The sequence below is a fragment of the Akebia trifoliata genome, chromosome 11 (assembly GCF_017979445.1).
Source record: "Akebia trifoliata isolate Shusen 1 chromosome 11, ASM1797944v1, whole genome shotgun sequence".
NCBI classification, from domain to species: Eukaryota; Viridiplantae; Streptophyta; class Magnoliopsida; order Ranunculales; family Lardizabalaceae; genus Akebia; species Akebia trifoliata.
This window is the reverse complement of record NC_141385.1, coordinates 43,991,942-44,133,995: the sequence shown is the minus strand read 5'-3', so window position 1 is coordinate 44,133,995 and position 142,054 is coordinate 43,991,942. Positions and strand designations below refer to the sequence as shown.

The following is a 142,054-nucleotide window of genomic DNA, read 5'->3' as shown; positions in this document are numbered from 1 at the left end:
AGAGAGAGAGAGAGAGAGAGAGAGTCACCTTAAAAAACAACAGATCACTCCATCGTTTCCAATCTTGAGAGATCGAGAAATCACTTCGAGCGACCAAATAGAGAGCGATTGAGCGATGACATCGATCCAGAGATGAGATCGATATAGAGATGAGATCGAGGGAGAAGGGAGAGAAATCGATCGACGGTGAGAAAGCAATGGAGAGATTGATCGATTGAGTGAGATAGAGAGAGAGGCAGAGAGTGAGAGGTTGATCGATCGACTGTGAGAGAGAGACAGTAAGATTCGATCGATTGTGAGAGAGAGACAGTGAGATTGAGTGAGATAGAGAGAGAGGCAGAGAGTGAGAGGTCGATCGATCGACTGTGAGAGAGAGACAGTAAGATTCGATCGACTGTGAGAGAGAGACAGTGAGAGAGGGAGAGAAACAACTCGATTGCGAGAGAGGGAAAGAGGGGCAAAGTTCAGGTTTAAAATTCGACCGAAAACGAGGTCCATGGGCCGCGGAATTTCGGGTTTAAAATTCGACGGACTAGGCCCAACAAATTTTTTTAAAAAAATTTGTGATTTTCACGTAGTGGTAGTTCGCTGATCGTCTAGCAACCATTGGATCACAGATTTGATCATGAGTAGCAACAAGGCAATGGACATATCGAGGAGCCATGCAAGTGCTTCTTTGTAGTGGTCTCAAAGGGAATGCTGTTGGTGCAAAGCGAGTGAAAGATGAAGGGAATAGTATATGGAGATTGAGATTAAGAGCCATTGTAGTAATATATATAAATGGTTGCTTTGGTTGAACATCCTCACCATATCCCATCTATACATACAACAGCCAATGATAAAGCTCACTTCTCCACTTAATTTAAAATTAAATGTTTGTCGGTGCTTTAACATGTAAACATAAACGTGTAGCTTCTTTTAAATAATTGTGGTTATTTTTTTGTAATCGAAGCATAAATTAGATTATTTTACAACTCGCTGGATACAGGAAGTTTCTTGAGGAACTGTTTATTAAAATATTAATAAAAGTGAGATTATCACGTTTTTCATTTATTATGTAACTTTCTTGTGCTAATATAAGCAGGAGCGTTCAAGGGCCATACTTAAAAAGACTAATGATTTTTAAACTCTACCTGACAGCCGGACTCAAAACTCACCCACATGTCATGTGCAAATAGGGGTGTGAATGGATAGTTGAAAATTCGAATCAAATTCGAATCAGATTCGAATTTTAATTCAAAAAATCAGATATTATCCAAATATTTCGGATATCGGATTCAAATTCGGATAGCTTTATATATTCGAATCCTTATTGGATATGGATTCGGATATTAACATTTCGAATCCGATAATATCCGATTCGAAATAATATATAAGATATATTATTTTATTTGATTAATTTTTTATATAAATAATATAATATATAATATGTTTTTTTTATAATGAAAAATCAGTTAAATAAGGAAAACTTATGTTTTTTTTTTAATATACAAATTATTCGAATTCTAATTGGATATTATCCAATATCCGATAAGATAATCAGATTCGAGTTCAGATAGAGTTTTAGAACATTTGTCGGATTCGAATTCGAATTCAGATATCAGATAAAATTTTCAAATTTGGATTCGGATATTGCTATATCTGAACCGATAGTCCGCTGTTAGCCCTATGTGCAAAGAATGGTAGATTCTTTTGCTTGGGATACACAACTGTACCCTCAAGATATACAACTGTCGATGGTAGGTCGATTGTGTATCCCGAGGGACAGAATCTACCGTTCTTTGCCCACACCACGTCAGTGAGTTTCCCTATCAGGTTGAATTAAAATATCAGCACTCTTAGTAAAAACATATGTTAAAACAATCATTTTTCATAATATGGGTTAGAAGTTTCAGATTGAGCTAATTTTTTGTAAGAATGATCTCTATGATGAGAAGATCATCCTAAAAAACAATCAGCCCAATCTGAACCTTCTAATCCCATCAAAAGTTATCTAGGATGTGGACCATTGATTTTTTTACTAATAATTTGTAAACCACTTTTGATGAATTTAAAAAATTTAGATTGGGCTGAGTTTTTGTAGGATAATCTTCTCATCATAGAGATTATCCTCATAAAAAATCATCTCAATTTGAAATTCTTTAACCCATATTTTGAAAAATGTTTGCCCCCCTCCGAAATGCAAGGTAAGGTCTACCTACCCCGTTTGACTTTCATTAATCCGGCTAAACCGTTGATAAAAACAATAATCAGTAAGCATAGAAAGTAAAATGTCAAATACCCTTATGTGTTGAAATTACAAAAATGTCATTTGATCAAAACAACTCAACTGTGTTTGATCTAATCATTCTAAAGTCAATAACCTTGAAAACTCTAATCGTTTTCAACCAATTTCTCATCGATCTAAACCTGAACTTTGTTATTTTGAAGTTTAATTTCATCTTTTCCAATCATTTCTCTTCATTTTGAACTCATTTTCATATTTTTCAACCTAATATCAATGTGTTCATCTCAATCGTTTACATCTCATCTCAAAGGCATTCTTTGACCCAATGCTTAGAATCTCCACATAGAAAATATTGAAACAAAAAAATAAAACAAAAAAAACAAAAAAAAACTAGAGAACAATAAAGAAAAAATGAGAGAAAATATGAAAAAATGAAGAAAATGAAATTAGTAATACTTTATATCCTACAAAATATATATGTTAGTTCTCCCCCCCTTTCCCAATAAAGAACACATAGGGTTTTTTCCTGATTTTTTTTTTTCATGAAAACTTATGCCTTGAGGGAACAATGGTTAAATGAGCTCAATTGAGAATTGAAACGTCCACCCATTCCATGAAACATGAGATCTGTAATTTGATTAACCAAAATCTATCCAAAAATTAAAATTAGATTCAAAGATGTTAATGGTATGAGTTCTAAGTAATGGGTTTAAGGAATAGAACCCTTATACTCTTGAAAACATTCCAACAATAATAAATACAAACCCTAACTATTAAGATATGGTAAAACCCCAACTTCATCTTCATCTTCTTCAAGATGATAAAATTGGGTTGAAGAAGTAAAGTTAGGTTTTCTTTTAATCTAATAGTGTGAAATATTCCACTCCAATGGTTGAGATTTTATTTTATTTTTTTAATTTTTTAAACAAAAACAATGGTAATTTGATAATTTAAATGCTACAAGGGTAGTTTAGGTATTCAAACCGTAAATCGTCAACAAAACAAATATTGGTAATGGTTTGACAGGGTCAACGGAAGTTCAGGGGAGTAAACCTCATCTTGCATTTTGTGGGGGATGACCCTAATTTCGCCTATTTTGCACGTGGGGTATTACTAAAATACCATATAATAAAATAGTATACAATGATTCCTGGGAAGACCCCTATGTGATATGTGTTTAGGAGAAATTTCGGGAAACACATATGTTCACCACCAACAACTTCCTAGTCTAATTAACTAGCAAGGGAGATCTACTTATCCTTGTTTCTCAATGCCAATGTGATTAGCTCTATATAGTATTTCCTTCTGGATTAATACGATTCACTAACCATTCTGGTTCTTCAAATTGTTTGTAGAAGCTTGTAACTGATGATAGATGTTGGGGAGGGGGTGATTCAGCTAATACCTCCACCCCCATCCGCACCTGGATTACCTTTACAAACTCGATCCGTCTACGTACATTCAACATTAACCAACCGGCCTGTAAAGGACCTCATGTTAGTATATAATAGACCGAGCGAGCTTGGGGTTGTTGATTATTCTTAATTTGAAAGTTGAATACCGGACAGTCTGAAATTTGCTTCTAGATTTTTTTTTATTATTTAACTTGCAAATGGAGTTGTGTATTCAAAATCTCCAAATAGTCTATTATGACTAATTCTACTATGCTCACTGAGTATGTTGATTGCTATGAGGCGACAATTGTCATGAGATGTGGTTTAGAAAACTCACTGGAGATTGAGCTCAGGATTGTAGATTATATCCATAGACCCATGGTAAATTAGTTTATTGCGATAATGATAAAACTATTATGTAGAGAATGAATGGATGATCAAAAGTAATAAACATAGAGATCTCGATGTCTAACCTTATCTTTCCATTAATGGTACTTAGATTACATGGAGATTCTAACTTGCTTTGGTATGCTTCTTTTTACATGATGAATGCAAAATGATTTCAAAGAAGCTTATTATGAACTCAAAGATGTGCGGATCACTTCATGGAGGATATATTCCCTACTTTTATTTACCATTGTAAATGCTTATACCACATGATCATGAACATGGGTGTCATAATTATTCTACATAAAAAGGGTCCTAGACCCTTTCTCCCGATTCCCAATCTATCACAATTTCCGGGTGGGTTTATCAGGATACTAAGTGAGATAGGGGCTTTAATTGATTTTAGGCTCTAATGTGAGTGGGTAGAAGTGGTTATCTTATTCTCCTTTTTGGGCATTGCTTCTTGAGAACAAACCTTACTTGAAGCTTATTCTTCGATTGGGTTTGCGTAATTTGGGCTCATGAGATTTTTTTTTTTTAATTAGAGAGAGACGAGAGGTTTTATATGTATGTAATACATTTGGACCGGATTTTAATTGGATTGGTAAGAGGTTAATCAGAATTCAATCCAAACATCCTAATTTTTTATTCAAATTCTATTTTTTTGGATCGGATATTGGATTAAAATCGGTTCTCAGCCCTCAACCTTGCTATCTTCACATGGCCATGAAATAATTTACAAATCTTCATTAGAAAAAATGAAAACCTATTTTTATTTCAAAATCGTTGACGAAACTTGGGTTTGAAATTGGTCTGGATGTCAGTCACAACAATAAAAAAATATGCTGAGTTTAGTCTCACATCAGACACAAATTACCTTGTCTCTTTCCTTATAAATTCTTGGGCCTCTCCACTCATTGTTAATTGGTTTTGAATTGGATCCCCAAACTTATCATGATATCAGAGCGGGCTTTTCTTTCTTTCATGTCACTCAATTCACATCTCCACATGTTTTGGTCAAGTCCGGTCCACACATGTAGGGATGCGTTGAGTATAGTCTCACATCGAACATAAATTGCATTGTCTCTCTCTCCTTAGAAGCCAATTGGTTTTAAGTTGGACCCCAAACTTATCAAAATATACGATTCAAAATCTAACTTTAAAATTTAACCAAAATATCAAAATTGGAAATTTTAAATCAAAGTTTTTAAAGAAGTCTTATGAATCCACTGAGGTATCAAATATCAAGAGTTAAGATTTAAATAAAAAAGGGAGCTATGGTAACCACATTACGTATGTGCACACACCACGTCGGGTTAGGCATGGGTTCGAGTCACAAGAGGCAAGTGTAGCCATGGGACCATCGGCCTACATGTTGGCCTTATTTAATGAAATATTTGTTTTTGAAAATAATTCAACTCTTTTTAATTTTCTTTTCATTTCTTCTCAATTTTAATCTGCACATTTAATTTAATCACGACCGTTTTGTGTTCCTTGTGGGCCTTGACCGTCTTCTATCTTGAATGTCCCATTAGTCGTTCTATATTGACTTCACGTGCTGTAGAGAACCATATATTTTTTCTCGAGATACAAAACCAAAAATCTATGATTCTTGCACTGTCACGTCGGCGCAGTGTTGAATGCAGTGTCAAAAACAAAGTCAGTTCAGCATTTTTCTTTCACTTATTGTAGTTGGGCCCTAAAAGGAAAGTTATCTATAGTTTCCAAATAGAGCAAACCAAAAAAGGAAACTAAATTGAAATAAAAAGAAATTGAATTTTCATTTGCTCTTCATCTTCTCAATTGGTTCTCTCATTGAACAAGTCATTTAATTTTTGTTTTTTTTGTCCATCTTTTCAGTTGAATAAAAGAAAGATCATATAAAAATTCCTTAAGGATGTTCATCGACAGAAAAGATCAGATCATTGAATCCTGGGAAGTGATCTCTTAAGGCCTTACAACATCAATTATTCGAATAGTCAAGGGAAATTATCACCCTTACGACAACAAATCATGCTCATGCTTCGGTCAATCATCTATCTAAACCGATAAGTCATTCTAGTTCTTTTGATTTAATTGCATAAGACATGATATACTTCCAATGAACAGCTTGATTATTAGATGTTAGTGTGATTGATTTTAAATCACCAATCAGTTTGATTTTTGAGACTAGGTCCACCAATATTGGTTGGCCCTGCATTGTATATTATTCATAAATCACGCAAATTAATTGGTGGGCATGCATCAAACATGACAAAATTTTAGTGATTCATTAGCCTTGCCTTCTATCTCTTTTCTCTCTTCACAATGATGAAGTTGGTGGTGGAGATTTTGACAGGATCGCTCTTCCATGTACAAGTTGACGATGATTCGAGCGTTGGTGATCTGAAGAGAAAGATTGGGGACCAAGAAGAACTACCGGTGGATCGCCTACTCATCATGGTCCAGAATGAGAATGAGTTTTGTTTGATGGGAGATGGAGGAGCCATTGTTGATTATGGTGTTCGAGATGGTTCCCACATTCATCTCTTTTTCAGTCCCATGGATGATGGATCTCACCATATTACCTATTTCACTCTACCAGATTCTCTTTTCTGGTACGGATCCTAGAAGGGTTACCATCGTCGGTTTTCGGGTTCGTCTCGCTCATTCATAAATAATATCTTGATCTTGACGAGTGGTCTTGGTTCGTATCTCTGAATCAAAAAGAAGAAGATGACAACAATGAAGGAGGAGGAGAAAACTTTTAGGTCTCGGTGGTCTTGTCTCGTATTATTCACAAATAATACAAGATGACGAATTTTGAAACCATGGGTATTACTTATTAGAATCTACAAATTAATGAAATAATGTAATCAGAGAAATTGAACTTAAAGGCAAGAATTCACTTGTCATTAAGATGTTTCGCTCTTAACTTGAGGGTTGTAGTCTTTTTATTCTGAGAAATAATTTTCATGATTTGTTTCATTTTTTTAGTTCCAATTATGTTGACCTGTTGGAGAACTTTGAATAATAATTTTGACTATATATAGTTATAAATGTTACTAAATGTACGGCCCAGACAACTCAATATCCCAATAGTCTACTATTTGGTGTGTGTAGGTTTTATTGGGAAATCTTTTAGACACAAACTTTTGATGGGACCAAGTCCCCCAGTTCCCGAGTGAACCGGACACTTTATATGGAATGGAACTATTATTGGATCTTTCTAACTTTGAGCCAGTAAATTAGGATCTCTCCCTCTCGTTGAATATTTCTAAGTTAAATATTTATTGTGTGATGTTTTATAGTGTAGACTGTCACACAAGGAAATCAGATGGCCACAGTCCACACCACAATATGGCTCATTCTCTTGAACCACTGAGCCCATGTGCTCATGGCACCTATTTTGGTGGATTTATTCCCTAAAATCAACTTAATTGATGATATATAGCCATTTTTTGAACATTTCTCATCATTTTAGGCTGATGACCCTTTGAATTAAAAATATAATGTTGATCAAATCCCAATTATGGCTGTAAATCACCAATAGTCTGATTTTGGAGACTAGATCCACCAATGTGTGGACCAATATTGTTCATAAAACACCCATGTTGATTATATATGGTTTTGGACATCGTTCCCACATTCATCTCTATTTTAGTGCCATATATAGATGATGGATCTGACCATCTTTTATACTTCAGTTGCGGATTCTGTTTTATTGGTGAACGATACCAAGATGACCAAGACAACTCGACGAGTCGTCTTGCTATAGGATGAGATTTAAAGCCATGATTGGAGTACCATTTACTAGTCGAAACATGATGATGGTCCAACTCAATTGAACCATATGGAACACCCCAAGTCATTAATTGGGTAACGTTGTGACCTTCGACAGGTAACAACTCAACCCAATGATCTCAGGGAGCGGATCCTCTGTGGCTTCGTGTAGTTCTTTTCAATGGTTAAGACAGTGCCAAGTAATCAAGAAATTGATTTTCCATGAAAATGTTTACCATTGATTTTCTTTTCTTTTTTTGATATACAAACTTTTACATCATTATTTCTGGATAAAAACCTCAAACATCGTGTCTTCAAATATTTACATGTCACAAGTATGTAACATTTTGAGCCCCTATATATGCTCATGGACAACCAGTACTGAAAAGCCAAGAGCCTTTAAAGACATTCGGAGAAAAACATATAAGGATACTGACAAGGTGGGTATATTTATGCTGCTACTGCAAATCCAACCCTCAGCTTTCCAAAGTCGAATACTGTGTGATACCGACCCATGAAAACATCTCCCAATATCCTGCATTTCATTACTTCCATAAGTTATATTTTCGACAAAATTACTCGATCCAATTTTAACAACATTCCACATAAATGGAATCGACATCTGCACATATTATCGCTACCATGGTTTGAACTTCTGTATTGTCTCAAAATGTCTTACTTATAGCTGAGATCACAAAAAAAAAAAAAAAACCTGAAACATCCAATGTTTCTGGACTGTTACGGATTGTCTCATCTTTTGGTCGATGTTTTTTTTTTCCAGAGTGAGACATTGTCTCAAAATGGGATTATAGACCTTGATCACCACCACTATCAACATTACCAAATGAAGCAAAGAAACAAAAGGGCATACTAAGTGAGCAGACACATACCAGAGGGGACCGCTAGGAGGAGGTATATCCAAAGCCATAAATCCACTAATGCACTGAGCTGAAGGTCCCTCACCCACTTTGAGGATATACTGAATTACCAAATACAAAACATTTAACACGCTGAATTAAGTATGAAGAATGTGCTACATATTCAGATGAAAAGCACCTCCATATGGAAAGATAAAGAGAGCTTATGTTGCCACAACTACTGCTTTACCAACACACCAATTAACGATTTTTATTTTTTTAAATTCATTTGAGCTGGTGAAATTAGGGTTTTGATCCCATAGCTGTGATATTACTACTCGCAGCAATTAATGAAATTATATATAACACATTAGATAAGGGTATAAAAAAATGGAGTTCTGAAACAAAAGAGGGAAGAACAGAATCGGTGGCAGTCCAACAACACCGAACTTCAATTTCCTCTTCAACCAATCTCTCATTCTCATAATCTGTCAGTTGAGAACTTGAAGAGTTTTCCTCACCTGAGTGGATACCCAAATTGAAAAGCTTCCTCAAAGAAGAAGAAGAAGAAATGGAAAGGCTGTGGTAATTAAAAATATAGAATGGTTATCTACGCTACAAAAACTATATTTAACTTTCATTGGTTGATGGGTTAATAATAAAATAGCTGGTGTGGCAATATGAGCTCTGAAGATTAATTTCGAAAGATGGTCAATATCAATGATCAATTGATTGTTAAGTTCTAGAAAATACATGCAAATTAAAAACTTTCTTTGCTCCAATATGGAGGGGATGATATAATTAAAAAAACATATTTAAACCAGATGCATTTAGAATCAAACAAAATTTTAAAAAATAGAAATAAAAATACTCTTTAATAAAATTCCGACAAAGTATCTTACCTCATGTGAAGAGAGTTCCATTACTTTACCACCAATGGTAAAAGCAACAACAGGCATAGATGAAATCTTCTTACAGTCAACAGCTGATTCTCCCATAGGACTAGGCAGTCGTTCACAAAGCTGCAATTACAACTGAGGACATTAACCAACATGCGACACAGTCTTATTGGGAAAAGTTAAGCACAGAGTAACACAACTTAACCTCATTGACATAGCTAAAGATGTGATCCTGTGTCTTGTTCTTCCTAAGCTGATTTTCCATCCATACAACTGTCATCTCACAAGCAGAGCACATAGAATCATTCGGAATACTAGAAAACCTGCCACCATTCTTCTCATCCACCACACTTTCAATCCCAGTGCTGTAAGGGATACATTCACATACCCATTAGATCATGTTTTCAATACAAAGTCACAAAAAACTGGTGAAATATCATCATCATTGTCGCCATAATATTTATTTTATAAGACGGATTGACCCTAACCTGACGCCTCGAGTCCCATCAAAAGTACATAAACCAATCTGCGAGCAGATTTTATTTGGTTTTGCCTGTCAAAGTAAATTTTTTTTTGTCAAAACCAGAAATCAATTTAGATTCGTGCTGGAGTAATATTAAAATTGACATTGATTCTCACATTGCTGATGTGGAGGTGCACACATAACCATAGATGATTTTCACTCGTATCTCAATGAAAAGCATCTATGGTTCCGTACATATATCCATGTCAGCAATGTGAGAATCGATGTCAATTTTAATGCTACTTCAGCATTTTCCATCAATTTATTGTGAAATAGAGGTTACTCAATAACAATTAATAGAACCACAGCTTCTCCAAGGAAATCAGAGTAAACAGAAAGACCACAGTATACCATATTATGTTTTTTTCCTTATTATTACCATTATTTTACTCTTTATCTTTTTTTCTTTTTTTGGGGGGGTGGGTCGCAGATTAAGTTAACTATATACCTTGGCCAGCAACTTTTTCATAATCACTTCCCCATATAGTGAAACTACTGTCTTGCACTCCTGGCTAACAACACCATCGGCTCCAATGGCATGGTTGATTAGAGTTATTATAGCCTGCAAAATAGATATTTGAAATAGCAATCATAAGCTTGATCCACCCACCATGGTTTAAGAAAAAAAGCGCAAATGTAGAAAAAGCAGATTAAGAACAATTAAGTACACCCAATGACACCACCATTACTGTATCACATTGGCAATCATGGAAAATGACCATCTACTATGAAGAGCACAATAGCAGCAGAGACTTACGGTACAGAGAAAGGAAATATACGTAGGCTAGAGAAAATATGAAAGTCAATCAAAACTAGGGACAATGAATTCAGTAACTCCAGCTTAACAAAAACAATGCTTCTGACTTCTACATTTTAAAATTAAAGCGAAAGTGCATAAATAAACATAGTTTAATTGTTATCCATGCTCTAAGAATAATGTTTCAACATTATAGTTCTCAAAGATAGGACCAGAAATTATATCACAATGTTCCATGTCAAACAACTAAATCACAGGAAAGATGGTCGGCTTGTGTCGCCACAGTTACAGTGCCAATTAAACAAAAATCTTAATAAGAAAACATACAACATAAAAATAAATAAAAAACTGAGAAGGATCATGATGTTTGAATAAAATCTAAAATGCTCATAAATACCGTTGGACCAGCCAACAAAGAAGTTCCTGAATCAGCAATTGCAGCACAACCACCCTTGCAATAACCTGAAAAAAAAACATATTTATCTCATAAATCAGCAGAAAAGGAGTTCTAACCATAACAGGACAGCATTCTCTGTCCTTATAAACAAGTAAAATTGTAGATCTCCCATAATTACCTGTTGTTTCTCCACCAATGAGGACATCACCCATATTAAACTAGTATAAGGAAATTGAAATATACAAAAATTAGATATTGAAGAATATTAAAAGGTAACATATATTCACCCATAGCCCACATGGGTACAAATTTCAAGATGACCTACCTGCCAATACCCTTTCTGAGTCACAGGAACATATGTGTGCTCACCCTTGTAATGTTTGGGATCAACACCTCCAAACACAATTTCACCACCTTCTTCTTCCTTAACATTTCGATTAAGCCAAAATGAGAAAACAGGTACTTTAATGAGACCTTGTTTAAGCATGTCGTACCTGTCATATTGGGAGTTATTCAGTTAATATTCTCTATCATAGAATGCTTAAAGCCATTACTCAAACTAGATTTTCAAGTTGGACTAGTCCTCATTGATACTCCCAATTCATTACAAATGTGTATTCCCTTAATGCAACATAATATGCTAACCACCACTATACATGTATTTACTGATCTAGCAATCATAGCACTTTAAATAATGGCAAATATGCATTGACATACCACACAGGGACAGCGTTCCCAACTGAGATCTCTTGAAATCCAAGCCCAAGTATGCCATCAAACTTAGCCACCAAGAATGTTAGACTCGGCTCTCTTGTTGCCTCAATAAACTCCTGACAAGGGTAGCCATTATCAGTACATGACCTATCACCAAAAAAATGAGAATCACAGAATAAAATTCCTAATTCTCTGAAATCCACCTGATTTTTAACAACAAGGTCACCAACTTTCACATTGTCTATGCTAAAGTAGCCAGAAATTGCTCCAGTTCCATAGTGAATCTCAGCAGGTTTCCCTGCATAATTAATGGAACAAAGTTAACACATGTATTGACTTAAATTTATTATATTTTCCCTAATCAGAACAATGTCTCAGTATTTCAGAATCTAATAAGTAACTCTTGTAAACCTTCCAACTCCAAGTACCCATCTAACTAAAACTAGAATAAGCTAAATAGAAAATTACTACTCCTAAGAGCTGTATTGAAAATTAGAAATGCACAACAAAACCAGTTAATGGAAACGAACCATTCTCCTTGTAGGTACTTGATTGGCTTGACTTGTAGGTGGAATGGAAATAGCAAGGAAGCTGTATCCAAATACAAAATCAAGATATCGAATCCCTATTACCCAATAAAATATAAACGAATTTTCAAGGAACAACAAAACCATTTGAGATCCAAATACAACACATAAATCATATAAACTCCTTTTAGTTTAAAGAAACTCACCGAGAAATAGCACTTTGAAGAAGGAACCCATAGGTTAGAGCTGCCAGTGTCAAAAATCACAGTGAACGTCTGAGGGGGAGTACCAATACCAATGTCACCAAAATATTGAGCATCCATGTAGTTCTTCAATGCTACAATATCAGTGCCCTTAGAACCCCTAAGATTACTACGAAGATGATACTTCCGAATAGAACCTCGCAACTCCTCTCCTTCCTTGGATTCAAGTCTTGCAACACGCCGATTGTTTGGATCCAATGGCCTCTTCTTCAGTCTGATTCTAACCAACCCATCATTGGGTGCGGCAAAGACTGAAGAAAACAAGATGGACGAAAGGAAACAAAAGACAATGATGGCTTTACATTTGGTTCCCATATTGACCTGTCAATCCACAACGAAAAATCTCATCTAAAGATCATAAATGGCTTAGAAGTAAGCAAACACAATTATATTATAATAAAAAAATGTTACAAATTTCCTTGGTTGATGAAGGGCTTTGCTGTCCAGTCATGAATGTATGGGTAGGTCTCTTTAGAATATTTTCATATTCTATGGTAATTTCTTTGCTTAGTAGGTTGCATGGGTTTTCAATAACCAATCAAGAGATCACCGTATTCTCCTCGTTTGAGATATCTTATTCAGTGATAAATAAGCTAGTTTTAGGGATTTGATTACAAGAAACATCTCTAAATAAGAATGCACTGTAAGTTAAAGACCTGTTTAGAATTTGGATTGCAGTTTCGCACAAAAAACAAATATATTTTTGCACAAAATGGCTACTAAAATGTCTCTATTCTCTAATAGATTACAACAAAATGTCCTTAATAGGAAACCAATTGAAACCAGACATTTCATGGAGAAGTATAAAGGTTTGTTTGGATCATCATTTTTGCTACATTTTTTTTCCTCATAAAATAGATCTTAAGTAGATACTATAGTGCTGGGCAATAGAAAATTATCCATTTCTGATGGAAACTCTGCATGAAAATTCAAAACCAATTTGAAAATGCATATTGGACGAAAAGTATATATAGAGGCCTGTTTGGATCTCCAGTTTTTACACAATTGTTCTTAAATAATGGTTGTCTTACAAATATGGCAATACAAGGTCCAAACAGGCCTTCAACCTTTTCTGGGGAAAAAATTATCCCTTAAACCCTACTATATTTGACACCGAAAAAAAACAATCTGATTTTTCAATAAAAATGTCTTTCAGCCAATTGAAAACTCTGGAGAAAATCAAAATCTGAAGGAAATATACTGATCAGAAATCTCTAGAACATAGAAGAAACCTCTAATTGTAACTCCGAAATTTTACATTTCTTAATATATAACATAGAACTTACATGCAAAAAACCTAAAATTTCAATCGAAAAAAAGAACAAAAAACAGGCCAGAAAAAAAACATTTTTCACGAAAAATTGTGGAAACAAAGAAAATGAGACGAACAACGATAGATTCAAAGAATAAAAACAATAATAAAATCTCTAAATTCAAGAAAATTATTTTACGGGAAAATAAATTGAGGAATGGAAAATCACTTACAGTTCTGAAAATCGATTTGCAGATAAAGGGCAGAGAGAAGAGTTTAAAAAGAAATGTGGAAAGGTTGAAGACGAAGAGAATAAAATGAGAGAAATATTGAGAAACTGAATAACAAACATTCGAACTCACCAGCTCAGCTACTCATGTTAAGTTTTTTGACACGTGGCATATAATTTGATATTAACCGTCGATCTTCTTACTTTTCTGATCCAGACCGTCCATGAAGGATTACTACTCATTACTGGGAGCTTTCCTTTCATACATTGCGAGCTACCATATTAAATTGCTATCGAAGCTCGGGATTAATTTTTCGTGATGTGAATGATCATCTGATTGATCCATAATAGTTTGCATGGTTATCGAATTTCTTACATATGGTTTTGTTAACATGGTTATAAGATGTATAGATTTCTTTTTCTTCGATCCTTCTTCTTTCTTTTGATTTAGAGATTTGGGTTTTTTCTCATCTCGTCTCATCTCATCTCATCCAAGTTCTTCTTCGAAATTAAACATCTTAATATCATTTGTGAATGAGATGATGAGACGAAAAAGTCAAGATTGAAAACTAATAATGGTGTTAGTGGAGGAACGAAAGAAAAATCAACATGATTAGTGATTTATCATTTTCATTTGAACATTTTTATCAATGACTTAAATGATGAGTGGTTCCAACTTCCAACCCTTGATTAGAGACCTCCAAAACATAGTTTTAAAACTCGAAATTTGTATTCAACTCGAGTCATGTCGACAATTCAAGAATTGAGATAAGTCAAATAACAATATATTAAATTTATAAATATTTAAAAGAAAATTAATATTTTGAGATAAGTTAAAATATCTAATTTATATGTATTAGACCCCACTCCTTTTATCCTCACGTTAGGAGGGGTTGGGAATTAATTCATTGTGAATCTCGAGGAAATTTTTAATTTTATTGTACTTTCATCTTCAATCCACTTTCGAAAAATATTCTTTCAACTTTTATTGTCTTTCATTTACTATTCATTTTTCCAACTCCATTTAACTTTATTATCTTTCCTCTTCTACCTATTAACTTTAAAGATGATGCATTTATTTCGGGTTTAAGGTTAAATCATCTCAAAATGTGGTATAGTCATAGCTCCTTTCAAAAGTCTATTGAGTTGACTTTGAATCCATTGATTGAGTTGACTATGACTTTGTTGATTAATTGATTCACTTGGTGCATAAACCCCTTAATTGACTCTTGCAAACTAGGCTACCCAGCCCACTAATAGCTCAACTGAAGGATCTGTGGTAGAAGAGCCAACTCGAACCAATATGGAGTCCACTCAATGAGTTTTAGAGCTATGGATAAAAAAATAAAAATAAAAAAAACATAAGCACTAATCACACTGATGAAACAAAAATCAAAAATAAAAAATAAAGACAGTTAACATTTGTGCATCAAAATTTGGCTACATGAAAATGTATCAAAACCTTCTTTTTTTTCAAAAGCGGAGGGTGGATCACATGAGGGAAAGCGACACCGGCTTGTTACATTAAGCTACAACTGCAAACGTGCCAACTAAGCACAAAGGGTTGGTTAGCCTTCACGCCAAACATCCTCTCCCACTTTTTGGTTGTTGGTGAGAACTTGTTTGGAACGTTTGGGGAAAAAAATAAGATAAATTTCAATATAGGTGTGTACTTGAGCTTGATCACTACTAGACTAACTAATCTGATCAAGTGGTCTATGATTAAGTTTGCTTAACTGATGAGTCCCTTCTTTTTGTGGGCCACATTCCATGAGTTGCTTTAAAGATATATAATGCTTTTATAGTGAACTTCGGGAGCATTTGGTTTGGATTGTTAGATTCTGATTCTAAATTTGATGTAACATGGTATAAACATTGATCTTAAAAATCTCACTTGGTTACATTATTTGTAAATATTGATTTTAGAATCTCATTTTATTACTCTTCAGGTGTTGTGTATCAAATATTACATACTTAAGCGTAAAAAAACCAAAAAAAAAGTCACTTTAGTATCAAAGTGAAAGAAACAATAGGTACCAACTAACTTAATAGTAAAGCCTTTGGGTGATGATATCAGAGATTTGAGTTCAAATCCTGTCAACACAAATTACTGAACTCAATAAAAATAAATTTATCGATAAATTGGATGGAAGAAATGTTCTGTTAGCTTAAAATTTTTAGTAGTCACTTAGGCCTTGTTCAGGTTTCTTCAAACTTCTGCTTCCAAGCATCATAAAAACATCGGAAGCAAAAAACAGTTACTACGTGAAAACTCGAAAATTCGATGGGCCAAGGCCCACGAATTTTAGAAATTGAATTTCGACGGCCTTGGGTCGTTGAATTTTTTATATTCCCCATATTCAATTTATTAAAACTGTCAAATTTCTCACATCCTTCGTTGATTTGACAATTTCGGCCTGTTTAGTTTTATGAAATTCAACGGTCTTAGACTGTCAAATATGAGATTTTTTTTTCACGTTGTGAGTGGAAGTGTAGTTGCAGAATTATCATTTGCGAAGAACTACTTTTTGAAATAAAAATAGCTTCTTTTCACATGTTGATAATCATATTAGAAGTTTTGATTATTAATTTAATATTTTGAGAAATTTTAGTCATTGTTGAACAAATAATTAATGTGAAACTACAAACCTTTACATTTTCATCAAATCCCCACAAGCATCAAAAATGAGAAGTGGGTCTGAGGCTCTAAGCCGCTTCTCACTCCTAATTGTTGCAATAATACCCTAGAAAAGTCATTTTATAAATTAAAGTCTAATAATCAATGAAGTATGAGTATCGTAATATCCCCATATATAATTGTAGACTAAGTTATCAGCATAGACTTGACACGGGAGAATTAGCCATACAATTCTTTTCATCTGAAATTGTCACACCTATAAATGAAGTTGGGTACTTCATTTATATGGCTTTCATGGTCTTAAAGTGTGTACATTTGATATATAATATCTTATTCTCGAGATATCATGGTGTCGATCAATGCTCACAACGCATGGGTGCTCATTAGTACACTAACTAATTGCACGTAATTTAGTTCTCGTTTAATAATTCCTCAAACTTGAGAACCTTATTAATCATTGAGTAAAAATACATTTACTTTGATTTTGTTAACAATAATTCACAATGATAGATTACATATGGCATTAATTGGGTAACTGGTGAATTACTTGGGTGGCGCTAAGATTCAATAACGAATCTACAACCATTAATTTGAAATTTTCAAGATATGGAAAAGATACTCGTGTGATATCAAATCCTGATCAAGTAAACTTCAATTAATAAAAAAATTCAAATGACATGCCCATAGTCTAAGGGTTAGATAGTAAAATAAATCTCCGGGGCCTTTGTAAGGGATATCGTTTAATGTAGAAGAAATTATCTAAAAGGATACATTTGTGGGGGGAACAGATCCTTTGTAGTGCCATTTTCCTGTAATGCCTTATAGCTCTTCTTCTACAATCCACAAAACATCACTTCTAAAATAAAATAAAATAAACAATTCGGGCCTCTTATACTTGTGGTTTGGGTCATATTTGAAAAAAATAAATAAATTAAAAACAATCTTTTTTAACATGATCCATGACAATGAAAATTGGAGGACGGTCAATGAACTTCCAATTTTAAAATACTTTTTAACGGTGTAGTTTAAGTTTGTAGTTGACGTGGCACTCTCTTAACCGTCTAAGCATGTGACAAGAAAAGAGCCCTACAGAGGATCTGCTCCCACATATCCCATTTGTGGGAGGGACCTGAGAGTTAAATATCTGATTACTGGGAGGATTCAATTCTAACATACATATCTAGTGTCACTTATAATTCTTGATTTTAAGTCAGTTAATTAGTACAAGTTAGTTTTGAAAACAATATCAGTCTGTGCTTAGATTAAATTGAATTATTCTTTATCCCTCTCACATGAAAAAAGTTGAAAATCCCAAAGTCTAACAATAATCTGATTTTTATTAAGCCCATAAAGGTAAGAGTGTTTTAGGCATTTCATATTATATTTATTTGGATGAATTTAAATCCTAAAGTAAGGATTTAACGAGAGGGACGATTCTATCATGATGAAGCTCACTTAACTTTAAATATCTCATTATGTGGGATTCGTATAAACGACACCTCCTTAAAGCAACTCCAAGGGGAAATTCCATAATGATATTCTATAATGGAGAAGGAGAGCATTATGACATCTCATTTTAGATTTTCAAGGAGTTTGCACTCCAACCGCGTCTTCCAAATTGCTTTTCTATTAATATTTTTTTCGATCAACCTAAAACGAAGTTGAGCTACATTGGAGACCTTAAGTATTTTAAAATGACCATTTAAAATAGTAGTTGGGATATGAAATCTTTTAGGAAAAAAAATGGAGAAGCTCTACCTGTTTTCCATTTTGGAGTTTGAAAACTTGAAACACCAAAATGGAATGGGACGTAGTGACTATGTTGGAGACCCCTCTAGTCGGTTCTATGCTCCAAAACGATAGTTGAGAGGAAATGATGTCTGATTTGAAAGACTCGTTGGAGCTGCTCTTACATGACAGTAGGAGCTACAGCCCACTCGAATTCAACTTTGAAGCAACTAACTCAAATCAAAATTTTGGAGGAACCCTCTCTCTTATGTGGCATGCGACTATATGTTTTCAAAATGAATACATGCCCTTCTATGAATATTTGAGATACCTTCGTTTTCTTCTAAATTAATGATATACCACCTTTAACCTTAGTCTTCTCTTATAAATCATTGAAAATAGGGCTTAAAACTGGTTGGATTCGGTCAGGTTTGTGTGTGTCTATATCCATATCTGAATTTTTTATTCAAATCCAAATTCAATTCGGACCATACTAAGTAAGATCATTTCCAAACCATTTTACTTTCATTAAAATCATACCCAAATTCGATCCGACTGAATTAATTGATTCGGGTTCGGATTGGATAATGTTAAACTATTAAAGATTATTTCAAATTAAATTGCTAAAATGTGACTTGAATTCAAGACCTCTCCATTGGATTCAGATTACTCGGATTTCAGATAAAATTCGTACTATTTTAAATCCTAATTGAAAAATGACACCAATAACCTCACCATTATGATCATCAGCATCATTCATCACCCTCAACCATCATAATCTCTTCATCACCATCAATATGCAAGAGAAATCTTTTTCATTAGTTGATACTAGAAGATCGTGGTCAAGGGGCGTGCCCACAATTTGAAAACATAAAGGATATGTCAAATATTCACCAAAACAAACACGGCCATGTCACGGAAATGGGAGGGTTCCTCCAAAATTCGAACCAGACAGCTTCAAAGTTTTTTTCCCAAACCCCTTAAGAAAGGGGAAATGAATAATGAAGTATATAACCTTCACTGATTTAAGCTCAAATTCTGTTCCAATTAAAAATTGACTTATACGTCGGAGTGAAATTTGTGTATACCCACATTGAAATTAACTTGAAAATATTGGAAAGAGATGACTCATTCTCATAGAATGTGCTACACATCTAGAGATAAGCACGACTTTCCCCTCCACAGCCGCCATTGTCTTTCTCTATCCCTCACCATGGCATGGTGTCTAGCGAATATATTTGATGTTAAACTTGACTGGAGGCGTGCTTGTGATATAAGAGTTTTGTCAACTTCATCCACTGGTCTTTGTTTCATTCGACCATTTCCTTATCAAACAACTCCACTTTTTCTTCTCTTTTCTTGTCCATCATACCCATATCCCCATAGAGAACAATTCGTATAATATCTTTCTTTGTGGTCTTGGGTTCACCAAGAACATAAAAAAAAAAAAAAAACAAATTGGAACTAAAATTGGATTTTTGTAGTTAATAAGTTATATAATGTGTATTAACAAAAACAATTTAGATCTAATTATTCAATTCAATACAATTAAAAAAATAATGAAAATTTAATTTATTCTAATTTCCTCACCCATCCACAAAAAAAAAAAACTATGCATGATCTTATTTTCTTTTAATTTTTCAATCCCAAGATAAAGAAGAAAAAAAAATTAACCAAACTTCTAATTCCCAAAAAAATTAGAAGTACTGATTCTATTATCATTGTTGCTGCTATTGCTAGTTGTGGTATTGCCACTGCTGTTATTGTTTGTTTGATGACCTCCACCCATGATTGAGGTGATTGCAGCAGCTAGAGCCGCTGTGAAGTTTGGATCAGCGGTGATTGCAGCTGTTGCTGCACTGACTGTGTCGGCCATCGAAGGCTGTTGTGATTGCTGTTGTGGTGGTAGCTGTTGTTGGTTTGTGAATTGGGCTGAACCCACATCTTGTGAATTCTGAAGGCCACAGAATTTTGATTGGTTATACAATGATTGGCCGATGATCTGATGCAACTGCGAGTGAGCTGGGGCTGGGGCTGGGGTAGGTGCAGCAACGGCAAACGGGACTTGGAATTGGGTAGGTGGTTTTTGGAACTGTAATGGGTTGGGCGTTTGGGTAAGGTCCAATGTAACAGTTGGAAATGGTGCAGAAGCTGAGATCGTCGCCATACTCGAAGAGCAAGGAAAAAGATTCCTAGCTAGAAAATTTGGGTTCGTTAGCCCATCTGCACTCGACATCGGTCCAGAGAGTAGCATCGATGCAGCAGCGGATGTGGTTGACACCATTGCCATGGCTGCTGGTGGGAGTGGATGATTGTGATTGCCTTCATAGGTTGTTATCAATATTGTTCCATCCTCGGCACATCTTTGAACCTATATGATACAATAATTTGGATTCAGATTAAAATTTCATTCTAAATTTTGATAGAACATAGGTAGAATTATAAAATGGAAATAAAACTTCATGAATTTATCTATCTAGAATCTAGATACATTTTGAAAATATTTACATTTAAAAGAATAATGGGTATTTAAGAAACATTCCTTCTCTTAACTTGGTGATATTAGGTTTACCCTATTGCAAAATGCAAAATTAGGTTTATCCCCTTTGACCATAGGTCAATCTTACATTTTCTTGATGATTTTACATTGAAAATTTTGATTTTTTTCAAAATGCTCCTCAAATATTTGAAATTTTAAAATTTTAAAAATAAAATAAAATATCATGGTTAAATCATCAAAATAGCAAAGTTGACTTACGATCAAGGGGTAAACCTAATATCACCAATTTAAAAAGGGGGTTTCTAAAATACCCAAGAATAAATTATACAATCTTGTTTATAAAAATTCACAAAAGAAGACATATATATACCAAAAATCAGCCCATTTCTAAACTTCTAACCCATGTAAAACAAAACATGTAGGGCATAATGTAGGGTTCCGAAAATTATATATATAATCTTACAAAAAAATATGTGCACCATTTTAGATGAAATCACCCTATTTTTTTCAAAATTGTTATTACTTTATTAAATAATAAGGGCAATGACTGCAAAGACTTGTTTTTCGAAAATATGTATCAAAAAGTCCCTTCTAAGAAAATAGGGACTATTTAGTATTCAATTTACCATATATTAGTTAAAAAAGGATTTTTGAAACAAAAATATTATAATTACCCTTTCAATGATTTTTGAAGTTTAAAGAAATATGTTTATTTCAAAATATATAACTACTCCTATATTTTACTATTAATGGCATGCCCTTAACTATGGTCATCTTTTATAAAATAATTATAAAAAAAAAACTTATTTCTCTATCCAAAATTAGTAATCTTTAAATCACAAAGAAGATGATGACTACACCAATGATGATGATGGAGATGAGTATGACCATCATCAAATTGATTTGATTTATGTATATTCGATTTATTAAAATATATAAATAATTTTAAATAATTAAAATATAATTTTAAAACTCGACTTGAATTTTCATCAAATTGATTCAACTCAAAAATTAGCAAGTCGACACAAATAAGTCAAGTAAAATTATTTTGAATTTAATTTTTAATAAAAAAAACATATTTATTTTTTATTTTTTACAGAAATATTAATAACTAAATAAATTGGTCAAATTTTTTATTTGATTCTTTATATTTTTATATCAAACACTTTTGTAAAGTTGTTAAAATGGTATTTCAGTTTTTTTTTTTTTAATATCTTCAAAAGATTTTTAATAGACTAATATTTTATTAACTCGAACTTAAATTGTCCGTATTCTTTACTAAGAGGCTATTTGGTACATGTTCTTAATAAAGAGTCCGTCAGGGTCATTCTCCCTAAATAATATCATTACATAGAATTATATAATTTTCAAATTAAAACAGTGATCATCTAACATGGCTAAACCAAAGGGGTATAGGTGTAAATTTATATTTTTCAACACAATCTATAGAAATTTTCATATAAAACTTATTTACAAAACTGATAAATTATACATTATGAAAATAATTTCAAAATCTGTCTGGAAACATAATTTAATATATATATATATATATATATATATATATATATATATATATATATATATATATATATATATATATATATATATATATATATACATTCTAAATCAAATTTTAGTATTTGGGTATAGTTAGGGAGCCCTACTTGTTTTCTAACTGGACATCCAATTGCCATGGTGCAACGATAATAAGCTCGAGGACACGGGTTCCCTTTCGCCATCTTCTGTCCATACTTACGCCATTGGCATCCATCGGCGATCTGAAACAAATTAAATTTGAATTAATCAAAAATCAATTTCAATAATTACAACAAGTTTTGAACCAAACCATTTTATTACATACCATGGGTGCTTCAGATCGTGCTCGAACTGAAACACGAGCTTTCCTCATTGTGGCTTCTGCGGATTGATTCTTTGATTCATTCAATGTGGGGAATTTATTAGGAGCCCATCCATTTGATGCCTGGTCAAGGCTCTCTTCATAGCCATTCTTGTGGTCCTTCGACACCATCTCCACGTTGTTTTGTGGTGATCCCGAGCCATCTCGACTTCTACCTTCCGATAAAGATTGAGAATTCTCCTCAGTTTCGGCTGTGGCAGTTAGGCCTAGATCCATGAACTGTCTTGGCCCTCGATTGACATCATTTTTCTTCTCTACTTGTTTTCCATTTAACATCTAATTAAACAACCCATCATAAAAATAAATAAAAATAAAAACTATATTCAATCACTTAGAATTAACATATTGAATTTTGAAATTAATCGATTTTATCAATTGAGATCAAGCTGTTAAATTTTTAAAGGGTAAATAAGTTAAAATTACCTCGTGTTCTTGAACGATTTCAGGTTTTTTATTCTGTTGCTGCAACATTGTTTCAAGATGCATTTGTAGAGCACTATAGTTTTCGTATACTTGGTTAAGCATTCCTCTTAATCTATGGTTCTCAGCCTTCATCAGCTCAAGCTTTGATTGTATCTCTGCGAGCTGAAACAAGAAATAATCTTAAATGGGTATTCTTAATTAGAACATAAAACACAGATCATTATCGTGTCTAACCATAGAAAAAAAATCAAAATACGATAAAAAGAACACATAACACAACAAGATTTACGTAGTTTCATAGCGTCTATATCCACCGTAAGATGAGAACTTCTTACCCCACTTTTGTTATCGTCTATGTTCGATGACATCCCATCGTCCACCATCGATTGATCGCTATCCATAGTTATAGTAAGAAGGTTTAAACCAGTCTACATGAACAATAGAACAGTAATTTAGTATAACAAAGGAAAATAATTGAAATACAAGAACAATTTAGAAACTCATTGCTTACATTTACGTCATTATCGCTCCTCAAGGAGTCCTCCTTCTTTATATGATTTCTCGAGGCCTTATCGTCGAAATCTTGTAGTCGGGTTTTGTCCGAAAAGAAATCCATTTCATTGACGACGCGTTTTTCATCAGAGGGAAATTGATCATCTCTACAATTATGATTCATGGAGAATTCGACACTGGAGAATCGATTATGAGTAGAATCCATGAAATCGTGTTTTTGCATGTTTGTGAAGAACAGATCTGAACCAAGGATGAGGCCTCCTTCTTTGCCCATAAATAAAGAAACTTAAGTAGAGGATAGAAATTAAGGTGTGAAGTAGTCTGAAGTCTTCTGCCGCTACTATAGGCTCGGCAATAAAAAGGGTTGAGAGGAAGACCAAATGGATTGGAAAATGTTAGTGATTTTGAAATACCCCCTCCATGTTTTGGTTAATATTTGAGAAACTCTTATGTTTTCAAAACGATAACATGACCCCATGACTTTAGTCTACTGTAATAGTACAAATATATAGATGATTGGAAAATGACTAAGATGCCACCATCTTCAATATCTAGCCTCTTAGGTAAAATGTTTTTACATTCATCTTCGACATTTCGATTCTATCCACTTCAACCTTCAATCCTCAATGAGGATTGAAGATAGAATTTTTGAAAAAGTAGAAGATAAGATGGAATTATAAGTAGAAAAATCAAGGATTTTCTATGGTTAATTAGGTGCCGTTGAAAGTGAATGATGAAATAAAAATTAAGAACTTGAATTTAACAGATTTTTGGAAGAAAAATCAAGGGTAGGTTTTTGGCAAGAGATTAAATATGAGGGTGTTTAGGTCATTTTATTTATTTATATGATAAGACCTAGGTCAAGGGTCCTACTTTCAGTTTGGATACAGAAGGGTATCTCAAATATTGAAGAAAATGTGGAGGGTTAAAAAAATAATTAGTAGAGATGACATGAGACGGTGCGTCAGATGGACAGCTAGAAGTGGGCCCACATAGAACAGATGAAGGGGAAGTTCTCTCGTTGGTTCGTTTCGTCTACGTTTCGTGAAGACTTTATTTGACTCGTTCAACGTGTCCACCGCCCCATTGGCTCGACGCGATCCACGTGAGCTGGGAAAAGTAGCCGAGTCAATGAGTTTGACGGCTTGGCTGTATGATGACTTGGTGGGCCTACCTTCTTTGACTGACTCACGTAAAATTGCCACGTTTCAGATCTGATTTTGTACGAAAAATTTGACTCTTTCGTACCGTAACTGCTAATATACGAGGGACCGAGTACCCTGCTTAGTTGCTTGGATTTGAGAAAAATTCTTAGTAAGGATATTTTGGTAATATTCTTATTTAAATTTATCCATTGACCAAGTCAACATCCCATTTTATTGATAAATAAAAGATGAAATTATGATTTTTCAAATTTTGATTAATTTTTAAATGCCAATTTGAATCAAATAAAAAAATTGACCATTAATTTATCAAGAAAAAGGAAGTTGAGTTTCATTTAATTACCATAAAGTGTAACTCAATCGCATATCTATCACATCTAAAATCATTTAATATTTTGACTAATAAAAAAGAATTGAGTAGAAAGACAACAAATCTAATTATGTTTAAAATGAATTTTACATCTTTGTTTTTTTAACAAATCTAAAGTTAAATCTTAATTCTTAATGACATCAAACTAAACAATAAACATATGTAGTTTTAACTAATAGAGATTCCTTTGCATACATTCTTCTCTAACACAATTCATCGAACACCTTTGATGCTACAAAATCAACATAGATTTAAGTGAAAAATTACCAATAGATTTAACATAGATTTGTTGAAAATTACCCACAGATTCAAGAAAGGAATTACTTAAATCTCTAGTGGTTGAAAAATAAATAATAGATAAAAAATTTGTATAAGTTGTGCTTGCAAACAAAAAAAAATTTTAACTTCAAGTAACATCCCCACATCACAACAATGCAACAGAGAGAGAGGGAGAGGATCCCTCAGTTCTTCGATGACGAAGAAGGTGGAGTCCTCCTTCTTCTTCCTCTAGGTAGTCTTCTTCTCTCTATTTTTCATTTTTCCCCATCTTGAGTTTTTCATTTGTTGGTGACTAGAAAACTTCTAAGATTCCTGATGTTGAGTTTTAGGGATGAAAAATCTAAGGCTTTAGGGTAGGGTGAAGATGATGGATTGAGAGAGAGTTCTTCTCTTGGATGAGAGGTAAGATCGAAACAGAGAAACCAAGTGTTGTTTTGGAGTTACTTCTCACACCTCATATTGATTATTGAAGATTTTAAATTGGTATGGCAATAGTAAAAGTTGGAGTGGCAATAGCAACTCCCTATATCTAATATCACCAACTTTACAGTAGAGTATTACTAAAATTTCCACTTTAAAACTCCAACTAATTCAAGTCGACCCATTTTGATTAATCTCAATATATTTTGTACATATAATGAATTTCAAATTTTTAAATATTTGTGACTATGATATTGTGAACTTGGTTTTTTTTTTTTTTTTTAACTTTGAATCTCCTAAATGGTGAATTTCAATTACCTACTTTTCGATCACACTTTAATATTCAATTCAGTAAAAATTTTAATAGAGTAATAGAGTATGTTCGACTGAAAATGTATACCTTTGCTTTCATCACTTGTCAATTTGTAATTTTGTGAAAACTTTTGATCATATCATGTTTTGTGAACATGCTTATGTGACTTCAATTGAAAATCGAACCATGCAACTCTTTTGAGACTTCGTAAAAATTCTTCTATACTTGAAAGACACGTGTTGGTCTTTGACGATTATGTCTTTATGATTCTTGATTTTTGTAATAGATGTTGTTTCGTTACGTCACCACACAATACTCATTTTTTGGGACTTCTGAATTCTAATTTTTCTTCTTTAATATTATTTCGGAATGACTAATTATAATCGGATACACCCCCATTCGCTCCATGACTCTGTAGTTACAAAATCATAAATATTTTTCTTGTGTATCCTGAAGCAAAGGATCTATGTTTCTATGATGGGGACATCTTAAAAAAGAGCATCAAATTATGGCGACCCTTTCAGAATTTGTATAGATTACTTCTTCCAATTTTGGACTTATTGACAGTCTTTAGGATCTCGTCAGCTATATAATCATCAGACTCAGATTGTTGCGAAATATTTTCTTACTCAACAAATATCAATATAAAAGATTCCTGCACCATAACATTGGTTAATCCAATTTATAATAAAATATTAATCATTATTAAATGTAAGAACATATTTTTAATTTAGGTTGAATCTGTAGTTTGAACCGATCTTGGAAAATGGCTCAGTTTCTCCAAATCAAACTGGGACCTAGCCGCATTATTTGAAAACAAAGTCAAACCAACTTAAAATATGTCCCCCACCACATCACTAGTTTCTTCTTCTTTTCACTTTCCTTCTATATCCATATATCGTTGTGTCTCTATCTTCATTGGACCCATTTCTTCGCTCTCTAAATCACTATTTTATTTACTCACTCTCAAGTCATAAGTGTTGGATAGACTTTGAGATGAATAATGCTGTAAATCTCAAAGATTTATCAATAATTTGAAGGATAAATATCTAATGTCTTGCTTTTATTAGGTTAAGTGGAATTTGTACGAAGTGATGGAATGTGTGCTTTAGTGGTTGAACTGGAACATTTTTGTCATGCAAAAAGTAAAAGAGGGAAGAGAAAGTGTAGCAAAGAGTGTTCTTTTTCAAAGCAAAGGTGAAAATAAGTCAAAAATAATTTTTTAAAAAGTTGGTAAAAGTTTTGTTTCTAGTTTTTTTTTCTACGTCTGGTCAAGGTAGGCTAAATGCACGTGGTACATTTTTACTGAGGTTTGAGTCTATCAAGTTATATTTTTGGATGATTGAGACAACCCCACCCCCTCATGTTTTGCTGAATATTAGAGAAACCATCTATTTTTTAAATTGATCACTTACATCCCCTGATTGTCAATCTTCTAAATAGACTAATAGAAAGAAAAAAAAAATCTTAAATGCCCTTATCTTCCACCTCTGGTTAAAAATCAAGATTTTTATTTTCAAAAGGTTTGAGTCTATCAAATTATATTTTTTGGGTGATTTAGACATCCCCACCCCCTCATGTTTTGCTGAATATTAGAGAAACCCTCCATTTTTTAAATTGATGACTTACATCCCTTGACGTCAATCTTCTAAATAGACTAATAGAAAGGAAAAAAGCTTAAATGCCCTTATTATTTTCCACTTCTAGTCAAAAATCAGATTTTTATTTTCAAAATAAGTCATCTTCAATCTCTTTTAGATAAAAAAATTAATCCTCATCTTCTGTCTTAGGACTTTTTTTAACCTTCAAATCTCAATGCAAGATACAATTTTTAGGAAATATAAAATGATGAAATTTTAGTAGAAAAATCATGAATTTTCTAAAAGAAAGCAAGGTAGAAACAATGGATAAAGATAAGGTTGAAAAGCTTGAATTCGACTGATTTGGGGAAGAAAAGAAAAAAAACAAATTGAATTTTTGGAAAAATTGAATATAAACGGATTTTGGGTAAAAAAATCTAGTATTCCATGTAAAGAATTAGTTAGATTAAAAATGATGAATTGAAGATAGAGTTGAGTAAATATACCATATAGGTTGGAGAGCTTTAAGACAACTGATTTGCAGGGAAAACAAATTTGGGTTTTTGACCAGTGGTTGAAGATGGGGGCATTTAAATCTTTTCCTAGTAATCTACTTAGAAAATTGAGCTCAAGAGAGGCATGTCATCATAATCAAAACACATGGGGTATCTTTAATATTCAACAAATTTGGGGGAAAGAAAGGGGGGATGTCTAAATCACCCTATATTTTTATGACATTTATATAAGAGAGAAATTGATATAGGACATTTACAATCATAGTTAGAGTTTTACTAGGATTTCTATTTTTATTTCTACTTCTAATAGGATTTCTATTTATGTTAGGAGTATAATTCCTTGTTAGTTTTTAATTTGTTTTACATTCATTTTTATTATTTAAGCTATAATTAGAAGTATCCAATTTGAGTTCTAATAATATTAGAAAATTAGTATTATGTTATAGATAAGTTAGGAATATTAATTTTTAATATTTTAGTAGGACTCTAACTTGTTATGATGCAGTTATCTATATAAGGAGTTCCAAATTCGAAAATCAATAAATTCAATTATCTTTTCTCTTTAAATTATTTTTTAGCTTTATGTTATATTTTCTTTTAAACTATTGCTTATTTATCAATTGAATCTATCGATTCAAATTGATTTCGAATGTTCCATTAAACACAATCTATCAAATCTATTGATTCATGTGCTTCTACTATGTCAAATGGTATCAAATGCGCATATTTTGGTTTATCAAATGCGATTAGTATTTTTATGCGCCTCATGAACCAAGTACTATGACCCTTCATTAGTAAGTTCATTGTGGTCTATTTTGATGATAACTTAATCTACTCCAAATCTAATTTGAAGCACCTTCTGCATCTACGAACTATTTTTAAGCCTCTCAAAACCAATTATCTTTACATCAATTTGAAGAAATACTACTTTTTCACAACTTCGATACTTTACTTAGGTTACATAGTTTCCAAAGAAGGCATACACGTGAATGAAACTAAAATTGCAACCACAAGGGATTGGTCTTTTCCAAAATCAACTTCCAAAACACGAAGCTTTCATGGGTTAGTATTTTTCCATCGGCGTTTCATCAAGGATTTTAGCTCCATCGCAGCACCTTTAACCGACAAATGGAAGAATAAAAAATTTACTTGGACCAATGATGTCGAAGCTAGGTTTCATCTCTTAAAGGCTAAATTTACTTCTACCCCTATTTTGGCACTTCCTTGCTTTAACAAACTATTTGAAGTCCATTGTGATGCTTTCATACATGGAGTATGAGCTATTTTATCTCAAAAAAAGAAAGTCTATTGAATTCCTTAGTGGGAAGCTAACGAAGGCAAGGCAAAAATGGAATACATATGAATTCGAATTTTATGTCGTTGTTCGCACTTTTAGAAAATAAAGGCATTACTTGATTTAAAATGAATTTGTACTTTATGCGAACCACCATGCCTTGAAATTCATCTAAAATCAAAGTCCAACAAGTCGCATGCATTCTTTATGGATCACCTAGCTTCAAGAGTTCAACTTTGTTATTCAATACAAATCTGGCTTCAACAATAAAGTTACTAACGTACTAAGTCGTAGTCATTCTCATGCCTCGCAAAATAAAGATTATTTGCTCATTACTATAAGAAGCAATGTGATAAGCTTCAACTTCCTCAAAGAACTCTACATTGATGACCCAGAATTTCAAATTATGTGGGAAAAGTGCAACTCGGGATAGCAAGGTACTTCAAACTTTATGGTTCAAGATGGGTTCTTCTTCAAATGAATAAGATTATGCATTCCCAATGCTTCCATTCGTGAGAATCTTATCAAAGAGTTACATGGTAGCGGACTCTCAGGACACTTTGGACGGGACATAACCATTGCATTTGTGGAAGAACGGTACTTTTGGAAATCACTCAAAAAAGATGTTGAAGATTTTATCTATTGATGCCTCATATGCCAAAAAGGGAAAGGACAAGTACAAAACGTTGATTTGTGCACACCTTTACCAGTCCCTAATGGCCATTAGAAAAATCTTTCAAAGGATTTTATGCTTGGACTACCTCGAACACAATGAGGCAACGATTCCACCTTCGTTGTTGTTTATCCATTTTCTAATATGGTACATTTTATCCCTTGTCACAAGACTCGTGATCTGGTAAATATATCCAACTTTTTTTTTCATGAAGTTGTACATCTACATGGCATCCCCAAGACCATTATTTCAAATTGTGAATAAGTTTTTGAGTTGGTTTTGGAAGACTTTATGTACTAGATTAAAAATTGCACTTTAGTTTTCAAGCACCGTCCATCATTAAATGGACGGACAAACAGAAGTTGTGAACCGTACTCTTGGCAACTTGATATGGTGATTTTCCAGTGACAAATCGAGACAATGGGACTTGACACTTGCATAAGTTGAATTCGCTTATAATTCAATCCCTAATCACTTTACGGTCTACACACTATTCCACATAGTATATTCCAAAGCACCTAATCATACTTTGGACTATGTACAATTTCCTTATCTCCCCAACTCCAATGTGACAATCAACGATATGATTGAGAACCTTTACAAATTTTACGAACAAGTAAAGAAGAACCTTAAAATTTCTAATAAAAAGTACAAAGTAAATACCGACAAGCATAAACGATTCAAGAGCTATGAAGAAGGAAACTTGGTCGTAATTTATCTTAGTAAAGATCATTTCCCTGCTAGAACTTACAACAAGACCACGCTAAAAAAATTGAGCCCTTTCGTATCTTGAAGAAAATAAATAACAATGCTTATGTGGTGGATTTTCTTAATGATATACACATATCCCCGACATTCAACTTAAGGGACATCCATCCTTATTTTTTGGAAGATGGTTTTTCTATTCCTACACCAAATTCGGGAATGAGTTTTTTAAAAGAAATGGGGCCTGATGCAGGATATTTATAATCCTAGTTAAAATTTTACTAAAATTTTTATTTCTATTTCTAATAGGATTTTTATTTCATAGTTATGTTTGGAGTACAATTCCTTGTTAGTTTCTAATTTATTTTAAATTCATTTTTATTATTTAGGCTATAATTAAAAGTGTTTTATGTGAGTTCTAATAGGATTAGAAAGTTAATATTATGTTATAGATAGGTTAGAAATATTAATTTTTAATATTTTAATAGGATTCTAAGTTGTTATGATGAAATTATCTATACAAAGAATTCCAAATCCAAAAATAAATAAATTCAATTATTTTTTTCTCTTTTAATTACTTTTTAGTTTTATGCTATATTTTCTTTTAAGTTATTGCTTATTTATCAATTAAATCTATTGATTCAAATTGATTTAGAGTGTTCCATTGAACACACCCTATCGAATCTATTGATTCACACGTTTTTGTCACGTCAAAAATTTACCAACTCGTGGACAAAGATCTCGAAATTACGAATTCAACTTTGAAGCGACTAGACCGCTTCAAAAAATTTAAGGAACACTCCGCGTAACATTTTTTGTTTATTTCACGCCCTTGTTTTTTCATTAATATTTGGCATACCTCTTGGGAGACACCACATGTTCTACCAAAATTTTGAAGCACGATGCATGCTTCAAACAAATTTCCCGAAATTATTATGATGGTACATATTCCAAATATTTATCAAATCATGTTTTTTTATTGTTGTGGTCATTATTTATATTTGGAAAATGTTGAAGTAACATTAAAATAGGCATCAATTCTCACATTGCTGACATGGATGTATGTATGGAACCATAGATGCATTTCATCGAGATACAAGTGAAATGCATCTATGACTATGTGTGCACCTCCACATAAGCAATGTGAGAATCAATGTCCATTTCAATATTACTCCAACACAACTCTTTATATTTTTAATGCAGATCAAATATTAGGGGTAAAATTGATATTTCACCAAATTATTAATCGGAGCATATACAGGATTCAATAATAAAGTCTTTTAACCATTTAAAATGGTACTTTCTTATGGACAAGAGATTTGAAATTACTCTGATGGTACACATTCCAAAATATTTATCAAATTTTATTTTTTACTGTTGTGCTTATTATTATATTTTTAAAACAAATTAAATAATAGGAGTAAAAGCTTAAAAACTAAATAGGGGTTGATATTTCATGAAGTTAGTAACAGGAGCTTATAAAGTATTTACTTATAGCTTTTTATTAGTTTTAAAAGGATATTTTCTATCTACCAACATGACTATTAGGATTTGAGGAAACCTGCTATGGAAGATATTTTTCGTAAAATATCAGTGAATGACACATGGCACATTGGGATTGTAAAAAAGGAATGTTGAGTTTCCTTATTCAAGATCCTGCCAAATAGAGAAGGTCAGATGATGGAAAAACTCAAATTCATGGAAGAATAAGCTCCGGAGCTCGGATAAAAATAAGTCAAAAAATTGAAGAGAGATTCAATCAAACGAATCCCCAAAAAAATCAAGGATTCGATCACGGAATGACCAAAATTTTGAAGAGGAAAGGGGGGTTCCTAAATGGAAGGAATGGATATACAGGACAAGGGGTGAAAACAATCCTAAAAGAAAAGAACTACTAAAATAGATAAGGATGAGTTTAGAAAAGAGATTACGAAAGATCCTGGGGCTCAAACAATCCTAAAAGAAAAGAACTACTAAAATAGATAAGGATGAGTTTAGAAAAGAGATTACGAAAGATCCTGGGGCTCAAACTCTATAAATAGAAGGGCAATGGTCACTAAAGAAGTATGCAATTCCTTCTCTTCAGATATATAATTCACTTTTTTGTATTATAAGGTTCTGACTTAGGCGTCGGAGAGGTGTTGTTGCTGGCACACCCAAGAGTTCAGGATAAATAAATCAATCATTCAATAGGTTTACCTTAAATATTGATGGTTCGAGTTTCGGAAATCCAGGTCTAGCTGGAGTAGGATGTGTTAATCACAATCATGAAGGCCTCTTGGTTAAAACTAGCTCGGCTTACTTAGGTCATGGCACGAACTCGTTTACAAAATTTTACGTTGTGAAGTATGGGTTGCAGCTCATCTCTCTTAATGGTAAGAAGGTCTTAATAGAATCAGATTCTTCTCTTGTTGTTAAGCCCTCAAAAGTGGCAGATTCCCTTGTGTTTATAAGGACATCATGGCTAAATATCGGCACCTTCTTCGTTAGATCGAATGGGACATTAGATATGTCTTTAGAGAAGGGAATAATGTGGTTGATGTTTTAGCGGTTTATGCCTCTTCATCTCGTTCTTCCAAGTCTTATGAGTCTGTAAATAATCTTTCTTTCGTAATTAAATGGACTTTTGTTGGAGAACAAATGAGTCTTTTAAATACTTGAGTTCTGTAATCTCCTCTTTTAATTTTAGTATTTGTGTTTGCTTAGCAAAAAAAAAATCATTCAATGGGAATCTTGAGGTATTGCAAGTTTTTGCATCTACACATGCAAATTTATGCGGTTGTGATGGCTCTGACTTTGAAGCGGACAGGCCGTTTCAAAATCGGTAACTCTCTTTATGCAACACAATACATGGCTTTTTGTATTTATTTCAAACCCCTATGTTTTCATTAATATTTGAGAAAACACTCTTGGAGGCGTGATGTGTAATTCAAAGAAGAGGGCTCTACCAAAATTAAAAATATATATTTAAAAAAAAAATTAAAAATTAAAAGAATTAAAAAAAAAAATGGTTGTGATTGATAGCAACACCAAAGGACTAAGGGAAGAAAATAACAAACTAATTTGAAGAAAAAAAATATCAAAGACTCATTTCATGAGTTGAAACTAACAAGATTAAAAGTCCCATCGTTTACACCTAGGGAGGAGGATTGAAATCTTACTCTCACAACTCAATGCATGCCACATAAGCCACAATTCAAGAAATTTTTAAAAAGAAGATATTTAGGCATTAATTCCTTGGATTGTGGCTTACATGGCATATATTGAGGTGAAAAATATTTTTGCTCACAGAAATCCGAGAACCACCAATCACATGAAATTGTGTGTATTGAATGGTATCCCTAATTTACAATATTATTGTTGTTAGTTACAGAACTACCCTTGCATGATTGACTTGGCCGTAGTGATTAACCTATGAGCAAAAAAATCATTCATATTGATGTGGGGGAGTAGGGTTAATCCTTCATCATGGGTGCATAAGATCCAGACTCTCACAATTAAAATAAAATAAAATAAAAAATAGTATATATTTTTAAAATGGAGATGCAAACACCTCATGATTTGCAACTAGACACTCTTATACCGACATGGTCATTACTTCTTTAAAACATACCATAATTTTCAACAGTCTTGAATTTGATAATTGTCAATGGGTTGAGGAGGAAAAACTTTGAAACGGGCAGGTCACTTCAAAATTTTGAAGGAACCCTTTCCATTGGATTACACGTGATATTTTCAAGGAGCTGTTTCAAAATTTGACGAAAAGGAAGGGACGTGAAATAAATTTAAAACATCACGTGTCTTGTAACAAGGAGGGTTCCTTCAAAATTTGAAGCGGGCTGCCCCCTTCAAAGTTGGAGGCAGTTTTGGAGGGCAATTTTGGTATAGAAATAAATCAAATCGATCACTAGTTGAAATTAATGCACTTTAATGTGTACCTTAGGCACATGTTAACAAAAACGCAAAAATAATTGATTATATAGACATCGAAGTTTCAACTTTCAAAGGTAGATTTCTGCACATTAATGAATCGCTCTTCAACATTGCATGATAGTAAGAGCCATCACTAATGTCAATGGTCAACCTTGACTGTAATCCTATCCCTTACATATATATTTTTCTTTCAAACTGAGTGGTTGAGTAACCCATCGTTTTAGATCTTAACTTTTCCAGGGATTTCTTGCTTGTAGGCTCTACTTGTTAATTCACAAGGAAAGATTGGTCCAAACATGATTTTCAAAATAGTTCAACAATGACAATGTGATGGCGGTATTAATGAGATGAGAGTTTCTTGACAAGTGGGACAGCTTGAGAGTAGAATCTTGGAACAAACATAATTTTCTTTGAATCGTGATAATTTGACTTAAGACACGTGGCATATTCAACTGACTTATTTGACGTGACAGGCTCGAAAACCGTAGATATGATCTCTTTCATATATAAAACTACACCTTTTTAAGGGAACAGTAGTTTTGTACCTCGAGGAGAGCACATCTACGTTTCCTGAGCCTGTCACGTCTAGTAACTCGATTGAGTTGCCACATGGCTAAGCCAGATTATTAGTATTCATTTTCTTTCTATCTCGGATTTTTTTCTGCCTTCCTCCACTGACAAATGATACCACACGTCATCATGTTATCTTAGACGAGACGATCTTTTTTTAATGATATGTGAATCAACAAGATAAAGATGAAAAAGAAGAATAGAGAGGATCTTGTAATCTCATCTCCATCTCCTTCGTGAAAGATATCGAGATGAATCAATAAATCATCTTGGTCTAGGGCGATTTTTAAAATCATGGTAACTATAGATGCAATTTCTTGTTCTACCTCGAGATTTGCACCTCTGATCTTGATTTTGTTCGTCCTGAGCGGTGGGGATGCCTACACCACAACTTCTCCAACGATCTAGTCATAAAATAAGTATAAAAATGAGCAGGGTATCCCCCTTTCCCCAGAGTCAAAACGTACCTTTGGTGTGCTACTCCCCTCTTATTTATAGAGATCCATCCATGATCTGCGCACGATTTCCCTTGATATTATCTCTCTTCAAGTCCGGTATATTGGTTAGAATGTTTTTCATTTGATTTAGGGCTAGATTCATGGAAATGTATTTTAGCAATATCCTCCTTAAATCTAGGTAAATCCCTAGATTTTCGTCTCGTTGATTCTGTGTATTTTGGGGTTTGATTTTAGATCCATTTCTTTAATTCCGTGTCTCATGCCACGTGATCCCTTGGACTTGTCAAGTGATCTGTCGAACTCGAATCCACGCATATCTTTTAATATTCTTGGGATTTGTTGTCACGTGATCCCTCGAACTCGGATCCACACGTATCTTTTAATATTCTTGGGATTTGTTGTCACGTGATCCCTCGAACTCGGATCCACACGTATCTTTTAATATTCTTGGGATTTGTGTCCATGCCACTTGCCATGATCTTGAATTGTTATCCACGGTAACAAACAAGTCACGAAATTCTCCGTAATTTTTTCAAAATTTTATAACTTTCTTAATAAAAAATTAATCAATTAAATCAACGACTTGTCAATTAATCGCAAAACATGATAACATTTTTTTCCTTCACCCTTAAAATTTTATTTTCTTTAACATTGAAATCTCGAGAACAAGATAGGATTTTTAAGGAGGTGGAGGATAGATTCTAGTAAGAAATTATCCAAAACCAAATATTCACTTTTTTTTTTTTTTAATGAAACTTTCGTAAATCTATCCAAATTAACTGATGTGGATCCCCACCCAAGAATTACCAATCCAAACTTTGTTACAATGGTAACAAAGCCTTTGTCACCTTAACATTTCTGGCACTTCTTTTTATTCAAAATTCACAAGAAATCAAATTATGATTGAAAAAGTTTTATAATTATTTTTTGGAAGATATTTTTATAATATCTCTTAGATTGCTTACCCAATGAGGAAAAGAGAAGCATCCTTTAAATTGCTAATATCTATTGGAGGAAAGTAGAGTTGTTAATCAATAACACCTGTCCCCCAAGTGACCATACCAACTTTTTCACAATTAATCCATAAATGTTAGATCCACCATTTGATGAACCAAGATCATTCTAATAGATCATTCTAACCATATATTGCATTTGATCGTCTTTGATCCTCGAGTTCATCAATGGACCATATGTGAAAAATCATTGTAAACGAAGGTCATGATGGAAACTAACCAAATCCAATGGTGAGGGATCAACTTTTAAGCTGAAGCTGCTGATCTTGCGGCACGATATGAAGACGAAGTCAATGGGATCAAAGATCATGACAAGTGGCAAGTATTGGCATTATGAGTATAGTACACTGGTATTAGTGAGGAATATTCAAGTTTTCTCTTGTATTATTTGTGGTGGATCCAAGGGAGTCGTGAAACAGGCGAAGGTCGTCTTCTATACATGTCACTGGTCAACTTGACCTGACAAAACTTGTGTTCTCTACCTATTACTTGCTCAAGATGACAAGGAAACGTTCATTAAAGGTTCAAACAAGTGGGCTTTGGCCACTTTATTTTGATCCAATTTCTTAGCTGGGGCCCACATCTAATAATTCTCCCTCAACGTTCAAATTGCTCAATTCGATTAGCTTCCATACAATGCATGTATATATCATATATGTTTCCTATTATTTTTTATGGTTTAACATTCCTTCCCCCGATTGGGAATGTACTAATCATCAGCTAATAATATTTTTTATTGTTTTTAAAATAATATTAAATTTTGAATAAGCTGACCATGATGGTAGCATACATAAATTATTATTATTATTATTATTATTATTATCTTTGCGTGTTGTGGGTATCCACACCCATCAGGTGAGACTAATCCCATGGTCACACGCACCGCCCCCTCGAAAAGTTTTACGTGAGTCAAGGGTCAAATGGACCCTGGAGGGTGGTCCCAAGGAATTCATGGCTTTGTAGGGTTTCGACCACTTGACCTACCCTTTGTGAGGAGCTTATCAATACTCAACTAATTGCCATTAGGTTAATCCCTTGGGGTTGCATACATATATATTATAATGTGAGCTTCATATACATTTAATATTTCTGATTGCAATATATCATACTTATGTTATTATTTTTCTTGATTCACTCCTTACTTTGTAGAATCTCAAATTTACTTGTGTTTAACCCTATAATGATACTCCAAAGATCAAATCAGTAATTAGAACAAATTTTGACAAAGTCTTAGTGCTTAGAGATTGCATATCTTTGTTCTTGGTATGAATGTTGTAAATCTCATTTTCTCTCTAGTAGAGGATGGTGATTAAGTATATATAAAAGTGGTATGTTACAGATTTTTCTATCGAGAAGATATACAAAGAATATAATCTTTCAAAAAACAATAAAGAAAATATCTTTGAGGAGCATTATTTAAAAACTTATAAATGCAAAAATCAATTAGTGAGGATTCTAGGTGGCAATAAAGAAATCATGATCTGGTGAATCTCGATCATGATTTTGTGCTTCCATACTTGGCACTCCTCCCTTTTATAACCCTGCATGCATACATATATTTTATATCGTTGATTGCTAATTGATGGGATTGATTTGAATAGTTTCTAATGATCGTGCAGTGGTTATTGTCAACCACGCATGCACTTTCGATTTGGTAGTTGCTATTCTGTGCTATTGATTTAATCTTGATCATCCATCATGAACACTTCAACAATCATTCTAGATCAAATGTCATGTACTCTATGACAATCATTTCAATTCATATGTCACGAAGTCCTTCACGATCATTCAGATACATAAATATATATGCTCTACTTTCAGGTGGTATCCGATCATGATAATAATAATAATAATAATCAATTCTCAAAAGAATTTGTTGTATTTTTACTATAGTTCTTTATATCAAATTGATTGTAAATTGATCTGTAGGGATTCCTAGGATGGGGTGGTCCAAATATTAGTGTGACTATGGATTCAAACCAAAAAGATAAATTGTTGAGAAAAAACATCAAAGATGCACACGTCGGTTTTAACTTTAAAAACCTCCTAAAAATAAGAGATAGAGAGATCCCAAAGGCCAGTAAATCTTTGACTAATCAACAAAAACAAATTACAAACTTTTTCAGAATCAATCAGATTAAAAGAGTACAAATCTTACAAAAATTATTGATCACGAAAAATACCAAACCCAACGCCACCACTTCGAAATTATTTTTGAATTTTTTTTTTTTTATGAGTTTTTCCGATGAAACATAGCGGGATGTGGTGTTGGATTTCTGATATAGTAATCCATTTGAGTAAAATGACCCTTAGTTATTATGTTAGTAATGAAAGGATTTCACATTTGGAAACACTAAAATAGGGTTTTCAACATTCTTTTAACCATATTGATCCAGGCTTTAGAGAAATCAACTAGCCTCATTACAACAAATAGAGAACTCCCCTCTAGAGATCATGTCTTAGACTTATCCAACTTAAGAGCTATGTTGTCTCCCCGAGTTTTTATTTTTATTGTTGTTGTTTATAATCTCATAAGCTAACAATATGTTATTAATATGAATAATGCTGAAGTGACCTCAAGATTGTACCTCATATTGCACATCATGATGTGAAAGTGTGTAAGAATCATGGATGCTTTCAACGAGATACGAGTCAAAAAGTATCTATGGTTCCTATCAGGGCAGAGCCAGGATTTTGCCCACGTGGGGGCAACCAAGAGTAGAAAATTCTTTGTGGGGACAATTTAGAGTGAAAAAAAAAAAAAAAAAAAGTTGGGGTCAACTAAGAGTGGAAAAAAAATTGTAGGGGTAATATTGACAGATTTTTTTTTATCCGCCACTAAAATCTGTCTCTATAGGTCACTAATCCATAGACTTTGAAAATTCTTGTGGGGGCAAGTGCCCCCACTCTAATTCCGCTCTTGGTTCCTACACACTTTCACATCCAGATGTGCAATATAAGGTACAATTATGAGGTCACTCCAGCACGACCCTATTAATATATATTTCAACATTTAACAAAAGTCCCTCTCTTCTTAGAAATTACAAATGCTGAAACTTCGCCCAAGCGATTAACCACCATCTAATAAAAAATTGCATAAACTAATTAGACGATAATTTGAAAGCGTGTTTTGAACTTCAATCTTAGAGATGAGAGCTGAAGTAGTCTAGTTAACTGCTTTAGGAATAAGACCTTGAACAAAAAAAAGTTCCTAATTGTAGTGATGAGGTCGAGTTTAATAATAAGTCAAGCTCGCTACAATTAACTCTTCTTAGTTTCATAAAATGAAAAATAAGTTTAATACCCTTTTATTCTTATTATGTATAGATACTAAATACTTTTCCTACATTCATTCTACATTTTTTTTTTAACTTTAAAATACTATTTGGACATCTTAGAAAGTCAAGACAATTAATTCAAAACTCTTCTCATGAAGGCCTTGTTGGAATCATAAGGTGTGAACATAGAAAAGACTTTTGTAATTCATGGGGAAAATCCCTTTTATTTAGTTGTGATTTTATTTTTTTTCCTATTTAATTTAATCTCACATCGAATAAAAGAAGAGTTGGAATGTAATTCTTATTATGTTATTGTTTCTATTAGCTTTGAAGATTACTAGAGATAGTTGACGGACTCTTACATGCACTTGAGGAGCCAAGAGAGAAAACCAAGGTTTCAAGTCGAGACTAACAAGCATGACAAGTGGCAAATATTGAGATGATGAGTTTAGTAGACAGGTATTAGTGAGCAATATTCAAGTTTTCTCATACAGGTCGGGAGTACTGAAACATGTGAACGCTAGAAGAAATGCACCTCTCCACCTGTGGTCCTATCCATAGTTCCATACATCCCCTAAAGTCTTCTAATCTATTAATTTGTTTAGACTTAGTGGTCTACTTGGGGGATGACTGGTCAACTTAATGTGACCAAACTTTTGTTCTCCAGCTACTACTAGTTTAAGATGATCCAAAAAAACGATCATAAAGTTTCAAAGAAGTGGGCCCAGCCCACTTGATTTTGATTGAATTTATGAGACAGGGTCTACATCTAAAAAGTATTCCTCAATATCCATATAGTTCAATTTGATCAGCTTTCTACAATGCATATACCTTTCCATAGTTTTAAAACTCGTTGTGTATGACTCGGAACTCTGCTGAGTCATCATGACTCAATTGATATTTTAGGTGATTTGGCTCGTAACTCCACGGTATCAACTTGTCGAGTTAACTTGTAAAATCACCTGAATTAGCTCGAATATTCATGAAGTTAGATCAGAAACTCGACCAAGTTTTTTTTTTTTTTTTCCTTGTATATATATGTATGAGGTCCCATTTGGCAGACAACGTTGGTCTCATATGGGTTAGAAGTTTCGGAATTGGGTGATTTTTTTGTAAGCATAATCTCTATGGTGAGGAGTTCATCATCACAAAAAAATCAATCCGAAACTTCTAACTCCATCAAAAGTAATTCAGAATTGTAGACAGTCGATTTTTTACCATTAATTTGTAAAATCAATTTTGTTGGGGTTAAAATTTTCAAATAGAGATCATTCTCAAAAAATCAACTCAATCCGAAACTTTTAAGTCACATGGGACAAATTTTCTCTCAATGTTGTCTCCTGGACGCTAGGACTGTCAATGGATCAGATCAGACACATAAATCTGATCCATCTGATAACTTCTAGTCTGGATCATTGTTTTAGATTTGGATAAAGAGCACTTAAAAACTTTACCAACCAAGCTAACTTACATACGTAGAATGATGGTGGTGAAATCAAAAATCAAAAATAAAAAATTATAAAAACGACCATAAAATATTTTTTTAATCCCCAAAATCATACCTTTTTTTATTTTTTCGTTGCCCTAGTTTAACAGACCAATCAAAGTGGTCTAAATCCAATTTCCAAGTCCCCTCTTTTCAACCAAAAAAGATGATTTCCAAGAGAGATCTTCAAAAACAGAGTGCCACAAGGAAAATGGCAAATCAAAAAAGACTTTAAATTTACACTTTCACAAGAAGCCAAACCCAAATTTTTGGAATAAAGCTTTATTGACGGTGTTTCACAAACTATAAGAAGAGAGTTGCCAGAATTTGAAATCACAATGCTCATCTCCCGTGTTGTGTTGTGTTTTGTAAAAGTATGCCAGACGTTACGTTACAAGCAAGTGTATACATGAATTGGCAGTTAAAAACTCAAGTGTCCTTGGTGGATACAACACACATTTTGAAGTAAATGTCGACGACCATAACCAACTCCGCCTTATAAAGGAAAAAACACAATTCCAGGTTTAGTTATCTGACCCCAAATCCTTGGGGTACGGCTTTGATGATTATGAATATTCCAATGAGAAGGAGATGAAGTGTCTCAATCACAAGGTCGCCAACAACATGGCTCGGACCTTTGCCCTGAGCTCATCAGAAACCTCTGTAGCATCAGAGGGTCGATCATCCACTGATGGAGCTGACCCGTCCCAACGATCTTTTAACAAATCCAGATAAGCCTCTCCATTTGCACCATTATCTATCCTTTCTGTATTTGACTCGTCAGATAGCTTTTTACCGGTCTCATCATCAGACTCCACATTTTTATCCAAGTTCAATGTCCTCTGCTTATCAGACCGACTTCGACGCTGATGCTCATCCTCGGATGAGCTGTGATGCTTGTGTCTGCGACGAGATTCCATGTCCTTGGACGAAGAATGTCTTTTCTTGTGTTTGCGCTCTTCTCTTCTGTGGTTTGAAGAATGATGAGACCGGTGCTTCTTCCTGGAGTGTTTATGATCCCTTTCTTCTTCTTCTTCAACGTCGTCGTCGTCTTCTTCAAGCCTTCTAGATCTTGAACGATATTTCTTCTTTGACCTTCTTTCCTTGTAATCATCATCACTATCTTTCCTTTCAGACTTCCTTAATCTATCCGAGGTACGGACATCAACTGGCACCGAACTACCTTCTCTTTCTCTGCCTGCACCTGAATGATTTGAGGTATCAGGAGCCTGCACAGAACCATTCCCCGTCGAAGCCTTACAACCAGAACCCACTAAGCCAGATAGCACAGAATCAGGCGGTTCTGCTGATAAACGGGGTAATTGTTCATTGATGCGGGGTGCTACGCCACTCTTTATCATAGCTGAGAACATCTTTGCACGCTTCAATCTCTCTGCCTTCTGCTTCTGCTCTCTTGTTAAGCTTGCTTCAGAGGAGTCGGCCTCACTGGCAGCTGCAAGGGCAGCTGTCTTTGCAATAGCTTTTGCAACTGACACATCCCTAGTTGAGATACCATCTTTTTCCGACAGGCCATGGCCAACAGATCCGGACAACTCAGCAGGAATGGGTACAATGGGCTTTGAGGTAGAACTCGGTACTCGGGATGGAATGGAGATACTACCATAACTTGAGGTGGGCCCACTCTCATTGCCGTTGCCCGGGCCAGAATCATCCAATGATGGCTTTGAGAAAATGTCTAGCTTGGGATTCCTTAGGCCTCTTCTTGCTGCCTGAAGAATTGCTGCAGCTGCGTCCACACTCACTCCACATTGTTGTTGTGTGGGCTTCGGAGGTGGGTCATGTGCATCTTTCTTTGAGCCGCCAATTACCATCTTAAACTTTTCTTTCCTCTCTGGATCATTTGGCAGATCATAACTGGAAGATCCTTTGGGGATAATATCAGTACCTTTGGAGAGAACACTTGTACCACCCTTGTGCCCGACTGAATCTTGCTTCTGAGCAGACAAGCTCTTCCAAGATTGCTTTGACTGTAAAAATAGAGGAGAAAAAAAAATCAAAATATAACACCCTAAAACTAAGGACCCACAAAAGAGGGGGGGGAGGGGGTTCTCTGGCTTACAACATGTGGATTCCCAATAAGAATGACCAGACAGATATTAGCCCGCTTTTGATCCTATTTTAGATCTCATCACTGTAACGACTAACAACCGGATTTCTTGATTGAACCGACAGCTACGTGATACAGAGTCGCCACCATTCAATGAGTTAACTTGGTGCAAATGGACACCAGATGCGATTTGATTTTTTAAATTGAATTGACTGGCAACTTGACTCCAAAGGAAATGGTGTAAATCTTCAGTTGTAACTAGGGGAAGGTGCTAAGCACCCTGACTTACCAACCCATTTAAATCAATGAATGGTGGCAACTCCGAATCACCTAGCTGTTGGTTCAATCGAGAAATCCGATCACTACAGTAACCATTTCCAAATGATAAGGGGTATTTAACTAAAGAAATTTCAGGTATATAGAAAATTTCAATACAAGGCTTTAGAGAAAACGTACCTCTTGAGCTCTTTGGAGAACTTTGAGATAGTAATGATGGTATTGGTTGGACGGGAGAAGAAATGGAAATTTCCCATTTGTACTATCTTGCTCTTTGAGGACTGCTTCGAATTCTTTCCCATTTTTCAGAATAAACTCAACTATTTTATCCACCATTCTTTTCAAATGGGATGGAGGTTCCAAAATGGAAGATTCAACTTTAGATGTAATTGAGAGAGTAGAAACCTGGGGCTTATCCACCGAGACAAGAGGTGAACCCAAAGCATCACCTTCTTTTTTCTTGTTACATGCAGAGCCATAATTAACCGAAGACACAAAGCGACTCTTTTTAGACGACGAGGCTTTTTCTTTAGAAGCGGGAAGAAGGTGCTTGCGAGTTGCCTCATCTTTCCCGGGAGATACTGCCCGTTCTGATTGATGATTAGGAGTTACATTTGCAGCATTGGAGGGATCACCAGGATAATTTGTTTCGGATTTTGAAACAACCTGGAGTACACCATCTTCATCTTCCCCAGATCCATATACAGACCCAAGCAAGGACAATGCCCCACCCGCAACATCATCTGTCTGATTCTGCCCCTGATCAGCTTTCCTACCGTTATCTTGAGTTTTAGTACCAATGTCAGACTTCAAAACTTTGGGGTTATCAACAAGGAACCTGAAGTATGCATGAAGATGATGATCAGGCATCAAGAACCCAAACATTGGGTTGTCTCCCTGTTTCACCCTTAAGACAATTTCTGTTTGTCCCCCATGGTTGCTGACAAATAGAGCAGTCCTAGCCATGATCTGATGCAACTTCTCGGTAGGAGGCTGAAAAAGCAACAATCAGAAAACAAACATCCCTTCTTAGTAATGGCAGACTTTCATAGTTGCAAGATAAATGTGAATCTTACTAAATGGCTCCAAGATGGACCAAAGAATCTCACATATATCCTGATAATTAAAAAAAACAAGAAACAAAGGTCTATAATGTTCCATCCCATTTGCTCTAAACTTGCCGCCGACAAAGTGATATTTCCTTCATAAATTAATGCAATTCTATCATCCTAATCCCACCTGCAAGGTTCCTTGCATGATATATAAAAGGAAACAAGGTTCCATGAATAGCAACCTTAGGTCACAAGAACTTCATCTCTGCTCCGAGTATCTGAAACTTAGACATGATAAGCCTTAGAATAACAAATGTACTTCGGATAATTATCACTGGACCAGATTGGATAAGCATCAAAAACTATATCAGTAACAGTAATATTCTGGTTACATGCAAAACATATATATTTCGCAAAGAATGAATTTACTTACAAGGCTTTGGAGTAGGCTTTCGGGCACCGGAAAAGGTGGAAGAAAACCAGAAACATCAGAATTCTTCGGGTCAGTGGGAACATCAGTGTTTCCATATGAAAATGCAACAGCATGATAAGTGCCACCATTTGTTGGGTCTGCTCCATTGTTTGGTGCTGGATAAAGGAAGAAAAGATTGTCACTCAAGGTTACACAAACATGATGCATCAGAAAATGTATAATGGGGTAAATTACAAGTAATTCACTGCATAGAAAAAACGCTGGGGTCAGGTGAAAAGAATCTTACTTGTCCTTGTGAGAGAAGCGAAAATGAGCAAATAGACTTCCTTCCTGCAAACTTGGAACTGTTTCTGAATGATACCAATTAAAAACTATATTTTCTATAATCGGTACAAGCCCCACAGCTAAAGTTAGATACTATTGTAGAACTGTTTCTGAATCTGGGAACATCCAAACAACAGTCCCTCCAAGGAAAACCCGTATATACTTGAGTGATGGCTTTACCAAGGTAGAGCCTACCTCTCTTGGGCTAGTTAGAGCTCAACCAAGCTCGGCTCGAACCACCCATTGATAGCCCTAGTCATGGTTCAAAATATTGGAATGCAATGGCAGATACATATCTGTATCAGCCAAGACCGATAAGAAACATTACATCGGAATGTATCAACAATGATTGAGTATCTATTTTTTTTTTCCTTGAGAGAAAGATTCCTCCAATATGACATTTTAAACCTTGAGCCTAGTTGTTGTTGGCCTACTTCTACTTTTTCCTTCCCTTATTCTTGTTCTTCTTCCTCTCTAATTTTTCAGTTGTTGATGAATGTTTTTTTTTTCTTCTAGAAGTGTTGAACAGTTTATCTACAATCCATCTTTCATTATTTAATTTTTTTCATTTTATAATTTTATTGGGTTTTGCTTCACTCAAGTGTGCGCCTCGCCTGGCGCCTCAGGCACCAGGAGGCCTTTGTGTCTTTAGTACGCTTTTCACCCTTAACTACACCGAGTCTCCTATACAAAATTTAAAAAAATAAAGTTATAAACAACATTGTAATGTTTCTCCCTTTTCTTAATGGAATCATAGGGGCCATGCCCATTCATCCCCAAAGCACAGACACGTTACTCTTTAATGTGCGCATACAACCCATTGGGTTCCCATGCATTTTGATGAAGTGGCGCCCAACCACTTGAAAGAAAAAAAGACTTCACTTTATTTTGTTAACTCTTTTAATCAATCTTTTTTTCCCTTTTTGCTGCGCAAACATGTTAGTGGTTAGTAATTAGTGTGCGAAGGTGGGTTTTGAACCCCGGCCATTGTATTGACATTCACAGACTTTACCAAGTAGAACCTTCTAACCCATCCCTATTTTGCACTACCCACTTTTTCGTCAACCCAAATTGACCCTTAAATTTAGTTTCAATTATTCAATTTAAAATGCTAAACTACAAATTATACCCAAAAAAATGAAAACTTGAAATTATCCTTACAAAGCAAGGAAGAGGTAGCTCGAATCACACCCCCTAAACTCTCATTCTATCTCACAAACCAGATCGTCTCTACAATACAATTTAAACTTACCCCTCTAAGGATTACATTGATCAGCCCCTTAGAAACACTTCTAACTATAATTAACCTCATAACTTCTCCATAAATAAAATAAACAAATAGAGATCTTTACATCAATTTATATTTAAATCTACCATAACTATTCGTTTAAAAAGATAATTGTAGTTTGAGTCGCGCATGAACCAAAATTCCACCACAATAATACTGAATTAAAGTGAGAGGGAAAAAACTGTAATCGAGAAGACAATAAGCGGGAAAGGGGATGACGAACCTGGAGAAGATGATTGATCAGGTTGGTCATCAGACGGTGAAGGTAGATCGAGGTATCTTTCTTGATCGAGCTGTGATTCTTCAAACGAAGGAGGATGAAGAGGAGATGAGGAGTTTCTGCGCCTCTTACGAGGTGGTGGAGGGCTTTGGAGGAGATGGCGAACATCGTAGCGATCGATAAGAAGAGAGTTCCAGTCAACAAGCGCTTCTTTAGAGTTTACGAACTCTGCATTCGAATCGTCATCGAAGAGAAGGGCATGGCGTCCCAATACCTCCAGATCCATCTCTCTCGATCGATCAATCGATCTCGCAAACCCTAGAAAACTTTTGTTTTTCGATCTGAGGTCGGAATCCCTAGATTTCAATGAAGGGATGTGTAAATCTAACGGGCGTTACGTTGCAATGGTTGATTTTTATGTTCTTGGAAACGGATGGGTGGGACACACCTCTCGTAGAGCAAATATACAGTCTATAAACACAATTGTATATAATAAATGTGCTAAGTACGGTTGGCAATGATCCCAAACATATCCGATGTCCAAACCAGTCCGATCCGAAAAAACATGAAAAATCGACCCGAATATATTTTAATATAGTTTTTATTACTCTTAGTTTTATATAAATATATACAGATAAAACGTTTTAGTCTTTTTAGTTTCCTTTTATATTTGAAGTTGAAAAGTGGATTTTTTTTTTTTTTAATTTTATATGATTTATATTTTTAAAAATTTTGAACATTGATAACAAGAAAAGGCATGTATTCGGATTAATTTCAGATAAAGGATGAAATGAAACGGATCGAATTCGATTCACATATTCATTAATCCGATCAAATCAGGTACATATTTAAAAGAATTCGGATCAGTATTGGAATGATATTTGATTCAATAACAAACCAATCTGTTGCCAGCCCTTGCCAATCCTTGTATGTAGGACTAGCCATAGGTTGGACGATACCCGCTTACCCAACTCATCCTATTCAAATAATTCAACTATGGGTACAAATTTTTTATTCAATTAAAAATTCAGGTAATTTTGTCCGCAATTATTTTTAATCAAATATTTTTAGAATTGAACATGGATATGCATCATATCCAATCCGAACATCCGTTTATCCGAGTTTAATACAATAAATTCACAATAAAATATATGGATAACTCCAAATTAAGGCTTTTCCATCATGTTCATGAGACATGAGATACATATATCCACTTGGATATCCGCTTGAAATTTGGTTAAACATTAGATACATCCATTACAAAGTGGATAAATAGTCGGATAAATCCCAATCCAACAAGGCTAAAGTCTAATATTTATTGGACCTGTTCCGGGTTCAATCAGTCCTTATTGGATTAATCCTAGGTTGTAAGCACCGATCCGAACCCAATCCATTATGGGATACATTCAGTCAAGTATGGTTTTTATCACCCGATCCAAATCAATTTACCATTGATTGAGAATTATGACTAAATATGAAAAATAATTAAGTCTTTTATTATAAGCTGGGTTAATTGCTGGGCTTAGACCCATGGCTCAGTTGATTTGACACATTGCAAAACAACTTTGAAGTCGTGGTTCAAGCCCAATTTATCCATTAAAAAAAAAAAAACTATGTTAATAGATGATACAATCACACATCAATCACAAATTATTTAAATCTAAGAAATTCACACAGAACAAGGATTAGAGAAAGATGTTCTTCCCCCAAGTTTTGAAAAAAAAAAGGTTAGATTACATGCTTAGTGATCAATGAAGAATGTCTCTTCTAGAAATAATTTTTCGATCACAAATAGAGGATGAAGGGATTTCAGGATATGTACATGTAAAATTTTAATCAAGCTCTTCACAATTTGAATATGTCTCAGATAGAAATCTCATGTGAATTTCTTGAAAAAGTTGACAAGTGTTTGTCTAAGAAGCTCACTGTCGACTGCAGAAACTTGTCGTTCACATTCAAACATGACTTGGCAATCTCAATCAGTTCAGAACAGATTGGTGATATTTCACGACTTGCCTGACAAACATGAAGATCACATTAAGGTGAGAATCAGAGAGTTGGGAATTTATCTTACTGGCAAACTAAGAAACTGCACGATCCATTTTATCAGTCGAAAACTTTAAACATCATCATCATAATAATAATAATAATAATAGAGAGCTTATTAACACACCAACCTATATGTGGACATCCATTTAATTTGAAAGGGGTTGGTGCGTTGTTAGTAAAAATTGGTGTGCCGATAAAATCTCTATAATAATAATAGACAAAACTTACCTTGAAATGCGATAAGATGCAGTTACAAGCTTCTAGCGCCATATTTCCTCGAGTGGTCTTGGTGTCACCATTATAAATCAAAACCGAAATCAGTCTATTAATTAGAAAATAAATAAAAATAAATAAAAAATCATGGATGCTTACCCGGTATGGCTCCTGTTGAACACCATCGACCATGTTCTTAATAACAGAACCAGATATAGATGCTAGTTCTTGGTAATAGGTTTGATCTCCAAAAAAGAGTAGGTCATTGCCAACAACCTAAGTAACTCAGAAGAGAAAAGATTATAAGATGTGAGAAATCAATAAAAATAGTCATAAATCCCAACCAAAAAAAAAAAATACCTCTCTATTCTTTGCATGGTATGGGAGCTTATTTTGAGATAGTGTTGCCAATAAAGAAACAATTGCACAGAATATCCTTATTCTCAGTCTTGGTGTTATCCTGCAATGTGTTAGAAATCATCACACCAATAGCAAAATAGATGATGAGTAGGTATCTATGAATAAGATGTCATGTAAAAAGGCTTACCATCGTTGAGAGTCAGTAAGGGATAATATGCTCTTTGGCAAGTAAGCAATTTCCTGTTCAGGATTACCTTCAAATGCATAAATATCATAATAAGTGATACATGGATGGAATGGTAAAACAATAGAAGTGCACCCAGAAATTCAAGAAATTGTCACATAAAAGAAGAAATAAAGAGCTTGTTGAAGAATTGTAACTTTGATATGTAAAATTAATATTCATGAGAAGACAACTATTGATTTTTTTTGTTTTTTATTTTTTTGAGTCACTGTTTGTTTCCTGTGGATGGTCACCTCGATGTCCACCTTTTTTTTTTTAATTCCATTTTAATTGTCAAAAAAAAAAAAAGATCTATCATATCAATTAACCTCATGAAACTTGACGTCACAAACCGGAGTTAGGTTAATAGAAATCAAGAAAAAGCTTGAAGAATGAATAACCTGGAACTATAACCAAGAGACTGCATAATTTCCGTATCCAGGAAAGAATACTATCTACATCATTTGATATTTGGGAGCCTACACAAGAAAAATAACCCAATTAAATAATCATTTTAATTTAGAATATTCACATTGACAATATAACAAACATATCATGGTCAATATAGTGAATGTTACAACAGTACAACAGCATTATACAGAATTGAATGGAGGCTGATCCCAAATTTTCAGGGTGACGAAGACAATAACGACGGTAAATATAATCACTATTATGCTAATATAGAGAAAATGCAGGAAGCAAATCCATAATACAGAAGTAAATCCATATTAATATTATGAGATTGCTCGATTTGAGTATTTGATAGACTGCCCACTTTTCTTTAATAAATTAGATCGGGATCCATTGACTCAGAAAAAGTGACCATACAAGAAAATGAAATCCTGACTGTTAAAAAAATCCAACAGTCAGGATTATAATAACATGACAACACTTTAAAATAGATTAAAGTGTTTTTATCCCGACCATTCAATTTCTGTTTAAACGATCGAGCGTCACTTTTGCTGAGTCTATGTTTCCTGACCCTATAAATTATAATAAGTCAAAAGCATTTAATTTGTATAAATAACTTGATATGGTGCATGAACCTGCAAGTGTGCATAGACACATTAGAGGAAATGCACGTGCAATGCTCATGTTACTTAAGTAATGGCACTGCTCGGTTTTCCTGTTCCTTAGTTTTCTCTTGGCTCAAATAGTTTTTTCTGGAGTAGCATAATAATAGAAAACTTATTCCAAAAGAGAACTTGGGTACACAAAATAACATTACTTTTATGTTCGTCATGGTTGGTAGTATGAAAAAATCATATTTCTAAAGGTGTTACAGAAAATTTTATATAATAATTTTATACTTGTATAAAAAAATTTATTAATCGGCGTCATAAAAATCTCGAGTAGAGCTTTGTAATGGACAATAAAGGGTTGAAAGAGAGAGAGAGAGAGAGTTGGGAGAAAAAACTGCCAGCTGGATGAGCGCACACACACAGTTACACACACAGGTAATGAGTGGGAAATAAAAACATACATATTTGAGGTTTAATTTTTTGGTGAGGTTGATCTCACGATGGAGATCATTTTCACCAAAATCAGCTGTTCCACAACATTTATAGACTTGTCAAAAGTGATTTTTTAAATGTCTATTTTTCTATGAAGAACTCAAGTCCCAAAGATGTCCAAATGTCAGCTCTTAATTCAATAGAAGATCTAGAAAGTGACAGTACTGATAGAAAAAGCTTATATAACAAGGCTGTTGCATTATAAGAAGAGGTGAATCTAACCATCAGTTAGGTCTAAACTTTGTAAACAACCGATTGCCGAATCAATAAGTCCATCTGTATGAGAAATTAAGCCACCTAATAAAGCAACCTGATAGTTTGGAAAGATGTCGTCAAAGAGATGTGGTTGACTATAACAGAAAAGATTAAAGAAAAAAGGAAAAAAAAAACATAGAAAGAAGAAAAATACTACCTCTGCAGTTTCAAGAAAAAGATTCATCTGCTTAATGCAAGATGAAATAGAAGGTATTGTAACTTCACTAAATGCTATGCAAGATTTGACAAAGCTGACAAGTTTGGTGGCATCTTTAATTGCTTTAATTGCTAAATTGTTGCTGGAGTGCACGAGAGCTTCCTGCCAATGAAAGGAAATGCCAGACGATGGTTTCTCATCAGTCAAGAAACTTCCTGATTACAAATTTCTAGAAAGAAATATATGCATTCACCATGAAGCTTCAAATCATATTCATTGTATTAAGTCATCCATATTCCATATAGAGTGCTTTTACTTGCAAGAGAAACCAGATCTTGATCTTAGATTAACTACTAAAATGAGAAACAGAAAAGACATAGTAGGAGGTTGTTGATGTAGTTAACTTACGTTTGATTTTATTTTATTTTATATTTTACAAAATGGGTTGGTGTTCAGTATACCACATTCTATCAGAAATCATGCATTAGATTGATGCCCAGGCATTGAGAAGGAATGACGCTTTTAGAGGCAAAAGACACGAGGAGATAGTCTCTGCCAATATAGGTAGAGCATTGAATAATTAACTTGGATGAACTCATGAAAATGTAGGAGTCCCCATCATAGTAACCAAGTTCGGATTCAGCAAATATTCGATGAAGGTCAGTTCAGTTTAATTCAGATAATTCCGGAAAGTTTCAAAAAATTTCAGGGATCATGCAAATGATGTTTTCATGTTTCTAACCAAAAATGCATCAACTTCAACCTCCATAAAAACCATATCTTGTTCTTGAGATTTGAAAGTTCAAGAAGATAGAATCTCGAGGTTGAAAGAAGGGGATGAAAGGGTGGGATTAATCATCCATAATTAAAGAATTCTGTGATTGTGGTCCCCACTGGTGTTAAATGAGAGTCGGTTGAGATGTCTTCCTCATGTGAAATGAAGAAGGAGCCAGATGACCACCGTTTCTAATAGCTCGGGTGTAAACCCAAAATAGATCTGGATTGAAGTGTTGGGAGCACTATGGGGACATTTGACTTAGTGGAAGACACAACTTTAGATAGAATTGACTGGAGGAAAGGATTGGTTCAGCCAACAAGATATGGTTGGGATTTGGGATAAGGTTTCAATAATGACAATGATAATCACTAGATTGATATGGCCTCCTAAGAATACAGAAAAATATCTTTTGGACAAAAATACTCCCTCCAAAATGATTTGTCTAGGAAAAATATAAACAACGTGACAATATCATGGACGGGTTAGGATTCGAATGTATTCTGCTTTCACTGTTTAGTGCAGCCCGAACATAGAAGTTTGTATTAGGCATCAGCATCTAATAGAAACCTTTTGTCCAAATGAGGTAGAAGCACATTCACAGTTGCAATTGCATATTTCAATTTGAGTACAATATAATCTGCTTCACAATTTATTGCCATGAGGGGAATAGCAAACTCTTCATCTTCATACGTAGACAGCTTTGCCCTTTATACCAGTTCATCTGTAAATTTACACTAAGAACTGAGATTGGAAAGTTTAATTAAGTAGCATGGTTTCCATGGATCCATACCACAAAAATGATAACACAGTTTTTATACCATAGATTTGAGAAAAGTATGACAAAGAATCAGAACAAAAAAGCTCGGTAGATTATTCAGGTACAAATAATGCAAACCTTGAGCTCATTTATTCTACCAAAAGCTCCACGGCACTCAACTAGAAATGATAAATGGCGTTCCATCTGTGCTCCATAGTCAACCTAAATCATAGGAAGCATTCATAAACCTCATTCAATGATATTCATAACCATAACATAGATATAAGAACTCCCCATCTAAACAAAGTGAGAATTGCATAGATGTACGCAAAGCTTTAAGTTTCACCTCAAGGTATAGTCTGTGATGCAGGGATTGACCACTCCCCCCCAAACGCCCCAACTTTTGGGTGGAGTTGTCAATCCCTGTGTCAAATGGTATCAGAGCAAAGTTAGATCTTGAGTTCGAGTCCCGTGAGAGCCCTCTGCGCATGTGGAAGCATCATCAGATGGCCACGTGGGTATCGAGCCAACGTGGGTTGTGGGCCCTTGAACCAATGAGATAAGGGATTTGATCGCACACCCCCCACCAATCTGGGATTTTGGTGCGGAGTGGTCAATCCCTTCATTAAAATAGGAGGGGGTACGTGGGGTTCAAGCCAGTCCAAGTCATAGGCCCCTGAGTTAATACAGGGGATTTGATCATGCACCCTGCAATAGTCTGGGCTTTTGGGAGCAGAGTGGTCAATCCCAACGTCAAATGGTATCAGAAGACTCGAAGGCGACCAACTCGATTGTCAGTCTCAATCAGGAGCAAAAGTGTGACCGACTTGATTGAGACATTCCAAGACAATTCCAAAATGTAAAATGTTTCATTCTATTCTCGGCAGAGGCATTCCAAGATGGTATGAAACTTGAAACCATGGTTGTAAGAACTAAGAACTTACCATCTGCACAAAACGAGAAATGAGGTGTGATGATTGTTGATGATCATCATAATTTATGTTTGAAAGATCTATACCATCGTGAAGTGCCTGAGAAATTTCAAAAAGGAGCTGTATGGTTGTTGGATCACGAATATAACCATTCCTGTCCAATGAAATTCGGATCAAATATAGATGATATGGAATACTCTCACATGGATTCGCCATGTATTATCTTTATAAGACATTGGATAAACAAATTCATCAGAAATTGAAAATGATATTAGGTTTATCAAGAATAAAGAACCTCCAATCAGTCAGTTTCGATGGGTCAAGACATCTATATAGGATTATAAATTAAAAAATCCAATATGGTATCATCAAATCAACAAACAAACCTTGTTGCCTTATTGAGGATATGCATATTGACAACATCCCTTGAGCTCCCATACATCACATCTAAGATCTCAACAAAATGATTCTACAAAATATCAAATATAATAATATCCGATTAGCTCACTAAATTTATTAGCAGAGGTCTGTATTGTATGTAAACAGCATGCAGGATCAAGAAGGGAAATAACTTAGATCCATTTGTTGGAATTATTCGAAATTATTTGAGAAATAAAATTTTATTATCAAAAAAGGAAAGCAAGGTCGGGCGAGAAAACCGACCAAGCAACATCAATTACAATAAAGACTATCCCATTTGTATAGAGCACACCCTTTCCCACCTACAAACAAAGTCCTAAAAGAAAATTCCTCGAAATTCAACAAGCACCTTACAAGTTGCACCAAAAGAACAAAAGAGCAAGAATCAAATTTATAATATCCTGAAGATCGTGATTCTTTCCTTTAAACACCCAATCATTCCTTTCCTTCCAAATCCCCCAACAAATCGCAAAAGGGGTCAACGTCCTAAGCACCCTTTTAGAACCTGAGAAGGCGTAGCCCATAAAGATCTAGGATTTGAACAAGCCATACACCAAACTAGGGAGGCAACCTGAAATCCCAAACTAAACCGAGACGTAAGACCAAAGCTACGAGGCAACTTTGCAAGCATAATAAATATGATCTATAATAGATTCACCATCTTTCCCACAACATCTGTGCCAAATTTCACCACAATAATCTTCCTCCACAAACTATCCTCCTCAACCCCAAACCGCCAAATCCATTTCCCCAACAGAGCCGAATTCAAGATATCCCTTCTTTTTGGTTTTAGAAATACACTGCCAACTCACCAGATGAAGCTTCTTGATCCCTTGTCATGCCATAAGAAGTCCCTAAAGATCTTATCCAATCTCAACTCCGCATTCCTCTCTTCAGATATAATCCATCGCAATACATATGTTCGTGTTATTTGTTTAAAGAAGACTAATAACAAAGAATTTGTTAATCCGAAATATAAGGCACGAGTGCACCCTGTCCCCTTCCTTCTCCCAGGCTAAATTAGAAGAACGAAGAGCAAAGATAAGCATTTGGATTCCAGAAGCTTTCCTATGAGTGTCCCATTGTACCTTTCTAGCATCTTCATCTCCAAAAAAGTCATCTCAAGAACTCAAGTGAAATCTATCATTCACAGGTCACATGTAATACAGAGGCCATGGTTTAAAATCTCGTTCGGATGCAATGTTTCAGTTTTTTCAAAAAGCAAAACGATACCGAAACATTCGAAGCCTTCAATACATTTATTTTGAAGTTTAAAAGAAGCCTTTTACAGAAGACCGTGGTCAAAGGACATGTAATCAATTTTAAAAATAAATATTGGGTGTTAGAAATAGTTATTAAAATGAGGGGGGTTTTTATTTAAGTAACCAAGTCTAGAGGAAATAGCCTAATCTTATAGAAAAGACCAAGGTCAAGGGCATAACTAAGATTAAAAAAAACCCTAGCTTCTTCAGAAAATAAAGAGGAAGAAGTTGAAGACGCAGCAGCAGCAGCCACTGCCTCTCCTTCTTCTTCTTCTTCTTCTTCCTTCTTCTTCTTCCCTCTCCCTTCTTATTCTTTGTTTTTTCCAAAAGAAACACTGAAACAATCTATATTTCATATTCCATTGTGTTTCGTCTCAGGTTGCTGAAAAATCGGAACGTTTCGTACGAAATATTACGATATTTTGAACCACGACAGGCCTTATCCACAACCAACAACTACAATCAAGTCATTCCTTCCACTTTTATTGATTACAAAAGTGTTACTTGTGTCAGTACACTCCTGATTTTGATTGGTGCATGGAACAAATTCGAGAAAATTGACCACTTCACTCGTGGAAACTCACACAACATCAAAATTTCACATTTTCTACCAATCAATAGACAAATAATTTGTTCACACAGCCATCACTTATACAAGACATCACCTACTTCTTGTCACTCTCCCTTATCGAAGAGCCAGGTTCCATTCAATTGTAGAGAAATTCTCTTCAGATATAATCCAATCTCAATATGTATATTCATGTTATATTTGTTTAAAGAAGACCAATAACAAAGTATTTGTTAATCCAAAACATAAGAACATAATACAAAAGTATGATGACAGAAACACACATCCATGCAGAAAATGGTAAAAGACATGAAAAGTTCTTCTACTATGCTGAATTAATGACTAATGTACCCGACACAATGATACACATAAATGATGTGTAAACAACCTATTTCCAGCAAGTTATAGCATAAAACTAAGTGGATAATGAATTACTTGTAAAGGATGTATTGATAAAGATTATACACAATATATCCTATGCTTGAGAAAATGTTGATGTCAAACTGCTTTCATAAAGGCTCAAGAAGAAGCTTACCAATGCAAAAGCATCTTCCAAGTCATTGAAATGTGAAAGAAGCTTTATAAAAATTGATTGCAAGCTGTTCAGTTCATTTTCATTGACCCCTTTATGGCATGCTCGCGCTGAAATACCATCTAAAATGATGGTCAAATAATTATCCTGGAAAAAACATAATATTCTTAGGTAGTCAAACAATATAACGAATATTTGCATAGGCAGAGTTATTAATATTGGAATCTAAAATGGGTAAAGGGGGGTCAATTGTGGAGAACCTAAAAAGGGGGTCTGTGAATTTGGTAGTATCTATGTAATAAAACACAATGGTGAGTCCCACTCCAGCTACAGTTTTGTGGGGTATAAATGTCCCACTCCAACTACAGTGGAGTGGGGTCCACACTACCCCACACTTTATTGCCTTTCCTCTTTTCAATAATATCCCTCCAATTTTGCTATCTTTTCTCTTCTACCCCCTTTTTCAATAATACACCTCTAACTTTACAATCATTCATCTTTTACCCCTTTAACCCCAAAGAGGATGCCCAGGCCGTAGGCACGGGGAAACTCTAGTTATCTTATAATGTACAAAACAGGTAATACTTGTGTAGTAATAGGGAGGATTATACAATGGGAGAAATACGGTCAGCTGGTACTAAGTGACCTGAAACTAATTTACGTAAATCATAATGTTATATTTCCATAGTGCTATTTCTTCACATAAAAGCTTTCCATTAATGGTTATGTTAATCAATCCTATGAGAAAAAAAGACCCAACAAAATCTAGAAATATTATTTTTTGACAAATCAAGACTTTACATTAAAACAAAGCAGAGGGCAGTCAAGAATCTATGGATCGCCCATCATTGTAATTCACCACTTCAGAAGAATTTATTTATTATAGAATGCAAGTCCTGAGACCTTTATATATTAACCAACTAATCTCAAAACATTTTCAATAACCCTTAGTGGATATGCTTCTATAGACTATCATATAAAAAAATCAAGGTTTATAGTCAAATCTTGAATTTTTAAGCAGAAAGGTAATGCAGCATAAGTGCCATATATGTCGGCCTCATTTCACCATTTTATTCAGGTGAATTAATGTTACTCACGAACACACTAAATGAGAAATATGTTGGAGAAAAATGTATTGAGTATATGGTTGTTTTCCTTTTAAAGAAGTGATTTTTCTTAACAAAAAGAGAGGAAATGAGACACAAAGCAAAGTAACACAATAGGCAAGAACATAAACTTCAAATTGGCAAGGATGAAAGTGTAAGCATAAAACCAAAAATAGATTCCAACTTCAACAGTGCTCAAACTTACCATCTGATATTGAAGAATAATATCCAGGAAAGCATCCACAACCTTCAAGAACTCATCAAGGCCATTGTATTGAGTAACCACCTATAGTTGTAAATTCATTGAAACCACTAACGATTTTTCAGCAAAACAATGAGCGTAGAAGTATAATACAATTAAATCAACAAAAATAAAAATAAAAACATGTTCTTTATCTCACAGATAGGATTCTGTTGTGAAGTACCAGAAGAAGAAGTTTGATGCAAAATTCCTTTATCAGATAACTACTTCTGAAAAGCATTAGAGACATTCTCTACCATTATTAGATCTAAGAGGACACACATTCCTAGAGGCCAGTTTTGTTGATAAATTGGAAATATAAGGAAGATAGCTCACATGCACAGCCAAGGTTTAAAATCACATTTCAATGCAATAGTTGAGTGATTATAAAGTCAAGAACTGAAATTGTTTTCCAGTTGTTTGTCTCGATCGGGACTCTATCAAGAATAAAATCTCTCTACCTCATTCTAAATATGAACTGCAGTGGACAGAGTATTTCCTGACTAAACCTCCAAACAGATAATTCCATGAAAGAATGAGAGGACCAAATATGTTAAGGGAGAATGCCAATCCCTCATTTCATTATGAATAAGAAAATAGATAATGGCACTAAACCTACTCATGAAGAACAAAGATCAGATTGCCAGAACATTAAAAAGATATTCTAGGAAAGAACTTCAGAATTACGCTATGCGTAAACAAAGAAGAATTAGCGCAACTCAGAAATAGGGCTGCAACCGCCAAGTCCGAACCCGATGGGTTCAACCTGGCCTTGGGTCAAGTTTGGGCACAATTAGCTAGGGTTTGGGCTCGGATTTAAAAAATTTGTCCAAATAAATCAGATTGGGTCCAGGCATGGACATCGGATTGCCCGAACCCGAACTTAATATGGTTATAATTTATAAATATCTTTGTTTCTTTCTCATTCACAATTCACATTTCAAACTTTAGTCAATCATCATCATCTTTTTTAGGACAAATAATTGTAAATTTTATATTTTTTACCTACCACTTATCTTTATATAAGCCATTATTATTACTGAATTGTCTAGTATTAATAAGGAATGAGCCAAGCCGATCAACCCAACTCTGGTTGGGCTTGGGTTGAGCATTTCATGCCCAAGGTCGGGTTGCACACGGGGTTGGTGTTTGGCAAGTGTGGGTTGGGCATGGGTTGATCCCCAACCCGGCCAAGTTGCAGCCCTACTCAGAAGGACCCGCACAATAAATCAAACACTGCTATTGCATACATAAAGCCAATAAGAACAGATGACAGAATACCTGGAAAACTTTGCCCACTATAGCATCAACAGAATCCACTTGTGGCACACCTTCGCAAAGCTTAAACCCAAGAAACCTGTAGTTCAGGTACTGCATACAAATCAAGCCTGCTTAATGCCACACACAATGTAACGAAGTGTTTAGATATAACAATCTTTTTCTCATTAGTATGATGTATACCTGATCCAAGGAAATGTCATTGCTGCACTCAATAAGCCAAACAATCTCCAAAGCATGCAAGCAAATGATTTCAACAGGAAGTTCTTTGAGGAGATGGTGAAGAATGATTGAGATACATGGGAAATTCCCAGATGACTTCGATAGATCCCTCCCTAACCCCAGATCCACAAGTACATCTTCAACTTGCCTCTTCTAATAAGTATTTCAATTGATCAAAAATCAGTGATTTGCATGAGCAACTAACTCATAGCTAGCAACTGAGGATGACAGAAATTAACTATCAAAGACCAAGATCATTTATGCATATTTAATTCTTCATTTCTCATAAATCCTAAAACTGGATTAAAAAATGGGTAATAAAAAAGTTAGCAAAAGGTATCTCTTTCTCATAAATCCACCCCAACAAAATAAAAAGAAGAAGAAATGTAAGAGTCCAGCACAGTCAGACTGCAGACCTTGAGACACTTGTTATGGAGCATCAATTGATATATGATTAACACAAACGCAAAAACATAAAGAATGTGAAGCTCGTCAGTAAGAAGCATGGAAATCTAAAAACATAAAGAGTCTTCAGTATAATTTAAATAAAATAAGTCCATGCCCTTTGTCTTACTAGTTTCCTCTCTTAGAAACAGTAAACTTCTAAGATGCAAGTTTTACCTTGCATTTATTCGTATCCTTGAATGAGTATTTTCGGATATAATTCTTCTCTCTAACTCGCTAAAATTGATGACTCGTGATTTTCTGCATTATTTTATACAGACTATTTTATGCTCATTTTCCTGCTTGACGCACGCATGCAGAAAAAAAGTGAAACACGTCAGCCAGATACATGGAAATCTACAAACATAAAGAATCTTCAGTACAATTTAAATCAAAATAAGTTTATGCTTTGCATCTTACAAGTTCACCCTCTTAGAAATAGTAAATTTCTAATGTGCAACGTTTTTTTTTTTTTTTTTTGATACATAAAGTTTTATTGAAAAGAGGACAAGTAGTCCTCAAGAAAAGATACAAGCTAACTTCTCTCTTCACTCACTAACTCCCACCTAAACAGTGTTAACCAACCAACTACTCCAAAAGGCCAATCTGTTGGAGAAGGGGAGAACAATGAATATAAGAGGGTCACGGGGCATGAATTGGGTATGACACAACCGAGAGTGGAGGTAAATATACACTCAACATTCCCCCTCACCCATAAGGATGGAAAGATTTGAACCCGTGACCTGTACGAGCCTAGCGCTCCGATACCATGTTAACCAACCAACTACTCCAAAAAGTCGATCCATTGGAGAAGGGGAGAACAATGAATATAAGAGGGTCATGGGGCTTGACTAGGGTATGACACACCCAAGAGCAGAGGAAAATATACACTCAACAAACAAAAAGTCTTCAAAAAACAACCCTCAAAATTCCTTGAATTGCTTACACCAGTAATGCTACTAATCAGCTCAGGCAAAAAACTTTCCTTTTTAGTCGAAGGTGCGCCCATTTCTTTATTTCCAAATGCCCGAACATACCGCAAAGGGTGTGAACTTCCAAAGAATCTTCCTCCTGCCAAAGAAAAGAGAAGGGGGCTTCCAACCAAATAAAAAGGAAGTGATGGAACGGGGTCGACACTAGGAGACTTTAAAAAGGGATAGAAAATGAGACCAGATCTTGAATGCCATCTCGCAATGAATAAGAAGATGACCCACAGATTCCTCGCTTGCCTTACACAAACAATAATAGTCGGCCAAGAAAAAATCCTTCCGCCTATGGAAATCAATCGTAGAAAGTTTACTCAATGCCGCCAACATAAAGAAAGACACCTAAGGTGCAACTTTTGCTTTGCACTCATTCTAATCCTACAATGAGTATAATTCTTCTCTCTAACTGGACACTTGAATTTTTGTATTACTTTATACAGAATATTTGATGCTCATTTTCCTGCTTGAAGCACTAATGCTCCAAGCTTCAAATGAGAGATAATCGCATCGAGATTTCACAAGTACTGATGTAGCAGTTAACAATGGTGTACCACGTCAGCCAATTTGCAGAAGGAAAAAACAGAAGTTTTAAAGCTTTAAAAAAACAAGAAAAGAAAAGAAGAGAAGAAATTTGGACATATCAGTTCAATAGGAAGAGCAAGTCATACGCAAAGGAAAATCAGAATCAAAGTAATGTATCTAACAAGTAATATAACAGAGTAAATCAATGGAGCAAAATGAGAAATAGAACTCCTGCGTGTTTTCTATTACTAACCTGACATGCGTCCTTAAGTACACATTTCATAATCCACTCAACAGTAGGTTCCAACAAGCTCATAAGCAACTTTCTATCTTCCAAGGAGTTTCTATACATGTTTGCTTCTCCCGAAATAATACCCGTCAATATAAATTTGATGTCATTAAAGCAAGTAATGAGATATCCTGTTAGAAAATTGTCCATCAAGAGTTACAGAATGACAATAACAAAATGGGCGTCCATCAGAAAGAATGTAAGCGAATTAGGTAAGAATGAAAATAAATTAGATTGACTATGAAGGTGGCAAACAAAAGCACCCCAAAACCAGAGCAGGAGCTCCCAAAGAAGGGAGCCTTTTATATTTGAATATGTGCAACACATATTTAAATAAAATCACCATTATGAGTGTTAAGAGCTTATGTTTTTTCTACATGTACGACAGCCCCTAGGATTGTTTTTATGCTTGTGCGACAGCAGCCCTATGGGCCTTTACTATTTGCGATAGCACCTTTGGGGGTCTTTTATGTAGTGGGGCGGGACCCATACAATTATTAGTTTATTAATATAATAGAGGAGAAGCCAAACCCTACTATTTTTAGTGTGTTCGGCTCTCTCTCCTCTTCTCCTCTTTTTTGCTTTAGGCTACTTTTGTTTTTTACTAGGTATCAAAGCAGAGTTTTCTTCCTTCTCTCCATTTTTTTTACCAATTGAACTTTTTTCCGAAGTTTTGTGGTGAAACGAACTTCGGTTCGTTGTAGTGGTGCAAGATAAACCCTAAATGCGTATCTAGGGCGTGGTCATGTACTTGTCGTTAGTTGCGATTGCATTTTGAGGCTCCATGGTGCTATTTTCAGACCTTTTAGAAGGTTTTATTGTGTTTTTTTTTACACCAGTTCTTGCCTCCCTTGTTTTGTATTTGCTCCTCTTCGTAGTTATTCTCATGAATGAGCATAATTCTCCAAGTGATGATTCGACCAAGCAAATTACCTCGGTACGGTTGAACGGAAATAATTATCACTCTTGGTCCCATGTTACAAAGGTGTTCTTGCGAGCCAAGAAGAAAACAAAGTAACTTGTTCAAGATCCTCCTTCTGAGGATTCCAAGATTTACGAAGATTGGTAGAGTGAAAATTCATTGGCTATGACCTAACTTTGGTTAAGTATGGAACCATTTGTGGCTTCCAATGTCCAACTCCTTGATACTACAAAGAAGATTTGGAGCTCTCTTGCAAAGATGTACTCCCAAGAGAGTAATGTGACTAGGGTGTTTGAGTTGTTTGAACATATGTTCACCACCAAACAGGGTGACAAAACTCCTGAATGAACATTACAATAATCTGAAAGGTATGTAGGAAGAATTGTTGCTCTATCAGCCACTGACCACTGATTTGGAAGTTCAACAACGTGAATGGGAGGAGTTCCAAGTTGCATTTTTCTTAAAAGCACAAGGTCATAAGCCTTTTCCCAATGTATATGAGATTGACAACACAAGTTATGTTCCTCACACACACACACACACACACACACACACACACACAAATAAATAAATAAAAAATAATACGGTCCACTAGTAAACTTTTAATAGCAATATGGTGCCCAAAAAATTCATGAGCGACTCTTTTTGTTGCTTATATGCATGGGTGAGCAAATTCAACGACCTTAGAAATCAAATATAACCCGGCTTCTAAACTACGAAATGATGTAAATTAATAATAAAGTAATAGAAAATTCTATTTTATCAAGGACAAGCCTATTTATTACTTCAAATCACCAGGTAAAAGCTGAGCCATTTCTTTATATAAAAACTAACGTTGTTTATCAATTGCAGTATATGAGTTAAAAAGTTTGCAAACAACAAAGTAAAAAAAAGGTATGGTGTTGGTGTCCGACACTTACCTAACTGGCACCCCTAAGAAAACCAAAAGACATTATTTTAGCTTTATTTGAGTCAATTTTTTCTAATACAAATAAGGAAATAAATATATGACAAGCTAAAGAAAACATTTTTACACACCAAAATTTAATAAAACCATATGTCTAATATTAAACCATGGCTAAGTTTAGTAACTAAATGAACTAGTAGGGAGGATGAATTACCCTAGACCTCTTTCAAAAGCCATTTTTATAGAAGATCATTGTTTTTTTTATTGGTATTTTTATAGAAGATCATTAAAATGCATGGTAACACAATTTTCCATGTTAGGACGTGTGAGAGGACATGTCCATATGTCGATACATGTCATATGGGAATGGGAAAGTGTCATCTTCTCGTTACATAGGCCCAAAGGGAAACCCAAAGCCTAAAAATTCTCACCTTTAAACTTTCAAGGTTAAAAAAAGGAAACCACTGAAAACAAGCCCAGTAAAATGAAAAAAAAAAACAGATAAAATTAAAGTAAAGAAAGGTATGGATTTTTTAGGTACGACCTTCTATCCAATAGGCAAGGTCGCACATCTAGGTCCATGTGGTATTGGAGCAAACGCACAATGAATAGGGCACAAGGCCTTCACAAGATGCTTCATGGTTTTCAAAGTGATCAAGAAAAAATAGAAGAAATATCATGAAGTTACCAACCTTGAAGACGTGATTCCCCACACACCATAATAACAAGGGCATAAAATGTGAGTCTGTTCTGTGTGTGTATTAGAATTTGTACCTCTATCACATGGAAGCAACTTCTGAGCACAACGAGCCATATACATACGACAATAGGAAGATGCTAGTGGATCTGCTAACCCTCTCATCATCATAACCAATCGTTGGAGACTTTCCCAAGGTCTGTCATCCAGGAACTGCAAGCAACGCAATATTGCCAGCTCCAAGTAACTGAAGTAGGATGGGAATTAACAAAAGCCACATTAGAACCAAGGAATTAAATGTCAATTTGCTGCCTAAAGAAGAAGTCACTTATCAGAAAAACAGAGGTAAAGTCCAAACCAATTAGGAAGGAAGAGACCAAGGTCCCTAAGAGACTATCTTCAAATCTATATAATTACATGGCAAATGGTGGTGTCCTAAACTGGTACAAAATGTAGAATCCTTGATCCCCACAAAGTCTACTCCATTTGTCTGAAAACATTGCTGTTAAATATTCTGAGGCTCATATTAGGAAGGTTGCACATTCAGTCCCATTGGAAGAAAGAACTTACAATTTTTTTAATAGTATTAGGAGCTGTTTGAAGAAGTTTAGTTAGGTTTATTTAAGTAGAAGCTTAATCATATTGAATTGGATATGCTTAGGATTAGTATCTCAAACCTACTAAGAATGTTATGAAAATGAAATTTTTGTGTTGAGTTTTGTTGAAAGAAAATCACTGATCCCAAAAAAAAGCAAAAAAATCACGAACCCCACGTATCAAGTCCAATTCGTATACCCTAGGTATGCATCACTAGGGGGCAGTGAAAGTGCAATGCATGCGATGCCCCTAATAATAAAATAGCTTCTACATTTGATTTTTGTTAAGTGTATTGCTCAAGTTCATTTAGACTATCAATCAAAACTGACATTCTTAACGTTCATAAAGTTCGATGCACCCTGGATATATCTTATAATGTCTTTTTGATGTCCCTAAAATGTTGTGTTCGTCTAGGTTCAAACACCCCTGAACCCAACTTCATTTGCTAACCACTAGTCCTATTCCTATCAAAAAAAAAAAGTTGTGTTTGTAATTAATATTTATGAAGAGAATGGGATATTGAAAATTGCATTGAATAGTACTATTTGTTACAACAGCGTGAAAAATAGTCATCTACCCATATTTAATCTATAATCAAAATTAGTTTAAGGGCATTGTTGGGGAGCTCCCTTACCCTGTAACTACTCCTTATTGGCTATAGATAACATATAAATAATGTATTTAAATAAGCAGGTCTACATTTCTTTACTATTATAATTAAAGAAGGCAGAGTAAGTGCGTTTGACATCAAAATTTGGAAGACCAAAAAATGCCCTTGCACATTTAGTTCACTATTAGCATTGTCATTTCCGTCAAACACCAATAAAATTACAAACCCACAATCCTTGTAACCATGTGAGTTAGTTTTTTAAATTACAAAAATTAAATTTTATTTCGTTATCTTTAATAACACCTCAGTTAATATTTAAATTACACAAAGGCCTTTACAACCCCACAACTTATAACCACGTAAATTAGTTTTCTTAAATTAGAAAAGTATCATTTTATTGTGTTATCTTCAAAATCACTTTACCTAATGTTTTAAATTACAGAAAAAAAAAGTGTAATGATATAAATTAGATTATATATCTAAAATATTTTTTTAAAGTAACTATAAAAATGCATAAATCGTAATTTTTTTAATACATGTGTGTTGGCACATACCACCTACTAGTAGCCCAAAAAAAGAGAGAGAGAGAGCGAGAATAATTTGTAGAAGCAAGTAAATTGTTGGGAAATGCTGCCCTGCCATTGTTACATAGGTCCAAATGTACGTGCATTTTCTCCTTTCCTGTTTCTTTCTTTCTTTCTTTTTTTTCTTTTTCTTTTTGTGTGTGTGTGTGTGTGTGTGTGTGTGTGTGTGTGTGTGTGTGTCTAGGTAGTAAAACATCTCCATACTAAGAGCTTACTTTTCTGTACATGGAACAGTAAAAAACCAAATGATAGTTTGCCAGCAAGAAAGTCAAAGTAGCCCAGATTCAAACAAAGACGTGGAACCAGATACGAGTAGCAGGGATTCTACTTATTATTTCCCAAAATCTCTGTCACTGATACAAAATATGAAACTCCATTTAACGTGTTGTCATGTTGATACCCTTCAATTCTTCACAAATTCAACAGTCAATCTCCAGAAAGCACTACCCAAATGATTGTAGTACGAAATTGAAATCATAGAACTTCTACCCGAGGAAAAAAAGTGGCTAAAAGTCATCACACTAGGGGCATTTGAAAATAAATAGACGAAACTCTGAATAAATGAAAGAGCATAAAATACAAACAAAAAATCAGAATAGAATTCTAGAATCTAGATTCAGGCCTGGTGTATTTTCTTTTTTTGATTGACACAATAGAAGTCAGACATCATAGAGTCCAGACTTATATAACAGCATAACTGAGAAGTTTCTAGGCTCATTAGAGGTAGCCTCTGAGCAAAACCGAAGTCAAGTAATAATGAGCAGCACTTTGAGTCCTAATTGAGTGGAAACAAACAAACCACATTTTGACACTCTTGCCTTCTATTTTTCATGAAGCTACTTATAGTTCTGCTTTTGCATAATATAAGCGTTTACTTAAAAAAAGAAATAGCATTATCCCAAACTTTTGTGGTCGGATGAACAAAACATGATCCTCCATTCAACTCTAGCAAAAATCATGGTTTCCATTGGTTAAAGAGATGGTTATAGATAAAACTAAAAGTATTAACTGAAAAAAGTCTAGAAATATCGCTATGAAACAAAGCATGAACAAGTGTTAAAAAATAACTGCAATGAAAAAGAAACAAACAAAAATAATATCAGCATAAGAACATCACATGCGAGGAAGAAGCTCACGGATTGAACCAATTTTGCAGAACCAATTATTACAGGTTTCTTTGGCATCAGAGCAGACATCACTGCTTTCAAAGTTCTCTGCAGAATAATTGATAAAGATTTAGTTAGATATCTCGAGTTTCCAAATAGTACAATATCGACATAATTTTTAAAGCTGAATTTGTGCAGGAAAAAAAAAAGTTTAAGACGATTTTGAAGGCTTTGCTTTCTTTACCAACAGTTACAATACACACTTTTTAAATAAGATTAAAGGAAAATATTATATTCATGTTGCAAATATTATCACTAAGATTCAACCATAAAGTTAGCGAGTTGTTTCTCAATCAAGGCAATGTCATAAATGGAATCTACAACCATGTGCATAAAGAATACATTAGAGACTTGGTAAATTGTATCCATATCTAATTGTCACAAGCTTAGGCCTCATATGTAGAAACTTACAGGCACAAAAAATTAAAAGGCACTTACAACGCCACACCTTATAACCACATCAATTAGCTTTCTAAAATTATAAAAATATCCTTTTATTTTGCTATCTTCAAAATTTACTTAATATTTTAAATTACAAAAAAGTGTAATGATATAAAATTAGATTATATATTTAAAATAATTTTTTAAAGTACTTCTAAAAAAATCTACTCATGCATAAATAATAATATTTGTAACACATGTACTAGTAGCCCAAAAAAAAAAAACAAAGAGAGTGGGAATAATTTCTAGATACAAGTAAATTCTTGGAAAATGAGATGCTGCATGAATGTGCATTTTCTTCTTTCTTATGTCCTTTTTTGTGTGCGTGTGTGTGTCTGTGTGCACACAAAATGATGTGTATGCACCTGGCAATGAGCAGATCAAGGTTCCATCGTCAGAGTATTCAGCCTTTCTTTTGATGCGCTCCCATACCATATCTCCTAGCATATCCATTACTTCCGTAACTAAAACAAAAAGTGTAGGATAAAATTGTGAAACAGATGTATCCATCAGAAGTCTAGCAACCTGCATGACAAAAGAATAAATTTCAAAGGAATGTAAGCCATAACTCAAATCAAGATACAGCCCCTACTCTTCTCACAAAAGATAGACCTCATTTCTATGAAAATATGGTACGAACTATTTTTTATTATAATGTCTTTATTCCTATTAATTTGTACACAAAATTGAATTAAGAGTTTATCAAGTTAATCCTCCAGCTTGAATGAAGATCAATAGCTCACCCAGTGACTATTCAACCTTGAACTGAAGTCCATCTATTTGCATTTCAATTTAAAGATAAATGTAAACATGGAAATCTATTTCACAAACGTCTAAAATTGAATTCAAGGTCTCACCTTGATGGATAACTTCAATGATGTTACACGATCATCGACCTGCCAAGCACGACCTATTTCGTCTTTAAGTTCACGTAATCGTGAAACATACTCCTGTTGTGTAATAACTTTGACATCCTCCTCAGCAAATTTTTGAGGATCATCCAGTTCCTCGAGATGCGAGCTTGCTGATGATTTCTCATATGCTGCAAGGTTCCTCATCAAATAACTTAAGTAAGAAATTATCACACGTGTCTCACCAACATCTTTTGGAGTCAGCAACCAGAATCAAATGAAGTAATGATTTCCAACGTTCAAAATCACTTGCAGATAACCAACAAGATAGGGACGCCATACCCTTGCCACTTTTTACAATTACATCGGACATCTGTAAGAGCAAACAGGTTTCAACATCAGCAGAAAAATCGAAGGGTCTATACTATAATAAATATATTACCCTTTATATGGGGGGTAAAGAAAAGAAACAGTGATTTTAGAGAGGATGTGATATTGCCAATGTGTTTTTTTCATATTGCAAGCAAAATTTTGATTGACTAAAATATCTGAAATGGCATTTCATGTGCTAGGAGATACAAAATATGTGTGGTCATATTACAACGCCAGGAGAAATTTCAGATAATCTTCATCAATAAAAAACATAAAATAACAGACATAAGGGTACCTACAAACTAGAATTAGCCATCATAATGGTTATAAGTTATAACAGCAGTTAATCATTATAATGGAGTTCTTTTCCTTTATTTTTATGGGTACACAAAATATATACTGAAGTTCATTGTTTTAATATTTTGTTCTTAAGTTTAACTCATTTCATTGTTAATAATAGGAATCACAAGAAATCAAAAATCATTTGAAACAAAAAGAAGAAGAAGCCCATAATAGCCATCTTGCCTGTTATTTTAATACTGCTGTAACTACGTATAATGTTAAACAACAACCACAATATAAAGAAGACCACTTTCATACACAATGCAACTGCAAGAGAAAGAACCAGATAATAATTGTTGCTTTGCCACAGTAACAATTATCGTATGAAAGCTTTCAGTTTACAAATGACCAAAACACCCCCCTCGGTTTCTTAAATAACCCAATTTCTTAAACTTTGAACCAATAAACTTAAAAAGAATTCAAATTTTATTTGACAAACATTATCTGCAAAACTCCAAGACATTGAATATGGGTTTTCAAATTTCCATTAACTATCACCCAAAGTTAAAGATATTTTTTAAAAGTTTAGATACACTTGGCATGTCTAAAAAAAATTTAACAAATAAGGCAAAGCTTACTGATGAAATGGAGACCATCTTTGAGATTGAAAACTTTTGCATTAAAGATCTCTTGAAAGAAGCCCATTCTTTCGTTGACAATCGAAGATCATCATCATTGAGGAACCCGTCCCTTGTTGAAATACCATGAAGCTCTTGTACATCCACAATCAAACTTTCTGCATTTGCAGTTGGTGCTCTCAAAGGGTCGTCGAAATCATTCTTCCCATCATCCACAACATCAACCTATAATAAAAATATCAATAAACTCCTCACTAGCATAAATATTAAGTAATTAATTAATTTAAGGACAAACCCAAACCTAAATCCACATATTTGAACATATGTCTTAATGTCTAGAAATCCATCTTCTATAAGTAATTAATTAATTAATTAACTCATCGCCAGTCAATCTCTTTCCTTCAGTTGGGGCCCTTAGCTATTGTTCTTGAGAAATGACCGGGTCTAGCCCATTCCTCGAAAGAAGTTTTTATGGGATCCCTGTTCAAAAGCACTTTCTAAGGTTCAATTTTTCATTTGGTTAGCTACTTTGAAAAAATTACCTTCCCCTGATCTCTTAATTAAGGTTTTGTGACGCCTAATTTTTATGTCCTTTGCTATTTCAATGGCGAGACCGTTGATCACATTTTATTACATCGTGGGTTATTTTCCGCCATATGGAGTCATTTTGTTGGCCTTTTCAGGATTCCCTGGGTTCTGCCCAATACTACGTCATCTCTTTTTCAGAATTTGAATCTTTTCCTGTTCTCAGGGAGAATGAACATTTTGTGGAGATTTCTTCCTTTTGCCATTTGTTGGGGATTATGGTTAGAGAGGAAAATGGGAGGTTCTTTAAAGGGGTAGTTTCAAATTTTCAGGAGATTACTTTAAACATTTTGGGGCTGTTATTTTTTTTTTTGTAAGTTATGTCCAGATTTTAACACCAAGGGGTTGGCCTAGTAGCAAGCCGAGCCTTGATAAGCTCCTTGGGGCAACCCTCCAAGTCCGGTTGACCCTCAACTCAACCAGTTGCACGTAGAACTTTCCGAAGGGGGCAGTGCATGTGACCATGGGATTAGTCTCACCTGAAGTGTGGGATACCCACGATAACCAAAGAAAAAAGTTATGTCCAGATTTTAAAGGAGTCTTCTTTGAAGACTTCTGTCTTCCGCTGAAAACTTTATTTGCTTCTTAGGGGCTTTTATTTGGGTTGGTCATCTCGGCCGCCTTATAATTTCTCTTTGTATTTTGCTCGTGCATTAATAAATTTATACTTATAAAAAAAAATCTTGTCCTCCCAGATTGAACAACCGCATTTATTTGACTTTACAGTCTGAATAAAATAAAATCTCCTATTTTAATGCAAAATTTCTTGTTTTCAAAATGGATTAAGGCTTGAAAAGTTAATTTGATGTGGGGAGATTTAAGGGGGCCATATGGGAAAAACCACAACGTCTTTGGTGCTAATTCTCTATTAGCACAAAATGGATTAAGTCTGCTACCTCTATGTTTCTCAAGATCTCATTCTCGTCTTCTGCTAGATTATAATCCACCTTCATATTTCACCTTTATTTTGATGATAGATTGAATATAATTTTTCATATTTTTTTTTGTTGATTTGTTAAATTCCCATCAATTATCAGAGTGAAATAAATTACAGATACGAAATATATACGGAAAAAAGTGGATCTTTCGTTTTCTAAGGTTGTGATCCCAAAATCAAATCTGAAGATGTAGAAGATGATGAGATGAGATGAGACCTGGTGTGAGGAAGGACCAGTGGGAGAGGATGTATGTCCGTACGCACGCGAGGGAGCGAATAAGTTTCTTCCTCTGCACTGTAATCCCGAGATCTGAATTCCATGGAGTATTGGAGTCTCTCTCAAATCTCAACTTTCACTGTTTACGTCTCTCCTCTATTTCTCTCACTCAGCTTTGTTTTCTTAGACACTAGACGACTAGACGTAGACGTATATTTTCTTGACTAATTAGATCACACGGTATAGACGAAAATTTTTGGATATAAGCCCCCGTATGCAGGCTAGGGCTGCAACTTGGGCAGGCTAACCCGGCCTCAGCCCGATTGATGGGCGAGCCTAGGTTGGGTTATATGGAAAATAAGTTTAGCCTCGGCTAGAAAATCTCAACCCGAATTGAATTCTGGTTGAGGCTCTGAGCAACTCGACTCATCTCCAACCTGATGCTATATATTTACATATAAATATTTTTATTTATTTATTTAAAAATATATATTGATTTTCTCTTTCTAAATATATTTGTAAAATTAAGGAAAAAAATTATAATATAAAAATTAATAGATTTAGAGGTTGTGTGCAAATTTATTTACTAATATTTTTTTTTTTTTACTTATTTTTTAAGATATAAAATAAATTAGATTTGCTCAATGAGCCCAACCCACCCAAAATTACTTAACTTGGGCTAACTCGATTTTATAAGCTTAATCTCGAGTTGAGCTTGGGTTAATGGACTCTTACCCGTTGGTTGAGTGTTTTACAACTTGGGTTGAGCATGGGTTGACCCTCCAACCCACCCAGATTGCAGGCCCAACATGTTTTCAAATCTTGGTTTGTAATCTTCTATCACGTTCAGGGACGAGATGGAGTCATCATAGATAAATAATCCCTTTAACTCAGTTTACAATCACTGACTCATAAATAATTATATGAAAATAATTATTAAAAAAACAAAAAATAAGGTTGATTACAAGATGTTTAATCATATTTTTTTTAGATAATAATATGTATTTAAATGATAAAAAATTAATTATTTTAATTCAAATACAAAAAATCCCAATTGACTCGTTGGAGTTTTACTTATTCGAATGAGATTTTCAAAATCTCGACCAAGTCATCTCGTTTATCTAGTGAGATTCCACACAATTGAGATGTATTGTCCATCCATCTCATTCATGAAAGATATTGAGATGACTCAAACAGGATTTAAAACCATGGGTCCAAATGACCAATGTGACAAACATGTAGGGGGGGGCATTTGGCATTGTTGGTTGCATAAGTAAATAGCGAAAATAACCATACGATATCTAATGTATATAGGGGAGGGGAATGCTACAGCTAAGACCTCGTAGGACATTAGCATTATTCACCATATTTATTTTTTTTATTATTAATACCCCTATCCATTTTGTTTTTTAGTAAAAAATATAGGTGTATATTGATATTTTACATAATAAATACTCGTTTGCATTGATTATTAAAACATTTAGTATAAATAAGACATTTAAATATAAAGATTAAATCTCCTTAACATTTATTATATAAATTAAGAAAAATATTTATTATGTAAAAAGATTAATATATACTTATCTTTTTCACTAAAAAATAAAATGGATAAGGACATTATTGAAAAATATGTGTTAGAAAATGTTAGCATCCCCATGAAGACTCTTAGGCCCTGACTATAGAGTCCCTTCAAGTGACAAAAAGGGGGCTTCTTGTACTCAAGACCTCTCCTTTTTCTTTAGAGAGAGGCGAGACTACCATACCATTGTTAGTTCAATATATAATAGTTTTTGATAAAAGTAAATAGTTATCCTATTGAGTACATGATTATTTTCGTAAATATTAAAAAGCTTGATTGATTTAATAAATTTTGCAAAATATTCTATCATCTCAAGAAACACCCTTAAAATGGATGATTCGTTAGTTTAGATTGATGGGTAGGAAACAATATTACATAAAAAGAAAAATCACACAACATTTTATCTCTTCCTTCTCTCAATTGGATCGCATAGATAAATACAGAATTTTGATCCTATATTTATAGTAATTCTCACTCACATTCTTTACCAACTTACCAAGCTTACACCTTCAAGTATGCATGTTCACTGTTAACAAGGCTTTTTAATTACACATCGTAAAGGCCCGGCCTCTGATGTTAGAGCAATAGCCATTGAACCTTCGGCAACATTGAAAGTTTGAAGTTTGGAATAAAGCGGGGCACTACTTCCATATCCTGATTGAATGAAATAAGCTCCATTTTGAAATTCATCCTTCGAAGACCTCCATTTCCAATTCTTCCATCCACCATTGACCTCTCTCTTAGTAACCTGTCATACATGAAACAAGCGTTTTAAAACCAAATTGAACCAATGGTCCGACCATGGGCAGTTTTCGTTAATCGTATTTTTACTATTAGTCATGATAATCTGACTCCCCCACTTGGCATACTCAAAATACTCTCCTAACATGACATTTGCTAGAACCATAGATTTTTGTCTAAGAATACACATTTACACATCCCGATAAATATGAGCAATTGTGTATCTCAAGGCAAAAAGATCCATGGTTCTAGCACATGCCACATCAGGGGTATATTTTGAGTATGACCCGAGCGGGAGTCAGAGAATTATTACTCTTACAATTATAGTGGGAGAAGGTGTAATAGGTGTTTGTTGACATTATAATCACTCACATTTATATTTAACCTTATTTTATTATCAAGGTCTTTTTGACAAAAATTAACAAAATTAAAATCTCACATTTATCAATTTTCGAAAATTACAGAAATACACTCATATTATGTTATTTTCAAAATCGCCTTAGTCAAAATTTAAAATTACAAAATAACCATTACAATATATTTAATGATAAAATATGATATAATAAATTTAGAGACTAAATATTTAAAATTTTAAAATATTTATTAAAAAAATTAATCATGCATAAATCCTAAATTTGGTAACGCGTGTGCTTTTGCACATATCACTTACTAGTTTTTAATAAAAAAATATAAATCAAGCTAATTTAAGAAAAAAGGTATATATTTTTAATTTTTTTAATGGATATATATCGGTCCAACTAAATAGAATCAGGGTTCGAACATGGCCCGGCCAATTTGATAAATTTTCGATTCAATCGCCAGTTTGATTTTTAAAACATTGCATGAAATAGACCCACCAAAAAAATAGTCAAAAATTCTTGTAAGTGATAAAATGGAGCAGGAATAACCGTCTGATTAGGATCTAGTGGCTATTAATTATTATACCTGTTTGGATTGGGCATTATTTGGGGCATTGAAGTAGTTCCCCTCACTGAAGATCGTTGGATTGGCACTCCCTCCAATAGCATACATCTGCCACTCATCATACCTATTGTTTGCCACGTGGGTATATCCAAACCTAACCCTGTGAAGCATAGAATCAAAGTTAGATGTATGTTTGCTAAAAAAGTATTTTCTTAGAAAAAACAATTTTTTTTAAGTAGTAATTAGAAAACATTTTTTAAAATTTATTTTGCCGTTTTTCATTGCATTTGAAAAAATCATCAAAAAAGAGAGTTGGGTCTTAGTTTTGGAGTGTGGGGGTTTTCCTGTGAGAAAATAATTTTCTTGAGAGATAAGGTCGAAGAATATTTTTCCACCAAAACAAATTTTCTATGAAAATCCATCACATTGATTCATCCGAGATGACTTGTCTGATATTTGGAAAATGGTTTTGTATGTTTTCATGAAAATAATTAATTGTTAGTGTTTTAAATGTTTATAATCCTTATAAAATAGAATCGTGATAATTTGACGTATTTTTTTTGTACGCTCCTTTCACAGAACTGTAGATTCATTGCTTTAGGATACACAATGACATATATTTATGATTTTGGATGGTTCTGTAAAATTTGTTGTCGACAGAAGGTTACCTGGGCATTCTTTGTACTAATCCCGGGCCAAAATGGTTAAATACAACGGTAACTTTCATGATCTTATCTGCGGTGAAATCATCGTTGTGGCCAAACAACATCACCTACACATGCAAATGCAACTTAATTACTTAGAAATACTACTGAAACAAACTTATAAAATCACTATAGTAGAGTATTAGATATGAAGTATTGTAAGCCAATACAGTATTAGTTGGATCCTTATTACATTGATGGAGGTCTCTACAGTAATTTAATGTTGGAAGTGGTGGTGTAATACAATACAAGAATAAAAATAAAGTTAAAAAAAAATGACTACAAGAGCGAAATTTTGGAGCAAGAGCGACATGCTACGTAGAAAATTTATACTATAATATTGGATCAAATTATATGTATATTATATCATCACATTCGTCCTTGTCCCTTAGTGTACATATGAGATATTGGGTTGCATGGGCCAAAGGACCACCTATATATCAATATGGATTGTACCATGTGCACGTGGCACTCAAAAATATGATCGGGGTCTAGATGTAGAGCACAAAATTCTAAACTAGGACTTAGAAAATGTTAAAAAAATCATTGTTTTTCACCATTGATCAGGGCATTTTATATTTAAGAGTAGTGGCTATCCATTTTCAAAGTTGGTTAGGCAAAATTTTTATTTTTGTTTTTGTATAATTTTTAAGCCTAACTAAATCATTTATCTTATATCTTATATTATTTTTGTATAATTTCTAAGTGGTAACATCAAATCACCTCGAAAAAGATTTTTTAAATCTCATGCATGCTAAGGTTGAGCATTAAGTAGGCAATTTGATGTTACCACTTAGAAGTTTCAGTTTCAACTTGTCATTACTTAAGACGATTCTCACATACCTTATCATGTTGGGTGAAGAAGTTGTTTGAGATAGTAATGGCAGTTGAAGCATGGATGATATCGATGAGGCCATCGCTGCTTCGTGCTAAAAAGCAATGATCAACCCACACATGCGAAGATGAAAATATATCAATAGCATCCCCATCGGAGCCACGTCGATGTCCCACATGCATTGGGGTGCTACGAACCAAACCACTCTTCCCCGGCTTACAATCATGAATACTAATCCCATGTATTATAACATGGCTCACACCTTGCACCGTTATGCAAGGCCCATATGCTATTTCCACCTTGACACCTCTCCCATCAATTGTCTTGAAACTATTCATTATAAGCTCGTTCTTAAGTGTAATTACCATATCTTTTGCGAAAATTATCCACATTGGCTTCGTTTGGATTACTCCGTAACGGAGTGTGCCAGGCTTCGGATTAACAGGGTCATCGGACGGGTTAGTGACCACGTAGATGGGCCCGTATTTCCCTCCCATTGCAGCTTTTCCGAAACCTATGGCGCAATCCGCTAAAGCATGACGGTTGGACGCCCAATTCGGATTCAACCTCCAACAATTATCAATTGTGTTCATTTGACGATTGCTTGATTTGATGTTGTAAGCTTGTAGGGTTGAAGCCCAACATGCTAGTAGACATGAGAATAGTATGGTAGAGATAGGGGAGACCATGTTCAGGTGTGGTGAAGACTTAGGAGCATGTGTCATGGAAGATAGATTTATAGGAGAATAAAAGGTGGTGCCCATGATGTTAAGCATATTTTGACTTCATAGAAACGTGGTTGCACGAGGTTAAGATTTATTGACTTAGAGTTAGACGGACTGTAAGCATCACGCCTTTCAACGTCAACTCTATACTCAAACAAGTGATGGTATCTTTGGATTCGTCGGGATGGATCTCGAACTACACCCAATGGCTAGGATCTATGGACATCATATCATCAGATGATGATAGAGAGTAGACATGATCAATTTCATTGACTTTTGTTTTTTTTTTTATTTAATCATTTGACTTTTTTAGTCAAAATACCTACTTTGTGTTGTGTCCTGATGGCTAGGAGTAAGGTGTAGTAACTTCGTATATACATATAAAAGGAGTCGTGCTGGAGTGACCTCTAGATTGATCTCATTTGGTGCTTTTCTGTTGTGAACGTGTGCATGCACATATATGATTTTCACTCGTATCTCGATGAAAAGATCTATGATTTGTCATGCCTCCATGTTAGCAAAGTGCCAAATGCCGAAAATCTTTGAGGTCACTTCAGCCTCATTCATATAAAAATTGGTCCTTGAAGAAGCATCCTCCGTATCATTATCATCCACTCATTTGTAGTAGTAAGAGGCCTTGGCCTTCTCTAACCGACCAATAAAAAATTAAATGACTCAAGTCAAGGGTGTGTGCGAGAGTTTGTAATCCGCGTTAGGTACTTATTTTTACGTGACAGTTCGTAAGTCGTGTTTTTTACTTATTTTTACGTGTTTGAAAAATTCAACCCACTTGAGTTCACGATAGTTCATTTTTCTATGTATTTCAATTTTCACCCATTTTAGTGAAAATTGATAAGTCTTAGGCAGTCTCTCTCTCTCTCTCTCACACACACACACACACACACACATACACACAAAAACAAAATTCCATCGTGGAAGAATCATAGGATTGCCCAAGAAGAAGCAATTGAGCATAAGAAGTCTGACGAATTTGATCTGATTTGGGTAGCATCTGGTTCCATAAATTTATGGATTTCATAAGAAGGGTAGAATTTGAAAGAATTGGATAAACTGTACAATGCGAAAAAAACCTATATTTGACAGTTCAAGGCCGTTGAATTTCATAAAATTCGACGGACCAAGGAATCAAAATTTTCATTGTCAATTTTTTTTCAATGGCTCTAAGTTGTCAAATTGGGGAACATCAAGATTTCAACGATCACGGGTTTCTAAAATTTGTGGGTTTTTGTCCGTCGAATTTTCTTATCAAAATTTTCAATTTTCACATAATGAAAGTATAGATTCTAGCGAATTTTCTATAATCTCTCAATGGAGTAGATTTTCTTTGCAACTCCAGTTTAAATCAACGAATTAGCTTTCATCTGCAACTTTCGAATATTGAATTTCTTGGAGTTGAGCTCTTGAAAGTCCAACACTCAGACTTAACCTTATGTTTTCAAATACACCCTAAATGCCTTCATATTCATATTAGATCTTGCATAAAAAATAATCAAATTACCTCCCTTTTTCTCATAATGATAAATCCAATTATTAATTAAAATCACTTTACAATGGGCTATGGTGAGTGATCAAGATCAATCATTCTATAGTCACAACCAATAGAGCTTGTAAAAAATCTTATCCATCTAGTTCTTATAAGCACTTCAGTACATAAGTAGTAATAATCTCTCCCAAAACCAATATTTTTTGTAGATGAGATTTATATTGATTTTTACAAATTATCTTCTATGAAAGTTAAAGGGATTTTTGAAAAAATTTCTCCACTTTAAACCCTTCTCACTTTTGAGGAAAATGACTATCATTTAGGAAATATATACGAATTCATCTCCTTAAGAGATAATGTAATTTGAAGGACAAATTAGTTCAATTGGTAAAGTTTTTCCTTTTAATGATAGGGGTTCTGAACCTATAGGCCCAACTAATAGGACTGAGGTAATTGGCCTCTTAGAGCATCGTATCTCACCCAAATCTCCCGAGTATATGAAATACCCTACAAGCCACATGTACCAGGTAAGTACGGCTAAAAATCCTTGTGGGTGGCCAACGTGAGGGGGGGGGGGGTGCTTGAACCTCAAGACCTCTCCCTTTTTTGAGGGATGCCTTGGCCACTACACCCAATGCTCATTGATTTCTTAGTTGATAAAGTTTATGGGTGATGATACCAGAACCCTCAGTTCAAGTCCATGACAAAGCTATTTCTATACCAAACACCACCTAACTCTCTCCCCATCACTTGGGATACAAATTCCCATTGATATCAATGATTATTTTTTATATATAGTATTTTAACATCAATTTATGAAATTTGAGAGTTTTACAACTTATAGCATGCTACAAAACATATGAACAAATTGAAAAATAAACAAATCCAAATCCTCTGGTAATTGAACAAAAAAATAATAAAAACTTACAAATTTTAATCAACATCCTCAAACAACGACGTTCATCGATAACCTCAAAACAAAGTTTCGAATAGTACTAGCATAGTGTTGAAGAAGACGATTGATTTATGGTCTTATTTGGGAAGGGGTATAACTGTAAATTAAAAAACTTATTATCAGTAAAAAGTTAAAAGAAACATTCTGATTATAATCAAAGATTGAAAAATGATAATTCCAAAATAAAGTTATTTTTGCAATTTTTAAAATATTCATCGCATTTCTACAAAAGGGTATAAATTACATTATGGTAATTTTGTGATTTTCACCCAAAAAAAATCATTTTAGAATAATATTTTAAATTTGGAAAATGAAAAAAATGGGTTTTGGTAAGGTCTCCCATGATCATATTCATTGGTTGTACTTCATCTCATCAAAATGACCCTCCATCCCAACCCATCCCTCCAATCTTTTTAAAAATCTACTCCAATGTGCTGCAATGATGGTGACAGATTTGGGATTCTGGAATAATTCGGCAAGAGAAAGTTTTGGCAAAAGTAGATAAAGTTGGAAAAACATCAGATAAACTAAAGGAAAAAAAAATTGAAATATAAAAAATATGTATTTTACATATTAGATGATAAATAACATTTAAAAAAAATACTAAAACTAAATAATAATAAAAAAACAGTGATTTTTTTCCAAACAATTGTCAATTAAATCATGATTTTTTTAAAGTTGGGGATTTTTTTTAAATAAATTAAATTTGTGATTTAATTGCTAATTATTAAAAATTAAAAAGAAAACATATTTGCCCTTACTTATTAAGGTATGCCCATCCACTTAGTAAACACACATCATCATTTTTAAATATTTTAGTAATAAGGACGGTTCATGGGACAACAATTGAGATAACATCTATGACAACGATTTTTTGTAAATCATTTTTGATAGGATTAGAGGTTTTGGAATGAGTTGATTTTTGGTGAGGATGTTCTCTATGGTGAGAAGATCATCATCACAAAAAATCTGCCCATTCCGAAACTTCTAACTGCAATTTACAAGTTGAAAAATCGTGAACCATCAAATTTTTTGTAAATCACTTTTAATGGGATTAGAAGTTTTGGAATGAGATGATTTTTTGTGATGATGATCTCTATGGTGAGGAGATCATCCTCACAAAAAATCAGCCCATTCTAAAACTTCTAACTCATATAAGATAAAAATCGTTGTCATAGATGTTGTCACAATGGTTGTCCCAAGAACCTCTCCCTTTAGTAATTATACCCACATCGTAAGTGCATTAATCAGAAATGAAATCTTATTCTCCTTCAAACCTTATTCATCTCTTCTTGTTTTTATCCTTCTTATTTTTCTTCTCTCTATTTCTCTCATTCCTCTAATTCTCTATTCTTTGTCTCTTCATTCTTTTTTTTTTTTTTTATCTTTTTCTTATTTTCTTTCTTATTTAAATTCTTATTTTCTTTCTTATTTAAATTTATGGAGGTTTCTACAATGATTTCACAACACAAGAAGCAATATAATTAGTTATAAAAATTAGATATAAAAATAATTAAAAAATGTATTTGGTTTTGTTATGTTGATATTATCCTATCGACATGGATGAAGTCATGTCAACATTGGCCTATTGACATAAATAAAATCAAACGTAAAAATATCTACCTCCATTGATGTAATCTTTTAAAATGTTAATCTTAAAAACTTCAGAGAGGGGGAAACGATCAGAAAAAAATAAAATGTGTATTGCTCACTTCGTGTTGTACACACAAGTAACAAAAGAGAAGATTATGTTCTTTTAATTCTTCTTTCTAAATTTGATTGGTGCACTTACAAAAAATCATGAGACCTAAATGTCATTTTTTAAAGGTGGTGAGCATACCTCAAAAAGTTGGCGCAAATATGCTCCTATCACTATAATGCAATTAGACCAATCATGTGGGCCTATGAGGGCCACAATATTTAGAGTTTGCCCTCCCATATAAAATCCAACATGAGCCAAAAAATTCTGAGTCACACAAAAGATACAACCCAACATTATAAACCAGTGGAAACGCTGTGAAATGGAAAATCAACAAAGAGAAGAAGAGAGAGAGAAACAGAGAGAAGAAGAGAACGAAGAACAGTCTCACATGGCCGCCCCTGCCATGGAAGGTGCAGCAATAACAGCTCTACGTTCTGTAATTCACAGAGTCCATCAAGCGGCCGAGAGATCAGGGCGGAGATCTGATCATGTCAGAGTAGTGGCTGTCAGCAAGACCAAACCAGTCACCCTCATCCGCCAAGTCTACGATGCTGGGCATCGCTGTTTCGGCGAGAATTACGTTCAAGAGATCATCGAAAAGGCACCCCAGGTCTTCTTTTTTAGTACCCTATTAAGCAAAATTTGATCTTGAAATTGATGAGTTTATGTTTTTTAAGCATCCAAGGAAAATTTGACTTTTTTTTGCCTACCCTTTTATCTTCTTGTGATTACGGACTTAATTGAAGTATTCTTTTGGGAAATTTGATCTTGAGATTGATGGGTTTAAGTTTGATTTTTTGTATCTAAGCAAAATTTGATAATTATTCGTGTTTGGTGCAGCTTCCGGAAGATATTGAGTGGCATTATATTGGGCATTTGCAGAGCAACAAAGTGAAATCACTTCTTGGTATATTGGAATTTTCAATTTTTTTAAGGTTAATTTTTATGTGTTTTGTTTGTGTTAATATACCATGGTTATATAGTTTGAATTTTGGTTTGATTAATGTGGTTCAGAATTTGGTTACTATTGTTTCAATTTGGAAATAATGGAAGAATTGGTCTAATGTGACCGCTTAATTGATAAGAACGGTTTACAATTCAGTATGGTTGATTCGATTTATCCTTTGGATGCAGTTGTAGGATATGAAATTGTAGAAAGTGTGAGAAACATGTTTTGATTATTGTACATGCGAATGTTTTATCTAATTGTTTTAGAGAGGTTGGGAACCTTAAGTGGTCGGGGTGTGCAATCGTAGGGACCAAATAAGAAACCATATCATGTAATAGGCCTCCATTGTTAAAGGAATTCCATCATTTTTTTAAATAAACGAATTTCATTATTTATGAGTGCAAGTTCTAATTTGGTAAGTGGTGGCAGTGAGTACTGAACCTAGATTTTGAGTGGAAGAATCCAAATAAGGGAGTCATAAGGCTATAATTCAATGGTTGTTTTCATGGAAGTTTGGATTTCGTCAGATTATTTTATTTTATTTTATCTGTAAACACCGTAATTTGTTGGAGTTGTTAGGGATAAAAAAAAAAACAAAAAACGAACCGTAAGAAGGTTTAGGCAGCCTCTCTGTGTTTTATGAATTTGATTGTGATCAAACGAGGCTTATTGTTATTGTAGTTATTCTTATTCTTATCGTCTCTTCAAACTTGAGTACTTTCTTGGCATCTTAAAATGCATTAGTCCATGGGGTTTAGTAGTCAATTAGCCCTATTTAACGATGTACTTAGAATCTTGTTCATAAAAATATGAAGAATGCCTAACTCTTGAACAAAAGATGGGGTTTGTCCTACATCAACGTATATTGGGGCTCAATGATTCAGTTTGTCTACTTTGAGATACTTTGCTTTATCTGTTTCTGTGATATACCTGGTCTTGTTTCTATGATAAGAGTCATATCATCATGGCTTTATCCCATGTATTGGGTTGGCTATATCTTTTTCAAGGCATGTGTATGTTGTAAAATTCATATATGTTTGGTTATTATTCACTATCACTCAGTTTTCTTGTTAACCATTTGTTGGGAATTTAGCTTCTTCTATTCCATATAATGTCCATGCTTGAGAGATGATGATTATGAATATAAATGTTTGATGGCTTACTGAATAAATAGCTAAATGTTTTGATTCCTATGATGCAGCTGCTGTCCCAAATCTTTCTATGGTTGAGAGTGTTGATGATGAGAAGGTAAACAATTACTCTTATATCTGCCTTAGTTGTAAAACTTTTGTTCGTGGAGATCTCTAATAAGTCAGATTTTTCTTCTTTTACAGGGTTTATAGTCTGTTCACAATGTAAAAATTCTTTCCTTTAAGTTCTTAGAAATGCACTTGAGACACTCCATATTGGCACCATATGGAAATGGCCAAAACGAAGGGCATGGGGACCCTATTGTTCTAAAAGCAGAGCTCTACCAAAGCCCTATAACCAGCATCACTGTAGTTTGAATTTCAAAACCACAAAATAAAGGGTTGAAACTAGAACAGATGGGTGAAATTTGGCCAAAGTCAAGGTGGTCAATGATCTTTCCTTGGGTTGCTAGGAATCAGAGTACTAAAGTTTGACATATTGCCACGAAATTTACTAAAATATTTCCATTTCTACAAGACTCGACATGAAATTTTGCTGACCTTTCTTTTTGAATATGTTTTGATGGAATCAATTCTCGTTTCACAAAATATTTCAGTGAATAATAAATTTTGAACTGAAAGAAGAAAAAAAAAAATCCCTTGTTATTGAGTTATTAGTGGAATGGCCTTTATTTAATTCGGGGAGCTATAAGGTTGTGGCTGTTATTTTTAAAAGTAAAATGAGGAGGGTCATGATAGACTTTTAACTCTTTCTTTCCTCTATTTTTTCTTCTTTCTTTCTTCTCCTTTATATTTTGCTCTCTCATCCTTCTAGGGTTCTGTTCTAGTCATTTATAAAAATGCAAAGATTTCGGTTGAAATGTTTTGATAAACAATAACATTAGATCGGAATATTCATTTTATAAAATTATTCTATTTAAAATAATTATAATAATTATATATTGCTCGTAGAAAGGACTTGTACAGCACATATAGAATCATTCATTACCAAAAATGAGTTATGATCCTAATCAAAAAAAAAAAGAAAAAGAGTTATGATTAGTTTGGTATCTATAATCATCTTAGTTTTATGTATTTTAAACATATTAACACTTCCATATCAGCATACACATAAAATTGTCCATGTAATTAGTGGGTTATATTAGTAATTTATTCATTTTTTTAAAAATAAAAATGTAGTACTGAATAGTTTATATTTAAGCGTGTGTACTGTGTATATAGTTAAAGTGACATTATTATTCTTATTTGCATGTTAAGCTCTTAGGTACCCTCACCAGTGTATAGGAGTATGCTTAAAAACTCAATAATCCATATGATTGTTTATTTTAGTTTGATGACTAACTAGTGTGTTTCATGTATACTTTATCATTTCCTACAATTTTAATGAAAGAATCCTCAATGTTTCCATCCTTTTCGTGAAAATTGTATTGCTTTCGATTGAATTGTTTTTATGAAATATTTCATTTCCAGACTGACCGAAATCGAAACCAAAATTTAATACCTTTCCTATAGTTATTGTGAGGAAAATGGTAAGATATTTTTACGAAGATAACTCATAAATATAATCTTGTGGAATGGAAGAAAATGTGTATGCCTATTAAAAAGAATGTCTCATGGCATGAGAAATTGTAAGATTATGAATCAGGTACTTCTTGGTAAATGGTTACGGAGAATTGGAAGTGAGGAAGTAGACCCTTGCAGAAAACTCATATGGGATGAGTACTTTATTAAAACTTTGAGTTGGATAGTGGAGAAGTGTAATCCACCTATGATTGTAGTGTCTGGTGAGGGATTCAAAAAGGTGTCAGGAATTTGTTAAAAGGTTGCATTTTGAGATGAGAAAAGGGTAACTTGGTTCATATCTGTGATGGACAATGATGAGATGCTACTCTCAAAGACGCATACCTAGTCTTTATGATCCATCCAGTAGGAATGGTTATGGACTTTGTATATGCTTTGATGAGAAGATATTGTGGGATCTTGACTTTGGGAGAAACCTTAACTGTTGGGAAATTGATTCAGTTTGTTTTGCTATGATTGTCCAAATCCACAATCACCTTATGTTCCCCCTGATCAAGGACAAGATTTTGGTTTAAGGATTAAAATGCATGCATTTTATTTGTCCATTCTATGCGGCTTTGGAGTCCTTTTTGGTTCCCTCTTTTGTGTGGGTATCTAATGTTCCGTCCAAAGTCTCACCTATTGGGATAAAATCATTGTTGTAGATCATCTGATATCCTAAAAAAGAATTATCATTGACTGCTCTATGTGAACGGTATGTGGTGAAAATATTAATCACCTCTCATGCGGGGTCTTTGGAAGGACTGAAACAATCAAACAAGTAGGTCTTTCTTTGTGAAGGATTTCTACATTCATGCAATTATCCTTGACATTAAGGCTGCTATCTTCCTTTGGTCCAAGTTTTTTGTGAGGGTTTTTTTGGGGACCATGTCTTTAGATAGGAATGGAATAATTTGTTGATTGGGGATGGGTAAGCCCTGGGGTGGGTTTTGGTGTTTTTGTTCTTATTAGGTCGGTCTCCTCGGCCTCCAATTTTCTTTGTAATGCATGTTTCTTTCCTTGCATATTAATGCAATCCTCTACTTATCAAAGTTATATATTTGGGCTTTCCATCATGAATTGTGGCTTGTTGGTTTGAGATCCAACTTGAAAGTTAAATCTTCATATTATGAAAAGATCAGCTGGTCTAAAAAATAGCCCCAATTTTTCCCCCTTTTATTCATCATGAGCTCATCACTCACTTGACACTACTGTTATCCTTGCTTGACAGATTGCGAATCATCTTGATCGTTTTGTTGGAAGCATTGGAAGAAAGCCTTTGAAGGTTTTGGTCCAAGTGAACACCAGTATGGAAGAATGTGAGTGAAAACATAGAAAATATTTCCCATTTCATAAAATACCATGACGATGGTCAGTTGGGCTTAAGAATGAAGTCGGTACTATACTTAAATCAGATAATAGTCGTATAGTAGCAATTAGTTTTATTCTATACTCAATTCAACTGTCAGTTTTCTATTATTTACCCTTTATCATTTTCATTTGACCCTAGTAAGTATGACAATGGGTTCTCATGCTAGCCGAAGAATACCTAATATATGAATTGAAACACCATTATCATTTTCCTAGACGTAGTACCAAAGTAGACAGTATGTATTCAATCAATCGTGATCACACGAACAATATGGCATCCAAGACATCTTTCCGTCTGACAAGGAGACCAAAGCCACCTGTGCCCATTCATTAATCATAAAGAGCTAAATTTGATGTATAGAATAAAGTCAATAAGATCAAGAGTAATAAGCTTAAGTTAATTCAATTACGAGTGAAATTGATTTAGTATCCAAACTGACTATTCTATGCCATGTATTTGAACATTGTTTGTCTTTCATTTACCTTGAACATGTCATTTAACTTGAGTGGGTGCACAATATGGTCAATTAATTGATCCATGATTTCTGTTGCAGCAAAATCTGGGGTCGAGCCCTCAGGTTGCGTAGAACTTGCAGAACATGTTAAGCTGCGTTGCCCAAACCTTGAGTTTTCTGGCCTAATGACAATAGGAATGCTGGACTACACATCAACTCCAGAGAACTTCAGGGTGATCATTCTGGGACCTGCACTTCATTACCAGCCTTGGTTTTGTCTGTATTTTATTTTGTTTTTCTGAGTCCTCCTTTGCATTTATCGGTGAGGCAGCTGTTATCAAACTGTAGAACTGAGGTCTGCAAAGCGCTTGGAATGACAGAGGAGCAGTGTGAGCTATCCATGGGCATGTCTGGCGACTTTGAGCAAGCGGTGAGGAATATATTGTTCTGAGTTTGAAATATATTAACACTTGGTGGCAATAATTTCAATTATTCCATGAATTAGTAGTCTGATATCAAAAGAAGTCATTAAAATAAATAAAAGCCATAAGTATAATCCTGATTTCCCCAGTATTATCTCAGTACCTATGCTCATAACATACTCAGCTATTCAATTCTGTCCCGCTTGCATGCCCACCTAATTATGGTTTTAAAACTCGTTTTGACGTCTCGTCTCATCCATGAACGAGACCGAGTCATCTTAGATGAGATATCCGATTTATTTGGGTCGTCTAGGATGAGATTGAAAAAAATGCCTTAGAATTAGAACAAACCATGTCTTTGAGACGACTTGTCAACTCGTCTCATTGGTGGACATACCTAGACAACTCGGACAAGTCATCTCGGTCTCAGAAGAGATTTAAAACCATGCACCTAATGCTGTTGAATGTTTAGTATGTGGTATGCTAGGAATAGTACGTTAACTGATTTAGTATTCTTCGTGAAACTAAATCCTAGGAAGTTAGTATATTGAAATAAACCAATAGAGCTATGGACCTCTTCATGATTGGCAAGGGATGTAGTCCTTGGCCACACTGAGTTTCGAAGTACCCTTTAGTAGGAAAAGGTACCTTTGGGCCATTCCCCCATTTGTAGTCTGTTGGGATCGTTGGAAAGAACGGAACAAAAGAGCTTTTCAGGGAAAGGAGAAGTCGTCTCAAGAAGTGATTCTGGAGATTTTGGGTATTATATTCTATTGGTGCAAGATAAGTAAAAATTTTGAAGGAGTGTTCTTTTAAGACTTTGTGTCCAAATGGACTAAGTTGTGTTCCTTGTAATTTTGAGAGTGGGCTGTTAGCTTTGTAACACTTTTGCTTTCGTATATTTTGTTTTTTCTCTTTCTTTTGAGCTTTGTATTTCTTGGGGGCCACCTCGACCTCCCTTTTTTTTTTTCTTATCCAATAAAATCATACTTATAAAAAAAATTAAAATATATTATTTTTCCATAAAGTTCTAATGTTTCTACGCTCATTATTGTCAGCAATTGCGTTTTTCATGCTATACTAAAAAATCTTTAATTTTTCATAATTTGTGGATCTCTGCAGATTGAAATGGGTAGTACGAATGTGAGAATCGGATCAACCATATTCGGACCCAGGGAGTACAAGAAGAAATAGGTGAACTAATACCCAACGCAATTTTTCTAGTCAGTACCTGAAGAATCGACGGCATCGTAGTGTAACCTTCTTATGTATGGGTACTGACATAGTTTACTCCTTCAATTAGATAAATGTAATAGAAATTTGTTTTCATCTCTGTATTCTTGCCTATTTAGTTAAAACTATTTTCTTAGTGTTTGATATGGTTAGCACCAAGTGCTGGGCTTCTTTCTTTAACAGGCTAGAATATGAGACGCCATGGCATGGTATCTGAAGCTAAACATCACTATGAATGAGTAGATGAGATTGACTTATGAAGTTAAACCAAAGTTTGTGTATTATGCCCCTATGGCAGTCCATTTATCCCTTTAATGTAAAATGCATTCAAGTCAGTTTTGGACTTTGGAACCCTAAAATCCAATACCAAAACTGCTTAAATCAAAAGAAAATGAAAGCTAAAATGTTTATGATGACCCATTTATCTTATTTACTTAAACCTTTGAAATCTTTCAATATTATTTTAATTCTAAATGCTCAACAGGTGGTGAAAGGGATCAGATTCCATTGCACATTCTTTCCAAAAGAGAAAGCAATATATTAACTTTGAAAATTCCATGCTATGACCATAAGATGAATAGTCTAGATAACAGGGGCTCATATTATTGTTTTTATTATATTTTCTCTTCACTTCTTTTATCTGTATTGTTGTGAAAAATGCTGAACTAACATTGAAATTGACATCAATTCTAACATTGCTGACGTGGATGTGTCTGTAGAATCATATATGTTTTTCATCGAGATATGAGTGAGATGATGATGTCTTGTTTTAGGCTAACCCAAGTTTTGTAGATTGGAGTACTTAACTTAAATCTGAATCCTTAACCCTTTTTTTTATTTTTTTATTTTATGTTTTCAAAATAATGATACCCCTCCATATTTATTTGAGATACCCTTGATCTTTTTTTAAACTAATAATATGCCCTTAATCTAGGTTTTCTTTTATAAATAATGAAGAATGACCTCAATACCCTCATCATCATCACCATTATTACTATCATCATCATCATCATCTGCAAGATGTTGAAGATGACTGGTTTTGTAAGAAAAATCTAAGATTTCCAAGTCATTCAGACCATTTTCATTAGTCGATGAGAGAAGAGACTGCGGTCAAGGGGTATGTGACCAATTTAAAAACGTAAGGATAAACCACGTGTCTTGTAAAGTGGAGGGTTCTATCAAAACTTCGAAGCTATCGCGTCGCATCAAAGTTTTTTTTTCCGGACGCTTGGAGGTCAAAGTATAAGTTAAGAAAAGAGACATTCAATTGGCACACCAATATTTACTTACAACACACCAATCGCTTTGAGGTTGTATCACTTGTATGGTTCATTACATAACATAAAATTTGGCCTGTTATAAGTAAAATATGGTGTGCTAATAGAATCTCTCAAAACGGTAAATTCACCCTAATGACGTGTCGCTTTTCTGCGCGCTCCACACTGTAACTTTCATCCATCAATCGTTCCTCTCTTCGTATCCAGAAAAGAGAGAGAGAGAGAGAAGCGAAAGCTTGTTGTTCTCTCTCAAACCCTAGTCTGTACACCACGGGTCATGTCCAATCTGCCTAATTCTTTACCTTTCAATCGATCTTTCAGTAGTTCTAACGTCTCTTCTGCTAATCCATCAGTCCCTCAACCAAATCAAGATCCAAAAATGTCGTCTGCGGAGCAGTTGGTGCTCGAGTTGAGCAACCCTGAACTTCGAGAAAACGCCCTTCTTGATCTCTCAAAGGTAAACCTACAAACCCTTTAAATCGTCTTAAAAATATAGATCACCAATCTTTGATGCAGAAGGTTAGTTTTATTCAACAGTGTTAGAAGATTATTGGTGTCAAATCGGTTAATTTGTTGGTGATATATTTTGGTAAATCGTTTGATTGGTTTATGAGCTTCTTGTTATTGCTAAATTTGGTAACTTTTTTCTGAAATTTATCGAATTCTATGGAGAAATAAAGAGGGCATACTCCAGTTTCTTCAAACCTGCTGAGTTGGGGTTTGGATGCTTGGGATGTATGTTCTTTTTGAAAGTTTTCTAAGCTTATTATAAAAAATAAGTACAATCTAGCTTCAATTGAGTCATTTTTAAATGGGATTGAAGTTATAGACTGAACAGACACTTAAAAAGTTTTCTTTTGGTTTGTAATTTGTGGGTTGTGTTGACGGCTTAAGCACTTTGTTTCCTTTCGTGCTTTTGTCGTGGATTGCATGAGTTGAAATGTTGTATAAATCGTGCTGGCATTTTTTTTTTTTTTTTGGCTTCTTCTATGTTAAGATTTTTGTGGAAGAAATATTAAATTGATTGTTCTTTGTTTTCTGTTTAAGAAAAGAGAAATTTTTCAAGATTTGGCGCCGTTGTTGTGGCATTCGTTTGGTACCATTGCCGCGCTCCTTCAGGTATGCCTGTATCACTTATTTCTGTTGGCCGATGCCATGTGTTTAGATAAAACTGCATTAATTGAGCTTCACATGCAGCGTATGCCTTTCCTCTACACTTCATGACATAGTCGATGTGGTTTGTTTCTTGTAGATGGACTGATAAGGAGCTTGTTTCTTGCAGTTGATAATTTACTCTTTTATTTATATATACGTATATAAATACATACCAATATGTAGATACATATTATTCTCTTATATATTTTGAAGTTAGTTACCAAATAGGAAGTGCTACCTTTGAAACACATTAATTGGGAGCAAACCATTCTACTTTTGTTGGCCTGATAGATGACTAATGCCAAGGCTTCTCATTTCTTGCAGGAGATAGTTTCAATATACCCTTTTCTATCACCACCAACCCTTACTCCAGGAGCATCGAACCGAGTTTGCAATGCACTTGCTCTTCTTCAGGTCAGTTGTTTCCTTTTTACCTTTTGTGATAGTTTTCGTTGTTTCCTTTTTACCTTTTGTAATAGTTTTACTTTTATTACATATTAGCCAGTAAATTGTCACAGATTTTGTCTACCTTTGAAGTTATTAGTTATTGCTTGTATCATCCCCAGTGAGAATATCTACTATATTCAAAATAATTTATTTACTATATTCAAGAATTTTTTTTTTTAATGAAAATGATGCATTAAAACCATTGTTGGATTTACAATAGTTTTTAACAAGGTCAAATACTTAACACGTAATTATTCTGTTAGATTAGTAGGTGTAGGGCCACACTTGTGAAATGTGAAGCTCTTGTAACGGGCAATTTTTATTTTATTTTTGATGTGACCAATCAAAATTTTATTTATTTATTTTGGATGTGATTGTAGTGCATCTGGGTCGTGATTCAAGTATTGATCTTAGTAAGGATCCCACATCTGACTGATGCATCATGGGATTGGTATTAGTCTTGCATTTATTGCCTGTCCAGATGTCAGCCGATACATTATCCGTTACATAAAAAAAAGCATAAGATTCTCCTCAAAAACAAAATGAACCTATTGTTGAGGCTTACCTTAATGCGTCCAATACCTATGTGTGCATGCTTTTCGTATGCTTACATAGATATAAGATGCAACCAATCATTTAAGTGCCTTTAAGAACAGTTAAGCTTGTTGCATATCAGTAGTCTGTAAATACCAACAGTTAAGATCCTCTGGATTTTTTAATATGTTCAGATATAAAGATAGGTTATAGGTCCAATCTGTTCTAGATTGTAATTCACTTGGATCCTACTTTTTCACTCTTTTTTGCATGAACTGTTGGTATATTATTTTGTAACATAGATATGGTGGGCGTTCAATTTTCTGATGGGTGTCTGTCTACCTTCTGTTCTTATTTTCTATGCGATTCAAATTCATTTTTTAGAATTTTATAAATGGATTCCTGAGTGGTATGGATTTACTGTTGTTACCTGTGTCGTTCTTTATGGAGAAGGCAATTGATGCAATTTTTTTTTTTTTTGTTTATACAGTGTGTAGCATCCCACCCAGATACCAGGACGTCATTCCTGAATGGTCAGTTTTTTTATACCTTTTAATGCATAACAGCATTTCCACTTAAAAGTTGTATGAAGCTAATTTACTTCTTAATATTCAGCACAGAAAACAGAAATAAAGAATTGCACATATTTTGAACTTAATACATTGGTATCAGAGCTTCAATTAGTGTTTATGGTTATACTATTTTCCATTATATATTGAAATATCTTGCAAAATCTTTTGAAGTAAGCAATTCTTATCTTGCATGAATTATGCCTTTGGTGGCTGTCATGATTTAGGAACTTTTACAAAGTATTCCATTTTCGTTAGCATATTTTTCAATATGAATCTCTGTTTTATCATATATTTTGCAAGAGAATATGAATTTCATCCATTGCCTCAATATTTTAGATCTTGATTTGGTGAATAAGTATTCACACTTCTCTCTAGGATTGAATATTTTTGTGTGTTTCAAGAGAACTTTTGGTTGTATGCTTAAGTCTAGAAGCACATCAATAGATCAGATTTTGCCCTTTTATTTCTAATATTTTTGCTATTTTTTGAGTTTGTTATGACAAAACATATATGAAGTAACTCCTTGACTAACTTTATCTTCCATGAAGATACATATGTTATTACTGATTTGGTTGCAATAAGGAAATATAATTGAATATTTGGAATTTTGTTTGCAGCTCATATACCTTTGTATTTGTACCCTTTTCTAAATACTACAAGCAAGACGAGACCATTCGAGTATCTGAGACTTACCAGCTTGGGTGTTATTGGTGCTCTTGTAAAGGTACTTTGTGCTTGCTCATTTTATATTACAAATTCTATAAATTCCATTGCCCTCTATGTATCTATCTATCTATTTGTCTGTGTATACATGAGTTGGTCTATACTTACTCTCTATTCTTACTCCCCATTGTACTCTCGCCTGTGGGACCCATTGGATAGCATGTTGGGCAATCCAACCTCACAATGGGCCATACTTATTAGGGAACATTTTATTAGGGAAGAAAAAAGGTGGTCGATTGACTAACCTACAAAAAGAAAATAAAAAAACTAGCAAGCAAACTTAATCTCCCCATGCCATTATATCCCTATGGATTCTCTGAACAGACTCGATCCCATCTAAATGAAAAGTCCTCTAAGAAACTCCATCTAGCTCCTCAAAAGCTTTACACCTATTGAACCTCATTTCTTGCTTTGAACTCTCTATTCCTTCAAACTTACGGTTATTTCTCTCTCTACAAATATCCCAACAAACAGTGAAAGGTCAGCTCCACAAGATTCTTTCCCTTGAGCAAAACACCAAAGATTGCCATGATTGGAATGAAGATAAGGAATTTGGGAACACCCACAAATAAAGAAAGTGGGACCAAATTTAAAAGAGTGTATAAGGTTATGAAAGATTTCTTTCCCACTTGTTTTTACAAGGGAACAAAAATTCACCACAACAATTCCATGAGAAATGAGGTGAACAAGAGAAAATCTTATTCAAGACCATTGTTGAAAAAAAGGACTATTTTTGACCGAACATTTAGGCCCCAAATTACGATGTTAGGAAACAAAATTTAGGGAGAATTATAAATAGCTTTGTAGAAGGATTTGACAGAGAAGAACCATCTCGAGACATGTTCTTGTAAATATTAGCACAAGTAAATATTATTATCCTGTTAATATAGTTGGTTTAGCTGATCCAAGTCTTTGGGATAAGGCTTTGATGATAATAACTGGTTGGGGTTACCAGTTCGCCTAACATCAAGCTTCCTGAATAAATAGATTTATTATTCTTTAGTTGTCTGAAGTTCATGAAAATAAACTTGAATATTTTGCAGGTTGATGATACAGAAGTTATTAGTTTTCTTCTCTCAACAGAAATAATTCCATTGTGTCTGCGAACCATGGAGATCGGCAGTGAACTTTCAAAAACAGTGAGTAACATGTCTTTGTTAATCTATTGTGACTATGTGAAGACATGTATTATTTTGTGCTGGAAACTGTTGTGTTGTTACCATTCAAATGTTTTGGTAGTTTTAGATTCTTCTGGATTTAACTGTTTACAGGAGATAACAGTTACAGATATGTGGGTAGTGGACTTTCAAAAACAGTGAGTTACAGGCCCGTTTTCACACTGATTTTGACTTTTCAAGGCTTACAAAAATAAGAAAATTATTTATATATTTATTTATTTTCTTTATTGATGAAGGCAATAAAAGTTATTTCCACTTGTGTCAGAATCTTTGGGCCATTATTGAATCTTTTAGTGGCAAATCCTCACAGAAGTGGCAAAGGTAGAGCTAGCACTGAAGATGATTTTGGGTTGGGGAGTGGTGACTCATTTAGAGAAATCTTAGGTGGACTCATCTTCCATTGTTATTCCAGATGGCAATAATGATTCATGGTTTAGAGTTTTGTGTTGCTGTGTAGATGAAATGGTTAGCCCTACCATACCTTTTCTTTCTTAGTGCTGGACTTGGACGTGTATCAGTTTTTAACATGCATAGGAGTGGGCAGACATTATAGATCTGTGAAGAGTTAGGAGTGCCACACCAGACTAACTCTCCCCCAATTAGATTAGTCAAAAATATAAAAAATATATCTACATAAGGAGAAATACTTCAAAGCCTTGTAATATCAGTAAACCAACTGAAGAAACACATGAAGTTTGTCTTTGTAGTGCCATTGAATCACATTCAAAACATGAGATTGACATAGCTTCTTGAAATATTCTGTCCAGGTTACACGCTTGCTGGAACTTTTGGCATAACTTCCAATGCATTTTTTTTAATTGTGTTTTAATTTCTCTTATAGTTTATTGAAATAGAAAAGACCTAAAGGAAAATTGGTTCCAAGTGCATAATTTCCTCTAATCAGTGGAAAATGTACTATTACTTAATAATATTCGTCTATTTTAGCCAAATGTTTCCAAGTTTTTTGTCAAAGAAATGCCCATTAAGACTTATCTTTTTTTACACTTGTTCTCTGCTATCTTTTGAGCTTTTACTTATTGACTTTTAACTCTTTAGGTTGCTACCTTTATCGTTCAAAAGATTCTGCTGGATGATGTGGGGCTGCGCTATATTTGTGCTACAGCAGAGCGATTTTTCGCAGTTGGCCGTGTTTTGGGTAGCATGGTTACCTCACTTGCTGAACAACCCTCAGCACGGCTTCTAAAACACATTGTTCGCTGTTATCTTAGACTGTCGGATAATCCAAGGTTGGATCACCTGTATCATGATTCTAATATATATGAACCATCATTATAAAAAAATTTCTTTCTTGGATGACATGTCATTTGCAATATTTAATGATAAGGTTGTGATTTTTTTTTATTTCCTCAATACAGGGCATGTGAAGCACTGAGAAATTGCCTACCTGAAACATTAAGAGACGGGACCTTCAATAATTGCCTTCGTGTAAGTTCTATCTGTGAAATGTGCAGAAAGCTTCCATTATTTTGTTTAATAGTTTACTATTATCCCTCTTGGGAGTGTTCTAGCTGTACTCAGATTCAGATACTAATTACTCAAGTAAAATGGTCTTAGTTTACTATATCCCTCTCTTATTACTGGTTTTTGGGCCCCAAATAAATATGCACTTGAGCTGTAACCAAACAGTTTCATTTTTTTTTCTTTCTTCTTTCTTTTATATCCCTGAATGTGAGAGTTACTTTACATTATTTTGTGCTTCATATCCAAATTCAGTTCTTTTCCATTCGAACTTCAGATCGTTTATGCAAAATATCCAATTTCCGACACAAATCCTTCATCATCATCTACACCATATTCCAGCTATTTTGGGCTTGGCAACATGAATCCAATTTCACTATTCAACTTTTTGTAGCGTTATATGTGATCAAGGCATGTGCCTTCATGTATTTTCTTACTACTACTAAGAAGTTCGTTTCTAGCCTTTACTATTACTCTCTTAGAAGCTTCTACTTGCTCAAATATGATCCTTCTCAGTGGTGCCGGCATAGGTCTTCATTATGTGTGCCCTACAACCTCAATCAACTTTTTCTTTTAATGATCTCCTTATTCTTGTATTCTTTAAATTGTGCTCATTTCTTATTTTGAATTTCCTAATTCAACTTATCCATGTCAACATCCAAGTGTGTTGTTGGAGAAGACAACCAATTTATTTGTTATGTAGCTTTTACCCTTTAGACCTTTTTGAAGGACGTTCTGCTACTAACATGTTTACTTCCATTTCGTAGTTTTGAATTTCCAACTTCTTCCACTTGTCCATATCAACATCCTCATCCTCCTGCACTGTATATATTTCAATGGTAAGAGGCCTGTTTTTAGTAAGATCAGTAACTCAGTGATAGCGGGAATCCCGGGTCTATGGTATAATCACCCATAGACTACCAACTAAGCTAGCTGGCACCTTCAATTCCTTTTAACATATTTGTTCTTGGTTCCCCCATATTAAGCAACATAGAGGGTACCAAATTCCTTGAATTCTCAAAAAATCCCTAAAGCTTTCTGTTGGTTGGTCAGGCTCATTTCTTAGGTTCAATCTTGACCTGGGAGATTTCTGACTCTCCTTGCCTCTTCTTGTGTCCATAACAGTGCCCACACTCTCATCGACTCTGAGTCCGAGGTTTCCTATTTGTTTCTAGCTTGATAATGCCATTCAAGTATTATCTTTAGTTTTCATGGCCTGTGGTACTTTCGTGGGTGCACACAATGGGAATCCAAGCTGGTGACTTTGGGCCATGGCATATTGGTCATCCAAAGCAGAGGATCTTTTGTCATTTTTATTTTTATCTTTGGGAATTCTTATTCATTTTATTTTGTACATGTATTTGCAGGAAGATCCAACAACGAAACGATGGCTACAACAGCTGATCCATAATGTGTCAGGAGCGAACCGATTGGTAGCTTTGCAGGCTGGGGGTGGGCTCGATCATATGTTCGGTAACTAAACAAATGGGTACAAAGTTCTCTAACTCTATTCTGCTTTTGTGCGAGCACGAATGCATCATCACCGCAGCCGTCTATAGAAGGGGAACATTAGTAAAAATTAGTGATTACACGGTTATGTAAACTGTTTTAATAATTATTTATGTTGTAAGAGGTTGGGATGAAAGATGACTAGTCCATGTGTATATTTTCTTAAGTGTTATCCTCATCGATTTACAATGTTCCACTTATTCTCTAGTAATGTTCCAATGTCAAAAGTTCTGATAAAAAGTACAGGGAAAAATGGGATTCATGCAGTCAACCTGATAATTATGGTGAGCCGTGGAAGAGAGTGACATTGCGCACTATTTCAGCCTTTCTGTTCACATGAATTTTCGTTGGTTGGCCAACACAAGAATTATATAAATGCTCAAACCAATATTTCTAACCTACGAGAATCAGCTGAAATGGCATTTGTGCTAGTCGGAGGTGGCCTACTAGCCATGACCATCTTAACTAAGCATACCACGACTTCCAAGACATTGTAGGTGATCCCCAGCAAAATATTGTTGTGGGTCAAAGCAGAAATTAGTAATTTATACCAAACATTCTTCTTATGTTCAGATCCGATCTCTGTTCTTTCTGAAAACATAAGTAAAGATGCTTTAACAGTCCAGGTTTTTGAACCTAGGATGGCACACTATGCAGCAATCCTAAGTTCAAAAACCTAAGGATAGCTACAAAATATGGACTTCTGGTGCATGATTAAAAATGCACAATAGTAATTTTTGCTTAGTAGAAATAACTAAGCATACCACGACTTCCAAGACATTGCAGGTTTTTTTTCTGGTGCATGATTAAAAATGCTAGATACAAAGGCTATAAATAATCAATTAGGACTATTGTTGTGGATGTGCGGCAAAAATGGACCAGAGGTTCATGTGATCGGTGGGCCAAGATATTTTCACCACATTGGAATTTTGGCAGGATAGAAATTGCTCTCCAGTAGATCGATCTAATGGGCCATTAGGTTGCAATGGGACAAGTATAGTCTACATTTCACACCGAGGTCATCAAATCAAGTTTTAACTTTTTATTCAAGTTGATGTATTTCTAAATGCTAAGACATAACTGTGGTGATGCACTTCCATGTAGACTGGTGCAATTGAGACAAATTAGGGATCATTTGATGTGTTTGATTCTACAATGGTGAATGTTCTTTACTCCCAAAACTAATTGTCTCGGAGATTTTCTACTTCACTTGATCACAATTTATTAAAAACTGTCAACTGTTTATGATCAATGAATGGAAGCATAGGACTAATAGAAAACACAGATTGGGGTAGAGCTACTATGAACATAATTGAACTAACAGAAGATATGGCTCTCGATAGAATTGAATGCAGTAACAAGATTTGTTCAACCGTTGTTGAACTTTTTAAGATAAGGCTTCGATGCTGATGATTAACTGTTTATGTCAATATAAGACCTTTTTTTGGGATAAATGTAGAGTTCTATTAGAACAAAAGTACAAAGCCCAAGGTCAAGGCAACCTGCCTAATAAAAAAACATACAGGAAAGCCACCGGAATTACAATCTCCCACTTGAAAAGATGATCCTCCAAAAACAAAACAAAAAATAAATAAATCACCAAATGACTTAGATAACATCATGTACACATTACAGGAGGAAAGCAAATGAAATTCGCCAAGCTTACAATTGTCTATTGTCATGATTCAGAATGGTTACCAATCCACATATACATGTATTAGTGAAACACAAGCATATTGATGTCGCTCCAGGGTTTCATGATAGAAAGGTTATATGCAGCTCATCCAAGCTGGGGCAGCCACGGATGCTCAAGCCATGCTCATTGGCCAAATGCAAGAGGCACATGAAACTGAGATGGGGTGAGATATCCTCACGTGCAGCTGCCTTGCAGTCAACAGGAAAGGTGGCTAAGACTTGCCTGAAAGAAACTGTAGTTTCACGCTCCTATGTTCAAAAAACAAGTAACCACCCATTAGGAATTGATTTCTCTTGATAACTAGAATCACCCTTCATAGTTAGATTTTAATGTCCAGTTATGTGAGTGAAGGACAGAAGTAGAAGGGTAAATTATGCAACATTTATGCTTTATGTAAGTTTGAAGTCCTGCAGCATGCAATGTGTGAGTTCGTAAAGTATAATGTTTGTAATGCAAGTAAATCAGCAGATCAACACATAAGATAAAGAAGTCTCAGTAACTTCCTTGAACTCATTGCAAGAATCCAAAGTCAAAATACCATGTGTACAAATAATCATTGCCTAACATTTTTACTTATCCTGAAATGCCATATTAGAACAATCGGCCCAAAAGCCGATAGAACTGATGAAGATTAGGTATCTAAGATGTATGTACAAGACAACACCATTGACAATGATTTGGATGTTGAGAATGCTACAAAAACTTCAAATATTACATATTTAAAAAATATGCATGAAAATGCTAAATAAGAAGCCTTTTTGTGAAAAGTACATAAAAGTATGGTCCTACCATTGGCAGGAATATAGTTTGGTACTATAGTTTTGCTTCCGAGGGATGAAATGCTTCCCGTTGTTGGATTCAAATTAACCAAGAAAAAAATAATATTTCAAATTCCTCTTGTAAATCTTCCAAAAAATTTGTTTTGCTTATTTACTTGGCTCTCAAGTTAAAACATAAAGGATGAGTCCATCACTTAAATAGTATGGTAGAGTGAATAATTATAGAAGCAATATCCAGACCAACTGTAGAGAAACAAATCGCCTTACCATTCCAGGCATGTTAGTAGATTCTTGCATATGATTCCAAAGTGTTTCTTTCAATACATGAACATCAACTTGCTTAGAGGTTCTGTCATACTTGACTTCGATTTTATTTACCTAGATAGTTAAGAAAAGAGAACAAGAATCACATGAATTGCAAAGAACTTCAATTTGATAAGGATAAAAAAAAACGAGGAAGGTAACATTAGGTAATTGATACCAACAGATTATTTTATTTAATGGAGTATAATATTCTGTAAATAGTCACCTTGTCACTATAACAAATTAATCAATTATAGAGACAAAAACAGTTTGCTAAAATAGAACCCTTGATACCGAATGGCTGATACCTCAAAATTAAGGGTGCCGCTAGTGACTGAACCTGTGAACAGAAGTAGCACTAATAAGTTAAAACAAACCTGACGAGGCTGAGAGACAAGTGTGTTGGAGTCGTCCCCATCACTATGGAAATTTCCATCATCGAACTGGTCATTAAAAGCACTTCCATCATCCCATGATGGCAACGGTCTAAAGTCTTGGCCTTGACACCTTGATTCATCTGGAAAGAAAGAAAGAAAAAAAGAGTAAACCCCTTAATCATGAATTTCACATATCATTCATGACATTTAGAAAATATAATGGAGGAGGTTGAGGTATCAAAGCACTGCCAAACTCATTAAACTAATGGGAAGATGGTAGCATAACACCACCTCATTCCAATTGGAAAGCTCACAATAGAGTTTTTTCTGAATAAGTTTTTTAGATCAAAGCATGGTATCAAAGTTCGACATATTTCCACACAATATACCAAATTGTGTTCCACTTCCACATGACTCAATATGAGATTTAATCGATAATTTCATAAAATAAAATAAAATTATAAATTGCTTGTAAAAAGAGATTGTAAACTACATAATAGTATTCATTCATTAGTAGATATGAAATATTAGTTAGGCATCTATACTTCAACTTATGTTGCTGTAATCTAATCATAGTAGGATGCTAGAAGGACTATACAATTGCCCATGCAATAAGTTGTTAGCAGGCTTGCTTTATGTCTCTATTTGGTATCATTGGGTGTTTTGCTTAGCTCTGTGCGGTCGTTGTTTGAAGAGTGGATTCACCTTAGTTGGAACTTTAAAGTGGAAGTTTGTCCTTGCCTTAGCAAACTCCCACTCAAAACTAAAAGAGCAAAATCGATTGTATCATATGTTTATATGGAACAAAGAGAGGGTTAATAACCCAAGTCAATGTGTGTGTGTGTGTATATGCATCCTTGTTCATTAGATGAGTGGGAAGATGACAATGTCAAAATCATTAGCTAGGAACAGTTAGTCTGTCAGAAAAAATATGTAAATGGCCATCCAAGTAATAACTGGAATAATTTTTATTACGCCTTATCGAAGTTAAAAAATTAAAATGATGAACTTGAGAACACTAATTTCCTAGTTTACTTCTTATAGTAAATCACAAAGAGATGATTCACAGCACACAACAATAACATTGATTCTTTTGGAAATTGACTTTTCCAAAGATAAATTTTATTTTACAGAGAATTTTGCCATGGAGTGGATTAGGAATTTAGGATGGGATGAAGTAAAATAAGAGATAAATGAAAAAAAAAATCCAGAAAAATCAATTTCCTTTCTTTCCTACCTCTCCAATTATTGCGCAAGTAAAGGATTATGTAAAAGATACTCCATTTTCTAAGGATTCGTCATGTCAGACACTGTGATGTGCTCAGGTGTTTGCAGAGTGATCAACATTTTTTTTTTGCTGGGTAAGCAAGAATAGTGATCATTACTTAGTAGGTGAAGGCAGGTTTTTGAGCCCAGGTCATGGTATCAATGCTCAATGAGCAAATCAACTTAGCAAGCTGGCACCTTCAGTTTGCATAGTGATTGACACTAACTAATTTATTCAAACAATTTTGTTTTCAGTCATAATCTATATGATTTTAGCTAGAGCATCTTTTCCAATTGCATCAACTATATTTTACACATAATGTGAAATAAAGTATTTAAATAACATATGGGAACAATCTATAAACTATATGGATGTGTTGGCATGTCAGGATTTGTGAGCTTCATGCCAGTGTCAGGAATTGACATACTTGTGTCTTTGTTACATAGGCCAGAGAGAATTTTTATAAAAACATAGAAGCAACTCCGCATAATAACCCAGAACAACATTGGTGAAACGAGAATATTTTTTTCTTCAACTCTTTGTTATTTTTTTCATAAGTAAAACAATTTTATGTTGTTAACATCATAAATATATAACAAATAACAACAATTCCCCAACATATCAAAACTCAAAACGCCTCTATGGTGAATATAAGTGTATCTTAAACCCCAAAGGGAAAAAGATATGATCCCTTCCATGAATTGTACATTAAACTACTAAACTAGAACCAAAATTAAGCAGTAACATTGGAGATTAACCGAATAAAAATAAAAAATCTGAAGAATGTTCTCCCAAGGAAGACTGTGCGAATAACATAGACAGACACAAGGAACAAAGGTTTTAAACCCATTCACCCCCCCCCCCTCACACACACACACACATAAATTCAACTTTTGTTGAAGTTCTGCTGAAATAAGTGAATCCATTCAGGTTTTTTTATTTGTAACCAACAATACAATTTATTCCTCACCCCTTTATCATCAATACACATTATATTCTTAATGCAAATGCTAGGTTGGTACAGTTGTATAGATTGGTACAAAAGCAGCACTAAGAGAGATACCAATGGTAGGATTGCTAAGCACAAAAATTAGAATTAAAAAAATTCTAACATAGCCAAGGTTGATGAACAAGGATTAGCATCCTAAAATGTGATAGAAGTAAGGAAAATCAGCTTACCTAATGGTTTTCTTGCCCTCTTCCCAAGGCACTACAAGCAAAAAAAAAATTTCATTATTGGATGCAACAAGAAAGAAACTAAACAATAAAATTACATTCTACTATAAAATCTTCCAATAATTATTTTTTACAGCAATAAATTTTTACCATGGTATTGAGCAGAAGAAACAACTTGACAAGATCTTCTGGTTGATAATGGCAATCTTGTGGAAGTCTGTTATTACAAGGTACTCTATTTGCAGGTTGTAATAATGATTTTGGATTTTTCGGAGGAGCAAATATGTTGGGCATTTCTTTGTCCAAGAATTCCGTGTAATCAATATCGGATTCTGCCAGCTTTCTCTTCTTTGGTTTCTTAGTTGTTACTGGTGACCCGTTTTCTGTGACAGGAGTATCCTCTGAACCTACAAATAACTATATTATTTGTTGGCTCAACATTAAAGCACAAAAAATTATATCATAAAAAGCCATACTTCCAATCCCTACCTTTAGCCTTCCGAAACTTCCAATGATCAGGACCTGCCCAAGCATTTTGGTTTGAAGAAACTCCCAACCCTAAAAACAAATAATCCACAACTTTCTCAAAATTTTCATCTGTATCAGGTTCATGGAGTACATAAGAATCATTTTCCTGTAAAAGTAAATGAAACCCATATGTAAGCGATAATGCCAAAAAAAAAAAAAAAAAAAATCCTTTCCTTTTCTTTTTTTTTATCATTTGTTTTTTGGATAAAGAAACCAGTTCAATATGTTGCATATAACAATCACCTCTCCATGACTCGGAAAATTTGGGTCTGTAAAATTGGAATTCTCATCAACCACACTTGACTGATCATCATGATCAAAGCTAGAAGCCCCACAATTCTCAAATGCATCACCATCCAAATCAGCTTGGTTATCACCAGCTGCATCAACTTCTTCCATTTCTTTCTGGCCATCAAAGATCGTATCTAATGGCCTTTGGTTTTTTTCATCAAACAATCTGACAATATGCCTAAGAGTTGGTGATATTTCGTTCTTTTTGGGCATGTTTATCATCATCACCTCAATGTACTCTGTAAATGAAACACAGAATTGAGTGGAAGGACAAAAAATGGTAGAAAAAAAAACACCATTTTTGGTAAATGCAACACACCTCTTGCAAAAGAAAGATCAATCACGTCTGACTCATCACTTTGAGTTGCACAAGGCATACACTTCCCTGGTACTTCCATTGAGTCAAAAACTACCCGACAGCCACCATATACTCCAAGATTATTCAATAACAAACCCTTAGCTCCACCTTCATCGAACTGTGCAGATGTTTGATGATACAGAGGATCCACTGTGAATGCAGCTATAATACACGAAAGAAAAACCCATGCTAAATTACCAACTCATAAGACCAAAAAAATAAAAGTGGGTGTAGAATTACCATCAAATTTTTTTACATTAAGAGCCTCAATAGATGATTCCAACGTAGATAATGGTGACATCTGCATAAATTGAATCTTGTGAGCTAATAATCTTCTAACTTAACTTATTCAACAAATGAGAATATATATATCAACCTTCTTCTCCAACTCTTTCTTATTACGGCCCTTCTCTTGCGCATCGTCGATGTGGTCACTCTCTGCTATAGTTTCTGTTGCAATGTATAACATGTAAGGAGATCAAGAGCGACCACCAACTTAAGTAACTATAGAAACCAAATTAAATTCAACATAGTTTCATTTTGTGGAGGTCGCCATCCACATCAGTTCACAATCCAAGAAATGGAATTTACCATATAGTCATAACTCATTAACATTGTAAATTTCGCTTTATTGTGTGAACAAAGATCCCACCTTGTTCGTCTTCTCGACCTGCCCTATTAATCCCACCAAGGACCTTATATGCCTCCGAATGTGCCGAATCGACTCTCGCTGAGTAAATTTTCACCCCAGCTTCCAACGTGCAACTTGCCTAGACATATAAAACAAGATCAAACAGAAACAAAAAGTAAATCCGTTTCAACAATGAATTTGCACAAACCTTTTGGAAATTAGTTTCGGCTTCATCTTCGGCTTCAACCTTAATAATCTCACTAAGATGATCTATAAGACCTAGTTCCCAAGTGTTCTTCTGGTTGATTTTCTACACCAAAAAATTAACCCAAAAATATTACAAAAAAGAAGGAAAAACAAGCAAGTAGGGTTTAACAACAAAAATTAAGGAATTTAGTGAGTAAAATGAGGAGATTTTACATACATTTTCACTTGAGAGTTTAATGCAATTTTGATAAAGATCCATTATCTGTTGTTTGCTGAAACAAGGATCGGGAGGAGGAGCAGCAACAATAGATGCAGGGATAGATTTGCGACGAGTCGCGGCTGCACGTGCCGCACGTGCCTGAGCCCGTTCGAGCTGATCGTCATTGGAGCCCAAGAAGAAAGGACTTGTTGGAGATTGGAGACGCGAAGCCATGGGAGCTCTCTGCTTTGATGGAATAGGGCTTAGGGGTTCCGCCATTATTCCTTCTTACCACTCTCTGTAACTGTTCAGAGATTAGGGTTTTAGAAATTCAGAGAGAGAGAGAGAGACGGTTTGGTTTCTCTATCTTTGGGGATCGAAGAGAGGAAGTTGTGTTTTCTGAAATCTGAAGCAAATGAAAAGAAAGTGACTCTGTTAGTTTCCCTCCTTACATTTGAATCTCAAATTCTTCTCAAAAGCGTAAAAAGCTGATTTTACATATTCATGGGCAGAGTTACTGTACTCCCGGTAGTTGGATTACATTCATGGTGAAGCACACTTGTGCTATCTGTTGACCAGTGAATAGTTGGCCCACCCTTCGTGACCAAATCACGAGGGTGCAGAGAACCTCCAAAGCATTATATAAAGGATAATGCTAAAGTACCGTTAAAAGTACGTTGATTGTACATTCTGATTTCATCGAGATAAGAGTTAAATTAAAAGCATCTATGATTATGTGTGTACCACCACATCATAATGTCAAAATCAATGTACATTTCAATGTTACTCCATCACTACTCTTATATAAATTATATACTTAATTATTAATTTATTTATCTTTCATTTGCTTATTTATTCCATCATCAATTGTTCTTTGTTGTAAAAATATCCATTCTACAATTTAGATTTGACAATTTTAAGAAATTAAACATTTTTTATTCACTAAATTTCGTATTGAAAAATACAATAATGGGTCCATCATAGTCCATAGCTATTATATTTTCACTGGTTTAGTATCACCAATATTAGTATGTTATTCCTCATCCTCGTTAGACAAGACAATATATCATCGTTAAAATTATCTATTAGTAATTCAATAATCAACAAATTGTAATATTCACCAATATTTCAGTGCAATACTTGTTTGTTGGATATATATGAATAATAACTACTTGATAATAAATAAAAATAGTTAACATGATGGATAAAATGTGAATCTAGCTTCTTGAAGAATGGGTTTTCAACATTTTGAGAGTAGGTTCCCATATTTTGAGAGCAAGGATTGGAGAATGATATCCCAAAGCGCCACAACAAGGATAGAGAGCAGAAGTAGAGTTGACAATGGTTCGAAATATATCCGATGTCCAAATCGATCCGATTTGAAAAAACATGAAAAATCATATTTTCGGATTGGATTTGGATTGAAATATGAGATTCGATATGATTTTGAATCGGATTCGGATGTACCCCAATCCGCTCCAAAACTTATTTTAGTATTTTAAAAAAAAAATTGATATTATGAGTATAAATACATATAGAAAAAGAAAACACGTTTTGCCTTTTAGTTTCACTCCCATGCTATCTGTAGCTATGCAATTTTTGAATCGAAAGACCTATACCTTATTGGAGTCATCACCATTCATTTTTGAAAATGGTGTGAATAGCCACTTGGATAATAGTTTTGAAAATTTTAATTTTGGGCCTTATAGTGACTTGAAATTTGATAAAGCAAAGTCTATCTAAGATTTAGGTAAGGGTTTTGATTCGAGATTAAGGAAGGTTTTAAACACCCATCTCTCTCTACCTTATGTGATAACTTTCAAAACATGAAAAATGAAAAGAAAAGAAAAGTGGTGGTTTTATACCTTTAAACATTAGGGATTTGATGTTGGCCTAGATCATGAGGATCACCTCGTTGAAAGAGATATCTTATCCATGTCTTGCCTTAAGAACATAATTTTGAAAGATAGACTTCGATGGTTAATAGCCCATTCTCATAGAATGAGGAGGGCCCAATTACCTTTGGTTTCAAAATGATTTTAGTGGTGGGTGCACAAAGTGTTGGAGGTTTTAAAAAAATTCTTTTGAAAATGGTTACAATCTTTACACTTTCGTTCGAACCAAAGTCCGATCTACCGGGAATAGGAGATGGTGTTCATTGCATAATAAAGCCTTTTAAACCAAAATTAAAAAAGGAAATAGGAGAGATGAGGTACAATACTTTAAATAAATAAATTTTAATCTAACCCACTTTGAAGCTTTGACTTCTTCATTTTTCCTTTTACTTCTTCTTTCAAGTCCTTAATTAAATTCTTTTTTTCTTTGTGATTTGATTTTAAGATAGGGAAGAGAGAGAAAGGGATTAAAAAAGAGTAAAGAGGATTTTAGTTGGAAAATTATAAGAGCATAGAGTTTTTTAAGGAGGGTTTGATAGCATTTGAGAGAGTTGAAAGGCTTGAAAAGGAGAATTCAAGTATTGGATTTTTGTGGAAAGATGATGGGTTTATATAGATTTTTGGGACGTCTTTTAGGGTAAAAAAGGTCCCAAAATTAAAGGTTGGGGAGAACGTCTCTAAGTTTGGATAGAAAATAGGGGGAATTTGAAGTTTATAGAGGATAAAAGTGGAAATGAGCGATTTGATCATTCCTAGACCCATATCTATTGGTATGACCCATATGGATTGGATCTCAAACCTATATTTTGGTTGAGTGTTGGTTAGGCTACGGTAAGATATTGGTTACTTAGAAGAATGATTAAGATGAGGGTTTGATTTTGGGAAGACGAATGTAGTGGTTACATATGTCAAAAAAATAAGCATGTATTACCTTTTGGTGGGTGAGGTGAGTTGATTAAGGATAAGGAGTGGTGTGATATAAACTATGGAGGTGGCTTGTGAAAAGTTTTTGGAAAAAATCATGAAATTAGATTATGACATGGGATTGGTAGGGGAATGAGGTGTGTAGCTTTTAATGATGAGGTTTGGTAGGATAGATTTGAAAAATTGAATATGGTGGTGACATGTGTTTATTTGGTGGGAATGGGTTTTTGAGCTTTGTTGGACCTTGACCTAAGTCAATGGATACCGATTGGGTTATTAGATTTGGATTTTAAGTGATATAGAGATAGGCTTGGGCATGGTTATGGACACATGGGCTTAGATTTTGCGAGGTTCGATGTGTTTGAATTGAGAAAAATGGAGAGAAGAGAAGAGAAAATTAATGAGTTTCTCTCCATTTCCCTTGTTTCGATTGTTAAGTTGGGAGAGAAGAGAAAATAATTGGGGAGAAGAGGAGAAAAAATGTGAATTTTCTTTCTGACCAAAAGTGGAGAGATTGAATAGAAATGGAGAGAAGCCCTTTTAAAATATTTTATTATTCCAACTCTACCACTAGATCTCTCTCTTAAGACATTTTAAAATTCCAAAGCCATCCCAATTTCACTTCTATTCATCCAAACATAATGGAAAGACACTAAGTTTCTATTCTCTCCTCTTAATAAGCTTCTCTTCGGTCTACTTCTCCCAATCCAAACATGGTATTAAAGAGAATGGGCTTTTCTAGATTGGTTTTGGAATTGGGATTAAGGTTCAATTGGTTTGGCTTGGGTTAGAAATTAGTTAGGGAAATTGACTTAAGGGACTGGTTAAGGTAGAAATTGTTGGAGATTTAAGCTAGAAATTGGTTAGGGACATGAAAATTGAGTCTAGAAGGGGCTTAAGAAAGATAATGGGCTTAGATAGGCTTTTAGGGAGGTCTTAGAGCCTTAATTTGAACAAAAACGTTGAAGTTCGAAAATTTCGGTTGTAACGCATTTTGACGATTTTTGAATAAAAAATAGGGATAATTATCAAAAAAATACAAAAAAAAAAGTATTTATCAAAACAAATCCAATTTTTAAAATATTTTAAAAAAGATCCAAAACCGGTCTTTCAAAGACCGATTTTTCTCTCTACTCAAATTTTCTTAACACATTCTCTCTCCTCTAATATTTAAAAAAAAATGAATTTTTTTTTTAAAACCGGTCTTTCAAAGACCGGTTTTTATCTCTCTTCATTTATTTCTCTCACCATTTCTCTCTCTTTTATTATTTTAAAAAAACAAACGAATTTTTTTAAAAAAAGTTTTTCTCTCTCTTCATTCATTTCTCTCACTCTTTTCTCTCTCCTTAAAAAAAAACGAATTTATTTTTAAAATTTTTTTCTCTCTCTTCATTCATTTCTTTCACCCCTTTCTCTCTCCTATTATTTAAAAAAATGATTTTTTTTTAAAAAAAATTTTCTCTCTCTTCATTCATTTCTCTCACTCCTTTCTCTCTCCTATTATTTAAAAAAAAAACGAATTTCGTTTAAAAATCTATTTAAAAAAAATCTATTTTAAATGAATGAAGAGAGAGAAAAATCTATTTTAAAAAATTTTCGTTTTTTTTAAAATAATAGGAGAGAGAAAGGAGTGAGAGAAATGAATGAAGAGAGAGAAATTTTTTTTTAAAAAAATTCATTTTTTTTTAAATAATAGGAGAGAGAAAGGGGTGAGAGAAATGAATGAAGAGAGAAAATTTTTTTAAAAAAAATTCATTTTTTTTTTAAATAATAGGAGAGAGAAAGGGGTGAGAGAAATGAATGAAGAGAGAGAAAAAAATTTTAAAAAAAAATTCGTTTTTTTTTTTAAGGAGAGAGAAATGAATGAAGAGAGAGAAAAAATTTTAAAAAAAATCATTTTTTTTGTTAAATAATAGAGGAGAGAGAAATGGTGAGAGAAATGAATGATGAGAGAGAAAAACCGGTCTTTGAAAGATCGGTTTTAAAAAAAATTTCATTTTTTTTTAAATATTAGAGGAGAGAGAATGTGTTGAGAAAATTTGAGGAGAGAGAAAAACCGGTCTTTGAAAGACCGGTTTTGTATCTTTTTTGAAATATTTTAAAATTTGGATTTGTTTTGATAAATACTTTTTTTTTTTTTGTATTTTTTTGATAATTGTCCTTAAAAAATATTTTTGTGGACCTTTTCGAGTGAGACCTATTCAAATTGTGGTGTCTACACTACCTATTACTATAAGGGCTACATTTGTCTAACTTCTCCTCCAAGACTCTCCATCGTCCTTCACTGATTTACTCTTTCCTCCCCTGGACGCTACTACCAATACATCAGAAAAGTAGTTGACGGAGGACAACTAATCAGTTTAGTCCCTCTGTGAACTTATGTGATAAAGAAAAACAAGATAGCAAATGAAAAGCTTACGTATAAATTTCTTGATGGTGAATAGTGCAACTAATGACACAAAGCAAGAAAGACTAACATGCATTATTGTTAGATTACCAAAAAAAAAAAAAATGTGCCTTCCCTTCCACTTAACACCACTTATCAAACCTATTTTCCAAAACCCATCTCTGATTTTTCTCACATTCATCACCTCTCCAACCATTGTTTTGTTCTCCCTCATTTGGTCACATCCTTCTTTCCCAAATTTCTTTTTGAATTTATCACCTACCATACAATGGAGAAAAAGGAAAGAAAGAAAGAATCAAAAGAAAGAGAAATTAATTTCAGTTCTTCCATTATTCCTACCACAAGGGTGGTGGATTAAAACCCCCCTCCTCTACTGGCAAGATGGTATCACTCCCATGGAGTTTTTGTGCGAAAAGAAAAGAAAAGAAAGGAGATGAAAAATGATTTCATGACCTAAAATCCATTAAATTACAGTAAAATGAAGAACTATAAAATAAACTAGACTAGATACTTATAGAGAAAATAGGCTTAGAACTCCTACAAAAGATAGATCCAATATGCTTTTGATGTTCTTATTATAATTTGACAGAGTTTTTGACCCTTTGAAAGCACTATCACTCTCTCATTTTAGAAGGGAAAAACAAAAAAGGGAAAAAAGTCCTCTGAACCTCTGCAGAACCTCCCTATTTATAGAATAATAGGAAGGTTTTGTTGCAAAAAATCCTAGGAAAAATACAAAAAGGCCCTAAAATGTTGCTATTGTCGAGAATATCAAACGGACATTCACTATTTGTTCAATAAGTGTTTTTTCGCTTATAGAATCTTATTTATGATCAAACTTGTTTCTCATTCTTCCATTGCTTGTATTTCAATATTTGGCCAAATTTGAGTCTATTTCAGACACCAAATTGAGTGGGACAAAGCACCCTACAACATAAAGTCCCTGTAATGCTTGCCCGCCAGAGAAGAACTCAAGGGTAAGCATCACAACCAATATTCCACTAAGTCGCAATTGATATGCTATTGTGAACAACCCTGTGGTTACCATGATCTTCCAAAAAAGAAAAAAAAATCCTAAAAAAAATCTCGATGTAAGTCTAGTACAAGATGTAACTAGGTGAATAGTTCAAAACAATATCCTAAAAAAAATCTCAATCTAAGTCTAATACAAGATGTAACTAAGTGAGTATAAGATCAAAATTTCAAAAAAAAAAGTGAAGTCCCCTTGAGTGGAATTTGAAACAATTTCTGAATAAAATCAAATCAACTAGGCCCCTATAGAACTTTTTTGTTACCCCAAACTGAATCAACCAACCATGCGTCTTCTCGAATTGACTAACAACTGCCATTGACCATTTTTTCACCTATAACAGATAAAACCCCTTGATGTTATCCCACCAAAAAACATCTCAAGGAATGGAATCAACACTAATAATTGAGTCATGAAGAGAATATGTTTTAAAAGATGAAAGTGTCGATCACGTTCATACTGAGCTAATCAATGGACCTCTTGAATCTGTACTTTGAACCAAAATTATTTTAGAACAACAGACATTGTAGAATGAAATCTCTAGTTAGTGAATGAACACATTAGAGCCCTAAAAGTAATGATGAACATTTGAACTCATCAAAATTGGTTGCACATTCAGTTTGAATAGTCCATCTTCTCAATAATAATGGAATGTTGGTAAACGATGCTTGGTTGGACACTTGGTTGGAGGTAATTATTGGAATTAAATTGTTGAATGGGGAATATAAATTTTGCCTTTTATTTTAACTTATACATATTTTATATCCAACTTTGTAGAATAATGCCAAAGACTCACAATGGCGTCACTCGGGACTGCAACTTGTTAAAGAGTTGGACATACTTTTTAGTAACATTTATGCAATTGAAGAGTATTTGAGGTCCACTATGGCTAACATAGGATCTTCTAGACCATTTGAGGAAGACTTTGAGGACGATGAGGATGATGAGGATCTTTTTTCTTTTTCCTTTTTCTTTTGAGGCAACATTCTGAGTCACAACCATTTGATCCCCCATCAGTCGATGTATCTCCTACTGTCAATGACGATGATATCCCAACATTTATTGCTCCATCAAGCATGAGATCTAATAATAATAAAAAATTATTATTGTCAAAAGGTTGAGATGTTGGACTGATTGATTGGTGGAAGCACTAGAGTCAAGGAATAGTGGCACCAATGCGAAAAAAAAAAAAAATCAACACTTTCACTACCTAATAATATTATGTAATACATAAATCTTGTAGACAGGACCACAAAGATTACCCTTAATGGTGAGTTTTACCCTTTTTGCCCTTTCTGTAATACAAAGAAGGACTTTAGGGAGATATTTTGTTGTTGCGGTCAAATGAGCTCCGTATCAAGTGGTTTGAGGGTAAGTTGTAGAATACCCGAATTCATCATTCGGTTACCTTTTATGTTTCTTTATTGCCATTTTGCATAGATGAACATGACTATATGTCACTACTATATGGATTCGGATGATTGTACGTCCACTGACAATGTTATTACTCCAACCAACATGCAATAAAGAGCACAAACATCATGAAGGACGATAAGACATCAAATATTATGATATCAGGTGTCGTAATTATAATTCAACAAAACTACAAAATCCTTATGATAAGCAAGTCACAAAGAAATTCTAACTATTCTAGAGAAGATTATTTACGCAAAATCTTTTAAGGTAGATCAACATACAATGATATATTTAGGATGAAATAATATATTTTCTATAATTTATGTGAGTTGTTGGAAGAGAGAGGTCTATTATAGATATAAAAAAAATTCAATTCAAAAATAAATTGACATGTTTCTTTATACGGTGGGATATAATGAAAGGCACTGGGTCATGAAAAATAGTTCTAGACATTTATTGGAGAGTATTAACAAGTACTTTCATCTATTACTTAATGAAATACTTGAAATATTAGACTTATTGATATTCCCGCCTAACCTCATCGAGGTCCTAATGCATATTCAAATAAACCAATGTTATTGGCCATATTTCAAGGTGATTCATCAATAATCCATTCATTCAATAAGTTATATAATTTCATATATAATTATTAATATTTGAAATATAAAAATTTATTAAGGATTGTGTTGGCTCGATCGACGAGATGCATATTAATGTACATATCCAATTTAAGGAACAAAATTATTTTCGATGACAAAAATGCATAACACAAAATATTATGGTCTCTTGCTCATTTAATATGATGTTTACACACATTATAACTAGTTGAGAGGGAACAATTAATGACTCTCGTGTATTTTTTGACACAATTTGTTGGTCAGAGTTAGGATTTTCATGTGTTCTTGCAAGTTAGAATTTAAATATTAATGATAATATTTTAGAGAAAAATTTATAGGTTAATTAGTTGTAATCTTTGTTTTAGATAATACTATTTGATTGACTCTAGATATCCTTTGATAAATGGATTTCTCGTATCTTATCGAAGTACAATATTTTACTTGCAAGATTTTAGTAGAGAGTCATGACTGAGGACAAAAGAAGAATTGTACAACTATATGCATATATGCATTCATCACTCCGAAACATTATTAAATAAAATTTTGGAGTTCAAAATGCAAAATAGACAATCTTGGAACAAATGCTTCGTTATAAATTTTTCATACAACGAGACATTATTTTGGCTTGGATGATATTTTACAATTTTATAAGAAAATATGCAATTGTCAAATTTGAGTTAAGACATTTTGAGGATGAAGAAATAATGGATGAAGAAGAGATTATATACGATGAGGCTGATAATGATCCCCAATGATAGATCGTCAAGCTTAACTAATCATAGAGATGACAACAAATATAATAACTAATGCATTGTATGTTGATTATGATAGAACTTATGATGATAATTTTTGTTCTTATTGATAGGACATTTTTAGATACATTGATGTATATTTTTTTAATTTTTTTATACATCGCAATATTTTTGAGATAATTTTTTTTTAATAAATTGGGATGTACTTGTAGTTTTAATGGCACATTATGCACATCCTCGTTGTTCTTGTGGTCTTGTTATGAGATGATTTACTATGCATATAAATAAAAGCAATGGACAAATAATTTTTAGATATCCAACTTGGCAGGTAATGTTAGATATGATTGAATGCAATTTAAGTTATATTATTTATTTATAAGTGATAAGCAAATTCATTAATATAGATGAATTATTTGTTTTTAATGACACGATGATTCATTTTATGGGTAGAACTAAAGGTCAATGATTTCGATAATCCATTGGTCAAAAAACTTATGAAGGACTTAAAGAAGAAAAAAAAATAGATATGCATTGATAGGATGCAATATTTTACATATAATATTTATTTTAATTTGGAGAATGATGAATCCCCTGTCCATTTCAGAAATCTTTCACCATTGTAGCCCTTGATATTTACCATTGTGAGACTAGGGTGAAATTGGTGCCTTCTAAGTACTTCATTTACAAAACTTGCTTTTGTCATCGTGACTATGATCATCACCTCCATCCCATGTACTTCTTCTTTCAAATTCACTGCATTTTGGAGCTCTAAAATATGCAATTCATCTCTAAGGTTGATCAATCTCTTTAGTTTTCCTATCTCACGTTCTCTCTCTTTACCTACAATGAACATTGACAATGTTCATAGACATGTTAACCCCTCTATTTCCTATGATACTGAACAAATGCTTGTAGTCCAAAAAGCAAGATGGTGTAAATTAATTAAGTTTCATGAGCCTTTGGGCAACTCATCTAACTAGTAACATTTATGAAAGTCTAATGTCTGCAAGTTATAAAAGGTTGCTCATTGATTTAGGCAATCTTCGTAGAGTTGTAGAAGATTGAGGAAGGTGTTGTAGGTGTTTCACATTGCATGTGCCCTGAGTATCAGTTGGGTGCTTTAAGAGGCCCAAATACCTTAGTTCCAAAATAGAAAAAAAATGGTTGACATACCTACTAAGACCTTTTTTCCCTCGCTCTCAATTGTTTTTGAGTGGTATAGAAACCCCTCTATCAAATTGATAAATATTTGAATACCCTATTGTTTAAGAGAGCTTCTGTTGCCACATCAAGCTCTGTGTAAATTCTTTGGTGATTTACATATGACTAGGAGTGGCATCAGAAAAAGTTGGTGTGGCAATAAAATCTCTCTTTTTTAAACAAGTGGCATTGCCTTAACTTGGGTCATTTATCATAGACTAATGGAAAATGACTTGAAAGTCAATTTCTTCAGTCTCTAACAAAAAACCAATCATCTTCACATTCTTCAACCTTCCCCCCTTTGTTCAGTCTCTAACAAAAAACCAATCATCTTCACATTCTTCAACCTTCCTCCCCCCCGAAAGTCCTGGCTTTGCCCATGCTCGGATGTACACAGAATTGAGTCAAGGTGAAATTAAAAATATATTAAATTTATAATAAAAAAATAAAAAATTATTATCTTTTTTACTTTATCAAAAATATTATACATAGATGATAACTCGAGAATAGATCAATCGAGCTTCTCACACAACTTTTTTGCATTGTCAGGTTGACTCAAACAAGTTGACTTGGAAAGTTGGTTTTATCACGTTTTGGGCAAAGTCACCTCAAAATCTAGTCATGTCAAGTCAGCCAAGTTTCGAGTCTATTCCATGAGTTCTAAAAGTATAATACATACATGTACTTAAGCTTAGAACATATAAAAAATGTTTGAGACCGTAAGGACTTACTTGAGTCATCTTGATATCCTTCATGAATGAGAGATGAGATGTGAACAATATCCCCATTTTTCTTTTTCTTCAATATGTTTGATTCAGATATTTAAAAGAAAAAAAAAACTTTCGTATTATATGAGATATCATTCGAGTCATCTCAATAGACCAAAATTTAAAACCATGAGCCGAGCCCTTTTAGGTAACTATGTTCAACTTCTTTCAAATAAAACACAAGCAACATTTTTTCTAAAAAAAACCAAATAGGGTTAATTTCCAACTTCAAATTAATGCTAGCCAAAAAAAAAAAACTAATGTCAAGTAGGCAAATGCATTAATTTATGAAATATTTGCATAGTATATGCATTATTCTAAGTCTTTCAAAATTTCACTTAAGCCAAAAATTTGGAGTCAGTTGAGCAAACCTTGTTCTTCCAATCAAATTTCTAAGTCACATATTTTATTAGTTCAAGTGCTTACGTAGCTACTCTTACTATCTCCATTTAAATAATGAACTTTTTCAATAAAAAGATAAATGACGATAATATCTATGGAATTTTTCCCCCAAATTCGTTACTAGATTTTGAATAACATACCAAAATTATTCTCAAATTTTCACATCATGTTAGTTGAGGTCTTTTTGCCAAAAAGTTCAATGAATTTTCCCATTTTTAAAAATACAAATTTTTAAATGAAAATTCAAATAAGAGACTGAGTGATTAAGTTGGAAACCCATGATATCCCAAGAAATCGTCCCCTTTGCAACCCACGTAGTAGCCAAGGGGGTGAGTGAAGGATTGGGCTGCAACTTGGGCGGGCTGGCCCACTTGATTGATGGAGGAGCCTGGGATTAGTTATGTAGAAGATTAGTTGAATTTATATGGGTCTCGTTCAGCAACAAACATTTTGGCAAAACATTTTTCAAAACATGGGTTAGAGGTTTTGGAATGGGCTGATTTTTGGTGAGGATGATCTCTATGGTGAGGAGATCATCCTCACCAAAAATCAGCCCATTCCAAAACTTCTAGCCCCATGTTTACAAGTTGAAAAATCGTGGACCGTCCATTTTTTGTAAACCATTTTTGATGGGGTTAGAAGTTTTGGAATGGGCTGATTTTTGGTGATGATGATCTCCTCATCATAGAGATCATCCTCACTAAAAATCAGCCAATTTCAAAACCTCTAACCCATATTTTGAAAAATGTTTTGCCAAAATGTTTGTCAAAATGTTTGTTGCTGAACATTTCCCAATATGGGTCCCGTTCAGTAACAAATATTTTGGCAAAACATTTTTTAAAACATGGGTTAGAGGTTTTGGAACGGGCTGATTTTTGGTGAGGATGATCTCTACGGTGAAGAGATCATCTTCACCAAAAATCAGCCCATTCCAAAACTTCTAACCCCAGTTTACACGTTGAAAAATCGTGGACCGTCCATTTTTTGTAAATCATTTTTGATAGGGTTAGAAGTTTTGGAATGGGCTGATTTTTGGTGATGATGATCTCCTCACTGTAGAGATCATCCTCACCAAAAATCATCCCATTCCAAAAGCTCTAACCCATGTTTTGAAAAATATTTTGCCAAAATGTTTGTTGCTGAACATTTCCCATATATATATGGGAGGCGTTTGGAGGCATCTGTTTTATCAATCGTTTTAACAAAAGAAGCTCGACCGTTGGATATACTGCGATTGGATGGTCGAGATTGCATTTGCATTTAAGTTATGGATTTATAAGTTTTTTACAGCGCCATCCCTATATTTTATAGCATTTAGTGCCACCTCCCGGGCACAATTAAAAAACAGCCCGCTGTTATCTGCGTTTAAGTTATAGATTTATAGGCTTTTTACAAATCCATCCCTCTATTTTACAGTATTTAGTGCCACCTCCCTGACACAATTAAATAACAGATTGCTGTTAATAACAGAGAGTTCTCCTTCACTCTCTCCTTCACCTGCCTGTTTGTTGTGTTCTCGATTCTCTTAAGCTCTACTTTCCCTCTACCCATGATATGATGTTATTTCCTCTTTCAAACAGAGAGAGAGAGAGAGAGAGAAAGAAAGAGTGCTAAAACACTGGGTATCTGAAGACGATGCGAGAGATATAAATAGGGGAAAAAATTAGCCTCAAACGTGGCTTGAATCAATTCATCAAACGAACGGTTGAAACAGATGATACCTATAGTATGGACTATGGAGTCCGGAGTCCCAAACAATGAAGAGAGTTCGTTTGTGTTCGTGAGATGAAGTTGCAGCGAGAGCGAGAGAGAGTGTAACTTAGTAGGAGTCGTTCGTGTTCGTGCTTCGTCGATGGAGTTGCAGCGAGAATGAGAGAGAGAGCGAGTATATAGCAGCCGTTCGTGCTCGAGGGTTTCAATGAGAGAGAGTGAGGTTCGAGGGTTTCAGCAAAGCGAGAGAGAGAGAGAGAGAGAGAGAGGGTTTCAAAGAGGTGGTGCTCGAGTGAGAGAGAAGGAGAGAGTAAAGGAGAACTCTTGTTCTTAACTTAAACGCAGATAACAGCTTTCGGGTTTTTTAATTGTGCCAGGGAGGTGGCACTAAATAATGTAAAACCTAGGGATGGCGTTGTAAAAAGCCCATAAATCCTAACTTAAACAATCAGCAATCTCGACCATCCAATCGCTGTATATACGATGGTCGAGCTTCTTTTGTTAAAACGACTGATAAAACCAATGCCTCCGAACGCCTCCTTATATGTATATACTTGGGTTGTAATATTTCAACTTGACCTCAATTTTGGGTTGAGCTAGGGTTGAAGGTTCTAGCAACCCGAACCCAATTCTATATATTAATATATAATATTTTCATATTAATTACATATTTTTATTTATTTCTAGAGTTATTCTTTTAATTATTTCATCATATATATATATATTGAAGTAACTAAAGATTTTTTTTTTAAATACTTTTCTGTCTATTTAAATCCATTGATATTTTTGTTTATATATAATATGCATAGATTTCTTGAAGATGAAGAGTCATTTTATTAATGATATTGATATTAAAGATTGAGTGAACGGAAGCATCATCGAGATCTTTTTTAAAATTTTTATTATGGATTGTGAACAATTTGATATTATTAAAATGAGCATAAATATTTTTTCAATGATGGATTTGGAAGTTGTATGCAATTTTATTTACTAATGATTTTATTTTTTAAGTTATATTGTATTTCTTGTTTAATATATACAATTTATTTGTTGATCAAAATGAATCTAAGGTTCTTGAACAAACTCAACCCGCCCAACCCGATTTTAGAAGCTCTAACTCGGGTTGAGCTTGGGTTAATGAACTCTGGCGTGATAGTTGGGTTGAGTTGAGCTCGGCTTGAGATTTCTACTACTTGGGTTGAGCCTGGGTTTACCCTTGCAGCCTTAGCAAAGAGGAGTTGCTCAAATTTTCTCACTTTATATTAGCACCCTAACTTTTATTTATTGAACCCCATTGAGCAAAAAAGAAATATGATAATTTAGAGATACACCACCAAGTTTTGATAAATATTAGAGATACCCACCTTCCAAAAATAATTTGAGATAGCCCTCTTGATATATGAATCACCAAACAAAAACAGTGGTACCATCCATAACTTTGAGTTGTTCAATTTATAAGGAACACAAAACATAATCATTAAAGAAATACAAAACATTAAACAAATGTAATTCATGTTGGTTTACTCTAAACACTACTCATACATAACAACCTATAAAGTACCACTAGTACCATAAATGTTCTTAATTAATTTTTATCCAACCTCTAGATCTCATCATAATAATAAAAAAACAAAAAAAAAAACTAATAAGAACATTTGCAGCTCCCATACACAGAGATTTGAAATCAGAAGTTCTACGCATTTGTACTTCTTGAAGAGTCCCTTTAGATGACACCCTGTAGAATTCAAAGGGAATCAATTAATTACCAAAATTATAAGAATTGCGAACCTCATAACCTAGTTATGAGTCATCTATCATATTAGATTTAATGGGTAATTTTGACTCGATGGTATAACTATCCAATTTAGAACTCAACTTGTTTCCAAAATTAGTTCTTAGAGTTTTATGAACATGTTTGAACAAATGGGTCAACTTCAATGAAGTCGGTCTGGTTCAAATAGAACCAATTTTTTTTTAAAGAACTAGGTTGAACCCGACCTTGGGTCAGATCTAGACATAATTAGCTTGGGTTCGAGTAACAGGAAAAAAAAAAAAAAAAAAAGGCTCGACTCAAATCGGAATGAAAATAAGCATTGGTATGGGTCAACGCGATTTGTCTGAACCTGAACTTAATATGATTATAATTTAAAAATATTTCTTATCTTGACTTCTTTCATACTCATAATTCATATTTGAATATGCATGTTTTTATTTATCTGTATATCAAAATTAATGAGTGATTATTTTCATTAGATAAATAATTACTTTGTTAGTAATGTTTTGTTTTAAGTGTAATTATACATTGTCATACAATGATTATATTACAACTTAAATTTTTTTTTTCCTTGACAATTACGACTATTAATAATAAAATAATTATTTAAGTTAATCTTATTATTTTTCTTCTCCCTTTATTTGCTTATAATTTTATGTATATAAATTTTTGAAACGCATATTTAAGAAAAATAATTGTAAATTTCTATGGTTCCCATGCGCTTTCATGTCAAGGTGTGATGTGAGGTCACTTCAGCATTATTCTTTCATAAATGAATGCAATTGGTCAATGTTGTTGATAAGGTCCCAATAATTTCATTTTGGGACCGTAATTTTACCAAGATTATCACAAGTTTTAGTACTACTTCCCTTAAAATAATACTAAATTTCATTAAATCCTAAATTAATGTGGCTAACAATAGTTTGTTACTAATTTTAGGTAAAAAGGGCACATTCGGAAACCAACAAAAGAAGTAACAATTACTGTTACAACATGTGAGCAAAAATGAAGCATCTGGCAAAATCTCGAGGATTTTGGGTGCCACGTCACCGCGCCGCGGTTAGCCAAGACCGCGTCACGGTCATTTCGAGGAATTTATCTTCGAGATTTTTACAGAAGCTTCAGTGGTTGTAACTGATTGGGGCATTTGAATCGAATTATCCGCTAAACCACCCCGATTACTCGAATACGAACATTATAAATTGGGAGGTTGATTTTAGAGAAAGGGGCTCTTTTCTCATTCTCTTCTTCCATAATTTTTTATTTTTCTTTCTTTTAATTCTCTGTAATTTTTCCTTTGGGTGAGCTTTTGAGTGTAGTGAGAACATCAAGAGTAAGCCATTGACTCTATTGTAACTCTTTTGGGAGATCATCAAGAAAGGAATTAAGTTGCATTTCTATTTTACATTTTCTTTCCATCTATCATCTTCTTGTTTTTAGTATTGTTGCAATATGATCCTTGCGATGATCGGCTAGATTCTCATTAGAGAAGTCAAGAATGCCGGAGCAAGTTCACTCTATTAATGCTATTTTAATTCATTATTTCTGTTTTATATGCTAATTTTATGAATCTCTACATGATAAGATCTTCCAATTTAGACTTCCATTTCAAGCTTTGATGAGTGTTACTTAGATAAGCTCAAGAACATTCATGCTCTGTGATGAATGGAAGCATAAATCGGATAATCTTACATAAACAAGAGACCTTCATGAAGACTTTTGGGTTCCAATCAATGGGTACACCGAATCATCTTCCGATCCATGAGCAATGACTTGCTACGTGGATTGAGTCATGTTTTAGAATTAATTAGCATTTTTGGGTAACTTGCAATGGTAATCTTGAAATCTCTAAGCTCCTTTCTTATATCTTAAATCTTTATTTTCTGTTTTTAATTTCAATTTCAAGTAATTTTCATTTCATTTATGCAACAAATCAATTCTATTTTAAAACTAATCTGTTACTAACTTTGTTTTTTATTTTAACCGGTTGAACATTTGAATCCAAGTTGTCCCTGTGGAACGAATTCGACTAGCCCAAAGTCTTAGTTCACATCTTAATCTCTGCATTTATTTGGCAAGATTTACAACCGATCAGTTGTACCCAAGGAAAGACAAAGTTAAGTTTAGCACATTAATTGGGAATTGACTGCTCTTCTTATCCCTTCACACCCTCTATTGATTATTTATTATGATTAGTTTAAAGATATTCTATTGCCACACCAACTTTTGTTAAGAGCACTCCAATTCATATGAAATTATTGGTAATTAACACACATCTTAGGGTGCTCTTAGTAAAAGTTAGCGTGGCCGTAGAAGCTCTCTCAATTTATGTTTTATTTTTAAAATGTATTATAAGAGTTATTATTGAAATGTGCAATTGTTACAACTTTCCTCTTCTCCTTTTTTTTTTCCTACCAGATTTCCCAGTGGACAGAGGATCGGACCTGTATTTGGGCTTTTCCCAGTCCATAGATCATTATCCAGGGATTAGTCCTGGGAAATGTGCAACGCCCACACATTACATGCACCAGGAAAGGGTGTACCCTCGTAGGTGGCTCCCAAGGAATTACTGGTCATACTGGGTATGGAACTCACCACCTATGGCATTAATCGCATATTTAAATTGGGGTTAGATTTGAAAGATTGTTATCATTTCAGTCAATTTCACAGATAACAGATTCTCCACACACGTCTTTTATGATTTGAAATCAATGTATTATGTCTTTATCTTTGATTAAAATGGCATTTTTTTTAATATCTTATTAATGTCATTTTGAGAGTTCTTAAATGTTTTTTTTTTTTTTTAAATGGTATTCTCATTCTATCCATCAATTATTGTTTCCATTGTTTGTAAAGTAGATTTAGATGGGACAAAATGTATGTATTAGTATGGTGCACACATACGATCCAATGAGTGAAAAATGGAAACACGAATAATGAATGCATTAGAAGCTTTGATGAATTTATAAATTCATCATTCCCAACACAGTCAACAAATAATATAGGTAGATTAAATAAAATTACATTAATATTATTGTTGTTGTTGATGACAAGAAAGAGGAGATATAGAAGATTTAAGTAGGAGAAAAGAGAGAGGGAATAAGGGTTTAACATGATGACAAAGACGTAAGAATAAAATATTACTTAATATCTATGGTTCAAATTTGATAGGTCGGATTGATCATAATTTACTAAATTTTGCAGGTGCCAACAAGCTTAGTTGGTTAAGTCTTGGGCGATGATACTAGAGACCTAGCTTCAAAACCCACCAACACTCATTAAAAACGGGCTTATCGATAAAATAAAATATAAAAAAACAACATAGGGACTTATTTTTATATACCCCAAATGAAATGGATCCCTTGGAGACATGTAGGATTCATAGCAAACCTGCTTTGGTTAGATGGGAGGTTATTTCCATAGGCGCACCAACTTTTACTTAGAACACACCAATCATTTTGAAATTGGGTGAATCTCCCTTTCGTGCGTTGAATATAATGAAATTCCTATTTCGATACATTGTTCATTTTAATTCCCAAAACATGCTTTTACACTGAATTCGTCATTTTTATAATCTACGAATTTGTTGATAAAAGAGCAACGATTTTGCATTATCAACAATCTCTCTGGTAATTTATCGACGATTTCATTGATTATAAATGATAAATTTAAGGATCCATCTCAAACCCAATTGGCAATGAGTGGAGAGGCCCGAGAGCTTATAAGGAGAGAGACAAGGCAATTTGTGTTCGATGTGAAACTAAACTCAACACTCCCCCGCACATGTCGGCCAGACATGGGCCAAAACACGTAGAGATATGAACTGGGTGACAAGGAGGAAAAAAGGCCCGTTCTAAACCAATTGACAATGAGTAGAGAGGCCTAGGAGCTTATAAGGAGAGAGACAAGGCAATTTGTATCCGACGTGGGATTAAACTCAATAATTAGAGATACCCATGTTCCAAAAATAATTTGAGATAAGCACGCCTTGATATATGAATCACCAAACAAAGACAATGGTACCATCCCCATGATTCATGATGATGAGCAGTGAATAAAATACTCACCACCCCTTTGTTGCCATTGGTGACAAGGTAATCAGATAAATACCAACACACAGCAAGAACAAGGCTCATTCTTCTGTCTCCATCGACCATTCCGCTTGATTATGGAAAGGGGAGTAAAAAATGAGCAGATCTAACTTATGCTTATACCCATTTATTAGAAATCAAATTAAGCAAAATAAAATCCATAAACAAGCCCAAACAAAGATTAAATTTCTCTTAATTTGCAATCAAATCTACTACAATATGCTTATATTTATTTTAACCATAAGAATCATGCATGCACAGTAACTTATATGAACGATAAAATTACCTTATTTAAAAATAAACAGTACCTTATCTTTTCCTTCCTCCTTTATCCGGGCTTGGGACCGGCAATGTAAAATATTTAATTTTACATTGGCGGAGTTAAAAAGGGGTTAGTAACCAAAAAAAAAAAAAAAACAATTATTAGTTAAATGATGAGTAGGTAAAAAAGTCTAAAGTGGAGAAATTAAAGGTATCTAGATGACTTTCAAGGTCCTTGATTGGGAGGATGACCATTAAGAAACATGATGCAGAAGTATAGGGTTATATGCTCTTGGACTTGACTCTTCACCTGCACCTGGCTAAGGCTCTCTCTTTGCATTTGTATATGCATCTACAGTTGCATCTCCATGTGCATTTGTAGCTCAATAATCCTCTAATGTTGTCAATCGCGTTCCACTTGCGTGTTTTGCAACTCAACAATCATCTCCTCATGTTGTCGACCACGTTCTACTAGCGTGTTTTGCATCTCATTCAACTGGCACTACATCTCAACATAAGTACCACTACGAGATGAGCTAAAAGTAGATGTAAAGACCGAACTCAGCATCGGGCCTAGGCCATAGGTACGTACTCTACCATGCCGCTCTGGTCCCATCTGTCTCATATTTTTGGTAAATCTTCTCCATGTCATTCTTTTAATCTCTGAACCTCGTCGACATATGTTGCATCACCTACCTCTTCTTTGAATCATCAATTTCGACCTTATTATGCAAAAATACACAATTTAAAAAATATGTAAAAACATGATATTATTAGAAAAATGACAAACATATTAATTTATATTTACCTGGATCTTTTGCCATAGTGTGTCTTTCGAGTGCTTTGGAATGTCAAGCCATTTCTTACATTGCAAAGGGGTGTAGCCAGAATGCTTAACAATAGTCCCCTTAAAATGACCCTTATGTTTTATTTCAGATAAAATATGTTAGTACGGAGAGTGTTAGTGATGTGCTGATCCATTTGAGCTCAAGGACCCTTGGTAAGAGAATGTCAGAGTTCAAATGTTACATTTTGACTAAGGAAACCACCTAAAAATGTCCTTTGTGTTTTATTTCAGATAAACTAATTAACTACATTATCATAAAATAGCTTTAACAAAAGCAATAATACAGCCCTTATAAAAGAAAAAGAAAAAGAAAAACAAATACAGTAAACTAATTTACTGTTTTGGTGCAAGGCATGAATGATGATGATAATAGAGTATCCTAATTTACTGTTTTCAAATAAAAAATAAAATAAGCAATATTGAAAAAGCATCACAAACAAACAAAAAAGAAAAAAAAATGCAGAGATAAAATATGCATTGTGTTTATTGTCTATGACATTTTTTGTGTTAGACAAGATAACTAGAATTTATCCATCAAAAACAATATGATAACTAGAATTTATCCATCAAAAACAATATTGAGGATCACAATAACATAACCAAAATAACATAGGAACACAACAGAGCAAAACTAAAGCACAGGGTACAAGAGAATCTCTTTCAACATGACCAACCCTTATTTCCGATTTTGGTACAAAGTGGTGATACCAACCTGAACCCTCTAGCTTGTTAGCTACAAACCCGACACTACCACCACATTACAATCTACAACAAAAGTATGATGACTTACTTTTCAACACAGAATAACTAAAGTGTCGCTAAAAATTCATTTACTTGTAGTGATAACTTTGAATTGTTCAATTTATAAGGAACACAAAACATAATCATCAAAGAAATCCAAAACATTAAACAAATGTAATTCATGTTGGTATACTCCAAACACTTCTCATACATAACAACCTATAAATTAAGACCAGTACCACACTAGTACCATAAATGTTGTTAATTAATTTTTATCCAACCTCTAGATCTCATCAAAATAAAATAACAAAAAAACTAATAAGAACATTAACAGCTCCCATACTCAGATTTGAAGTCCGAAGTTCTACGCATTTGTACTTCTTGAAGAGTCCCTTCAGATGACAACCTGTAGAATTCAAAGGTAATCAATTAATTACCAAAATTATAACAATTGAGAACCTCATAACCTACTTATGAATCATCTATCATATTTAGATTTAATGGGTAATTTTGACTCGATGGTAGAACTATCCAATTTAGATCTCAAGTTGTTTCCAAAATTAGTTCTTAGTGTTTTATGAACTGGTTTGAACAAATGGATCAACTTCAATGAAGTCGGTCTGGTTCAAATAGAACCATAATTTTTTAAAGAACTGTTGATTTGTTCAACCACTGGTCCAAGTGAATCATTTTAAATTTATAAAATTCTAAATTCTCTTTTCCAAATAAGAATTTGGAAAAGAAAATATGATTTCATCAATGAATGATCCTTTAATAATCAAACCTCAATAATATATATCTAATGTCATATTTTAGGTGCTTACATGAAGATAAAATTTAGTGATTAAAATTTGCACAATCATTTTCAATTTCTAATAAATATGAATTGATCGACAAAAATTGAACTCGGATGCCACAGTTGCCCAACCAATACAAATTTTTTTTTGTCCAATATAGCATTGAAAACATTGGTTGTTATAGCCATAGTTTTAAAACTTGACTTGGATGTTCATCGAGTCAAGTTGATGACAAGCAACTTGACTCAGACAAGTTGACACGGAGAACTTGAGTGTACCCCCCCCCCCCTCCGTGTCACCTTGAAATCTCATTGATCGAGCCGACTCTAGTCAACTCAACAAGTTTCAAAACTAAGGTTACAACTTCACACTATGTCAAATCTGTATTTTCAACCATACCTGTTGAGAACCACTTGCACCAACACTTGAAGAAAACATCAATGTATATCATGAATATCCAATAAATTTCTGAAAAAGAAAATTATTAGCTTTCAGAAATGTTTAAAATATTGTATCGATTGAATGTGAAGTTAAAGAAATAACCAATATGATATCGGCCGATACATTTGATACAAATCAATACATTCCCAGAAAATTCATTCTTCCATTGTCAATGTTTCGTATAGGTCTTGGCTGATATCGATACATATCGACCGATACATTTCGATATTTTAAACCATGGCTTCCAGTGTAGCTAATGACATATGATTTGACTAGAAAAATTAAAAGATTAATGATACAAGCAACTCATGAGTGTAGCCATTCTTGGTATAAATCAAAAGTTAGAATTTAGAACTTGAAAAGTTGAAGAATGTAAAGTGTTATAACTTAATTAAAAAAATAAATAAATCAAAAATCAAAATTATTGCGAAAAAGTTCAGATCTGGTTTTTCGTTATCTCCACAAGTTTATCTAGGAGTAATGAAGAAAGAAAAATATGGTTCCAAAAAGAATGGTTTGAACCACAATCTTAAAACTCTGATTTGACCCGAACATCCACCAAATCAAGTAAAAAATATATTAAATTATAATATCTAAAAAATATTTCTTAATATCTTAAAATCAATAAAATATTTATTTTTTGTTTTCCTTAATAATATAATGCTAGTCGAATAACTTGGTTAAGTTTGTAACCTAGCTCGGGTCATTTTCATTATGAATCGACAAGTTGGTTCCATTGAGTTTGGAGCTGAGTTTGGCAAGTTACAAAATCTATTCACAGGGATAATAAAGGTTACAAACTATTTGTAAATTCGAGAAAAAGTGATTTTGGAAATTAAGTGTCTTTTTAAAAAAAAAAAAAAGAAAAAGAATAGAATTAAAGGTTATAAGGTAAAATAATGATTTTGACCCTATTGTCCGTTAATGCGCATAGATAATTAAGGGGTGTTTAGGGTATTTTAGTGTATTAAAAAAAAAAATAGCATACCGTGTCTAAGTTAGGGATGTATGATATGTTGGGCCAATATTCGCCACTCTCCTTTTTACATTGTTCTGCTAGCAATGGACAGTTGCGAATGTAGAGATCTTGAAGCGTGGTGGGCAGTCCCTCTTTTGGCAAGGTCGCGAGTCTTTCACAATATCTGATATCCAATTCTTTAAGGGAGATGAGGTTTTTCAATCCATCTGGCAAGAATGTGAGTTTAGGAAGTTCCGAAATAGACATTCGTTGAAGAGATACTAGGTATTTGTAGTCTTCTTGATCATCCTCTACCAATGATACCAACTCTTCACAGCAAAAAATACTAAGATCTTTGAGTGCTTTTAGGTTCTTGAAAGACCCACTGGGTATTACCTTTAGATTTTTAACAGAGTTAATTTTCAAGGAGGAGAGAGAGGTGAAGTAAGACAGAGAGCTTAATATCCTCTCATTGCAGTCTATCAACCATAACTTACGAACAGATGTTAAAAATCTTGGAAGAGCAATCAAACTCTCACAGTGACGAATTTTAAGTTCACCAAGGCACGGGAAACAATTTTCTTCTTCTTCTTCAATGCCACCTCTCCATTCTACTAAATTTGGTAATGAATGGATAGAAAGTTCTTCCAATGATGGAAAAACAACCTTAGTAACCATGATGCCATCAACAGTAAAACCACCACCTTTTAGATTTAGTTTCCCGAGGGAAGGTAGTTGCCAGAGAGGAGGGAGGGTTTGGCATGATGTACAAGAGAATAAAGTAACATCCACCAGTTTGGAGAATGAAGGATCCCCTATCCAGCCCGGAAATCTTTCACCATTGTAATCATTGATTCTTAGGATTCTGAGATTATGGTGAGGTTGGAGCCTTTCAAGTACTTCTTCCGCAACACTTGGCTCCATAGCATCATCATCACCACCAAGCTGCCACGGACTCCGCCATGAAAGATACAGTTCCTTAATGTATTCTTTATTCTTCAATATGGCCTCTTTCGCATTGACCACATTTTTAAGCCCTGAAATCCGCAATTGACCTCTGAGGTTAATCAATTTCATCAACTGTCCTATCTCATGCCCATTCTCTTTACCAACAATGAAACTTGACAGTGTTTGTAGACATGTTAATCCCCCAATTCCCTTTGGTGTCGAACTAATCATACAGTGCTCCTCGAAGATAAGATGCCTTAGGTTAATCAAGTTTCTTGTGTCCTTTGGTAACTCAACCAATTCATAACAGTTACTAAGATCTAATATCTGTAGATTACGAAGGCTGCTCACTGATTCAGGTAATCTTTGTACCATGGTATTAGAGAGACCAAGGTATCGTAAGTGTTTCAAATTGCCAATTGAATCAGGCAACTCTGTGATTAGTGCATATTTCAAATCCAACACACGGAGGAATTTCATTTGCTGGAATAGATTAGCGGGGAAACTTATAGTTTTAGCTCTCCGGGATTTTAGTAGTAGTAGAGTGTGTAGCCTTTTGCATTGAAGATACGGCTCAAAGATTGTTGGATCATTTTCTTTATGAGTGATGCATGAAGAATACCGAGCCTTTTCAGAAAAATGATTTAATTTGTCATTCTCCTTTCTAAAACATTCACCTTCCGAAAGTGACTCTGCTAGATCATGAATCAGATCATGCATCTTGTACCTCCATCTGCCATGCCAAGTTTTATTTGCATACTGGAAGAATGACCTCCATAACAAATCATCAAAGTAATCACTACCCACATCTTCCATTGCCCTTTGCCCCACCTCGGATGTAATAAAACCTTCTGCCATCCACAATTTGACTAAGTTCTCCTTGTCAAATACATAATCCTTGGGAAATATGCTACAATACAGGAAGCATTGCTTTAGATGTGAAGGCAAATGATGATAACTCAATCTCAGAGCAGGTAAGATATCATATTTTCCTCCTTGTGGTAATTTCCATATTTCACTCCTCAAAATGTCATTCCATTTCGTTTCTTCTTCTGTCCCTTGCAAGAGTCCTCCGAGTGTCTTGACAGCTAAAGGCAAACCCCCGCACTTTTTAGCAATTTCCTTGCCAACCGCCACCAAATCTTGATGTTCATCCCAGGTACCCTCAGTTGGAAATGCCCATTTTCCCAGCAATAACCAACAATCTTCATCTGACAAAAGTTTCAAGGAATAATGAGGAATAGTGCCCATGATCTGAGAAACTTTTTCACTTCTTGTAGTGACAATAATTTTACTCCCCTTTGCTCCACATCGCAAGGGAGCTTTTAGGATTTCCCAGTGGTTGCGATCTTCGTTCCATACATCATCTAATACGAGAAGAAATTTCTTCCCACTCACTATTTTCTGAATTTTTTCAGTAAGTGAGGTCAATTCCTCATAATTAGATGATTTCTTGGAAATATTCTCTATGATTGCCTTTGACAGTCTTTTCAAATCAAAATCATCGGACACACAAACCCATCCTCGTAATTTGAAATGCTTCTTAACGCTTTCGTCGTTGTAAATAAGCTGAGCAAGGGTTGTCTTACCGACTCCACCCATACCGACTATGGGAATAACAGAGAGCTCCTTTGAAACAGACCCATCAGATACCAACAGATTTATTAACTTCTCCGTATCTTTTTCTCTACCGAGAACATCTGATTCATGTACCAAGGAGATGGTTTCCGGTTTCTTCCTGATCACTTCTGGTAGCTGCGAGCCTCCATCACGAGGATGAAGATCATTATTTTCTTTTGCAATCCTTTCTAATTTCTCATTGATGTCCTTTATCTTATGACTTATCTCACCTCGAAATTGAAGTGATTTAAAAGCCAAAGGATTTTCATGTTCATAAAGTAACTTTAAACCCGAACATGAAAAGAAGAAATTGCATACCTGCTTCCACTTACTAGTTTGATTTTCATCTTCATAAAGTGATTTTAAACCCAAACATGAAAAGAAGGAATTGCATACCTGCTTCCACTTACTAGTTTCATTTTCATCTTCCTCCAATAATTTAGATCGTAAAGCTTCGGTTGCAAACTCGTCCAAGACGTCTTCGGCATCCCAAGCGACATCTTTAAGCTTTCTCATCCAATCTCTCACCTGGTTCTGGTTCGACTGGATTTGCTTTTCCTCAGCATCCTGAAGAACGGATTGAATTACTAACAAGTAACTCGAGAGTTTGTCCAACTCCTCCTTAACACCCCATACCAATTCAAACTCTTTTACAATTTTTGAGCCAAGTAGCTCAAATACAGGTTTTAGGAAAGCAGATGCAGCAGATTCTGCCATTTTCATCATTATGTATCTTTTTAAGGAATCTCTCGAACAGATAGCAAGTTGCAACTGATGATGTTTAAGAAGAAGAAAGAAAGAGAGCAGCAGCAACAGCTTTTGACTTTTTTTAAGTGGGGGGTGGGGGGATATAGTATAGTATACCATCAATTATTGAGAATAATTCTATTGGCACCCCAAATTTTACTTATTACAACTTAACTAAATTAAATAGTAGAATTCTCACTTTAGGAGAGAAATAGGTCTGATATTTTTCTCATTTTATTACATCATCATCATTAGATTGTTGGAGACTTGCAGTAGATGATTCACGTTGGTTGATGTTCTCTCTTCTCTAAGGATTGTTGTTGTTAATGGTATTTCCTTTTTTCTGTCTCGTACCATTTTAATTTATTAGTGTATTAAGAGAACATTAAGATGTGGAAATGTTGTTAGTTCTAATTTTAAATAGTGTGTTTGGTTTAGCTGTATATGACAAATAATTTAAATAATTGGAGTGTAACAAGTAAAAGTTGGGGTGCCAATAGAAGTTTCAATTATTAAAAATCTCATTTTTATGGTCAAGAGTCAAGACTAAGACCATAGTTTTAAAGGTTAGAACTCGTGGAGTCCAATCGGTTGGGAAATGACCAAAATCAGGTCATGAAATATTAGGATCAGGTTTTTGTTATAATCTCAATATTAGGATCCAATACAATCGGATCAGATCTAGATTGGATAAAATCTAAATAAACTTCAAATATTAATATAGTTTTTATTTTTTATCATATTTTATTGGATTGGATTAAGGTTGATCCAAAGATCAATCTTCTAGTTATAGGGTCTGCCTTATTGGATTCTTATAGAAACCCGAATTCTTGATTAATATTCATAGTTATTGGATTGAAATGAAATGGATTTTGGGTATGATCCAGTCCATTGACAGCCCTAGTAGTTTACACCAAAAGTCAACATGATAGGTGATTTTTAGCCATTCGATTTGAGTGGTTAATTTACTGGTTAAATCCAAAGGTTAGAAATCACCATCATGATATGTATATCAATCAGTGGACCTTAAAGATTGTGCCACGTTTGTTCACATTTTTGCTACTCAAAAGCACTCCTGCCATCTATAGACCAATTTTTTGCTCCCAATATAAATCTGACGGAACTTGAAGATATTGTTTTGCGATTGATAGACATTTATTTTTTTCTTTTTGATTTATCTCACCCATGGTGAACGATTATGGCAAATGTATTTAGAGGCAAAACATTTAAAAGTGAAGCCCTGACGTGAACCCCGCCGATTTCAATTTAACTGATTAGAAAGATTTTTTTTTATACTAAGTGGACTATTAAGAGAAGTCATAATACTTAAGGACTAATTAGAAAGAAATCCCTATGTCACAGACTTTATAGTATTTTTTTTCTTCTTAAAACGTATGATGGTTCTGCGTGTAGGTATGCTGAAACCCCTAATTAGAATGGGAAAATTACTTAATGGTCATGACAGAAGATTTTCTTTCTAATTAGTTCTTGACTTTTAAGGGTTAGCTAAACAGTCCATTTATTTAGTAAATCCTTCTTTTCTATTTAGTGTTTGAACCCTACTCTGGCATTTTTCACGATTGAAATGTTAAAATTACTTTAATCATTCAAACTCATTATTTTTCACAATTAAAATGTCAAGTTTTGACTTCTTTTCCCTAGGGGGGGGCATGTGCTTACTGAATGATTCTACCATCAATTATTGAGAGTAATTCTATTGGCACCCCAGATTTTACTTATTACAATTCAACTAAATTAAATAAGTTGAATGATTATAGATTTGTACAATTTTAATTTATTAGTGTATTAAGAGAACATCATGATGTAGAAATGTTGTTGGTTCTAATTTTAAATAGTGTGTTAGGATTAGCTGTATATGATAAATAATTGAAATAATTGGAGTGTAACAAGTAGAAGTTGGGGTGCCAATAGAAGTTCCATTATTAAAAATCTCATTTTTAAAGTCAAGAGTCAAGACTAAGACCATAGTTTTAAAAGTTAAAACTCGTGTTGGAAAATGACTAAAATCAGGTCATGAAATAAGCTTATAATTAAATTTTTTTAAATATTTAATATCGAGAAATCTAACAACTTGTGAAAGAGAGATCTCTAAATTACCATGATAGTACACATCTCAAAATATTTACCAAAGCGTTTTTTTATAAGGATCGGATCTGAAATCAATCAGATAACAGATTGGACTTTTGCAGGATCAGGTTTTTATTATAATCTCAATATTATGATCCAATACAATCGGATCAGATCTGGATTGGATAAAATCCGATTTTGATATATAAAATCGAAATAAACTTCAAATATTAAGATACTTTTGATTTTTTGTCATATTTTATTGGATTGGATTATGGTTGATCCAAAATCAATCTTATAGTTATAGGATCTGCCTTATTGGATTGGGGATCCTTATTGGAACCCAAATTCTCAATCCATATTCAAAGTTATTGGATTGAAATGGATTGGATTTTGGGTCTGATCCAGTCCATTGACAGCCCTACTAGTACACACCAAAAGTCAACATGATAGGTGATTTTTAGCCATTGGATTTGAGTGGTTAGTTTACTTGTTGAATCCTAGGTGTTAGAAATCATCATCATGATATGTATATCAATCAGTGGGCCTTAAAGATTTTGCCACGTGGCAATAAAAAGGAGATTACTTCTTACTCCTGATGCCTGGTGGGAATTGGGATCTTGTATTAGTTTGTTCACATTTTTGCTGCTCAAAAGCACTCAACCATTTAGAGGCAAAACATTAAAAAGTGAACCCCCAACCATTTTAATTTAACCGATTAGAAAGAAATTTTTTTACTAAGTGGACTATCAAGAGAAGCTCTAATACTTAGGGAGTAATTAAAAAGAAATCTCTCCATCAAAGACCTTTAAGTAATTTTTTTCTGAAAACATATGATGGTTCTGTGTCTAAGTATGCTGAAACCCCTAATTAAAATGGGAAAATTACTTAATGGTCCTGGCAGAAGATTTTCTTTCTACTTAGTTATTAATTTTTAGGGGTTAGCTAAATAGTCCATTTAGTAAATCCCTTTTTTCTATTTAGTGCTTGACTCTAAACATTTTTCATGATTGAAATGTTAAAACTACTCTAATCATTCAAACTCATCATTTTCGCCTAAAAAAATTTGATTTCCAACATTCCAGTCAAGTTTTGGAGACATGAAAATGATTTGAGAAGGAAGAAGAAGTTATTTCAAAGGATTTTGAGATGTATGTAAAAAAATATGGGTTTTCAATTGTTTTGTTTCATTTTTAGATGAAAATCGATGAAAGATGGTTCTTTTGGTTTGAAACCATCTACACAAGTCATTATGTTAAATTTAAAGTAGATCTTTCCATGTATTTTAGTTGGAAAAACGTCGGAAAACACACAAACAAAAAAACAAACCAAGGGCTTTTACAACATCTAAGTTAAACAATTATTTTTAAGTTCAATATTTTTCTCGTCAAATTTGACATTTTTAAAATAATTGTCGAACTCAACAATAATAAAAACTTGTGAGCTCGACAATTATTTTTAAAATATCGAACTCAACACTGTAAAACCCATCTATTTTCATTTTTTCCAGTTTTTCCACGTAAAACACATGAAATGATTGACTTAAAATTTAACATAACGACTTGTATAAATGATTTCAAACCAAAAGAACCATCATCAATCAATTTTCATCAAAAAAAAAAAAAAAACAAGCAAAACAAATAAAAAAAACTCTTAACTTCATTTTTTGTTATAAATTGTAGGGAAAAAATACATCTAAAAGTTCAAAATCCAAAGTATATCATTTACATTTGTCATTTACGATAAAAAATCGTCAGAAATGATTGGAATCATCATTGGAAAACCTAAGTATATGAAAAGGATGAAAAAGGGATAATTTCGGTATTTCAAAAATATTATAACCCCAGATGAAATTGAAGGACCAATAAGAAAAGAAAATTTTACTAAATGAACTATCAAGAGAAGCCCTAAAACTTAGGGATTAATTAGAAAGAAAACCTTTCACCAGGGACCATTAAGTAATTTTTCCAATTAAAATACCTTCTTAAATGTTTATCTTAAATTAATGGTCTAAAAATTAATATATTTACCAAAATATCCAACGCAGCTACTTTTCAAAGACATTCTAAACGATGTCAGATAAAATCAAAGAAATATGCACATTGAAAGATCAAAAAAAAGCAAAAGACAAGAAAACACATATTGAGGTCGTAAGATAAAATATGAACATATGAACACAATAGAATTAATTAGAAGAGAATGATGATGACACAATTAAGCGGCACCTGGTAACAAGTTGCATCCTGTGCACCTATAAAATTAGGGGCCGTTCAAAACCAGAACTTGACTCTGCTTTTCATCTTATATGTTGTGTAAATATAGCTACTATTACCTTACAATATTTTTTATGCGTATTGTCAAAAATTGCTGTGTGGTATATCATGTTACACTCCTGTAAATCTATGACAGACGGCTCTATTGATGCTTTGTATTATATTTATTTTTGCCCGAGTCAGATAAAAGAGGTATGCGGGCATGTTAAAAGATGAAGAAATGTACAATAGAAAAGGCCAGGTTGTGTTTAATTAATGAAATAGCAGTGTTGAAGGCATCCACCACTCCCTCACTTAAAAGGCGCATTGCAGCACCCCTCGAGAACTTCCTTGCAAACAGGAAGCAAGAGACAAAGGTTGAATCAGATCGACACCACTCAGTCCGATACTCGGTCTCATAGTATACATGGTTCATGTCCTGCCAGATTGTATAACAGAAAATTGAAATATTAAAGAACAATCCAGGAAGCCAGAGGTGTAGATCAACAACATCAAAATTAAGTTCAGGAAGAAAGAAAAAAAAAAGGGTCTTTACAAGCATATAACCAGGATCACATATCACATGGGACAAGGTGCCATTCACTAAAATTAAGATTTTCATTTTTTTGGGAGACTCCATCCAATCTTTTCAGTTCTACTAAACATTGATATGTTAGATTTTACTCTTTTACTATACACTCATTGCTAAATGAGAAAACACACATGTAATCGTGCAAGCGTACTAAGCATTGAGTAATAAAGGGAGATCAGATGAGGTAATTTACCTTTATTACTTTGATTTGTTGAGGACCTGAATCGGCATAACCGAACGTGACAGGATGCCAAGTCATTTCCGTTTTTCTTGTAGACTGATTCCACAAGGTGTAGGTCACTTCTCTTCGTTCAAGTTCACTTTCAAGCTCACTCATCTAATGGCAAAGAATAATAGAAAAAAGTGGGATGAACAAGAGTAAACTTTAAGTTGTTCCAAACATACAAGGTAATTTATTATCAATGATGGCAACAAAACATCTTACTTTAAAATAATAAGAATAATAATAATAATAATATCTTAAAAAGTCTTACTTCCAATCCCTACCTCTAGCCTTCCGAAATTTCCAATGACATAAATGCATAACACAAAATATTATGGTCACTTGCTCATTTAATATGATATTTACACATGTTGTAGTTGGTTGGGAGGGAATAAGTAATGACTTGTGTATTTGTTGACACAATTTGTTGGCCAGAGTTAGGATTTTCACATGTTCTTGCAAGTTAGAATTTAAATATTAATGATAATATTTTAGAGAAAAATTTATAGGTTAATTAGTTGTAATCTTTGTTTTAGATAATACTATTTGATTAACTCTGGATATCCTTTGATAAATGGATTTCTCATACGTTATCGGAGTACAACAGTTCACTTGCAAGATTTTAGTAGAGAGTCATGATTGAGAACAAAAGAAGAATTATACAACTATATGCATTCATCACTCCGAAATATTATTAAACAAAATTTTAGAGTTCTTAATGGAAAATAGACAATGTTGGAACAAATGCTTCATTATAAATTTTTTATACGACGAGACATTATTTTGGCTTGGATGACACTTCACAATTTTATAAGAAAATATGTAATTGTCGAATCTGAGTTCAGACGTTTTGAGGATGAAGAAATAGTAGAAGAAGAAGAGATTATATACAATGAGGCTGAGAATGATCCTCCAATGATAGATTGTCAAGCTTAACTAATCATAGAGATGACAACGAATACAATAACTAATGCATTATATATTGATTATGATAGAACTTATGATTGTATTTTTTGTTCTTATTGAGATAACATTTTCATATACATTGATGTATATTTTTTGAAATTTTTTATACATTGCACTATATTTTTTAGATAAATTTTATTTGATAAATTGTGATGTACTTGTTGTGTTGATGGCATATTATGCACCTCCTCATTGTTCTTGTGGTCTTTTATGAAATGATTTATTATGCATATAAAGAAAAACAATAGACGAATAAATTTTAGATGCCCAACTTGATAGTAATGTTAGATATGATTAAATGCAATTTAAGTTGTATTATTTATTTATAAGTGATAAGCAAATTCATTAATATAAATGAATTATTTGTTTTTAATCACACGGTGATTCATTTTATGGGTAGATGAACTAAAGGTCAATGATTTCGATAATCCATTGGTCAAAAAACTTATAAAGGACTTAAAGAAGAAAAAAAAAATAGATATGGATTGATAGGATGCAATATTTTACATATAATATTTATTTTAATTTTGGAGAATGATAGATCCCCTATCCATTTAAGAAATCTTTCACCATTGTAGCCCTTGATATTTAGCATTGTGAGACTGGGGTGAGATCGGTGCCTTTTAAGTACTTCATTTACAAAACTTACTTTGTGATCGTGACTATGATCATCACCTCCATCCCATGTATTGCTTCTTTCAAATTCACTGCATTTTAGAGCTCTAAAATATGCAATTCATCTCCAAGGTTGATCAATCTCTTTAGTTTTCCCATCTCATGTCCACTCTCTTTACCTACAATGAATTTTTACAATGTTCATACACATGTTAATCCCCCTATTTCCTATGATATCGAACAAATGTTTGTAGTCCAAAAAGCAAGATGGCATAAATTAATCAAGTTTCGTGGGTCTTTGGGTTACTCAACTAACTAGTAACACTTACGAAAGTCTAACGTCTGCAAGTTAAAAAATGTTGCTCATTGATTCAGGCAATCTTTGTAGAGTTGTAAAAGGTAGGATAAGGTACTGTAGGTGTTTCACATTGCATGTACCCTGAGTATCAGTTGGGTGCTTTAAGAGGCCCAAATACCTTAGTTCCAAAAAAAGAAAAAAAATGGTTGACATACCTACTAAGACCTTTTCCCCCACGCTCTCAATTGTTTTTGGGTGGTATAGAAATCCCTCTATCAAATTGATAAATATTTGAATACCCTATTGTTTAAGAGAGTTTCTATTGCCACACCAACTTTTGCTGATGCCATCCCAAGCTCCGTGTTAATTTTTTGGTGATTGCATATGACTAGGAGAGGCGTTAGAAAAAATTAGTGTGGCAATAAAATCTCTCTTTTTAAAAAAAGTGGCAATGCCTTAACTTGGGTCATTTATCATAGACTAATGGAAAATGACTTAAAAGTCAGTTTCTTCAGTCTCTAACAAAAAACCAATCATCTTCACATTCTTCTACCTTCCTATATATAACCTATAATTTTGTCCCCCCCCCCCCCCATTAGAAAATCCTGGCTTTGCCCATGCTCAGATGTACACAGAATTGAGTCAAGGTAAATTGAAAAATATATTAAATTTATAAAATAAAAAAAAATTATTATGCTTTTTTACTTCCTCAAAAATATTATACATAGATGATAACTCGAGAATAAATCAATCGAGCTCTCACACAACTTTTTTGCATTGTCAGGTTGACTCAAACAAGTTAACTTAGAAAGTTGGTTTTATCACATTTTGGGCAAAGTCACCTCGAAATCTAGTCAGGTCAACTCAGCCAAGTTTCGAGTCTATTCCATGAGTTCTAAAAGTATAATACATACATGTACTTAAGCTTAAAACATAAAAAAAATGTTTGAGACCGTAAGGACTCACTTGAGTCATCTTGATATCCTTCATGAACGAGATGAGATGATGTGAACAATATCCCCATTTTTCTTTTTCCTTCGATATGTTTGATTTAGATATTTAAAAGAAAAAAAAACTTTCGTATTATATGAGATATCATTCGAGTCATCTCAACAGGCCAAAATTTAAAACCATGAGCCGAACCCTTTTAGGTAACTACGTCCAACTTTGATATGTTGTTCTTTCAAATAAAACACAAGCAACATTTCTGCTAAAAAAAACAAATAGGGTTTCATTTCCAACTTCAAATTAATACTAGCAAAAAAAAAAAAAAAAAAAACTAATGTCAAGTAAGCAAATGCATTAATTTATGAAATATTTGCATAGTATATGCTATTCTAAGTCGTTCAAAATTTCACTTAAGCCAAAAATTTGGAGTCAGTTGAGCAAACCTTGTTCTTCCAATCAAATTTCTAAGTCACATATTTTATTAGTTCAAGTGCATACATATCTAGTCTTACTATCTCCATTTAAATAATGAACTTTTTTAATAAAAAGATAAATGATGATATTATCTATTGAATTTTTTTCCCAAATTCGTACAACATTTTGAATAACATACCAAAATTATTCTCAAATTTTCACATCATGTTAATTGAGGTCTTTTTGCCAAAAAATTCAATGAATTTTTCCATTTGTAAAAGTACAAATTTTTAAACCAAAATTCAAATAACTGACTAAGTGATTAAGTTGGAAACCATGATATCTCAAGTAATCGTCCCCTCTGCGACCCATGTAGTAGCCAAGGCGGGTGAGTGAAGGGTAGGGCTGCAACTTGGGCGGGCTGGCCAGAACTCAGCTTGATTGATGGAGGAGCCTGGGATGAGGTATGTAGAAGATTAGTTGAACTTGGGTTGTAATATCTCAACTTGACCTCAATTTGAGTTAGGCTAGGGTGGAAGGTTCTAGCAACCCGAACCCAATTCTATATACTAATATATAAATGTTTTCATATTAATTAAATATTTTTATTTATTTCTACAGTATTATTATTTTAATTATTTCATCATATATATATATATATATATATATATATATATATATATATATATATATATATATTTATATTGAAGTAACTAAAGATTTTTTTTATGTACTTTTCTTTCTATTTGAATCCATTGATATTATGTTTACAATATGCATAGATTTCTTGAAGATGAAGGGTCACTTTATTAATGACATTGATATTAAAGGTTGAGTGAACGGAAGTATCAACGAGATTTTTTTTCTTCTTATCATTATGGATTGTGAACAATTTGATATTATTAAAATGAGCATTGGTTTAGTTTTAACATGGGTTGTCTAAATGTTTTTTCAATGATAGATTTGGATGTTGTATGCAATTTTATTTACTAGCGATTTTATTTTTAAATTTATATTGTATTTCTTGTTAAAATATATAATTTATTTGTTGATCAAAATGTATCTAAAATTCTTGAACAAGCTCAACCTGCCCAACCCAATTTTAGAAGTTCGAACTCAGGTTGAGCTTGGGTTAATGAACTCTGATGCAATAGTTGGGTTAAGTTGAGCTTGGTTTGAGATTTCTACTACTTGGGTTGAGCCTGGGTTTACCCTCCAACCCGCCCAAGTTGCAGCTCTAGCGAAGAGGAGTGTGCATGCTCAAATTTTCTCAATTTATATTAG

At 33.9% G+C, this 142,054-nt stretch overlaps 9 protein-coding genes across 16 annotated transcripts; 2 read left to right on the top strand and 7 right to left on the bottom strand.

Moving 5' to 3' along the window:
• Positions 1 to 7,986: 7,986 nt before the first annotated feature.
• On the bottom strand, positions 7,987 to 14,315 carry LOC147391930 (aspartic proteinase-like). Its single transcript, XM_086459496.1, has 14 exons — positions 14,193 to 14,315; positions 12,651 to 13,028; positions 12,448 to 12,508; positions 12,121 to 12,215; positions 11,921 to 12,033; positions 11,529 to 11,697; positions 11,382 to 11,421; positions 11,204 to 11,268; positions 10,498 to 10,611; positions 10,015 to 10,079; positions 9,732 to 9,891; positions 9,530 to 9,649; positions 8,661 to 8,749; positions 7,987 to 8,305 (listed from the first exon to the last, which is right to left on the bottom strand). The coding sequence occupies exons 2-14, from the start codon at positions 13,020 to 13,022 to the stop codon at positions 8,221 to 8,223; spliced, it is 1,548 nt and encodes a 515-aa protein (XP_086315622.1). The 5' UTR covers positions 13,023 to 13,028; positions 14,193 to 14,315; the 3' UTR covers positions 7,987 to 8,220.
• Positions 14,316 to 20,118: 5,803 nt separating this feature from the next.
• Positions 20,119 to 24,335, bottom strand: LOC147391929 (putative WRKY transcription factor 31). Its single transcript, XM_086417120.1, has 6 exons — positions 23,907 to 24,335; positions 23,731 to 23,823; positions 23,396 to 23,557; positions 22,916 to 23,248; positions 22,719 to 22,832; positions 20,119 to 20,925 (listed from the first exon to the last, which is right to left on the bottom strand). The coding sequence occupies exons 1-6, from the start codon at positions 24,180 to 24,182 to the stop codon at positions 20,236 to 20,238; spliced, it is 1,668 nt and encodes a 555-aa protein (XP_086273246.1). The 5' UTR covers positions 24,183 to 24,335; the 3' UTR covers positions 20,119 to 20,235.
• A 17,873-nt stretch (positions 24,336 to 42,208) lies between these two features.
• Positions 42,209 to 48,044, bottom strand: LOC147391928 (SWAP (Suppressor-of-White-APricot)/surp domain-containing protein). Of its 4 annotated transcripts, XM_086417365.1 has the most exons (5): positions 46,074 to 47,560; positions 45,788 to 45,942; positions 45,597 to 45,632; positions 44,483 to 45,295; positions 42,209 to 43,946 (listed from the first exon to the last, which is right to left on the bottom strand). In XM_086417365.1, exons 4-5 carry the CDS (start codon positions 45,266 to 45,268, stop codon positions 42,564 to 42,566), a joined length of 2,169 nt encoding a protein of 722 aa, XP_086273491.1. In that variant the 5' UTR covers positions 45,269 to 45,295; positions 45,597 to 45,632; positions 45,788 to 45,942; positions 46,074 to 47,560; the 3' UTR covers positions 42,209 to 42,563. The 4 variants fall into 4 exon arrangements, with proteins under 4 accessions (XP_086273491.1, XP_086273489.1, XP_086273490.1 ...); XM_086417363.1 differs by lacking the exons at positions 45,597 to 45,632; positions 46,074 to 47,560 and adding an exon at positions 47,623 to 48,044; XM_086417364.1 differs by lacking the exon at positions 45,597 to 45,632.
• Positions 48,045 to 49,257: 1,213 nt separating this feature from the next.
• LOC147391927 (uncharacterized) lies at positions 49,258 to 72,763 on the bottom strand. The gene is given in 24 exon segments (XM_086457391.1): positions 49,258 to 49,635; positions 49,897 to 49,953; positions 50,041 to 50,157; positions 50,242 to 50,341; positions 50,429 to 50,495; positions 50,866 to 50,943; positions 52,201 to 52,288; positions 52,391 to 52,552; positions 54,064 to 54,147; positions 54,870 to 55,011; positions 55,244 to 55,326; positions 57,643 to 57,786; positions 58,951 to 59,031; positions 60,268 to 60,357; positions 60,448 to 60,639; positions 62,692 to 62,858; positions 65,331 to 65,500; positions 68,162 to 68,258; positions 69,017 to 69,176; positions 69,509 to 69,693; positions 69,845 to 69,875; positions 70,795 to 71,019; positions 72,534 to 72,556; positions 72,559 to 72,763. Coding segments are annotated over 24 exon segments (2,775 nt in total). The 5' UTR covers positions 72,638 to 72,763; the 3' UTR covers positions 49,258 to 49,482.
• Positions 72,764 to 74,641: 1,878 nt separating this feature from the next.
• LOC147391926 (putative pectate lyase 2) lies at positions 74,642 to 77,909 on the bottom strand. The gene is made up of 4 exons (XM_086458509.1): positions 77,325 to 77,909; positions 76,446 to 76,549; positions 75,799 to 75,937; positions 74,642 to 74,860 (listed from the first exon to the last, which is right to left on the bottom strand). Exons 1-4 carry the CDS (start codon positions 77,907 to 77,909, stop codon positions 74,642 to 74,644), a joined length of 1,047 nt encoding a protein of 348 aa, XP_086314635.1.
• A 4,552-nt stretch (positions 77,910 to 82,461) lies between these two features.
• Positions 82,462 to 89,479, top strand: LOC147391925 (uncharacterized). Its single transcript, XM_086460192.1, has 7 exons — positions 82,462 to 82,812; positions 83,043 to 83,109; positions 84,353 to 84,399; positions 87,094 to 87,181; positions 87,788 to 87,921; positions 88,020 to 88,118; positions 89,233 to 89,479. Exons 1-7 carry the CDS (start codon positions 82,522 to 82,524, stop codon positions 89,302 to 89,304), a joined length of 798 nt encoding a protein of 265 aa, XP_086316318.1. The 5' UTR covers positions 82,462 to 82,521; the 3' UTR covers positions 89,305 to 89,479.
• Positions 89,480 to 90,790: 1,311 nt separating this feature from the next.
• Positions 90,791 to 98,424, top strand: LOC147391924 (uncharacterized). The gene is made up of 9 exons (XM_086460191.1): positions 90,791 to 91,077; positions 91,668 to 91,739; positions 92,100 to 92,189; positions 93,247 to 93,289; positions 93,946 to 94,052; positions 95,095 to 95,190; positions 96,286 to 96,476; positions 96,606 to 96,675; positions 98,076 to 98,424. The coding sequence occupies exons 1-9, from the start codon at positions 90,898 to 90,900 to the stop codon at positions 98,187 to 98,189; spliced, it is 963 nt and encodes a 320-aa protein (XP_086316317.1). The 5' UTR covers positions 90,791 to 90,897; the 3' UTR covers positions 98,190 to 98,424.
• A 1,240-nt stretch (positions 98,425 to 99,664) lies between these two features.
• Positions 99,665 to 106,479, bottom strand: EMB2795 (condensin complex subunit). 3 transcript variants are annotated; one of them, XM_086460190.1, is made up of 13 exons: positions 106,048 to 106,479; positions 105,832 to 105,933; positions 105,645 to 105,762; positions 105,369 to 105,442; positions 105,233 to 105,293; positions 104,954 to 105,154; positions 104,587 to 104,873; positions 104,305 to 104,373; positions 103,966 to 104,232; positions 103,819 to 103,849; positions 101,373 to 101,512; positions 100,960 to 101,070; positions 99,665 to 100,161 (listed from the first exon to the last, which is right to left on the bottom strand). In XM_086460190.1, exons 1-13 carry the CDS (start codon positions 106,306 to 106,308, stop codon positions 99,973 to 99,975), a joined length of 1,911 nt encoding a protein of 636 aa, XP_086316316.1. In that variant the 5' UTR covers positions 106,309 to 106,479; the 3' UTR covers positions 99,665 to 99,972. The 3 variants fall into 3 exon arrangements, with proteins under 3 accessions (XP_086316316.1, XP_086316315.1, XP_086316314.1); XM_086460189.1 differs by having other exon boundaries at positions 99,669 to 100,161; positions 103,966 to 104,216; positions 104,305 to 104,449; positions 106,048 to 106,477; XM_086460188.1 differs by having other exon boundaries at positions 99,672 to 100,161; positions 103,966 to 104,222; positions 104,305 to 104,449; positions 106,048 to 106,475.
• An 18,661-nt stretch (positions 106,480 to 125,140) lies between these two features.
• On the bottom strand, positions 125,141 to 132,445 carry LOC147391922 (putative disease resistance protein RGA4). 3 transcript variants are annotated; one of them, XR_015182767.1, is made up of 4 exons: positions 129,090 to 132,445; positions 128,060 to 128,128; positions 126,084 to 127,269; positions 125,141 to 125,997 (listed from the first exon to the last, which is right to left on the bottom strand). XR_015182767.1 is itself a non-coding variant. In XM_086458332.1 (3 exons), exons 1-2 carry the CDS (start codon positions 132,351 to 132,353, stop codon positions 128,108 to 128,110), a joined length of 3,285 nt encoding a protein of 1,094 aa, XP_086314458.1. In that variant the 5' UTR covers positions 132,354 to 132,445; the 3' UTR covers positions 125,141 to 127,269; positions 128,060 to 128,107. The 3 variants fall into 3 exon arrangements, 2 of the variants coding, with proteins under 2 accessions (XP_086314458.1, XP_086314459.1); XM_086458332.1 differs by having other exon boundaries at positions 125,141 to 127,269; XM_086458333.1 differs by lacking the exon at positions 128,060 to 128,128 and having other exon boundaries at positions 125,141 to 127,269.
• Positions 132,446 to 142,054: the final 9,609 nt, after the last annotated feature.

Bases quoted from the DNA above. Each gene is read 5' to 3' on its own strand.
- LOC147391930 (XM_086459496.1), bottom strand. From the start codon at position 13,022: ATGGGAACCAAATGTAAAGCCATCATTGTCTTTTGTTTCCTTTCGTCC. The intron at 12,216-12,447 runs GTTCGTTTCCAT...TTAATTATGCAG, and splicing joins AAGTACCTACAAGGAGAATG to GGAAACCTGCTGAGATTCAC. The intron at 11,269-11,381 runs GTAATTATGGGA...TTTTTTTTTCAG, and splicing joins CATTGGTGGAGAAACAACAG to GTTATTGCAAGGGTGGTTGT.
- LOC147391929 (XM_086417120.1), bottom strand. From the start codon at position 24,182: ATGGGCAAAGAAGGAGGCCTCATCCTTGGTTCAGATCTGTTCTTCACA. The intron at 23,824-23,906 runs GTAAGCAATGAG...TTGTTCATGTAG, and splicing joins GGAGCGATAATGACGTAAAT to ACTGGTTTAAACCTTCTTAC. The intron at 23,558-23,730 runs GTAAGAAGTTCT...TTCTTGTTTCAG, and splicing joins TAGACGATAACAAAAGTGGG to CTCGCAGAGATACAATCAAA.
- LOC147391928 (XM_086417363.1), bottom strand. From the start codon at position 47,905: ATGGATCTGGAGGTATTGGGACGCCATGCCCTTCTCTTCGATGACGAT. The intron at 45,943-47,622 runs GTTCGTCATCCC...TCCTTTATCCAG, and splicing joins TGATCAATCATCTTCTCCAG to CACCAAACAATGGAGCAGAC. The intron at 45,296-45,787 runs GTAAGTAAATTC...TTGCTTTTTCAG, and splicing joins AAAGCCTACTCCAAAGCCTT to CCTCCTACCGAGAAGTTGCA.
- LOC147391926 (XM_086458509.1), bottom strand. From the start codon at position 77,909: ATGAACACAATTGATAATTGTTGGAGGTTGAATCCGAATTGGGCGTCC. The intron at 76,550-77,324 runs GTATGTGAGAAT...TTGCATGTGTAG, and splicing joins TCTTCACCCAACATGATAAG to GTGATGTTGTTTGGCCACAA. The intron at 74,861-75,798 runs GTATAATAATTA...CATGTATGACAG, and splicing joins ATAATGCCCAATCCAAACAG to GTTACTAAGAGAGAGGTCAA.
- LOC147391925 (XM_086460192.1), top strand. From the start codon at position 82,522: ATGGAAAATCAACAAAGAGAAGAAGAGAGAGAGAAACAGAGAGAAGAA. The intron at 82,813-83,042 runs GTCTTCTTTTTT...TGTTTGGTGCAG, and splicing joins TCATCGAAAAGGCACCCCAG to CTTCCGGAAGATATTGAGTG. The intron at 84,400-87,093 runs GTAAACAATTAC...CTTGCTTGACAG, and splicing joins AGAGTGTTGATGATGAGAAG to ATTGCGAATCATCTTGATCG.
- LOC147391924 (XM_086460191.1), top strand. From the start codon at position 90,898: ATGTCCAATCTGCCTAATTCTTTACCTTTCAATCGATCTTTCAGTAGT. The intron at 91,740-92,099 runs GTATGCCTGTAT...CATTTCTTGCAG, and splicing joins CCATTGCCGCGCTCCTTCAG to GAGATAGTTTCAATATACCC. The intron at 93,290-93,945 runs GTCAGTTTTTTT...TTTTGTTTGCAG, and splicing joins CAGGACGTCATTCCTGAATG to CTCATATACCTTTGTATTTG.
- EMB2795 (XM_086460188.1), bottom strand. From the start codon at position 106,308: ATGGCGGAACCCCTAAGCCCTATTCCATCAAAGCAGAGAGCTCCCATG. The intron at 105,155-105,232 runs GTAATTCTACAC...CGTGTATTATAG, and splicing joins TAATGTAAAAAAATTTGATG to CTGCATTCACAGTGGATCCT. The intron at 103,850-103,965 runs GTAAAAATTTAT...TTTTGCTTGTAG, and splicing joins TTCTTCTGCTCAATACCATG to TGCCTTGGGAAGAGGGCAAG.
- LOC147391922 (XM_086458332.1), bottom strand. From the start codon at position 132,353: ATGATGAAAATGGCAGAATCTGCTGCATCTGCTTTCCTAAAACCTGTA. The intron at 128,129-129,089 runs GTATGCTATTTT...TTTCTTTTTCAG, and splicing joins ACATCCCTAACTTAGACACG to AAATTTATTGGATATTCATG.